This window comes from Pelecanus crispus, chromosome 6 (assembly GCF_030463565.1).
Source record: "Pelecanus crispus isolate bPelCri1 chromosome 6, bPelCri1.pri, whole genome shotgun sequence".
NCBI classification, from domain to species: Eukaryota; Metazoa; Chordata; class Aves; order Pelecaniformes; family Pelecanidae; genus Pelecanus; species Pelecanus crispus.
This window is the reverse complement of record NC_134648.1, coordinates 6127997-6249998: the sequence shown is the minus strand read 5'-3', so window position 1 is coordinate 6249998 and position 122002 is coordinate 6127997. Positions and strand designations below refer to the sequence as shown.

General features: G+C 40.5%; 1 protein-coding gene across 1 annotated transcript; it reads right to left on the bottom strand.

Annotated features, from left to right (window-relative positions):
- Nucleotides 1-22021: 22021 nt before the first annotated feature.
- On the bottom strand, nucleotides 22022-82383 carry ANO5 (anoctamin 5). Its single transcript, XM_075711915.1, has 22 exons — nucleotides 82314-82383; nucleotides 67766-67836; nucleotides 60987-61034; nucleotides 55169-55213; nucleotides 53879-53992; nucleotides 46467-46535; nucleotides 45027-45311; nucleotides 44557-44670; nucleotides 42342-42457; nucleotides 41299-41433; nucleotides 39929-40034; nucleotides 39779-39839; nucleotides 38001-38152; nucleotides 33889-33963; nucleotides 32930-33152; nucleotides 29418-29587; nucleotides 28203-28300; nucleotides 27806-27936; nucleotides 26005-26210; nucleotides 24766-24947; nucleotides 23538-23643; nucleotides 22022-22822 (listed from the first exon to the last, which is right to left on the bottom strand). Exons 1-22 carry the CDS (start codon nucleotides 82372-82374, stop codon nucleotides 22601-22603), a joined length of 2790 nt encoding a protein of 929 aa, XP_075568030.1. The 5' UTR covers nucleotides 82375-82383; the 3' UTR covers nucleotides 22022-22600.
- Nucleotides 82384-122002: the final 39619 nt, after the last annotated feature.

The window sequence follows — 122002 nt, the reverse complement described above, 5'->3', positions numbered from 1 at the left end:
GGCAGTGCCATGCCCGGCGGGGAGGGGACGGGCCCCCCTTGGCGGGAGCGCTGCGGCGGCGGGGCCGGGGCTGGCGCCGGCGGCGTCCCCGGCGGCGGAGGGACGCGGTTCGCCGCCGCAGCGGGGAGCCCGGGAGCGCCCCGCAGCCGCCGGCTGAGCCCCTCGGACGGCCGGGAGCCCCCCGCCCGCGCCGCCCTCCCCGCAGCGCTGCTCCCGCCGCGGCCGCGCAGGTCGCGCCCCGAGGCGGCGGCGGCGGCGGAGGCGGAGGCGAGCGGCCGGCTGCGGGCGCCGCGCCCCTTCCCGTCCTGCGCTCCCTCCCTTCCCTTCCTCCCCTCAGCACCGCGGGCAGCGCCGGCCCCTTCCTTCCCCGCCTCAGCACCGCGGGCAGCGCCGGCCCCTTCCTTCCCCGCCTCAGCACCGCGGGCAGCGCCGGCCCCTTCCTTCCCCGCCTCAGCACCGCGGGGGCGGCCCGCGCTCCGCAGCCCACGGGAGCCGCGCCCTCGCCTCCGCCCGCCGGCCTGGGGGGCCCCCCGGGGCCTTCTGCGGGGCCGGGCCGCGGGCAGCCCCCGGCACGGCCCGGCCGCACGTCGGGGCCAGCGGCGCCGGCCCGGCTGCCCGTGGCGTGGGGACCGGGCGCGGCCTTCGCCACGGCGGGCAACAGGGCCCGCCGCAAGCACGCTGCTCGCCTGGGGCCAGCTGCCGTTCGGAAGGTGGGCTTGTCTCTGTACCCACCTCCACTCGCACAGCCTCTTTTGGATCACATTAAGCATCCGTCAGTGACTGCCCTCTCTCAAGCATCTAATATTTTCCCTCTCCTCCGCCTCCATGCCCCTGAGCAGGCCGGCGGAGCGTTTAGGCGCCGTTCGCGGTATTTACAGCGCTGGAATGAGCTGCGCACGTTCTCAACAGAATTCTTTTTCTTTCCGGAACCTAGCAGTAATTTTCCGACCTGAACGACTTCCAAGTAGACTGAAGATGCAAAACGTGGTATTTCTTTCTAAGTCATAACCGTTACATTTCTCTTAGGCTCCATGTTAACCTTAAAGTTTCTGTAGATTTGTTAATTTAAGAAAACAATGTAAACCCCGTGCTCTAAACAAATCCTTCCAAAATGATGAAGCTCCTTCACTTGCCTAGCTGGTGACAAAATGTGAACGGCGTATTTTAAAAGTCAGATTCCCTGATGAAAACGTGTGTTGCAGCTGGAATGTCCTAAAAGCAAGTGTTCTTTGCCTTTCTATAAATATTTTTTTCTGCTGTTGCCCTCTGGTGGGGGGTTAATGCAGTTTTCCAGCAGCAAAGCACGTTTAAACAAGGCCAATTAATTTAATATTGAAACTCTCATGATGACTAAGCCACGTAAAATTTCAGGATTCCCTTTCAAAGCTGTAAAAGAACTACAAACTACTAGAGTAGAACATAAATTAAAACGATATGTAACTGAAACGTTGCTAATTAGCACCATAACACAGAGCTGATTTCTCAGCCGTGGTAGGTACTGAATGTGGTTTTCAGCGTAGGTTTCAGTGCAGCATCTTCACCACCGTTATGCTGCCGAAAGGCTTTTTCCCGGCCCATGCCAAGCTGCACGGTTACATAAGCAAGCCTTCCCGGCGCTTCCTGGCTCCGGTGTGCCATTGCAGATGCTCACAGGAAGCCCACATGAACAGATTCTTCTGAGGGGCAGCAGGAGCGGGAAATTGTTTAGCAGGGATGAAATGGGATCGGGTTCCGTAACGCAAGCCTGTCAGAAAAGTACCGAGCGCTTTTCTGAGCTGGAATTTGAGACTGTGAAGTCTGCGGGGCAAGGGTGCTTTGTTTATTTGCACGCTACGTACAAGGAGCTCTGGCCCTTCTTTTAGAAAGCTCAGCACTGGCATGTCTTTGATGCGATGGGTACTAGGTAGCAGTAATAATTATTAGTAAAATAATAGCATTTAATAAGTAAATGATGACTGATTTGGGAAAGATAAATAATTTATCGTATCACACAAAAATGAATTTAAAGGCCAAGATGAGACATTCCTGGGTGTAGACTCTTACTAGAGGAGAATCAGTTAGTCCTTAATTGGATAAATTATGCAAAATAGCAAACAACCCTGGTCTAGCCAAATGCTGTAGTGACTAGGCTGCTGCTGTAGTCATCTGAAGTAGAAATTTTATGTCTATCACATGTTATATCTGGATATTCCTGAGTCACATCCTGATCAAGCTCAGGTTTTGGTTTCACATGACGCACTAAAAAGTGCAGTAGAAGGCTAAGGTCGTTAGTGTTATAAAATATGTACCGATTTGTCAGCTTCTTTAACATTATGTATTAGTTATTTAACCTTGGTAGAATAAGCCATTTCTAGAAGAAACAAAACATAGTCCTAATACGCATTATCAAAATTGTTACCAATAATTACTTCTATAATGAATACCTGTTGCAGAGAGAGTCCTCTCACAAAAGGCCTAATTTGAACTCCAGTGGAATCACTGTGAGGTCTTTCCACTGGTGTCAGTGGCAGGTGAAATAGGACGTTATGCAGAAGATTCTAGTCCAGATATCGCTGCTAAATGTTCACGTATTGACCAGAAGGAAAGAGATTCAGTCAAAAGTCACCCGGTAAAAGATGCACTTCTCAAAAAGCTCTAAATATCTGTGGGATGATCTGGTATGATGCAGGATGCTGCAGATGCCTGCAGCTTTTCACATAGAGCAGAAAGCTTATTGTTTAATCCTGAAATCTTGTAATTTCTTGAGAAATACGATTCTCGTCACATGATAAAATTGTCTTTTTCTTTTGCTTGTGTGAAGGCTAAAGGATCGAGTCCTTACCTGCCCTTTTGTTTCTATAAATAGTTCTTTTCTCCAAGTTGCTGATTGAGCTATTTCAACAAGTTAATTGAAAGAGATGAAGAATTACAGATGTGGTTCTTCGCTCATTTTTTTCTTATTGCTATATATCTAATCTCAAAATTTTCCACAATAACCCTTAGTGTCTAAATATAGTATAATCCTTTTAGAGGACTACAAAGTCAACACAGCAATATACATTTCTCTTCTCTAAGTTTTAGTCTTGCTGAAGCAAACTACACCTAAGCTAAAATTTTCATTAGTGATACATACCAGTGATTTAAAAATATGAATTATTTCAATTCCATTTTTGACCATATCTTTGCTGCTGATACACGGCAATATGGATTTGCTCTTTCTCAAGTGTCATACATGCAGAGCTTATAAATGAATATGTATTTTATTATCCATTTTGAAAAATAATCATATATGTTTTGCCTTTAATTCATATGACCATACAGATAAAAATCTAAGAGATTTTGTTTTCCCCATCTACTCAAAGGTGACAAAATACTGCTCTTAATGATACAGTATCATCTTCAGAAATAAATTATGTGCTTAAAATCTTAGTTATGCCATTAAATGCACGCCTGTAATACAGAGTCATTTGGGACTGAGGATAGCATAAACGTGCCTCAAAAATGATCTAATTCTCACTCCTATTTATGGTAGCTGTCCATTGAATCCAATGGAATTTGATGTCATCTTAAGAACAAGCAATTTTTTACCTTCTTTGGGACTATAGAACTGTAAAATCCCAAAGCAATGCCAAAATAATGACCTTGCTTGTCAGACCATCAGGAAGAAAGTTGTCTGGAAGAGGCAACAGCTTTGTAAACTCTTTTTCAGTAAACTATTTATTGAAAATAAATATTCAATATTCCAAAATTTATTGAAATAAAATCTTGTGCCAAGCCCTTGACTGAAGCGACAGAAAGGGGGGACAAAGAGATTGTTGTAAACCAGGAAGTCCCTCATTCTCCCTGGAATTTTGTGAGGGTCACTCCCTAGAACAACTTCGGTGGGCTTTTGTTTCATCCTCCAGTGTCAACAACTGGACAAGGCTCTTGAAAAATCACACAGCTGAGCAATTTGAGGATTGAGATGTAGTGTCCATGTGTTGACATATTAAAGATGTGTCTATGCTGAATCCTGCACTCCAACATGTAAAGATTCCCAAATCCCAGCTAAAACTACATGGAGTTGGTTTGGCAATACTTTATAGATGATTTTGCTTTTTGGAGATATATCCAGCAGTGGCTAAACATATATTTTATGAAACAGCCTTGTTCTTTTCTGTGCATATAACTGCAGACCTAGGTTGTGTGCACAATGGTTGTTATGTCCTGTTGAGAAGTGTATTGCACAACACTGGTGAAAGGAGTAGCTGCAATGTGCCGTAATGCTAGAAGTTCACAGAATTTCTTTCTGTTTCCTCCTGATTTATGTCGCTTACTTCTTGAATGATATTTTAATTTCCTGAACTGTGGGACAGATTGGTAATGTATATGCTATAAAACAAACATGGCAGAAGTTGAACTGTTGGCTCAGATCTTGGCTCTGTATCTCTACAACAGCACGAAGACTGTTTATCTTTCTCGTTTTGTGTCCCAAAGAGAACAGGGTTGAGCTGAAACGTGCTAAAGAATGCATGCATCCGGGCAGAACATACACATTCACATGGAAGGTCACTCTACACCAGCTCGTGCTTCTTGGAAATAGAAATCTGGAACTTTGGGCCAAGATCCCAGGGACAAATAGAAAAATCTAGCAGGAAGCTGGCCGCAGAGGCAAAATAAACTATGACTGTGGATTTTGTCAAGCAAAGCTGTGTAGCTTTTCCACTACTTCAGCTAAGTGTGATATATGACAGCTTAGAGCTTGTAAATTGGGCTACTCTCTTTCAGATGCCCCATCCAGTTGCCAGAACATTATTACATTGCTTTGCCAATAGCCTAATAAGCACAAGGAATGGTACATAATAGAAGACAGAAGTTGCACACTATTTTTTCAGGGTGATTTCTAGTTTTAAGCTGAACTGGAGGTAATTTGCCCAGAAATCTCTGCACTAACATAGATGATGAAATACTCTAACGACCTGCTACAAATCCCAGTATTTGGAAAGTTGCTATTGCTTTCTGAGGAGCTAACAACAGTCATTTTAAAAAAGATAAAAAAGGCATAAAAGTATCTGAAAGCTGCACTTTTTTTTATATTAAGGAATATCATGTTTCTAAGCATATACATTCATAGTGTTAACTCGAACGGCAATGCCTAATTTCCAGACAACCAAGGTGTGTTTGGCTCCTGTAGGCAGGTTCATTAGCGTGTTGAAGCTGCTGCTTCAGCCCTCTTGTGGTAAAAGCCATTAAGGCACTGGAAGTGCGGTCAGCTTTCATGTTCTCCTAGTACAGCGGATTTCACAGTGAAAAAACCCAACCCACCGGGTGATCTGCAGTTACCATATATGACTGCTCCATGGCTGGAAATTTTCCAGTTTCATTACATAAAGATTTATTTATTTCTTCTGTCCTCCCTTTCCTTCCTAAAATCTAGTTTGTTTTTAATATTGGCAACTAGATTAAAAAAGAAAAAAACCACCCTAATAAAAATGCACCCAATGGCAAATGCCTTCTAAATCACAAAAGCAATGATATTTATATTAAAAGTCTTCTCTTTTTTTTTTTTTTTTTTTTTTTTTTTTTGTGGGGAGGGGGGGGTTGCGGGGCGGGGGGGGTACGTCTGTGAAGAAATTTGACAGTATCAAATATATTTATCTTGAAAGTAAATGAGGGTGCTTACCTTCTTCCCAGATATTACAGGAACATCTGTTCCTTTGAATTCCTGTACTGCTCCACGAGTTAAATGCAAAGGATCCCGAAGGACTTCAAGCCATCTGTCATGTTACGCAGACAGGAATGCACCTAACTCCGGGGGTGACCCGGAGCAGCAATTCTCTCAGTAGACAAGAAAGCGATGCAACACTCGGTGAGTGGGATGCAATTACCCACAATGAAATTTAGCCAAGGATTGCAGCATATTATCCTATCTTTTATTAATATGATGGTTAATGATCTTTTATATCATTAATCTATCATTATTTTATTGTTCCATGATGTCTGTCATTGGACTATTTAACAGCTTAGGCAAGGCTTTCACACAAAAGCCAGTCTGGTGTCAGTGCTAGTCAGGTCTCTTGTCACTGCATGGAAAACCTTGAGGGGAATGTACAAATTGAAGACTGTATTATGGTGCCTTTTTATTGCTAGAAGTAGAAAATCAGAACCAGGTTTTCTGAGGCAGCAGTAGTCCTTTCTTTTCTGTTGACTTGTCTCTTAACATTATTTTAAAACGTATTAAGAGAAGTTTGGGGAGGAATTTCTGTTGATTAAGATCACAGGTCACACTGATTTGAACAGGGCTTAAATCTATAATAGACAATCATTGCTAGGGGAACTGTTAAAGAGATACCAAAGGTAATTTCAGATAAGTCATGTGATCAGGAAACTATTCCTGGTGGGAAAAAACAACCCAACACAACTCATAATAGATATTTGGAAAATAACTGTGCTTAGTACAACAGGGAACTGACATCTGAGTTTGCGGGCAGACTCTTGGACTACAGTGTTGGGTCTGGGATTGATATTACAGCCTGAATTTGTCACTCATTTTTTCCATGCCTCATATTTTTTTTTGGTTATGAAAGAGGAAGAATAATCCTTCTTTAGGACAAATATTGATTTGTCAATAGACTAAATTAAACCAAAATATATAAAATTCTGTGTAGGAAGAATGTATGGAGATTCTATTACATGTAAAGCAGTTTCTCTAAGGAGAAACACATACATAAAACTGTAATTAGTATTCTATATCCACAAAGTATGATTCGCTAGTGATTACAGACAGCCAACACATTTCGCCCTCACCACTAGACTCTGCCAGAATAGGTTGCAGTGTTCTAAGGACACTTGTGTATTTTCGACTGCTATACCATAGCTTTTCTATGTGGAAGGGTATTGAGACAGTGTGTATAACTGTAGCAAAAAATAAATAAGGGGGAAGCATGTGTCTTTAATTGATGTTTGGAATTAGTGGAATCTGTAGAAAGTGATTCTCATGCCTTCCCAGGAAAGAACCATGTTTTTCACTGAGGGAGCCTTCCATTCATCCCGTATTTCCTTCTTGAGTTTTATTTGTTGACAAGCTGACAACCATCACATGAATTCAAGACTGACTGTAATCACATTTCATCTCTTAAATTTCCTTGGAATCAGCCTAACACAATTGTCTCCAATCTGGGTCCAAAATAGGAAATTAAGGAATTGGGGGTGGTGGTGTGTTCTTATGTCATGTTTGCATCTGCATCAGATAACACTAATCCAAGCTAGCAATGCCAGCGTATCCTCAAGTAACTAGTATTTTAATCAAAAGACTCCCATCATTTTATTGGTAATATAAAGTAAAATATTGCTTGTTCTATGAGCACCAGAATGAATGCATCTGTCTCCCTGAGGCTTCCTGTCTGCAGTAACCCTAGTTCTCCGCTACTCCCTCCTCGCACCAGGCCCTGGTCAGGATCTCTGAGAACTCCAGTCCTCCCCTGCATGTTCCCTGATGCTTTCCTGGCAGCATCCTCAGTTCCTGTCATGTCATCAGCATGCCTTTTCCCTCTCCCTCATCATGTCCCTCTTATTTTTCTTTACAAAACTTCTTTTTGGTAAACTATTTTTCTGAAAAATGTAGGGAACTCTCTCAACTCTGGCACTTTTATGTTTCTGGCAAATTTGCCCGAAATAGCTTCAAAAGTGATTATGAAGGGGAATGGATGCAAAGAAACCCCAACCCCAAGTGTGTCTCATTTCATTAGAAAACTGGACTGAAACAATCAGCATTAGATGTTGTTGTTTTTGTTGATCTCATGTTTCATTAATAGCGGAAGTTATCTTTGATATTACTCTATCTTTTGAGAAACAATTCCTCTGCTTTCTATAAACCACAAAGGTCTCACCTCTTTTATACAATAAATACTTAAGAAGAGCTAGATACCTTCTTTGGAGAACACGTCCATGGGTTTGAAAGCAGAAAAGTCCAAATGTTCTTTTTCTTACCACAAGATACAAAGGAAAACCAAAGACTGTAAAAGGTTTTGAGGGAATCTGAGCACAGAACCGCTATTCCTGTTGGTTTGTTGAATACATAAGATGTTCCTCATCCCCTGGAAACATTAGAGCAGCACATAATTCAAGATGACAGGAAAACCTCTGCTTTATTTTGGAGCACTGATAATGAGCTCAATGGCGATTGCATTGTGTTCCACAGAGCAGAGGGGAAGACTGGGGGATCACATAGCTAGCTTTAGGCCAAAGCACCCGACCCATCCATTTCAAAATATCTGTGATCTCTAAATGTAACTCAAAATATCAAGTTCTCACTTCAGATCCCTTTTCTGTCACAGGAAACACCTTCAAGCTTAGGCTTCACATGCATTTCATTTTATAATCTGGTGTTTAAGAGTAAATATTTTATATCTATTTTTTCTTACTGTTTGTTATCACAGAGCTGGTGGATTTACTGCTCAATTCCACTAAAAGAAGCTGTGGCTTCGAATGTGTTGTGTAGTGCCATGGGACGATATTAGCTTTGACAGCTACACTACAATGGCGCTGCTCTGGTATGATCAGGGTCTACAGGCACAAGCTGAAATGGGTGGAGTGCTTCTGGGCCCTTATTTAGCACTTTAATTTTATATATAGATGTACCAGATTAAGGACAGGCACATCCACACATTTAAGAGCATGGTCCTGATTCACTTCCAGGTCTGTCTTTCCTCTTCCTTCCCAGGTTCCGCTGGATGTAGTTAGCTAGAAAACCAGATGTTTCAAGGAATGCCTCTGACTTACGCTCTTCCATCTGTGTCAAACTGAGCCCATCGACTCTTGTGTGACTCAGTCTCTGTGTGACCAGTTCTGACGTCTTTAGCTATTCCAGGGCTTCTCCTACAGGGAAGGTGGATTTTAATTACATATTTAGTGGTCTGTTACAAGATGTGGAAGTTCAAACAGTTCAAAAGACTTATGCTCAACCTTCAGCCCTTACCAGGCTCAGGGTTTGCTTGTCTGTCTCTTAAATTGGCATTTTCATCCTGAAAGCCAGGACAAGCTTTTCTGTCTTTTGGTTTTCAGCCCAACAGCCCTCAGCTTAACAGCTGGCATCTACTGGGCCTTCACCACGGACTTTTACTGTGTTATGTCTGGTTATTACAACTCATTCTGTACTTGAGGCACTTTCTGGCTCTTCTTGCGGCAAAGATTTTCTGGCTGCTTCCCTTTTCTACCCAAAGGGCACTGTTTTATGGGCAGTTCTTAACTGGCTTTTTTTCTCACAGCTGGAGAAGTGATCAGTACTACCATTAGTGCTATCTCTGTGTGCTGTGGTGTATGATCTATAAATCCCACTGTTCGCCAAAGCCAAACACTAAAGTGTAGATAGAAAGCTCTTATGAGGCAATGCTACTTATTCTCCATTTTAGTGCTACAGAAACTTCTCAATCCATTAGAAAATAACAATTTAAAGGGGGAAAAAGACAAATGTCAAAGCCTTTGCTTGGGCTGTATTCCTACCTAACTCAGCAGGAGGCAAGTCTCTCCAGAATATCAAGAAAGGAGTTCAGGATTTGGCCTTCTGTATGGAACTGACTTTAATATGCACATTTCATTTCACCAGTGGTCTATCTTTAGCTGAGGACCCTTCCATGCACAGTTTCACATCCTCTGTGCTCTCCTTTCAGAAGTGCCGCCAGTTCCTCAAAAATTGTCTTACCATTTGGTTGTTCTAAAGACCTGTTAAGGAATAGGTATTTCTTAGCTATTAAGCCGCCTTTATCCATGAAAAATGTGCATTACGCTACAGCCAAACAAAGATCAAGACTGAGATGTGTATAAATACGTAAGAAAAGGTAGGCTATGAGCACAGTTCTATTGCTGTTCGCCAGATGTCCTGAGATCACACCCTGGGGACTGCAGCTAGGTAATTAATTTCTGCAACACATAACTTGTTAAATTTAGCTGTTTGTTTTCTTGTTCTCTCTCACTTAATATTTTCCTACAGTTCCAAACTGTAGGTCTTACTTTGTATATAACTCCAATAAAATCACTGGGGCTATTTCTAGAACAAAGGATCTAAATTTTCTTACAGTGATCTGAATCATGCCATATGTTTTCTGTACGGATCATTTTTTCCCCTTATCATGCTAGACTGACTTTTAACTCAGTAAGGAAGGTAGTAGTTATACCTATTTTTGTTTTCTTTTATTTTGTTTTGTTTTGGAGCAATGCATGTGTCCAGTAATTGGTCTGAGGCTGCCACTTCATTCACACCTAACATGTTGTTATAGATTCCTTTCCTTCTGGATGTCTTCTGCTTTCTGAAGGGCTGACCACATCACAAGCATTACAAAGGCTAACCTTTCTCGCCTCTGGAACAACAGGGTTCATGTTTTTTTTACTTTCTATTGGGAATAGTCATATGATAATCAAAGCTCTGAAATAGCTACATATCCCCTAACTGAATGGCTGGAAAGCAAGTAGTCCCTAAAAAGACATTCTGTCAGTCACGTCTTCTTCACTTCCAAATTCTCCTTTACTGTGAGGCCCCCATGGCTCATGGAAACACATTTCCCTGGAGGTAGCTTATCTTTAATAAAAATCTCCACTGAATCCATGAGTTTAATCAGTCTCATATTACTTAGTCACTCTTGGTGAATTGAGTTGGTCTTCTCCTTTCACAGACAAATTTACTTGGCAGGCTGCCCGTTCTTTCCATTTATGACAAGAATATTAATCACTCTCTGAATGGTGCGTGCTCCATCATCAGTGCACACCATAAATCATTGAGAGGTACTTTCGCATCTGGTTAACATTACACCTAAGGGCTTCGTGCAGCGCACGCTTTCCCGGTCTACATGGGCATCTTTCCTTTGCTCATGTCTTGCACCTCAACTAGTGTTCTCCAAAAGGCTTCATAAATCGATTGCTTGTCTTTCAAAAGCTACCCTATACTCTCCAGCATTTCTGATAGACTTCAAAATGATCCTCATCAATCCTTCTTCACTAAAAGGATGGGTGACCAATTATACAGCCTGAAGGAGATGGGAAAATACTACCGCTGAGGGAAAGAGAGAGCATGATTCTCTCTTAACTCCATGTGGAGCACAGGGAAAGTCAGATAGTGTAAGAAACAGCCCAGGTTTCTCTACTCAAACTCAGTCTCAAGGAATATGACCTTAAATACAATAGGACTTTCTCATGAGTGTTAGCATTTTTGCAGGAAATTTCACAATGATTCACGTTCTGGAATTGCTTTCCCATACCATGGGCAGGTTATCAGCCTGAAAGTAGACCATAACTAGGCCTTTTGTGGGGGGCGAAGGGGGTTTCTGTTTCATATATATATTCTTTTTTTCCAAAATACTCTATGCCTCATCATCCCATGCCTCATCTACCCCATTTCCCTGTAGTAGGGTAACAAGCAGTTTGCAGATTCAGTGGTTGCCAGAGTTTGAATGAATGTCTCTTCATCAGCAGAAGTGGGATGGCAAATGTACAGGGCAGCTGAATCACCTTCTCCAAGGTTTTTCTTAATTTAATCCTTGTTATTTCACAAAAGGTTAGAGGGACATAAATAGGAAAAGATCACCTTCAAAATTAAAATAATTCTAAACAGTTGATCATGTTGCTAAACATTTGGGCCCAATTCTGATACCCTTAACAAATACTTGACCAAAGTGTAACTTCATCAGTTTTTCTGCTAGTAGCTACTCCAAGAGAAATCAGGCTCAGAAGTTCTTTGCTCTCTGTGCATCAGAAGGGAAGACTGAGTAAACTGAGCACGTGCAAGAACTTTTTTCCTGTTGATTGCATTCAAATATCTGATACTTCTTGGGATCTTTATTTACGACTTGGCCTGAGATTAGTTCTCCAGCTAATATGAATAGGCTACTAATTACATATAATCTGTCTGATATCATGGCCACATGACAACCCACACATGCAAGTGGCTGAAATGCGGCTTGAGTGTGGGAACTGGTAACTCAGTCTTGCAAAACAAGATGGAAGATTAAGAATCGCAACAAGTAGAAAACTTTTTGCCTTTGATGATAACAAAAAATAATGAAAACTTCTGTTCTTAATATTTTAAAATATTCCAAAAAGTATACTTAACAACCATGTAGAAAATTTTCTATGATTTAAAGCTTTTTCAGTTTAAAAACTGTCCACACACAAGTTTGTTTTTAATGAAAAAATCCCATTTTAGAAAAATTGGGTTAACAACCAGGAAATAAAACTAAAGAAATAATTTTATTTGCCAAAAATGGTAGGTTGAAATGTGCTAACTCCTTTTGCTGTTTACATTTTTAATAGTACATAGGATATATTAAAGCAATAAAAGAAATAAATGAACAAATCTTGATGAAGAGATCAGTTGTGTCTTCAAAAGAAAATTTTGAAAGCATAATTTTTGTCAGTGTTTTAATTGTTATGCCAGCTCTGTTCATTGCCTCCTTCACTTCATTCAAAATCACAGAATAGTCAGGGTTGGAGATTGACAATTGCGGTGCCTGAAGCCTTTTCGCATGATCGCTGAAGTTGCCCAAATTAGTAGTCTTTAGAATATAAGCACGAGTGTCAGTATGTTTCCTACATACGTTGCGTAATCCCGTTTTGGGAGGTCGATGGGGCTTTGGTATTGATTTCAATGGCAGAAAAGTTTTCATTTCTTCAGCTGATATTGTGGGAGGCTGGAGTTGTATTGGTTATTCAGATGCCCTCTGCTGCTGACTTTTCTGAATTGTGCTGTTACAAAATGAGGAGCCTACACTGACAGCGACCTGTTCTCAAAGATCCCCACCAGCTAAGAAGCAGAAGAAAGGATTGATGCACGCATTTAGGCTGCATGCTGCCATCTTCAGAAAGTATCCACCCACCCAAGGGGTTTCCTGGCAGCGGGCCACCATGCTCTCAAAAAGATGCAAGTTTTTCTTCACAAGAGTTAAGGGAAACAAAGGAAAGCAAAAATGATCAGAGTTGAATACCTAGGTTTGGTGAGTTTATTCTTGTTAAGAAAAGGAAAGGAGGGCTCCATTTCCTGCTGCTGCTGCAGTTACCAGTAGCAAATACCAACGATGGGCAGTGAGCAGCCAACAACTGTGCAGCTCAAGGAAAGGGGGAGTGTTGGAGAGGTGAAGCTGGAAACTACAGAGATGGAACAAATAGCGTTGTTGTTTGGACACATCTGAGCACTGACAATGGAGGTGACTGGCACGCTGGCCAGGGTAGGCAAATCAGAACCCACCACTGTTTAACACCTTCAAGGATTTCAGTGGATCAGGGCCAAATAGTGATCCACGCTCCGACATGTGACAAAATAGATGGAACTGTAATAGCAAACATGGTGAACTGTTCTGGTTATCTTGCAAAAAACATCTCAAAAGATACAGTGGAGCTGGCTCAAATGGCAGACAATCAGAAAGGGAAGGGTTAGGAGCCACGTGGTTTCAGCTAAGTCCAGGCTGCAAGGGAAAACCATGCTCTCTGAGTCCAGCATTTCCCCTGGAAGATGAAAATCCACAGAGATAACAGAGATGTTCAGCCAGCCCCTCAGATGGGATGAAGAAAATGTCCCTGGAAGGAGAGTCCTGTGTCCAAGATGGTATCTGCATTTCCACAAAAATCTGTCTCTCTTTTCCGTCCAAATGCAGAGACAGAAAGCGCGATGTTTCCACTTTATGTGACAGACGTCTCCTCTCTGCGTTACAGTTAACATGAACATCTTGTGATTGTCTGTATCATTATTGCCAGTTCTGAGAAGAGATTTATGGTGGGACCATAATTTTTTTTAGGTGTTTGACATTTTACTGACAAATCACTATGGTCTGATCAAAGGCATTAAAATTGACAGAAAAATTCCTACCTGCTGCTTTGGATTAGCCCTATCAAAACACCTCCAGGCCCAGCTGCTGTTCCAGCACACTTTAAAAAGCAACAAGGAACATGTTCTTCGAAGACAATGATCCTATACCGCTTGCTTTTCTTACGCTAAATAATATCAAACCTTTTGCAGGATAGAGGTTTAATTGTAAAGTTTCATAATGATGGAGCGTTTCGTGCAGTTATGTGCCAAATCTATGCCAAATAATCGGCATTTATTGCAGAATGAAAAAAACCCACCAAGGCAGCCTTACAGGAAGTTGTAATTGTTCTCTCCACAAAAGAAATGGAAGTTACCTTCCTCGGCATTTGCCCCATCCTCATCAGACACCCTGAGCTCTTTGGGAAAAGCGCTTGCTCCTGTGACTGTCTGTGTGTCCAGGAATGAGTCAGGTCCCCGCAATGACAGATGCATGAACCAACCGCTGGCGAGTGGCGGTGCGTGCGCAGGAGATGGGGCGGCTGCTCGGTGCCCGGGGAGGTGTCTGGTTCCGCTGGACAGATGTTTGAAGCAGAGTTTATCCTAGCACTGAAAGTGAAGCAAATGCTCCAAATGCTTTCTTTGCATTTAATTTCTTCCAGGTGCAAAAGCAGAGGAAAGCCTGCTTTTCCCTTCCCCGCAGAATCAACCTCTTGGATGCCCCATTTCAGTTCCTGCATTAACTGCTAATAAAATTGGCTCCTCTCTCCTAGGCGGGGGAGACCTGCTGACAGACTAGCATTTACATTTAAAGGCTGCTTCTACACATCTGAATATTAACAAGTCTCCATAGCAGTTTCTTTACATGCTCTGGCTTCAAGCCTGTCTGGTGCCTCAGTTTTTCTGTCTTCTGCAGTTCATGAGTCCTTACGCTTCCGTTTATTCACCCTCCCCCTTTTGAAGATAAAGTCATTAATAAGAGGCTCATAGTTCCTTGCTAAATTCAGTGCCCTCAGTTCAGCAGGTAACCCTAGCAATTTGAACTTACATAAAAGTACAAAGTGGGTTTCTTTCTGCGTTGATTTCCTCTACCCATGTCACCTCCTTCAGCTCTAATCACAGTAGTGACCCCATTAACTAGATCATCATCTTTTTACCAATCCCAGAGAGAGTACTTTCATTGATGAAAAAGTTGAATCTTGTTCATTGGTACATGGTGATTTGGCATATTGTGGCATCTTCTAATTAAAACGTGAGTCATCGTGACAGGCTGGTTGTAGCCACAGAATCATTTGCTACTTTCACATGAGTGCACAGCAACAAAAATAGAATGAAAAAGCATTGAGCCACTTATTGCTTACCATAAAACACACAGGATCATGTTCCCTCACTCAAAACATGAGACTTTTCTCCTTAGAAATCTTTGTGGAAAAAAATCCCTTTATGGTGATGTATCAGACTGTCCCATTTTTAAAAAAGGAAATAACCAGAGGGCTGGAATATTTGTCTTTTCCCAAGGAAACACCCCTGACACACCCCATAGGATCATCTCTGGTCTTTTCTCTGGCCTGAGCCTACACACACCAGCTTCAGTGGAGTTGAAGTGGCAGGAACAATCATCGACACCGTGTGCCTTGAGTTGTTGGCTGGGAGACAAGGAATATTTCTCAAAATGTTCATGCAACGCGGCATCAACACGAACCTCCTTCTCCCCAGCACAATCCTTTATTGCCTGACATGTGCCCCTTCACACTCTGCAGCATCCTGGCAGGATGCTCTGGAGGCACAGGAATCTCACTTCTAGCTGAGAAACTGAAACCCATGCAAGGAAGCCTCTGTTAGCAGATGAGTGGAAGTGTGACCTGGCACCTAGGATTCAGCATTTGGTACTACTGCCACACTGTCTTCGAGGAAAGAAGCCAAAAAAGCTGTCATGAGACAGAGGCAATCCTATGTGAAAGGGGAAGGCAGGGAATCCTTCCTGACTGCAATGCACTAGCAGCTCGCTTAGAGCAGCATGAAGTCCAGACACCTCAAAATTAACAGATTGCCATTATATGGGGAGCTGTACGAAAATCTCTTGGCCCACCTATTTCAGCTGTGGTTTTTTAACCTGGATCTTTATTAGAGAAATGTTGCAATCTTGGCCATGTCTGAAAATAATAGTACAAGTTCCATCAGTATAGACGGAGCCAGGGTTTTCTCTGAAGAATAATATAGATGCCACAAGCAGAAAACAGGCTTAACTGTAGCATTACTCTGCTGACACTCTACTAATGGGCTAATGTCAACAGAAATGTTTGTTCAGGAGAATCCAACAGCAAAGCTCTGTCTTGTGATGAGGTTGTAACATGGCAGAGGATCCAGCCTTCCTGTCATTTTTTTCTGCTAAAACCTGCTGTCTGGAGTATTTTTATTCCTTTTTGAAAACATAATTGAAAGAGCCAGCGAGCATGCAGCACATGCTGCTTGAACATTGGCTTCCTGTTGTATTGCACCAAGCACTAGTTCAGACAAATTAGTAAAAGCCATCAGCATGGGAGATGCATGGAGCTAGGGGCCGTCAGATCCAGAACTTTTCCACCATGGCTTTTCATTGCTGAGGATGGTATGGTTCAGATACACCAGCAACATCAAGCATTTCAAACCTACTGTGGTATGGAAGGGACAACATAACAAAAAGGCTCATTTATTTAATGCCTCTTGACTGCAGAAGTAGTTAGGATGTCCCCTGCATGTTTCAGTACCAAAACTGAAATGCTGAAGAGCGTTGGATGTATAGAATTCCCAAGGACAAAGCTAGGTCAGTCTGTAATTCAAATACAAATGTGTTTCTGACTAGCTAAAAGCACTGGTTTGTTGAGGAGTTGAAAAAAGAATTAGAAAGACTCATACCCTTACTAAATGTTTTAGACTGACTCATTTCTGACTGAGAAAGCATAGTCACTAATTATTGCAGGGGAATGTGCATATGTGCCTTCCAAAAATTGATATGGCCGCTGAATTTCACATCCTACTCATCTCCCAGCAGATTTCTCGGTACACATGCTTACATAAAAAAAACTTCCTGAGCTGCATTTGAATGATGTAAGTGTTGGGTAGAGACAACTGATTATTTAAAACCAGAACAAGATTTAATTTAGCTATCCCTTTTTAAGGATGCCAAGACTATGCCGCAGAGTTGTTGTGACCAGCCCGAGCATGCAGACAGACAGACAAGAAATAGTAGCTGTGGCTTAATGAGGTGACAAAGTAATTCAAAAATTCTGGAAATTATTTTGTTCTCATTCATATGGTAATGATCATCATTTTTTTCCCTTTACTTCTTTCCATCTGTTTAGGGAAGGAAAGATTTTAATACCAAAATCAGTCGTTTGCGAGGGCTGCCTTGCACTCTCTTGGTGCAACCTCTTTGCTGCACCAGACTTCAGGAACCCCGACCTCATCCCCTGCGTCTTTCAGCCGTGTGCTTTTGGAAATCTTCAGTTCCAGCCGTGCTCTCTGATTGCAGAAGCTGCCACTGGTACAGTTGTGCTGACCTCAATGTATTTTCCGTGCCATATTTAAGACGTTATTTTCAGAAACACAGGTTTTCTTTTAATTTTGAACATTTTGAGGAATGTTAGACAGGGTTTGTATTTGTTGCAGAGCCCAAACTGGTTGCAGAGTAAAGAGACATGAGATGTGCAGACTTCAAATGTTGGGATATCATTTCTTCTACTTCTTGCCGTTCTTTTCCACTGATCTACTAGTGCATAGGTTATGTCCTTTCTACTCCTGTAAGACAATGTATTTTACACCAGTTTGATTGAGATGCACATCTCTTCTATTTCAGTGCTCCCTACCACTTTTTGCATAGAATAAACAAGGACTTATTTTTAGAAAGACCCTTTAATTTGGGTAGATGAAGACACTGAGCAAATTAGATGCTTTACCTATTCTTCTGATGCAAAAAGTACAAACACCAAAATTTTGGTACACCTCTTCATTTCTTGCACAAGATAAATGAAATAATTTAATTTTGAAGCTTCAAAAGTAGCTTCAATTTCCCATCATGGGACAAGTAGATATGTCTCAGGATTTGTGACTGTCTCATAAGTCACCATATTACTCTTATAAAATACAATAGATTTTGGGTGAAATTGTACCTCCAATTAAACTTCATTACCTATTTACCACAGGCCTCACTGGAAGCAAGGTTTAACCTCCCAGATCAGGCAGGATCCACAAATCTGTATTTGCGACACTATCCCACCTCAGTAACCAGCACAGAGGTAGTAGCATAATACATAATTACACCTTGCCTATTTTGGTCTTCTTTTTTGCTTTTTTAAATATAGACAGGATTGTTCTATTCATCTCATGCACTTCTTCCATTTGATTACTGCTATTGCATCTCTTTCAATTTATCATTTCAAAGTTAGAAGGGAAATGACCTACCAAGTCTGGCAGGTGATGCCGTTCCTAGAGAAGTTCTGGTCACGCGGTGTAACAGGAGTGATAACATGCTGATGCTGTCTATTGCGAGCAAGACACAAAGTTGAATCCAGATTCTTTCTGATTTAATCCAAAGCCTTACACTGGTGCCAGAAGCGAGTTTTAAGAGAGATTAAAATACGTAGAGGTATCTGTGAACACTAAGACTCTAGCACTCCTTTGGAAAAGCTTTAGCTCTGCCATATTCTCCAGTATACGCTTAAAGCTATTTAAGCGCACGTATGCGAACCACTTGTGCTGCGAGTGGAGACTGCGTGTGTGACTGACTGAGAACTTGAGAAGTCACCTCAGGTCCTGGTATTGCAAGAATAAAAACTCTCTCCAGAGAATGAAGGGAAAAGAAGCCTGGCTGAAACTGAATGTGTGTTAACATACTGCTTGTACCGTACCTAAAGGAAGATGAAAGCGCTGCGTCTTTTTCACTGAACTGTGGTCTTCTAATGCAAGGAATTTGCAAAGCTCCGTTCCCTCATGGGCTATGACACACTCGCGCCACCTCGGTCCACGTGCATTGCCTACGACACATGCAGAACTTAGTACGGGTTTTCCTTGGTAATCCAGTCTTAAGAAAACGTGTGAAGACAGAACAGACAATTACACAATGTGATTATCAGGTGGAAGATGGCAGTCAGATGGAGGCTTTCTTCAATAATCTAAGAAACTTGTGAAGTTACAATTGCATGAAATCTATATACAGCATCCAAATATCCTGCAATGCGACGCAGCAACCTGTATGAATACTTTTCTCCATGAGGCTCTCTGGGCATTTAACTTCTAATACTTCAGCTTCTCTCTGAATTCTTGGAATTTTCAAAAACAAGTTGACAGCACGTTAAAAATAAACACTGCTTTATTTGCCAGAATTAGATCTTATTAAATGTACATATATAAGTTAGCTGAATGCAATATTTAAAAAACTTATTCCAACATTAGTGTACCATATATATCAGCAACATACTCAGCAGACAAAAATGCCACTCAGATTACATGACAGTACAAGTCAAAACAAGCAGTACACATAGAACAGTCGGAAAGGCCACCTATTCTCACTCCGTTCTGTTGTCTCAAACTGACAGTATTAGACAAATAAGTAAAAGCATAATAACAAAATCTTCTAGAAAAAACAGTATAATGTCTTATAGTAGCACTCTTCTTTTGCAGTCGTTTGCTTAGAACATACCACACTAAATCTTTCCAAGGTAAAAATACTAAATTTTAATTGGAAAAAAAAAAATCCCTGATTGTATTACACTTGAAAGGCCAATTTTCTTTTTCTAACTAATTCTAACGAAACATCCACTGTTGCTTAAATTACAGTAGTTCCAACATAGAACTATCTTCACTTTGGTTAAAGTACACTTTTTGATGCTTATATTAAACACATCAAATTCAAATATGCCAACAGTAAGAATAAGCACATCCCCAAACCGACCAGTCCATTTTTCTTAGTTTTGTCACTTTTCAAGAACGCTTCAGGAAATGTATATGTATGTGAACCATTATAATCCTAACCATAGTAATAATCTTTTGTCAAAATACTGCTTAATGACAAGTAAAGGCAAACTATTATGTAAAGAGGTGTTAGACTTATTTTGTTATGTGACATTAGCTGTTAACATGACAACACATTCTCTTTTCAAGTTTCTATATATGAAGTAATGCTGTGAAGTGTAATGACATATTAAGATATATATATATTTTTTTAAATAAGCTGATCCCAGATTTCTTCCACTTTCTATTGTATGATACAACATATGCAAAACATCTGTTTGTATAGCATTAAATAGGAAGTGATTTTTAAAAAAAAAAAAGTTTGAAAGAAGCAAGAAGTAGGGGTCAAAACATCAGGTCAAATTCAGGAGCTGCACGCAGGGCTTCTGCGTATCAATGCTGTATCCCAAACTAAGGTATTTTCTTGTTTTCCTCCATCTTGCTTTTAAATAGCATTATTCATTCAGAAGACATCAATTTTGCTGACATCCTTTCAAGTGTAGCATATTAGGACACTTTATTACAGGACCTGAAGAAACCAATGTTCTGCAGGCAGGAATAGTGCATCTAATGCTGAATTTTCAAATGTTTTCAGCTTCAGTCAGATTTTATGTTTTGCATAGAAACATCGTTTTGCATCTCATCACCTTACCGTGAAGCAATTGTTTGCATCACTAACAGTAACAAACCCCTGAAATCTAAATTTAGCAGTTTAGTTAACAGTGTATGTGTAAGAAGCAGCAAAGTGCCTGCAGTGTGTAAACTCCGGTGTCGCATACGTAATTGTGGTGACTGATACTCTTCTTTGGCTTACACATTAAGCAGCAGAGCTAACTTATTTATACATGCATTCCTCCAATAAAACCATTACTTCAAATATATCTGAATATTCAAGAACATGGTCAGTTCATCATGAACCTGATTTGCCAATATGCTTGATTTATCAAGCAAGCTTACAGAACGAAGCTGAAAAACTTACAGTAACGAGAAATGTACATCTGCATCAACTCCTTGTCGGGCAGCCAAACCATGCGATGTTTGTTCGAGGTAGGCACTTCAATGTTACAACTTTTGCTAATAATGAGGGTTCCACCCAAGAGACTGATTTAAAACTCTGTTACAACATTAAGGTTACTAGCCAAGTATTCCAAGACAGAGGCTACGTCTGCTAAAACAAATATGGAAACCTTAAGTTGTGGATCTAGTAAACAGTACATCATTTGGCTGATATGGAATACAAATCTAAATTTTTTCGTGTATACTTGCAAGGAAGTATAACTTTCAAAGTGCAAATACAGTAAAATTTCTCATCTCTCTAGCGAGTGTACTTCAGCATGAGAGAACTCAACAGTCTGGCGCTACTTTATCTAAGCGCTCTGGGTGCGAACTGCTCTCGGTGAACAGTTTGCAGAGCACTACAACAGGAGTGTGCCAAGGCAGGCATGGCTGGGCTAACGCTCTACAGCTACGTGTGCAGGTTCACAGTATCACGATGCCTGCAAGCACACTCTGGAAATACGCATTTCTCCATAGTGATCATTTTCACATCTTTTGCCAAATGCAAATAAACAAGGCACTAAGCACGGAAGTGTTGATATGTTTTAAATATACAGCAAAATCATAAAAATGCCTAACTGCTTCAAATCAGAAAATGGGGGCACATTCATAAGCAGCCGGTACCTACTTTGCACAAGTAGTTATTATGTATTTATAAACTAGATAACTTTGTAGAAAAGCCCCATGACAAAACAGGAAAAAAAATCTTCCTTAAAGATTAAAAAGAAAAAACAAAACAAAACAAAACAACCCCCCCCAGGCTCCTATGTTTAAGGACAATAACAACGTAAACATAGATTATGTGGCATGCTTAAAACTTTTTGAATACAAATCCACGTACAAACCATCCAGCTAGATCAATCAGAGCGGTCCGGCTCCCAGCCGCACTGTGCAGCCATACTCCATAGTACGCATCGAGTACAGACACACAGCTTCAGCCCTTCGCTGGCGTTCGCAGAGGATCCAAACAAAGGGGCAGCTTTGGCCAAAACTAACGTCAAGCATGATCGTCCAATGGCAGTTTTTGAGACCGAGAAATAAATTAACTGTATTTCTCCAAACTGTATACAGCTTTTCAAAAAACACTGTCATTAGACGATTCCATAATATTTGCATTTAAAGAGCGAACTCTTTGGCTGACAGTATCTTTATGAAAAGAAACTATGGATTTTTTTTTCCTTCATTAGTATGTCTTAACTGAATTCTGTGCCTATAAATAATTCCAAGTGGAATTAAACCAATATACCTTTAAAAATCCATTCCTTCTAAAAAGTGTAAAGAAGTTCAAAGCTGCAAACAAATGTTTCCTAAGACATAGTGTATACAAAAAAAGCCCCAAACCCTAACCCTCGTATCAGGAGTGTTCTATTTAAATGATCATGTCATAAAAATAATAATTCTCAGCACTTTCCATGGCCAGAGTCCTCTATGATATCCTTCTCATTCAGCTGGGATACAGCCCGGAACTTTGCCTTTAGCGACAGGGGGAGGGCTTGGTGACAATGACCTTATTATATCCTGTGAGCCCTTTGACGGTAACAGTCCCTATATTGGGAATCCAAATTCTAGGATTACAAGATTACACTTATTATGCAAAGTGATGGGTAAATAGAAAACAGTGCTGAAGTCATACAGTTTAAGTAGATCTACTAAACCTAGAATGCTCAGTAAGACTTTTAAAGAAAAGTCTAAAATCTTTGGAGTGAAAGCAAAGGGTTGAAACAGTCCTATAGCTTTCAAGATGATGTATACTGAGCAAATAACAAATAAAAAAGCTAAAATGAGCTAAATCCCAAACAGCTGGTTTTTCAGCTACATTGCTCTGGATAACTCCATTCTCCCTTCTGTGGCAATGAACTCCTTTTCTGTGGCTCGTTTATCACCTTGACACAGTCTCTCCTTCAGTTTTTCAAGTTCATACTCATGTAGGATTTTCTGTGTTAAATACTTTTCACGTTTTATTTTGGCTTTCACATCTGCAGGGACATCAGGAATCATCCATGCTACAAAGAATTTGACGACGAATACAACATGCTGCCAAAAAAAAAAAAAAAAATTAAGGAAGCCAGGAGAAATGTAACAACTCATTACCAAATGAAACAACTATTCTTTTATCTAACACCAAATAGATCACTTCTCTTTTTGTTCACAAACAGAATAAATTTCATTTGGCTGCCCTGGAACAATACATAGCAAACGAATGTGCATCTGACATGTGCACGCAGATTAAAACACTTCCTTTTATGCAGAAACTTTAATTCCAAACTCCCTCTTCCCTTCAGAACTTGGAAGACAGTGGCTTAATACTGAAGTGGCAGTTATCCAAATTATTGATTTAGCTATTTTTAGCCAATTTTTTTAGCCAATATACATCGCTGCAAAATGCTTTCTGGATTTTGAATACAGTCATCTCGCATACAACACTTTAATGAAACCAGGAGGAGTGAAAGTGCTAGTCCTGGTGGTTCACGTCTCTTCCATCTGCATAAAAACCTTTTTTATTCTGCTATTTTATTTCAATCAAATCTAGCAGTCTCCTCAGCTGTTTTCACTGTTCTTACTCTGAGGTTAACTTCCTGAAGTTAAAAGACCTAGTCATAGCAATCATTTAGGACATGAGTATTTTGTATTACTTAGGAAAGAAACTATTTTATACTCTCAGCAATTCAATTATTTTCTGTAACATTAGTAACTACCTAGAGAATCTGTAAGGTACCGATTTCGGAAGGAAATTTTGTAGGGAACATACCTCCATAATAATTATAAAGGCCAGTTTTGCAGCAAGAATGTGCCAAAACTGCATAGTGTGTAAATATCTCCGCTCATGATCTGGAGGGTATCGATAGTCTCTGTATCTGTTGGATAAAGACATGCAAAGGTGAAATGTCATATTCAGTCTGAGACAGACTACAAGCTCAGTGACACTTACAGGCAAATACAGTTGTCACTTACGGAACCTTTTCATCTTGTTTTAAATGGTCTGTTTCCTTTTGCAGTAAAAGGTCGCCTCTCAATTTGTTTCTATCTTATGTTTGCTTAAACACCCCCATATTCACAGCAACAGAGTAGAGGTGAGGATGTGCGAGAAGTGAAATTTTGTACTCGAGTTACCTTTTTTTTGGGGCAATGATCAAATAATACAGGACAGAGTGATGGGATGTATCACACAGTAATGGACAAGTATTGAATAAACGTGACAGATGTTGACAGATTATGGAGTGGACAGATGCAGGGTTTAATGGAAGGACGGTCCCGAGTTCTACACTCACATGTGTAACTAGGATACAGACTCCTGAGCTTTAAAGCTAAAACATCATACAAATGTAGCTGCTTCTTAAAATGGTGGGGGTTTTTTGTTTGGTTGGTTTGTTTTGGGGTTTTTTGCATCAAATCAATACTTTCCTTTTGCCATGGGCTTCTTCGAGGTTCTTTCTCAATTCTTCTAGAACCTCTAATGCTTCTTCTAGTGAGAAAGGACTTTTTTTTTTTTTTAAAAGAAAGCAGGATGGCCCAGATCCTCAGTGATATCTAGCACAATAATGACTGACTTTAAATACTGTATCTCATTTTCAGCTTTGGAATCTAAACCGCCCCTTAACGATACTTTGCTTGTCCACTTAGGCATCACAGCCTAAAAACCTTTGAAAATATAGGCTAAACTTGCAACCTTAGGGACATAACTCTCCTCTATCACTCAAAAATCAATAGTTTAATTAAGTAAAAAAACAAAACGACACGAAAAACCGTTAGCAATGAGACTCTATTAAACAACAAAAACGTGATTTTTTTTTTTTTCATTACTGGCAAGATCTCTTTATCATCTCAAGCATTGCCTTGTTAATAGCTTAAATATTACCTCTCACACTTGGGAATGCTAAGAATGACATCATTTAATTTCTAGTGGACTACTTAGATCTGCATTGACTTTTTATGCTGTATTCTAAACAGAGTGATAAAATATTTATTATTACACCAACCTGCATATGACAAAGTTTTCTGGATTCTCTTTAGGCTCGTTTCTTTCAGGAAAATCTGAGATTTGAAACACTGACAAACTGTTGTTTATGTATCCAGACATAGGCGAGTCTTCATTTTCAGAGTAAGCATAGTAGTAAACTAAACGAGGAATCATATCTGACGTGAATGCAACAATAAAAGCCTGGAAAAGAAATTGGAAAATGAAATTAAGGAAGTAGCACACAGAACTTGTGAGCAGATTCATAAAGGGGTTTTGGTGCTGTGACTCTGTGGCATAACCCAGGATCTTTTAAGCAAGGGCGAGCATGACTAGGGCACTTGACCTTGGTAAAGATGCCGACTGCAGCCTCTGCTGCAAGGATCAGCGCTCAGTGAACAAAATATGTGAATAGTCCTTACAAGAGGCACCAAATCCCAAATATCCCCTCACACCAAACTGTCTTCTATCCATGACAACAGCACTCCTTAGTGAAAGAGGAGATGTGGTTTTGAATTCTTGTGAGAAAGGATGAACTCGAATCCAGTGTGTGATCACTTTATGAAAGAAGGGGAGCCATTTTCTCCAGCTGTATTTAAAAAGGAAACAATGGGTAACAGCACATTTTGCCTGAAAACTCGAGACTCTTAAGATGCTCAGGTACCTTGCTAATTAGGCAAGGGGGTTTGTTGCCTAAGACACTTGCAGATCTGATACTGTTTACTATTCTACATTAAAAAGAGGCAACTCTTTTGCTCAGCAGTTTGCTTTACTTTAAAATGAGACACTAGCATAGCATTTAGTTTCCAGTTTATAAAAAGTACTCCAAGCCATTGCTCCCACAGGGGCATCCAGAACCAGTTGAACGAGCAGAATTCCCACAGAATAGGCCTCATAACGACAAGACAGAAATGTCAGCCGGCCAACACAATTAAGCCACCTCTCCTGTCCCCTGTGGTCCCCTCTGGGCAGGTGTACTTCATCAGACTAAGCTTCACACTGGCTTATGCCATTCCCAAACACTGGAAAAAGACAAGTGAATGAAAGATTATGGTCCAAAGCAGCGTGGATTGGGAGCTGCATGTCGTCAACATACGGACAAGCTGAACCATCCACATGGTTTGACCGCATCTCCACAGGGTAGCATGTAATAAAGCGAATAGTGTTGGTAAAGGAGAAAAAGCATCAGCTGATTTTTACCTCTGCAAATTCTGAGTACCTGGAGGAATCAAAGCTGATGTAGCACAGTTAACGTACTTACATTAGTGACAACAGACAAGATGGCCATTCCGTTCAGGATTTCTTGCCAAACTCCTATGCTATGTGCTTTCGCAGCCACAGGTCTCCTGTACTGAGTGGTTAATTTCCAGGAGTCTACTCGAATCTCCAGGATATTATTCATCAGAGCAAGAAGGGGAGCCAGAGGAAAGGATGCCACGAAGAGAGTAATGAATCCAAACTGAATAACTGCAAGGGAGAAAAGAAAAGTGCCAAAATCTGCCCCTATGAAAGTACCCTCAGGGTGACAATGAAACATCCAAGTTGTGACTCGCAGACAAATGGCAAACTTCTACCAGGCTGCACAAGTCACCTCCAGCCCTGGCCTGAGCTAAGTGCCAACCTGCCCCAGCCCCAAGACTTCTCTAGTCTCTTAGGGCTGCCATTCAGCAGCACCCAAGGGCACAGGGCATTGGGGTCCTACCAAATTATGCCAGCAGTGCTGGATACTAAATAAACATAGGGGAATGGGAATGTATTCATACATCTAATTTCTGAATGAAGAGAAAGGAGTAATTTAAAATAAAATAAAATAAAAAGGCTAGCTTTTCTCTCCTGCAGTTTGTACAGAGCAAGCCCATTCTCCTAAAAGAAACGTTTATCACAACTTTACCTCCACCTATTGTTATTGGTTTAGTCAAAATATTAATACCAATTCTGTATATAATAGGAGTCTTAACATGAGTTTAAGAATTTCAAATAAAGTACACAAATGACCCCTTTAGTCATTACAGAATGTGATAGTCCTCAGTGCAGAGCCAATACTGCCAATATATTTTAAAGACAGGAAATAGAACATCTTGTCTGGTTTAGGCAGTGGATAAAAATAAATTCCCATACACCAGTCATCAGCTCTTCCATGATTTCAGTGATCAGTTCTTCATCTTAGACAAGCAACAAAATTCCTACTAGCTTAGCAGCCCCAGGACAATGCTGGAGCATACTGGTTCAGTTCTGATTCAGGAGGAGCAAGGACCTCTATTAACAGGCCTGGCTGACACCGATGGTTCTTAGTGTATGAATTTCACAAGATCACAGCCCTGTATGAAGCATCATGAAGCGTATGAAGTGACAATAACACAGTTGCAAAGCTCTAGGCAATAATTATTTCTGTACAAATAAATACAAGGGACCACTTTTCAACAAATTTTGTCCTTCTAATAGACAAATACTAATATTTTTTAGTGTCTTTTAGATTTAGTTTGGCTTCTATTTCTAGTTTTAGTTTCTCAGACTTTGTACAGCAATTTCATGTGCTGACCTGTTCATGTCATCTTTGAAAAATCCTATTCTGTTACCCCTGCTCCCTCTGCTGGTCTACTGGACTGTATCGAAGCACTAACCAGTGCAAACCTAAACCGAAATGGATTCTCTCCCATCCAGTTTGTAGATCTGCAGGACCCATCCTTACAGCCTATTTGGCACTCATCCCATACATACAGTTTCCACAGACATCAGCTGAGAATATGCTTGGGAACAAGAACAGAACAGACATCAGACAGCTGGCTGCACTGAGAATAATGTTCCCCATTCAAATGAGGGAAACAAACAGTCTTTGCAGCGTTTCTGTGAAATTCCCTGCAGTCTAAGATGCAAAGACAGCTTTTTTTTTTTTTTTTAATTGGGCCGACCTATTTAATGATTTCTAGCAGTTAATCGTCTACTGTTTACCAGATGAAAGTGATGGCATCAACCCGTAACAATTACTTGAGAAGCTATTTTTATTTGAACTGCCAGTACAAGGTGTCTTGTCCTCAATTCCAAATGCGTATTTTTAAACTTACCCATTTCTAGATATTCATAGAACAGGCCCAAGGCTCCAAATGTCTGCAGATCATGGTCTTGCTCCCAGCGACTGTATAAATTTTCCGGATTATTTCTGGCTTTCCGGCGTCCCCACCAGTTACAAATCCAGCTGTATATGCAGAAAAAAGTTAACAGAGAGAGAAGCAGATCAAGTATCCATTTCTCCAAGCAAGCTCCTTGTTGCATTATGCTTTTACAAGCATGGCTTTCACAAAAAGAGGCCAGAAGCCTCTATAGAATGAGTCTACTTGTCAGAATTTGTTCTTAATTTACAGAATTTTTCTCAGCTTTTTCACATGGCAATACTTATTATTACTCCTTCCAAGAATTTCCTCTGTCTATAACATGGGCATCTCAGTGTAAGAGGTAACTTACGGTACAATGGCCTCTTGGATATTTCCCCAGATCTGTTTGCCAGCCATGACTATGGTGAGCTGTGTCGTCAGTTCTATCAAACAGCCCGCAGGATCACACTGGCAGAGACAAATTGGGAGTTAATGGATGCTAATAATGGACATTACCCAGATGAACTATATTCTACTACTGTATAAACGAAAGAAAGAAGAGAAGAAGAGTTCTTAAAATTTGTTAGGACAATACTTAATTTTCACCTGGCCTGCCAGCTAAGATACCCTCTCGGGAAGGCTGTTAGAGAAGGGCTTTCAATGTTCAGAGTGCTTGATAAAACACACACCAAAACACAATGGCCGTTTAAAGACAGAGTAATTCAGAGATATTTCAGGCTGACCACTGTGCAGATACACAAAGACGGGGCAGCAGGATCCGCATGCAGCAGCCACCCCACAGCCCCAGCAAGGTGAATCTACGGTGCTCGCTTAGCTCTCAACACCAACCCTGACCTAGCAAGCACCTGCATTTTCTATTCATATCCCTACACCAGAGGTATTTAAATACCTGCCAGTTCTCTGCTGTTTGCCAAGAACACTAGTTTTAAAGTTTCAACTCTTTATTGAGGCCTTCTTAAGAATTTAGCAGCAGACCAGTATTAGGAGATACTCTATCAGTAAGTGCACTGCATTACTTCATTGTGTTTTGTATGAAGTCTTTCCTCCATTACTGAGTCCCAAGCAATGCTTCACATTAAATATTGTATCTCATCTCTGTACAAACAGCATAATTAGCAATGAAATGAGGGGAAAAAAGCAAGAGCTTACAGATGTGCCTCTCACCAAATGGTTTCTCTGAAAATGCAGTGCCTCAAAAAGCTTATGAAGACACCCAAAAGCCAGAGACCATTTCCATTTATACTAGCGTTCTTCAACCTAGAGGATTACTTTTAAGATCTATGGTGAGATCCACTGGTACTTCTGGAGAACTAGGGCCGAGAAAAGCTTTTTGATTTTTCACCCTTGTGACTGAGAGCCACAGATTTTCACTGCTGGTGCTTCCCTGACTAGCAACTGCACGAAGGGTCCTTGGAAGCCTCTCCATCAGCCTCAGGATGGCCAGCTGAGGTCCAGCTCATTCCAGACCAAACCTGCAGCTGGCAAGTTATGACTTGGTTGGAGGGGATAGAGAGTTTAAATTAGTTTATTATTATTCAATCCACCTTAATCAAGAAAGTCCTACCTCTTCATTTCGCCAGCGATTAAACATGTATGTGTAGGCACCTGGGTAACCAACAAACTTCCCTTTGAAGAAGGCCACGTAGAAGCAGGATGAATAGTAGTTGACAAACTGGAACAGAAACATTTTCATAGTGAGCCTGTTCTCATACTCCATGTGAGTTCTGGGAATCTCTGCAAAACCAGAAAACAGTAATTTCATTGTCCTTTATTCCCTTTAAAAGGACATAGATTCATAAACAGTCATCACCCACAATGCCTTTACATTCCAAAGGAAAAAAAAAAAAAGGAAAAGAAAAAGAAAACCACCTACAAACAGTTCAGCAGATGGAATTCCTGCTCTCAGACACCCTGCCCTTAAATTTACAATGCAATGCTCTGAGTAGACAGGCAAGTGAAATTCTTTCTTGAAACATTTATAAGCTTCAATTTCCCCTTCTTTGTACTGTCTACTAGCACTTGTGCATCCTAAAATCTTACACTATTTTTAGGAGATCCAAGATGAATCTCAAACATTAACTAGCAGGGTCTTCTAGACTATGAATATTTCACTGTTGGCAATGCACATGACAAAGAATTTTTTTTTCTTTGTGGTACAGAAGTATGTTACAGTATTTTTTTTTTCAATAAGCTGTATGTGTGTTACTTATATTGAAATCAGCAGAAACTGGATGGGACCTGTGCCTCTGAAAGATGACTCATAGGGAAGAACAGAGAAGGATACAGACATCTTGGTGGTCCTGAACATCACCAAGCCTTTGCTTAAGATTTTGCTGCCTTCGTAATCACATCCTCCATCATGCTTACATTTTTAAAGGCAGCAGGAAGCCCTACGCACATTATTGGTAAAATGTTCTGTTAAATGATAACGTATAACCAATTCAAGCTGGGTGAAAGGGGAAGAAAACACACCACAAACATTCACATCCCTCTGAATTGGTCAGGACCTGGCAGACGTGTTGAACTCACTGCCCCTATGGCAAAGTTATTTCATATATCTGAGTAAATTAATGTTTCCAAGCTTGGCACAAGTTTGCATGACAGAAGGTATTTACTGGGAACCTGTAGTGTACTACCGAGGAGGCAGTACTCAGGTGAGGTAGTCTGCCTAGGTTGCAGCTTATTGAAGTATTTTTATTGACAGTGAGCTGTTCAAATGTTTATGTCAGACACTCCATGTTCAGAGCACCACAGGTAGGTTATACCTGCACATCTTAAACCAAAATCTGGCCTAACCTTTTTAAGGAATTCAAGAGTGGAAAAAGTTAGACAATCCTGACAGCCGCAGCCAACATTTCAGACCCTGGAGCCAACCGTGTCTCCAAGCCTGGGCTAAGCGCAGCGGCCATGGCTGCCAGAGGAGGGCAGCAGTCCCACAAAAGTAGACAGATTTATTTTCTCTCTGTAACTGATAACCACAGGTAGTGCTGACACTTAAACTAATCCTCCACACTTGCACGCAGCAAAACAACATTGCAGAGCCTTCATGCTTGTAATTCATGCCCTTCAAGAAAGAAAGATTTTAAAAAATGATGATTTTCTAGGGGGTTTTTTGTTGGTTTATTTTTTGCTAGGGGCAATTCTACTTATTACTTGTTCTGTCTTTCTTTGGTCTAATTTGGCCAAGTGAGATAAGCAATACAGATCTCCAAGACAAGAGATGGTCCACGATAAATCAAAATAAACCCAATGCAACATCCCATTAAGTTTCTGCAAGAAACACCTTTCAATTCTTAATTCCACTTGTAAGACCTCATAAAAAAAGATCACCCAGCTGTGTTTATGACAGCTGTACAAACTACAAATACCTAATACTTTCAGCTCTCCCCCGCAGCTGAATATTCTGCAATTATTTCTTTCTATAAAGCACCTGCAGGGACTTGTACATCTAAATCATTAAGGGCAAACAAAGAAAAATACATTAAAAGGGCTCTAGGGAAGGGTATTTCCAGCAAGCAAGCCACAGTCAAACATAAAATCTGCTAGAAAACCAATAGATCTTCCTGGGCCTGCCTGCCGGCTCCTCCAGCTCTGGAGTCAGCCTACTGCAGGTAATGCCACCAACGGCTACAGCCACAATGACACATCTTGGGCCCAACTTCTCAACCTGCTCAATCCCTGCCTTCCACCTGTATTAACTCCAAATCTGTAAATCCACAGTGAAGGCAAAGTGTGTGAAGAGAAAACCCTGGAAAATATACTGTCCTATCCCATCCCCCAGCCTCCTACCTTTTCCCCCCAAAGTAAGAGACATGATTATTTAGTCTTTTTTTTCTTGTGAAGATGGCTGTGAAAGCTGTGATCTATTTTTAAAAATGTAACTTCAGGACTTCCAATTGAAATACTGCTAAATCCAAAGGGACCTGGACAAGCTGGAGAGGTGGGCCTGTGTGAACCTCATGAGGTTCAACAAGGCCAAGTGCAAGGTCCTGCACCTGGGACGGGGCAACCCCCGGTATCAGTACAGGCTGGGGGATGAAGGGTTTGAGAGCAGCCCTGTGGAGAAGGACTTGGGGGTACTGGTGGATGAAAAGCTGGACATGAGCCAGCAATGTGCGCTTGCAGCCCAGAAAGCCAACCCCATCCTGGGCTGCACCAAAAGCAGCGTGGCCAGCAGGTCGAGGGAGGGGATTCTGCCCCTCTGCTCTGCTCTGGTGAGACCTCACCTGGAGTACTGCGTCCAGCTCTGGAGCCCGCAGCACAAGAAGGACATGGACCTGCTGGAGCGGGTCCAGAGGAGGGCCACCAAAATGATCCGAGGGCTGGAGCACCTCTCCTACGAGGCCAGGCTGAGAGAGCTGGGGTTGTTCAGCCTGGAGAGGAGAAGGCTGCGGGGAGACCTTATTGCGGCCTTCCAGTACTGAATGGGGGCCTACAGGAAGGATGGGGACAAGCTTCTTAGCAAGGCCTGTTGTGACAGGACAAGGAATAATGGGTTTAAACTAAAGAAGAATAGATTTAGACTGGATATAAGGAAGACATTTTTTACAATGAGGGTGGTCAGGCACTGGAACAGGTTGCCCAGAGAGGCAGTGGAGGCCCCATCCCTGGCAACATCCCAGGCCAGGTTGGACGGGGCTCTGAGCACCCTGATCTGGTTAAAGCTGTCCCTGCTCACTGCAGGGGGGTTGGGCTGGGTGAGCTCTAAAGGTCCCTTCCAACCCAAAGCATTCTATGATTCTATGATTCTAAATCAAGACAGTTTGATCTTGCTTTGGGGACTCTAATATAACACATGATAATTTTTACTTATGTTCAGAACTATGATTGTCTCTGTAGACTAGTTTTAATACAAGCAAACATTATAATAAGAGAAACCAAATAATGATAACTATTCAAATGCATGGAAAATGTTCAGTATGGCCATGGACAGAACTGAGTCGTTGCTGCAAGCTACAGACTAACATCCTAGCACTCGCACTGGGCCCGCGGTGAGAACAACTACGTAGAGCACCTCTAGCTGGGTTCAACCTTTAGCGATTCCTTGACAGTTTTGTCTTCAAGTACACTGCTTACCCATATCAGTAATCCAGATGGCTATTCTCTCATATAAGAAATTCAGTATCATGATGATGACAAAATTCAGGCATGAGGCTGTTACTGAAGTTGCCAGCTGAGGGGTCAGTAATCCACTGATGGGCTGGAAACTTTGAGTGTTCTCCATCAGGCTGGCAAAGGCAGCATACACCGCAAGACGATAAACGATCACAGCTATCATGCTAGCTATAATCAGAGACACCTAAGGAAAGGACAGAGATTTGAAATACGCTTATTGCTCAGTATAGCTACATGCATGCAACTTTTGAAATAAGATGTAAATCATCATGCTTTATAGCTTTTAAATTTTATTCTTTATGGTTATGAGTTCAGCAGCACTGAAATGCAAAGTACACATGCAAAATACTTTTTTATATTAGATACATTAAACCAAACAAAATTATTTTGTTAACACAAGAGAAGCAGACAATCTAATACCAATATTAAAAAAAAAAAAAAAAAAGAATAGTGCAGAAGGATACAGACTCATAGAAATGGAGATGGAAGGGACAAGTTATATTGTCCACCCTGAAATTCACTCTGCAAATATTTCTACAGAGGAATATGTAGATATTTCATTGTAGTGAATAACACTTTTCTTTTTTTTGCCTTTACTACAAATTTTTTCAGTATGGTCCGTTAACAGCACATAAGCCAGAGAAAAAGTTATCCCTATGCTAAAATATCCAATCAAATTACTAATTAATGACAGATTTCCAAGTTGTTTTTTTTTTTTTTTAATCTGAATTGAAGTGCAGTTTTTTTTTTTTTTTTTAATCTGAATTGAAGTGCATTTTGCATGACAGCAGGAAATCTGCAGGACAATAATAAAAGCATGTGTTAATAGCATGATTAAAACCAGTTTGTGTTAATGTCATGATTAGTGATGATCAGCAACTCTAATATATGTTAAAATGATGACTCAAAAAAATGCTCACCCAGAACAACACTGTAGTTCCCGAGATGCAGAACCGCACAGCCTGGCTAGTTACAGGCAAATAAGGCTCCATCTCCTGAAACAGTTAAGCAAGCACAGCACAGTTCACAAATCCATAATCTTACTCTAACACCAAGCAGCACACAGAGCTCTCATCAGCTGTGTGAAAGTGCCCACATCTGAGGAAAACCATTCAGAATGCCCCCTCTCCAAAAGGGCAGACAGGACATGATTTTGAATGTGCTGGGAGGGAAGAGATCAGGACAGAAGTGGCCATAACAACACTAAAAGTAAAGACGGTACTTGGAAAGAATGGTTAAACTTTTGCAAAAATCCATCAGTAGCTGAAGAAAAATTACCACCTCCTTTATTAGATGAACATGACAGAACTATTACTGTAATGCTAGGTCAGCTGTCATACAGCTCTGAGTCCAAAACCGGACTGAATTTTAAGAAATTCTTCGTGTCAAGGTTTCTTAAAATGGTCATTTACTTGGATGTACCATGTTTTTCCACACAGCCAGAGAGTGTTTTCCTCCACTCCTTCAATTTTTTTTTTTTTTAATTGAAGAAATGGCTACATTCGTTAGTTGCCAATCTCTGCTGCAGCATCAGGAAGCTAGGTCTTACCCAAGAGAGTATCCCCATATAGCACATGAACAATGTTCCATGTTCGTGTAAAGTTCTCTTTCTCGCAACCAATTCTAATTCCTAAAATACCAGATTACAGGTATTAAGAAAGGATCATTTAAGAACTAATGCCAGCGGAAGAAGATTTAGTAAAAAATAATCTGAATTTGCTAAATCTTTGGGACAAGGCATTGTAGTATACTTGCGCTCCTCTCGGACAAAGGGGCACCGATTACTACAGGTGAGTGCAATATTACGTATATGATCAATAAGTATATCGAACCAGGAAATACTTGTTTTGACAACAGAAGATATTGAACCTGTGAAATGTTGTTGAAGGGAGTTTATTTTCTGTCGCACAAAAGTCCAGATTGTGCCGAATGCACTGGCATAACGCAGCGTAATTACGTGGAATACAACGGCTGCAGCTGAGCTACACGTTTCTCCCTGGCACAACCAAGCAGTAGCGGTTGTTTTACAAGCGTCGCTTCTTGATGGCGATATTCTTCAGTCAATTGGCATGCTCGTACCAATGGGATTTTGTTTGAAGTGTAATGTGCTGTTCTCTCAGGAGAGATATACTGCCTGTATCTGCCTAAGTATACTTACTAACCACAAGTATCAATACTACAGTCTCGAGTCACAAGTTGTTTGATGATAATAACAGGTAAAGGCTCTATTAACAGAACTATTACAAAAACAGCTGAAGATAAGATAAAGCACAGATATCAGGTGGCTTTATATAGGCTCATAACATTTTAAACCTATTATGTATTAATAAATAATACGCATATTCTATACTAAGAACAAATATTTCGCACATTCTAGGCTATTCAACAAGTTTTCTACTTTAGAACAAAATGTAGGCAATAATGGGCAATGACAGAGCCTAAGTGTGAAGAGAATGCTTCATTATTTATGTAAATTAACATGCTACTGTAATCAGCAAAACCAGATTTTAGCTATGATCTAGCTAAGTAGTTTAGCATCGTGGCCAAATGAGGTGTTAATTAAAGCCTCAAGATGGGCAATTTCTGTTTCAGTGCACCTAGAACTTTGAATCATGGCCAGGAATAACGAGGAAACAATTTTCTGAGCAAAGCAAAGCCAGCCTTGGGATGCAAGAAACTCAGTGACCTGTATCCATATTATCTTACCAGTCTGCAGAATTAACTTATTTGAAATCACCATCCTTTCACGTGTTCCGTACTGCATATTATCTAACGAAAGGAAATTACACTACAGTGTGGCTAACCTGTATGGTTTGCTATAACTGGTATTGATAAGGACCACTGCTAAACCCTGCCACATAAAAGCTTCTGAAAATCCACCAAGGTAATAAATTGATGTGTCATAAAATAAAGGATTGTACAGTCATTGAATTTTTATGCTAATTGTTAATGCATACTTAGAAAGCACAGAGCAGTGTAGTATCACACTCTAAGAAAAATATATTACGGTCCAATTTCTGTTTCCAAATAAAGTCCAAATAAACCACCCTACCCAAGAGATCTGCATGAATTTAGAGAGAGAACAATCTTCTCCCTCAGGACAGTTCTACAAATGCACCTCACCCATGCCGTCTTTGGCTGTCCTCTGCTGTGGCCGATTGGCCTCGCCATGCTGTGGGTTTTGGTCCACGCTGTACACAGCCACTGCCTACCAGTCAGCCCACTACTTGCTGTCCTCACACGATTACCCGCTGCTGCAGCCCATTACTCCACAGCACACAAGGGCCGTGAACCACCTCTGTGATTTCCCTCTGCTCTTTCCTTCAACTGCAGCAGAACCACAGTGGTTCAGCTGGTTTTGGTCACCGTGCAGCCATATAAGAAAGCTGAGGTTTTGAGCCTGAACATACACGGGGATGCAGACTAGCAAATAACACGCAACTAAACTAGCTAATCAAAAATTGATTTATCTGAAACTGTTTTCCTGAGCCTGCAGAAATCAACACCTCAGCAGAGCTACATTCAAAATCACAGTGCATGGTTATCAAAGATCTCTGCGTGACTCCAGCGTACAAGTTACAGGTGTAAGAACAACAGCGTTAATGCTGCATGTGCAGAAGGGGAAGGAGAGACAGCACAACTGTCTCACATGAGAAATAAGATTAGTGTATGTATTTCCTAATAACTAAGGAGAGAAATCCCAAAAGACAGAACGGGCTACTGTTTATATAACAGCGATGCTTCCCATGTTCTGGCTAAGCTTCTATTTCTTTTCTGAAGACTGTGTTATCTAAGGCTACTTATGTTTAGTGAAAATAAGTTATTTATATACAATTCTAGGAAGAGGAAGGATGATTCAAAAACACATCAAACTGAGGTGGTAGATGTTGTATTGGAATACAAGCATCTGATCTCTAAATTTGTCAAATAACTCCTACCTAAACTAAATTTAAATGAAGACAATTAACGCCTAGTAGGTATGTACACAGAGCATTTAACAGAGTTAAATAGTGTGGTTAATTGTATCTCAGTTAGATTTCAGACAAAGGAATTCAGCAACCTTCATCTCTCTAGCGTACCCCAAAGTGGTGGTATATCAGAAACAAAACCACAGCTAGTCCCACTTTTGTATCTTTAGATCGAGACGACTGCTCTTTCGTATGTTGTGCAGGGATGAGAAAGATTGCTTTTAAAGGTGTGAAGATTTCAGAGACTGCTACCTTGAAATGTGAAGGACACTGTAAAGATGGTGTTAGCCAAGTGAAACCTATAAACTTTGCCTTTGCATTTCTGATTTAATATATCAGTATCCTGTGGAAATTAAAATCAATAGAGCATAATTAATGAAAGTTATGCACATTCCAGAGGCAGCCCCCCCCCCCCCCGTTCTCATTTATTCTGTGTCAAAAGCCTAGGTAATAAAAGACATCTGCAGGAAGAGAGCCATAGTCCAAGAGATGGGGCACGCCTGTCATATGCAAGAGGAGGCTGAAGTGCTGCGTGCCCTCCGTTACCGTCACCTTCAGACTGGAAAGCAGGACAGACACACTGCAACGGCCCTGCACCAGGACAAACGGACCCTTGAAAGGCAGGGCTATCAACTCCAGAACTTACTGATGCTAAAACAGCTACGCTGCTTTTGGCAGTTAAAGGGTTTCTCTCTCATACTAGTCAATCAGAGCGCAAACCTCAGCACTCATCGACTGGATGCCTTCAGCGAGAAAACAATGTGTTACCAAATTCTGCTTTGATATTTGGTGCAATCTGCTGTGTTCAGTGAGGGCGTGGTTGGCATCACGTTCTGCATATTTAAGCCAAACTCACTGCTACCATAAGCACTGCTCTGTGGAGATGTAATAGCTGAGGGCCTGCCCTGCTCCAATATAAATGCAGCATTGCTTGTGTGTGTCACACAAATCTTTACCTAGCCATGAGATACAGACTTGTTCCCGAGGCAGAACTCGCACATTATCAAACCATCTTTCTGCACACAACTGAATTTGCATGCATGTCAAGCCAGCAGGCTCATTACCTGAGTTACAGGATTCTTCTTCTTTTGGGTACATTTTGCCTCGTACTCAGGCCTCAGCTGGAGTTGTTGCTGTTCCTCTTCAAAATCAACCAAATCCCACTCATATTTCAGTCTAGCTTGCCGTCTCTTCCAAAACTCCAAGAAAAGTGTAACTGCAATTTGGAAATGTTAAAATACGGTTAAGGGAGAAGTGAACAAGTTCATGAACCAAGTTAAACTTATTTCTGCACTGGCTTCTATTCTGCAGTTTACTATTTATCCTCGCAGTGTGACCCATCTATTTTTATTGACTATTCAAGTTCACAGCGAAGACCATAATATGGATCAAGTAATTTATTAGATAATTGAATTCCAAAAGTGGATGACAAGAAAGATGGAGACAGGATATGGGTATTTCCATAGTTACGATGACCATGTTCAATTACAGTTTAACTACTTTTCATATGCAAATAGCAACACAGAATTAACAAAGGAACATGGTAGTTCAACTAATTGCTCGTGTATAAACCTGTAACACGAACAACTATTACAAATAAGCAGAACTGTTTTCAAGTAGTGTGTTCAAAGAATTCTGTTGCTTTTTGATGATTATTTGATATCATGGTCATTTTAAAGACAGTGAATGTCTGATGCTTTTTACACAATCAAGAGTGAGACTGGCTTAAGAAATTTTTAAGACACTAGAAGGAACTGATTTAGTATATAAAATAAACAACTATAAAAGTTACAATGTTATATAACATTTAAAAAGCCCTCTATAAACTACCTTAAAATGTAAACCTTTGGTAATCTGACTGTTCTTTTTTGAAGTGGAGAGGCTTTACGGTTTACACATACACAGGAAATCTTATCTTCTGCAGTTCTAAAATCTTCTGCTGTGACTTCCTGAATGACTAATCCATGCCACTCAAAGGCTAGTGCTTAAAACCAAGAAAAGTTTACAGCCATACAACATCATTTATTAATTTTTTTTTTTTTTTTGAGAATTCCCTATGAAAAAGTTAGTGGCCAGGTCCTTTGACAACAAATACACAAATAGATTTTCTATTAGCACACAGAGATATTTGTGTGTTAATGACATATCTATATTTAAATTGAAGATTTAGTTATGATATTTCATACAAACAGTATGAAACAAGAGACAAGGTATTTAAGGAAGTAAGAAACTATCCTGCATCTATAAACCTTCACAGAGTTTAAGAAAAGAACATGTATTCAAGACAACACAATCTTAAAGTCTGAACAAGTATCACGTGGTGTGAAACCATGCTTATAGAGTCAGGAAATCCACCTATTTCTGCATCATCAAAACGTACTATAATGTATGAACTTCACTGGAGCAGAAGCCAACTGATTCTCATCCTAAAAGTGCTGCTAATGAAGTGGTAGTGCTGGACCACCATCCAGTGAAAGGTCACAAAAGCTCTCTACTCCCTCACAGGGACACTGATAATGTGCACGGCTCAGCAGAGAGGACTCTGATAAGGACTGTGTAAGGTTGGACCACTCTGCTTAGGTTACTAAGGAAAGAAACAAATACTAGCAGTTAGAGTACGCAATGTTCGTGATATCCTCGATATCTGCTGGATTTTGTTTGGTTTTGTTTGAGTCCAATCCCTCTGTAACTCTAAATTATTTTTATTCTTTAATCACTTTTGCATCTGAGGCAGGATATTAAAGCGAAGCCATTATTCCTCTTCTTCCCACTGCCAATGGCCCTCAGCAGTTTGGCCAACACCTCCTTATTGCTTGACATAAAAATTATCAAATGTACTTACCCCATATGCCCATGAAAATGGCAAAAAAGAGAGTTGCCACGTTGTCAAACAAATGCGAATACTGCAACAGAATACAAAGGAACAGGTCATTACCAAAACAGTTTTCAGTATGAACAAAAATGACAAGTGGCTGGAGAACCAGATACAGACCTCTGAGGACGCACAGGTGGTGTTTAGTCTCCAGTACTCACACTCTCGGTCACAAAGAGGGCACATGATGATCTCTCCTCCAATTGCCGGGTCGCAGATTTCTTTGCTGAGGAGAAAATATTGTACAGCATCTGTTCTCATAGCATCTTAAGAGCTGCTATATGAAATTTACTTTTAAAAAAAAATTAAGAGCTGAATTTGTTCAAAGCTCAACATCTGCAGCTTCACAGAGAAGATGCCCAGTCTTGTCACATTCACTGGTGTTAACCTGTAGTTGGTCAGGGCAAGCCAAGAAACGTAGCAGCTGCTACAAGGAGAACTAGGAACTCACAGGGTATGGGCTTTCTGATTCTATCAGTAATGAATCAGAAGTCTGTAAGGAGCTGTACTGCACATGCACTGCTTTCAGGTGAGATATAAACCATGTTGTTTCTCATCAGGTTAGTAATGCGTTCAAAACACCTTTTCTAAAAGCAGAGGTATTAGTTCAGCTTTGCTAACTACAGTAAAATTTGCTACTTCAATTTAACTACTACAGTGGGCGAAGTTTACAATCCTGATAGTCCCTTCATATACAGAGAAACCTGAACATGTATAGCAGTTTTCCCAGGTGAATTCTTAACCTAGCTAAAATATAAGACTCAAAATGACATAATTCAATAGAATGGATGAGAATTTTAACATGTTATTCATCTTTTATCATTAAATCTCAAAATCTTCTGGAAGCCTTCTTATTAAAAAAAAACCAAACAAAACCAGTGAGCAAGGAAATGTCAACCCTCTTTTCCTCTCCCCACACCATCCACCCCTCCACCCCACAAATCCCTGAACACAATATATCTTAAGACCCTTGAAGAAACAGATACAACGCTTATTTAAAAAGAAGCAAACTCAGGCTTCTGAGATGCTGGATCCCTCTTTGATGGGAGAACGCGGCTGATCCGTCCTGTACTCATTCTTTTGGTGGTTAGTACAAATGATGACCTACACAAAAAGGTCAGACTACTCTGCAGTATAGATTAAAACAGAAAAGCTTAAGGCACAATAAACACTTGAAACAAACAACTTTGAGAGATGTCAGTGGTCTTCTTAGGACTTCATGTATTGCAGGTCCTCCAATATAAAAAGCTATTGCCAAATGGCAATAAAATATTGCTTTTCACCTGCAAATTGAGTCTTACTAATTAATAGTCACAAGTTCTGCATTAGCTGTCCACCACCATTTCAGTCAATAAAGATAGCTGAAGAACAAATTTGTCTGCTCTGATAAGCTTTAAAAGCTTGTTACCTGTTTTTTTGCAAGAACAGAGTTTTCACATTGCTTAGCTTTTCCCATTATAAGCCCAGGAGATTGTCAACATTCCACTCACCTGCTCATATTTTCATCCATTGTAAACAAGCCATAAAGAAAACAGATTAAGCCAACAACTGCTGCAAGGAATAACATCTCAGTGTAAAATCCTAGCCAGGCAAAATAGATTCCAATCTTTTCACCATAGTACTTCCTGAATACAAAAGAAATGCAATTAATAGGAATACAAAGCAATGTTTAAAACTGCAATAGAGCAAACTGGCCAGAGTCAAAATGAAACACTTGGCAAAATTCTCATTTAACAGAAGAGTAAATGCATTGATACACACTGGAAAAATGGGATTGGAGCTAGCTGTGAGAAGTTATGCAAGCTGAATTAACAAAATATATGGCCTCTTTTGACCCTTTCTTCCCTCCTAGCAGGAGCTCCAGCTTTAAAATCACTCTTTCCCCTTCCCACAGGATAATGTAAATGAAGATTTACTTTTTTCATTTTCCAAGGAGTTAATACAAGATGAAATTGGGCACACCAGTTCTGATCATGTGGTTAGAATGAGTGGGTAATTCACAGGAATACAACTGGTTGTGTTACAAATGGGGCAACTGTGACCCATGAATAAAGTAATGTTTTTGTATATCATACAAACTGAATCAAAGAAATCTTGGGTAAGGTTAGTTTAAATTTGGGTTTAGTACTGAATTAAGAGTCAAGCTTCAGAAACTGATTTTATCACTGTTTTTTCAAGACTGTTGAAATTTCAAAATTTCAAGTAAATCTTTAAAAATTGTGGCAGATACTGATTATAAAATGCAAGGTATTCTTCATGTATGTTCCTCTGCAGCTGAATTATCTGTAAGATACCTGACCCCAGGAGCGCTGGCTAGATTGAAAGAGGCTTGATTTGAGATAAAGCATTTTACCAGTTGCTACTAAAAACCTGTGTCATGTCCTCCAAGGACCTAGTACCCAATTAAGTATCCAGTTCTTACTGGATCTTAAAAGTAGTAAAAATGTCCCAGTGGGATCAAGCTACAAATGAACACATGCTTGTACTACAGTGAAAACCAAGTAAATATAATAAAACACAGGCAGTATTTTACCTGATGAGGTCCAAAGGCTGCTCTTTGTAGAACCGCAAGAAACGCGCCCACTCCATGTACAGCGTGTATCTCTCATTGTCACAGTTTGGATCATTTGCCTTTTTCCAGTATTGGCACTGCGAGCAAATCAGAGTAAAGGCAAAACACCTCATCGACAGACTCAAATACTACACTAAAAGAAATGAACACCAATGATGATGATGCGTCCCTCTTAAGATTATGCCAATTAAACTAACTTGAAATTCAAACTTAGCACTCCACCACTTTATTTAAGTAGAGCCCTTTTTATATATGTTTTAAGATAATACACGTTTTCAGAAAACATTTATCAATCTTAGACATTAAGTCAACCTGTACTGTAACCACATCGTGTTACTTTACACTGGTGCTGTGCTGGTACAACGTACTCATTTGCACTGGTAGGTGACTGCAGTGAATTTTTTGTTCCTTTACACTGGTGTAGCATATGCAATTGCAGAAGTTCAAGCTTCCCTGAAGTAGAAAAACTCCATTTTACTCCTGCTTCATTAAAAATAATGCAAATTTAAATCCTGTTCTCTGTACTTCTGAACCAGGCTCTCACTGTAAATTGCACAGCCAAAAGCATTTCACCAAGAGATGTAAACCAGAGGATATAAATTAAAGTTGTTTCCTGCCTCCAGCCATAGCACTATAATGTACTCCGTGCTGCGGTTTCTCAAGCTGTAATGCAAGGATACGCAAATTGAAATTCTGGCACTAATTAACTTCAATGGTGTTCATCACTATCATCTATCTACCTGTCAAATACTAAGAAAATTTTGGAACTTCATCCATTTCCTAGAAATTAAACAGCACAAAATAACTGCAGTTTCTGACAGCTCTTGCAATTTTATTTTGTGTTGTAGAACTCTGCCTTTAAAAACACTTGGCTATGCCAAATATTCAGTTTGTGATCCTGGTTTTCCTTTCTTTCTGAATGTCTCTCAATCACAAAGAAAAGTATGAAAATTGGTTTCTAAACAGAAATCAAGACGTTTAAACAACCTAAAATTTGCATTTTTAAAATATTTTATAAGGTTAAATAGTTATTTTTTAGACAATGATTTGTGGGTCTGTCTCATGATTTTGGAATTTTTTCATACAATTTCTTAGCATTTAAAAGGTTGGCTGTACTTGTATAGAAGAGATTCTTGTACAACTGCTTTTAATTATCTGCGTTTTTGGTAGTCCCAACAGTATAAAGTACGCCCCAGTCTGATCAGCTAAACCTTCCTCCTGAAAACCTAAAGAATGTCCATTTATCCATTTCTTTTCATTTTCTAAGGGAAAAAAAAATATTTTAAAACATTTAAAAAAATAAATCTATATAAAGTATTTAAATATATCTTATGGTAGAATTTACAGATATAAATAAGCAATTTAAGTTTACTAAAGCATTGTGACAAATCTTAAATTCTCTCCTTGTTTTTAATAGTTATTTGAGATTTAAGCAACTAATTAAACACAACATTCAGAAGAAAAAAAAAAAAGAAATTTAAAAAAATCCATAAAATATGGTAACCCATCTCTCTCCTGTTTTCTCCAAGGGATTTCAGGACTAAATCCATGTATGTTGTATTAAAAATTCATTCTGCAGCAAAACTAAACACCAGTATCTACCATCCTGACCATACTTCCAGTACTTGCAGTTGCTCACCAAAGCTCACCAGGAGATGGACAAGTGACTGCCCCACACTGAACTGTACGGCTCATGCAGCTCATCCGACTTCAGTCCCAACATGGTATGATCCCAAGAGTATTTATATAACTGCAGTATATGTATGTACATACCTTATACACACACACACACACACACTGCTGAACGTATGCATCTACAGTAGGTATTCATTCCTTGCTATAATCTTTCTGCTGTACTACTGCACAATCTGTACCATGAACATTACAAGAATGTACTACGGAGTAAGTCTCTTGTACATTATGTGACTGACCCAGAAGTATATCCTAGAAACTCGGCTCCTGTATGCACGCATAGGAAGAAACATTTCAGCACATAAAAGCCAAATAGTAGGGCTGGCAGATATGTCTTGTGTATTATAAACCAGAATCAATTACTGGGACAAATGGAAGGGTTCGAGTGCATTTTCATTTCTGCTGAAGACAGCAAATGTCACAGTAGGTAAAAGAGTACAAACACTGGGAAACGGTCAAGGGAGCAGAAAGCTAAAATACTTACATCGTGAAGAGGATATGCAGCTGAATAGGTGCCATTATTTAGCAGTCTCTTAATCCCAAATTTTTTCTTCCCTTCTTCTGTTCCATACGGGCAACGTGTAAGAATATAATTAACCTGAGATTCAGACACAAGCATTTCAGACCTTTCCTGCTTTAAGGCCATTTAACAGAAACCTTTAATGGTTGCGCACTGTGTATAATCTGCAGGAATAATACGCAAAAGCAAAAAGCGTTTCTTCAGAAGGCTCTACCCTGTATGAGACCACTGAGGGCATGCTTGCCTTGTAGACATCTAGAAGATCCATGCCAACAAATACTATTCCAGATTTGTAAGAAAGATGCACAGGCATCTAGGTTTCCTTATATTTACCCACAGATATCACAGCTTATCTACTCCTTCCTTACATGAATATTCCTATGGGACCGTGTAAATCTACATGTAAAAAAAAGTAGACAGATTCACATACGTACTATTCTGTTTCTCATGGATGGTGAGAAGAAAGTGCTTTCATCATTAATGAGGTACAGCTCCTGCTTCTCCTTGCTGAACGGGGCTGTGAAATAATCTGGTTCAGGGTGCATCACCTTCTCGGGAAGCCTGAATGGTGCAAGCATACAGTCCAGGGGGGTCTCCACTGTTGAGGGAATGTCATTTTCCTTGATGGGAACTTTAATGTTCAGCACTTCTGCATACGTGACCAGAACCTCCCATGGGGCATGGATCTTCACAAAAAAAATCTTGCCATCTTCAGATTCCTGCCCCAGGAAAGTTAAATCAGACATCAGACTAAGCTGTGTTTTATTGCACGATTTATGAGAATAGTTGATATACAAAATTTATTGCCTTTTACATATTTTTGAAAGCTTAAAAAAAAAAAAGAAAAAAGAGGGGGGAATAAGGGTAATTTTTTTTTTTAACTTGAAAAGCTTATCCGAGTGGTTGCTTGTTCATAAAGATAATCTTTGCACTACTAAAAGCTCACAAAGGCTTTCCAAGCTACCTTAACCTTGTACACTGAGGTCTGAAAACTCTTATTACACTCTGAGTGCATTGGAAATGCAAGGGTTTGCTGTGCATCCTGCAGACCACCGTGTGGGACTGTAAAGCTGTTCTCTTTCCCAGAGGGGGCACTTTTCATACAGTGGAGTAGAGTATACAAGACTCCTTGCAAAAAGGAGTTACCAACCAGAGCTCAGATCTGTCACAGCCTCACAGCTGTTATAAGGATTAATCTTATCACAGGCCTCACCCCACAGTATATGTTCTTTTAGTGTTCCTCTGCAGACACAGGAGAAAGTGGCAATCAGAAGGTATTTTTAACATGTTCCTCAATGAATCCCCATCTATGGATGTTACAGAGCCTAAACTTCATCAAGAGATATTTTGCCCCACTCAATCTCTGGCAGAAAAAAAGAGCAGGTGGACTGAAGAAGTCGGCATCCCATGTTCTCAAGTTATTAAACAAAACAGTAACACTAATCAAACATCCTCAAGTTGTTACACCGGAGTCCTTCCTCATTGTAATGACAACATCCAGTGGGCATACACTAATCTATTCACTGACTTCCAAACATGTTAGTAGTTGTTCGGTGGAATTAAATCTAGCTGTGAACATACTTCTCATTTATGTGGGTTTAAATGAAGTCACAGCTATTTTGGAACTGCTTTCTTTTTGTTATGAAACCAAAAGCCATCACTTCCTCCTGAACTAAAACTACTTTCCACAATTCTTACGAACATATTTGGAAAAATAACTCAAATACACACATTAAGCTTATCTCACTTAAATTAGTCGTACTCCACTGCAATCTGCTAGAAAAATTTATAATTTGTCTCAAAGAAACAAAGCGGCATACATTAATCAGTAATTTGCAGGTCTATTTCTTGGGTTCTAATTTTTTTTTTTTTACCTTCTTATCTTCCGTTTCTAGTTCCAAACCAGCCTTTTGCAGATTGCTCTCAAATTCTTTTCTTCTTTCCTGAAGAGAAATAAACACACTTTATTAACTGATGAAGTTAGCAATTAACTGATCACTTACTGATGACTTCACTGAGTTTCACTCCTCCTAACTGCCCTGATGACAAGCCCTTAATGCTATGTGACCTTTGTAAAAGAAAGCAGACCAACAGACAAAAAACAGCTGATGCATACCAGGCCACTCCTGAGGGATGGCCAGCCTAGTGACGGCAACCCATCGGGAATTGCATTGACTAGCAACAGGAAACCTATTTGTGAGTTAGGAATAGGCTCATAAACTGTCCAATCTTGTTAACCAGAGAAGTAAATGAAGTCATGTGTCTTGAGCATTTCTGACTCTTTGGGAGGGTGATGTGTGTGGTGTGTTATCATTCGAGTTTAGCTGTATTTCTAAGAGAATGTTAAAACCAGATGAGAAGAAAAATTCTGGAAGCATCTGGAAGACTGATCGCTTATAGTAACATCTGTTTACCAGTTTAACAATCATACCTGACACGGATGTTCAAGTACTGATTGCACACAATTCAAACGGTATGCTCCACAAACAACGTAACTGTAAAACTAGACAAGACTAACAAATCATCACACGTAAGCTTACATATGCTCAGCTTGCATAAAGTCAGGGTGAACTTGATGCAGAGATAAATCATAGAATCATAGAATCGTTTAGGTTGGAAAAGACCCGTAAGATCATCCAGTCCAACCATTAACCTAACACTGCCAAGTCCACCACCAAACCAATTAAGGGGAGAGTATAAGCCTGCCTGTGGCAGTGCACGATGGCTGCGCGACCTCTTGAGTTTGAGGCTCTTCTTGACCTCTCTATTTTGCCAAGTAATTCCTAGGTGGTATCTTTAGGCAAGAACATTTTCTTCCCCTCCTTCTCTATAGAATTTTTGCTCCTATTGGGAGACTGAATTAATTTCCTTTTAACTACATAAAATTTGCTGAAGAACTGCCAGAATAACTACAAGTTAATCTAAATATCGAGCCCTAGCCCCTTTAGAACGCACTAGTTAGACTACCAATTTATTTCTAGCTAAAATCTGCAATGCTGTGTGAAGTTTTCTCTATTGAAAGGTGTTAAATGATATTTTTCAAACACTTATAAAACCCAAACCACCATAATTTTCAGCTAATTTCCTTTTCCTGCATGTCTGTGAGGAGCAGGCTGCCCTATTTGCATTTCAGTTTGCATAAACTACTCAGATAAATCAATACAGACTGAAGAACAGCTTTAATGGCCCTCAAATCTATGTTAAGACATATTGATATACTTTCCTGTGTTAGTGGCCTTGCAATTTTACCTGTCACATCTGATTTTGCCAAATATTATTAGCTATTAAATTAGACAGTGGCCTAGATAAACTTGTAAATATGGTAATTCCCGAGTTCTAGCACATGCTGCGGGCAAATGCAATTCCATGCATTATTTTTTAACTCAGCTATCCCACACACCTGCCTACATGCACCTGTATAAACACGCCTGAGAACTCATTTGCTGACCTGCTGATCTAATACAACTAAATACAATACAACTAAAAGGTGATTTATGATTACATTTGAAAGTGCTATATAAAAGCTGGCATGCAAGCCTGGTGGTATCCAAAGCTACGTGCTATTCTGGATTACATTTTCTCCAAAGCAAGCAGGCTGGCGTGCATTCTTTCCCCAGCAAACACTGGAAGAGAGCCAAGCGAGTCAGCTCGGCGGGTTCTCTGCCAGCGACACCAGCCAGCTCCTCCGCCAGCTGTGCAGCTTAATAACAGAGCCAAAGGGTCTGGCCCCATCTTACTGATCTTTCCTTACTGTACACTTAGTGTGATAAATTGCAGTGCTCTAATAGAAATTATGCTCTTTTTACCACCTTGTTCTCTTCCCACAAGCCACCTTCTCTGAAACCCATGTGAATGTACTGTACTTTCCAGCCACTTGAAACAACGATCTTTAAAAGGAAATCAATCTGCTGCAAAAAATACAATGCTCCCCCTTTTCTTGCCAAATACTGGATTTCTTCATGTCACCGTCAAAGTCTTAAAACAGACAAAATGTACCCTTGGACCAGTGCTGTTTTAACATGTACTTGTAAGAATTTTAAGCTTACCGTCCCACACCTAAAAAGCTAGACCTGGTGCATATATTTGTGACTCCGCTACAGATGCCATTCTGCAGTCACAGAGGGAAGCAACGTAAGTAATCACACTAGTGAAGACCAGTAACAGTGGGCTAACGCCCTTCCTCACATTTATTGAGGTACAGTTCTTAAGCCTCTCCAAAGCGTCTGTAAAAGACTGAAACCACATTTTCTGAGACCACTGTGGCCTATATAGGAGAGAGGCCAGTAGAGCATTCACCTCTCCAAACACCGCTGTGGATATCCCACATACTTGTACAGAGTTACATTACCACCCAGCGTATGCTTGGCTGTAATGAACCATCCCAATACGATTAACAAAGCAAGATCCAAAGTCCAGCGGTACTAATGTGCCCAAGGCAGATGCAACACTGCATGATTAGTTACCTAAGGAAGACAGACAGCTGTTATAAACCTGTTTCTTGGTAACAATGCTGTTACTGCTAGTAACAGCAATCAATAAACAGTAGAATTTCATTACATTTTCTCTCCCCGTCCAGCTGAGAAAGGGGAGTGATAGAGCAGCTTTGGTGGGCACTTGGCATCCAGCCACAGTCAACCCACCACAGTCTTTTTTGGTGCCCAACATGGGGCTTGAGCAATTCCAGATAACAATAGTAATTGGGAGAGGCAATGGGCAAAACATGGGCTGAACAACGTTGGAGAATGGAATGATCATGAGGAATTTGTTTTGTTTCTTTTGGGGTTTTTTTTGTTGATGTGAGTGAAGTTTGTGAAGACTGTGTGACGTATGTGGATTTTAATGATAATTCTTAAATACGTGATTCACAGAGGCAAGGGGTAGAATATATTGGGTTTGTATGGCAGGGTTTCGGTAGCAAGGGGGCTACAGGGGTGGCTTCTGTGAGGAGCTGCTGGCAGCTTCCCCCGTGTCCCACAGAGCCAGTGCCAGCCGGCTCCAAGATGGACCCGGCGCTGGCCAAGGCCGAGCCCAGCAGCGACCGTGGCAGCGCCTCTGGGCTAGCAGATTGAAGAAGGGGAAACAGAAACAAGCAGGGCCCCAAAGTGCAGCCGGAGAGAGGAGTGAGAAGATGCGAGAGGAAGGGCTCTGCAGCCGCCCAGGTCCGTGCAGGAGGAGGGCAGGAGGGGCTCCAGGCACGGAGCAGAGATTCCCCTGCAGCCCCTGGTGCAGCCCCTGCTGAGGCAGCTGTGCCCCTGCAGCCATGCAGGCCCCCGGGGGAGCAGAGATCCCCCTGCCCCCGGGGAGGAGCCCACGCCGGAGCAGGGGGATGTGCCCCAAGGAGGCTGGGAGCCCGGGGGAAGCCCGCGCTGGAGCAGGCTCCTGGCAGGGCCTGTGGAGCCGTGGGGAGAGAGGAGCCCAGGCTGGAGCAGGTTTGCTGGCAGGAGCTGTGACCCCGCGGGGGACCCACGCTGGAGCAGGCTGCTCCTGAAGGGCTGCACCCCGTGGAGGGGACCCACGCTGGAGCAGTTGGGGAAGAGCTGCAGCCCGTGGGAAGGAGCCACGCTGGAGCAGTGCCTGGAGGACTGTCTGCCGTGGGAGGGACCCCACGCTGGAGCAGGGGCAGAGGGTGAGGAGTCCTGCCCTGAGGAGGAAGGAGCGGCAGAGACAGCGTGGGATGAGCTGACCCCGACCCCCATGCCCCGTCCCCCTGCGCTGCTCGGGGGAGCAGGGGGAGAAAATCGGGAGTGAAGTTGAGCCCGGGAAGAAGGGAGGGATGGGGGGAAGGTGTTTCGAGATTTGGGTTTATTTCTCACTACCTTACTCTGATTTGATTGGCAATAAATTAAACTGATTTTCCCCAAGTCGAGTGTGTTTTGCCCATGATGGTAATTGCTGAGTGATCTCTCCCTGACCTTATCTCAACCCACGAGCTTTTTCATTGTATTTTCTCTCCCCTGTCCAGTTGAGGAGGGGAGTGATAGAGCGGCTTTGGTGGGCACTTGGCACCAGCCAGGGCCAACCCACCACACTTCTGCAAGTCCCAGCCAGGCTGCTGTGAAGCAGCACGGAGAGGTGCCCAGCGTGGATCAAGCCCAGCGTTCAGCTGCTCCTGCAGAGTTGGGGACGCGGCCTCTCACAGCTGGCAGCCTAACAGGGTGCAGCAGGACCAACAAGCATTTGATTTTTTGCTGCCCCTGGCTCCCGAACTTTGGCCTATCTGTGGTGCCTGTAAGAAAGCAGAAGTTTCTATCTGAGACGATGAAAAGTGGGAAAGGACTAGATAAAATTTTTCAGTATCTCCATGCCCACTGAGGACCAGGGCACTTTGCTTCCAGTAACCATAAGAACAAGTTACTTTGCACAGACCCCAGAGTCCTAATGCTCTGGAGTTTCTTGTGAAGAAATACACTTATGGACAATAAAGATCATGTCCTGGTCATACATAAGTAATTTGTTAGATATTTTTAGAAGTTATATTTATTTTTCCATGTTCATGTGCATTTCATATGTGGATAAAATATTTCCACTTACCTGCTAGAGGCTTTGAGGAAAAATATAAAGTATTGTCTCACAAAAGTGTAATCTTAATTTTTGTTTCGAGATACTTTGTTGCTAAGATTTATTCATGTAGCTTACAGACAGAGTTTAAGCTGGAAAGTTTCGGGGAACATCAAAGAAGTTAATGCATTTGTTGTTCTGCATGAAGCTAAGGGAGAAGATGAATAGACCGTCTCTTACATCTGTATCAGGGCTATGCTGAAATGCACAAAGAAGTTATTCATCCCTTTCTTAGAAATGCAGAATAAAGCTGTTTCCTTGAGACAAGGAAACAAAACGCTTTGTCACAACTGTTATTCTCTTCTAGAAGCATTTCTATTCTTAGCTGTTCTATTTTGCTGTATCATTTTACTACAGTAAAAGAAATTCACATTGCTTTCCGGTGACAACTGTACAATAACAAGTACAGTACATCAGAGAAATTCCAAGGGCTGCAGTGCATCAATATTTAAATGTTGTTCCCACGTAGACAACAGCACAGTACTTCTATGCTAAGAAGTCTGCATTAATTTACAGGCATATTCATTGTCTAAAGGTCCATGATGGACATAAATACAGGGCAAACTTCATTTTCTTAACAGATTCCCCAGGAACTGTGTAAAAACACTGATATCTTCATGCCTGTCTGTTCTGTGACCACAGAGCTAACCTACAGGGCCACAGACCAAATGCCTTCTTCCATGGTGCCATGAACTCTTTTGCAAGTAACAGACATATACAGAATTAAATCTCACGAAACTTGATGTGGATGTTCTAACCTTTTGCAAGACAGAGATGTTTCTTCCTAACTAAGTGCTTTTTTACCTCAAAGAAGAACTACAATAGTGGCTACTAACTCTTGGGTTCTTTCCTATGTGAATCCTTCAGTCAGTAATGACACCCATGTACGCGGCCTCTGCTCTGGCACAGATTCCCGCTACACCCTAGTGACCCATGAAGCAATGAAGGAAACTGCTGCACACAATATGAACGAGTGCCTAGACTGGGCATCTGGCTCGTTTTCCTTCCCACTTGAAATGTTACCTAAATAGTCTCCATTTCTTCCCTCATGTTATTTGAGTATGACTAATGGAAAAGTTTATTTTAAGAGTTGCTTTCACATATTTTGCATGGCTATCTTTTTCTTCTCTCTACACTGATTGGTCTCCTCTTCCTTCTTTTTTAAATGCATTTTGCTTTACGGTAGAGAAGGAGGAATCTAGCTAAGATTACAGCCTGACAAAGAGTCAGTGTGGGTTTGAAAAAGTATGCCTTTATATAAACCTATGGTACCATAGCTATAATAAAACCCTGGTCTCCCAAGCAAATCTCCTGAATGTGGCTAGCTGAGGAAAGCGGACTGTGAGACGCTTAAGCTGGGAAAAGCATCAGAGATGATGAGAGAGATTCTTGCCTTTTTTTGTTTGGTTTTTTTTTTAAGGTAACAAGAATATAATGCAGGAGCTGTGTCCTACACTGGATCATATCTACGCATAGGCAGCATAAGCCCTTAATGAAAACAGGATTTCTTAATAAAGGAATGTAAGCAGTAAGCAATTTTTTCTTGAACAGCCCAGTTGTGCAGTTTTTGTTCAAAGGAAACTAGAATTTTTAATTATTAAACACTTCAATACGACAAGATATAGATGAGAAATGTTCACAGACCTTTAGTTTTGATCATGATTTTGTCATAAGCCTCCATATAATTAGTTTTCTTCAGAAAGCCTTATCTTTCAGAATAATGTGATTACATCAGAATGAAGTCCTTTTGGGTTTTTTTTGGGGGGGTCTTTTTGTGGTTTTTTTGTTTTGTTTGTTTTGGGTTTTTTTAAAGAAAAAACTTTGGAGATATATATTGGAAAGACTAGTTTGTAAATGAACTTTTCCTGGCTCAGAAAAAACACAGTGATTAAAGAGAAAAAAAAATAAATTAAAATCCCTGCAATTATTATTTTTTAAACATTACGCTTATGTAGAATTTACTGTTCATCTTGACTGCATCTCACAGTACCGGATTTTTTAAAAAGCTTGAATTTACATATTAGTCAAGTTAGACCTCAAGTGTCAGTGTGAGCAAGGAACAGGTACATGTCATTTACTGATTCCATCTGACCTACTGCAACTATTCAGGCAACCGGGTCTTGCTGTGAAGTTCAGGAATGATCACTGACCGGCATTTTAGAGAAAGCCTGTACTTCATGCTCTGTTACATAGGAGGTCTCTTATCAAAGCCACTTCAAATATTCTGAAGAATGAATATACATGTGCAGAGAATAAGTCAAGCACAGGGAAGAGCTCAAAGAGGAACTTTGTGTTTCTTTTGCTCAGAGTATAAAAAAAAAAGTCTTAAAAGTCTTAAAAGGAAAATTGCATGGATTCTTGGATCTAAGAATCCATTTCTGCTCTAACTGAAGTCAAAGGATGAGGGGAAAAAAGTTATTGTTACTGTTAAATGAAGAAAGCAAAATAATGTGGATTAGTTGGCATTGACTGTATAATATATTGACCAGCCTAAGTAATGGAGAGTGACCAATTCAGTAAATAAAGCCCCAAAACCTAATGAAATTGGGTCCTAATGCACAACAGTAAATTACACCGAAATTTCAGTACATGGAATGGCTTTTTACACAGCTACTGAATTTTTAGCTAAGTCCAATTCCAGCTGAGTGTAGTGATTTGAAAGGCTTAGTAACTGATATTCAGGTTACGACAGATAAGAATTAAGAGGACCTCCAAAAGACAAACTTACCAACTTTTTTTCCCATTCCTTATTAAGATCATCCACATAGGAGAGGACAAAATCAATTCTCCTGACACCATCCCTGAAGAAAATAGAATCTTTGCTTTGATGTCTTTTATCAATCTGTGGAAGACATAGGCATATGATTAAAAAACCCCAAGTATTGCTGTTGCTCTAAAATATAACAGAAGACAAAGAAGTTTCCCCAAATTGCCTCAATTCTTCAGTTTCTTCATAGCTGAAGATATACTTACGCAAGTTTTAACACTGGCTATATCCAGTTAAAATAATTTCAAAATTAACTGCTTATACCCACAAACACTACATGTAAATAACTGGTATATCAAGAATACATATATATTAGTGTAGCAATACCCGTGAACAATGCTACCATTTATTCTTTCACAGTTACAATGTGTCATGAATGATCAAGACAAGTGTTAATTTTACAGCATGATTTTTTTTCTGCAGTTAGTCAGAATGCCACTCTACACAAAAGCCAGCTAGGGCACAGTTCATTGACTCGAAGCAGGTAGCAAAAAGCAGATTCCATGCATTTTCTTCTACATAATAAGATTCACTAAACCAACCACCACAGAGAAATATGTTCCAGCAATGGCCATGTACAAAACCAGCACACAAACAATACAGGGGTTATACTTCAAAATTGAGTAGTTACTTTGTGGGGGGGGGAGGGAGGGGAGATCTAATAAAATCTATCAATGCAACGGATAATTAGCATTCTAGTTGATCTTTTAAAGGTCATATTTTCATTTATCATCATGCCAGGATGTTGTAATAACAACATTCATCTTTTTCACCAATTGGGCTACAGGAATTAATGTTAAGCAAATAAAGACTGTTACCTTAGTCCCTTAGGGAAGTTATTTATTATCATATCAGTATTCAGCTCTACCAAATTGTTTACAAGACTAGAGGTTCATACAGCAAAGTGCTCTCCATAGAAGCTAATACTCTGCTCTAAATTTAACTCCATGCTATGCAAGGTTGGTGTTGTTTTTTTTAACCACACCCATCAGCAGAAGTGTTATTTATATAGGACCAAATTGGGTTTTCATTTTACTAGAGTAGGAACAAAAAAGAGTAATTCAGAGGGTTGTGTCTCTGTCTTCTCCCTCTTAAACCATGCAAGGGTGCATGTGAAAAAGTTCTCCAAGAAAACACAGAATATTTGTAACTGTGAACCTTGCTCCCAGTTAACAAAAGGCATCATACAGTGAAGCATGTTATTACTGCAGCCATTCAAGCCACTTGCAATATCATTCATCACTGTTTTACCCTGAGACGTCGCTTCAGGAACAGATTGTATCTCCTTCCACTCCGCTGGAATAACCAACAAGTAGTTAGCAAGCCCACTGTTCCTCTCCAAGACCCAAACCAACTGCTTCGAGCACACACCCCCCTCCCAGCTGCAGTTACCAAGAAATCTATGTCCTCAAAAAAGCCAGGAAAAGGCTCCAACTACTAGAAAAACACAAGCACCCACAAACATTACAACTATAATGACTTTATGAAAGGCAAAGACATGCTGGCATCCATTTTGATAATAAACGCGGGTGTTTTAAAATAATGACTCCTATAATGCTAACTGCCACCATTTGGCTGCTTAAGCAGAGTTAAAAAAAGAACAATAAGAAAGTTTTTTTGAATGTAATGCAAAGGTAACAAAACAAGCACTGGCTAATGAATAGTGCAGGCATGTTTCTATTATGCTCATGTTAGGTTGGACCCACTGGGACAGAAGAAGGCAAATGGCAACCACATAATTCCAGAGCTGACAAAATTACAAGCAATCATACCCGCATACTCCAGGACATGCATTTAACTCCAATTAGTTTTTTTATTAAATTTGAGCCTATTTGAAGATCCCTATTGTTCCATAGTCGCACAACTTTGAGTCTTCACTAAACACACTGGTAACCGCTGAAACCAGATAGCAGCCTACTTGGACCATCCATGCATTATGGAGAATTCATGTATTTCTGAAGCTATCCTAGCCTTTGGGGAGCTACAAACCACTGTGTTGCAAATCAGAAGTGACACAAAAAAGCTAGAAGAAATGATTTCCTGAAAATGCTGCAATCATAGAATGGTTTGGGTTGGAAGGCACCTTAAAGATCTCCTAGTTCCAACCCACCTGCCATGGGCAGGGACACCTTCCCCTAGACCAGGTTGCTCAAAGCCCCATGTAACCTGGCCTTGAACACTTCCAGGGATGGGGCATCCACAGCTTCTCTGGGCAACCCGTTCCAGTGCCTCACCACCCTCAGAATGAAGAAATCCTCTCTTTGCCTTCCCTCTTTGGCAATTCTGTTGGGGTTTTTTGTTGTTTTTCTTCTTGAGAAATATTTACAGCAGATCAATTGAAGTAAGCTACTTCGTAAGACTGAAATCAGGTCAGCTACCTCAGAAAATGCTTTTGCTTCCAAACGCAGTACATAATCATGCAAGACTAAAAGGCTCACAAAAATCATGGAATCCAATAGAAGGAAACAAAAGAAACAGCATTTTCCTATTTTGTTTTGTGCTTCCAGGGTTTGGTGGTTTGTTTTTTTTTTTTTTGTAAATGTAATTGTGACTACAAGCAAATTGCAACTGTTTAGATGTTAATTTAATCAAATTAACATAGTGCATAGAACCATACTGACATCTACATAGCATCAGCAGTACTGTAATTATTCAGTAAGTGAACACCAAAGTGTATTCTAACAACTTACAGTGTTGGGAATCTGCCTAAAAACAGAGCACCCCAACCACTAATTTAAAAAGACAGAGATTACGCAAGCACAGACATTGTCCTAGTGAACTAACAAAATCCATATAAATAAAGAGAAAAAAAAAAAAAATCAATAATATTTACTACAAGAAAAGCTCCTGCCAAAGCAGTGTCCCAAATTCTTTGGGTAGCATAGTTATAATTAGATTACTCCATACAACTGAAGTAACACTTTATCTTCAGTGCCACCAAAGTTTGCTCATTTTCTAAGATGTACCAGAATCCTGCTCAGTCATTAAAGGTCTGACTATCAATTTAAGAAGATGCAGTACTCACCATTGGATCTGCTTTGCGAGGGGGAATACTTATCACTTCTCTCTCTGTACCTAGGATTATTCATCATGGATAGTGACGAGCCTACTTATTAAACCCATAAATTATTCCTTTCCATTTTGCTGCATTTGGATTTCACAAGAAGAACAAGATTAGTCTTGCATATTCATGCAATTCTGTGCATACGTATGCACTTACAGGTTTAAAAATATGTAAAATGTTAGTAATTTGCATTGGTTGCATCAGTGAATCGTAAAACATTACAGATTAGTACATCTTATTTCTTAACAGCTCTTTCTAGAACTGTATTCAAATTAATCGATCTTAGACAACCTGCAGTTATTAAATGAAGTTACACCTCATCAGAGCAGGTATTCTGCGACGTGTACCTTCTGGAACACAAGTAACCAAATTAAAACTTCCCAATGCAGCACAAATAGCAAGCAGAAGCTTTTGAATAATATCCACGGAGGAATTACAGGAGAGATGGAGCCCCGAGGCATATGGTGCAAACTCAAGAGGCAACAGCCACAAGTTGCAACAAGGGAAATTCCTACTGGATGTGAGGGTGTGGTTGCGTGGGAACAGGTACAACAGGTTGCCCACAGAGGCTGCGTAACCTCCTTCCTCTGAGATCACACAGCTTGACCAAGCAAGGCCCTGACTGAGCAACCTAATCTAAGTTTGAAGTCATCCTTGCCTGGAGTAGGAGGTTTGCCAAGGAGACCTCCAGAGGTCCCTTCCAATCCAAGTCCCTGTATGATTCTATGAAATGGTGTTACTGCAAGCAAGCATTCAGCATTTACCAGTGCTTCCAAAAAGCTGAATAAATCCATCAGCTACAAAGCAAGTTTGCAAAAACTGCTTGTTCAAAAACAAATACTGCCCTCCTGTTCTCCTGTAGTAACTTTCAGTTTTAACAGTCTAATTATAAGAACTAAGCGACTTCATAGCCTGTGGACAGATTGGCTAATTGAATGCTGTAACGGTCTATCACAAAGAGCTAAATTTTCTTTTCAAGAAGCTACATAAATGCAAACTTACTGGATTCATAGAGAATTATATTATATATTTCTAGTTACCCCATAATCGGTAACTTCGGTCTAGACATCCAGTGGAGGTCAGGGTATGGGACCATGTTCAACCAAACAACCCTCCAAGTACCTAGACTCGCAGTCCTCACTTTAGACACGAACTAAAGCCCTGCAGTAGGAAATCCTGACTGAAACAGGCCAGGTTACAGGAAAGACCAAGATGTCAGTATGGAAATAAACAGCTCAAGACAAAGTAAGGCTGTAACACGCCACGTCCAGTTCTGCCCAAACTGGTTCGGGTAAAGCGTGTAAGCGCTGGCTGGTGGTCGCACGCTACATTCAAATCCATCAAAACTCTCCTACACTGCTAAATATTTGATGAGCAGGACTTGGCCACCTGGCTCCCACAGATACGCTTCTCCAGGGCCAAAGCAAACAAGCCAGTCACCACGAACAGGAGAGGGGAGAGTGAGCTGCTGGATGTGGCATCAACCGCTAAACACCAGGACAGAAAGTGCTTCAGAGAAACGACTTTGGATTGAAGCTGAAGAGACTGCGGTAAACATTTCCGTGGCCCACCACAGCACGCAGACAGCTGGCCTCGGTCAGTATAATCAGCTAGCCTTCGGTGGTCTAATGGTATCACAGTACCTGAAAAGCAAATGCATTTTGCAGATTATACCCGAATGATTTAACCCTGTGTATTTTCACAGGACTCGGAGGGATTTCTATTTCTGGTCATCCACCTAACAGGAAATTTATGTCCTTACAGGCCACTTAGCACAGCTCTCTCCTTGTAGGCAACAGAGCTTCCTCCAAATACACCTTGCTACCAAATATCCCAGCCCTCTCCATGTCCGTACTTCAAAGACGGAGGAATTTGGCTTAGAGCAATACTTTTCAGATTAATATTCAGTCAGAAAACTGCAAGTTTCTTAGGGGCCTACATTTGGAAACGCACTTCTCAACTTCAACTTCCCAAAGTTCAAGGCTTCACAAGCGTCCCACCTCACAGGGCTGGGACTGCAGGTTCGGACCTCAGCATCCTCCACCTTCTCCTTTTTGTTTCTCAGAGTGGGAAGATGCTTTAGTGCAGCAATTTCAGTAACAAAGCAGTAACTAACACTAATCTGCGACGGAGGAACCCAATACATTAGCTTCATTAGAGTTACAGTACAGCAAAGAATCTCTGGCTATGACTAACGGGTATGCTGAGAAGTTACATCAATAACATGATCCCCAGCAGCACATCTAGGAGTTAGGTTATCATAGTCGAAGATTACCAGACAAGAAGACTGCCAGAAACTACAAAATAAAGTTGATTTGCAACATTTTGCTTACTTACAAGATACAGTCTACAAACCAAGTATTTATTTTATTTACTACATACCTTCAATAATCATACAGGCAAATTAGTTTTTATCACAGACATTGTAACAAACCAAAATAACTATATTACAAAGCAATTAGTTAATTTATGAATTAACAATCAACTGCAGAAAAATTTTCAGAATACAGAAACAGGCAAAAATATAAGGGTTTGAAAGCTCAATAAAAATACAAGAAAAGCCTCCATAATTGCAAGGGTCGGAAATATTCAGGCTTAAAGTTTTAAGTTGTAGGCTTAAAAACAAAATTATCATGCTTACTTAGGTCCCCAGTTCACACAGAATATTTATATACCCCCTTTTCACAGAATTAAACATGCTTACAGCTATACGAGAAACATGCTGATTCAAGTGCTGCTGTGCTAAATATAACCATTTGGTAAAATTTATTTCCAAAAGCAAAAAGCTCCTGGAAATGCATTTCCACAACATACGAAAATATACAGGCACTCTACTGAAAATCAAAAAGGCAAATTCCTGGTTTATGCACAGTAAACTCCGTTCCCATTGTACCAGAGATCCCCTTTGCATGACGTTCTCTTCAATACTCTTCCTTGGAGGAATCCACGCAACTGAAGTGCTTACCCACTTCAAAGAAGTGTATTAACAACACTCTTAACACCACACATCCCAATTTCCAGTTACGCTTCATGCAGGCTACAAAGTTGCATACAAAACTATAGCCTTTCCCATTCAAAGAAACACAAAACCCCGCGTATTTCTTGTAGCTAAAACTTGCAAGCTACTTTTTCCACCTTTACCATTCTTGTGTTCCAATTTTGAACCACATGAAAATCTGAAAGCTTGAAAACATGCATTTCAAAGCAGGTAAGGCATCAAGATGTTTGCACTAAAATTTAAATGCGCAGAAAAAGCCTCTCTGGATAAAAAAACCACATTAAACAAGAACAGAACAAAGAAAAATAAAACATATGCTAAGAGAGCGTATGTGTTAATGTAAGACACCAGAGCCCGATGTAAGCAAGCAGACAGTTTTAACATACCTCAGCATGTACTTCTTCAGTTATATTAAATGAATTTTTGTAATTATTTTTCCTCCATAAAAAAGTAATGGTTATGTTAAGTTTTCGGATATATTTGACAATTAATACAATTATCTTGTTGGTGAATTTCAATAAGAAGATATTTTGAGCCTTTCCTTATTACTTACTACGATAAGAAAAAAAAGGCAACGCATTTCAACTGGTGTCAGTGTTTGTTTCTTGCTCTTTAAAACATTTTAAAAGTATCATGCTGACTCAGAGAGCGCTCCAGATTATGATAAAAAGGAATCCCACCTTTGTTAATAACACCATAGTCAGAATATATCCTATATCCCATCACACCAAAACAACGATTAAAAAAGCAAACTTTCCAGTTTACTCCACCAATACTTTTCAATTTTGTCTGTTATCCTTTTGATTTGCTTGACTTTATCATTTAAGCCATCACTAGGAATAAACTCAAAACCGCATTCATTTTTATACGCTAGAAAAACAATTCTTTTTGGAAGGATGGCTTCCTTGAAACTGGAAAATTTTCTGGTGAGGGACTTTTTGGCATATGGCAATAGAAGACGCCACACAAATTCATGCAAGGAAGCATGAATATTGCTTACTGCTTACCACTTGATGTTCAGGGATGAGTAAAGTAGTCTCAGTGCTGTTTAGGCCCTGCCAGTGCCATCATGGGAAAAACATAATGTTGTTAGCGATGATGCAAAGGATGCTTTAAAATAAAAGGCTATTTCAGAAGAAACTGTGTAGCTTCTGGTTTAAGTTGCTGAAAAGCTATTCTGAGCGATAGTTGGGTTTTCAGTCTAGATAGTCGAAGTTTAAATAAACCTCTACTTCCTCAGATGAGCCACGTCTCTAGCCTATGCCACTGACTTTTACATGGTCCATATTGATTTTAAAATATGAATAACTTTCAATAAAAGCCGTACAGTATTCCTCAGTATTTCCATTATAAAAAAGTCTAAACAATTTGGCACAGATTTCTGTTTACAAGCTGATAAAGAACAACTTTTAACAGTACTTTTTGTTATTTTAATATCAAAGAGAGAAAATGTACATAGCATAGACGGCTGCACTTGCATTCAGAACAAACGTGGCACCCCTTACTTTGCTATTTTTTCAATACAAACTGAAATGACACCATGCAAACTGAAGGAAAACAAATGCGAGGAGACAAATCATTCATCCCGTAGTGTACACAAGGCAAATTGCTATCAGTAATTGTAGTAGTTATACCTAATGAGACTAATGAGGGCTTCCCAGCTTCCAGTTCTGATCCGTGCCTGGTGAGGTCCTACCCTGACTGTAATTGTATGAGATCCACGTGCTCATTGTTTTCCTGTATGTGGGCCTGGAGGGTGCTGCAATGTCCTCTGGCCAGACTCCACAGAGGGATGACAGGAATACCAACAGCAGAGGACTCTGCAGAGCACAGCCATCCTACAAAGACACATCCATAAGCTATCTGGGGTACTGGCCCACAAGTGCGTGATTGCGTGACCAAGGGATTTTGATATCAGGCTTCGCTATTGGAACGAATAATGGTTTGCAAGACCTAAGCTGTTTTGCAATATCTAATTCTGTTAGTCATTTCTCACACTGTTCTTTTGGTTTGCTTCTGAAAACAAACCACAGACAGGTTTAAACAGTGAAACCAAATAGTGCAAGCGCATTATGAAAATACCACGGTTCTCTATGGAATTAAATTAACTTTCAACAGAAGCAGAATACTAATTTCATTTCATTAGTGTATCATCATTTATTTGTCTAGAGTTGTAATATTTCAAAAACTATATTTCCCCAAATCCAATTTTCATAGAGTACTATCTATGATTTTTGAAATTAGAAATGAGTATTTTTCACTTCTATCACAATTTTACTTGAGAGAGACCACACAGGTCCATTCCTATAATTTTGTGAAACAAACACGCTATTTTTGTTCCTGTTTACATTGCAAGTAATACATACATCTTTACATTCTTTCTTAATGATACCATCTCTGAGTATTTGCTTATCTAAATAAAATAAAAATGTCCTTTTCAGAATTCAGTCAAATCAACACAGAAAGATTGATCTGTTTTTTCGCAAGGAATCCACATGAAAAACAGTGCAAATATAAATAGCTGCACTGTGCTCTTACCCTAAGATAGTCTGAACCGGGTTTAGAAGTCTAATTCTCACATCACTGATGCTACTGGGAAAACCACACTGTTTGTAGAGAAATAAGGACTGAGACACTTAAGCAGAAAGTTTTTCTCCAATTATACACTGAAAATACCCGCCGTGAAAGTACTGTACAAATTTGATATCAATAAGAGTGCAGCCTTGCTTTTCATTGCTGCCCACCGGCTCCCGACCTCTCCATTGCACACACTCCCCGTCCAAGCTGGCTCCCTTCCATCTGCTTTTCTTCCACCTCTCCATCCCTATGCCTCCCACCTCCATGATTAGATGTAAATACGGGTTTTAGCCACCCAGTGGCCCTCATATGCTGCCCACACTGCTTCACTCCAAGATAAAATTTTAATACATTTAGTGAAAGACTAAACTATGAGATGAAGACACACAGCTGGCAGAGTCCAGCTGCTAAAACCCCTTTGTACATTCCCATGCATTTTGTGAAAGGCTTTCCTGTTAAACTAGGGAACTTACCCTGCTCTCGATACAACTGCCCGAAATTAATTAGCTCAAGTCATGGGGGTTAAGTGTTGTAAAACTGGTAACAGTCAACGTATCTTTTCCTGCACATTTCAAATGCAAAAACTCTTGTAGAGACACACCACTTCTTCATCATATGCCAAAGTCTATGTACAGCACAAAGGGGTTCCACTCTTGGTAGCACATGACCCCCAAAACAAGAACCAACCAGCACTTTCAGAAAGACTCCAATAGTCCAACTCTATTGAGATGAAAACCTAGAATAAATGTTGGCAGTGGTGGCAGCAGCATTGGGCTGGTCCTTCATACTTTGGAGTCCACTCTCAAGTCTTCAATGCGCTCTCTCTCTCCCCACCCAAAATATTCCTCAGATTGTGTTTTCCAGTTACACTTCAAAGAAGACTTTTTGTATTTTGTTCTAGATTTTGAAACTGATTTGGTTTGTCTTCACAATACTAATAATGGTATTTTATGTTTCTCTCTACTTGAAAACTCACTGGTCTGAACTGAAAAAATGAACAAGCATGTAAAGTAATGTACATTATGATGGTGTTTCTTCAGAAAAAAAAAAAATCAATTCATTTAGAACACCTGCAGCTCAAAAAAAAAAAAAATCTCTGTGCCATACCCCTAATTTTGGTAAAGTGCATTGCTTTAGAACATTTGATGGAGCTCCGCCAATCTACTTCTGCTAACCTGGCTTAAATAAAGACCGCTTGTTCTCAGATTTTCTCACAGTCAAATTACCATATGGAAAATCCCGATTAACAGAAATTTTTAGTGAGCATTTCACTGGTCTGAAATTAACAGAAAAGGTGAAAATTTCATGTATAACTGTGCAAAATTAATTCCTACCTTCTCACAGCTACAACAGGGCACTATTCTGCAGCTTTAGTCAGAGTAGTGAAACAACCTGCCTTTTATGAGGGTGAGAAACTCAGGGTCCACATACGTACAAAGCAAACATTTTAAGTGCCTTTATACTACTTAATTGGAACAGCAGACAAACAGTCGTCAGTATACACCTCTTACAGATGTTGATAAATGACAAACTAGGTCATGCTTCAATCTTCCATAAAATCTGTACTAATTTTACAATTATCGCACTTGAATGGCCTAAAATTTTACTATCAGGAAATTTAATATAAATTCAATTTTTTAAGCTTTCTTCTGATCTTGAATTATTTAACTGGCCTTCTTCCCTCTTAAGAATAGAAACTCTATTTTGTCAGTGGGCCTCACCCTCATTTACTCTGCAACTTGAACAAATAATGACAACCACTGAACAGAGATACAACGTGCTATCAAAGCAGAATTGCACCATTATATATTTTTCTAGCTTGCTCTCTCTGCATAATTATAAAGCACACAGGAAAAACAGATTCTCAGTTTTTATTTCATTCATTTTCCAATTTGCTTGAAAGGACTTTCAGAGGCATTTATGTACTTCTTGGAACAGGAGCTTCATAAAGACTGATTCAGACAGATTCTACATAGAGAGTCAATTAGGACAGTTGCCTATCCCTAACAGAAGTGGTTGTCTGTGAATTACTGATTTAACAATGACATAATTTGAAGCAGTCCCCATTGCAGCATCTATTTGAAAATATCCCTATCGTATCCATTTTTTTTTTCCCCTCTCCAGTTTGCTCTTGGCTGAAAACATCTCCTTGCCTCCCTGCAAGACAAAGCATCTAGAAATGATGCATGCTAGAAGGCTTGTAACATGAAAAGCTATTGAACTCCAAGCGATCCCATTTCTTTTGTCTTTGTGGGAGATTAAAAAGAAAAAAAATAAGGAGACTCAACAAGAAGCAGATAAAATAAAGAAACAGGGCAAAAGTAGGGAAGAAGCAGTGGCTTAGAGCACAAATGCAAAATCATAAGGAAGGACCAAATGCACCACTGATCAGAGACTCAATCGCTTTTTGAGTCCTAGACTTCATCTGACTTTTGTATATATGTTGGCAGGCTTCACTACAGACTATTTTTCACCTTCATTTTTGTTTTACTTGCATCACTCCTTATTTACAAATCACGTATTCCTTTATGGATTTCAAAAGAAAAAAAATGCCACTGAATTATGGATAGGTATTGTTTTCTGCTCTCCACATTTGAATCTAGATTTCTTTTTTTCCCCCCTCCTCTGTTACTAAATCAACAATAAGGCCGTAGCTTTTTCTCCCTACTGCTGAGCAGAAGCATACTGTTGTTGTATGTTACATCTCTTCCTGAAGAAAAGACAGCCCAAGCATAATGAAGTTGTGACCTGAATGTAAACTCATTTCACTCTTTCCCAATGGTCATTTTATGAATGAATCCCATTTCTATTTTAAAATTACCTGACTTAAATTGTTTTAAGACTTCCAAGTGTTCATCTTTTCCAATTGCAAGAACAAAGTTAAGTACATGGTTAAGTAACAAGAAAGTTACCAGCCTATCACCAGAGTAGAATTATAAAATAGAGAAATGTGCTATCTGTCAAAACAAGCACAAAGCATGTTGACCTGAGCTCAAAAGGGTCTTGGTGAAAAGAGAAAAAACCATGGCTTGTCTTTCATGCCAGGATAGATGACCCTGCTCAATTCCTATGGGAATGCATCAAGGATGAAAAGAGGCAGCCTAGTGAAGAACTGAGGGAAAAGAAATTCTTCCAGTTTATAGAGTAGAAAACTGAAGTTGTGACAGCACATGAAGATAAAGGATTAGCATTATATGAAAAAAAAAAAAGTGAGGGTTATCTTACTGTTAGAAGGAATTAATGGAAAAACTTTAAGGATAGACTTAACCTGAGTATCTAGGACATTAATCATCAAGAGCTAAGCCTGTCATGGCTGATACAAGAGTGAAACTGGGCAAGAAGATTAAGAGTAACTCTGTAACTTTCTGTGTGGCTAATGCATTGAAAGCAAAACTCAAATAAATGAGACTGTATTAGGGGGACATGGGGCAGGATAACACAAAGCACAGAAAAGTACTAACTTAAATGTAAGCAAACATCAGATAACCAGCTGACTGATCTGGAGAAACAAACTATCTAAAGCCAAATAAGCCACACCTTCTTAGAGGGAGAGAAGAAAATAACAAAACAAAAAGCCTGAGTCATCAAGTCAACTACGCACTAATATTGCTAATATGACAATACCTGGTGATATTTAAGAACAAATTATGAAGGAAAAAAAATATATAAGGAACATACATAAGTAGAAAACAAGAGAAAAGGCAGCATAAAGTTGCCAAGAAGAGATTTTTGAGAGGGTAACCAGATATATTTTTCATAAGGAGATTACCTCCCAGACAAGAAAGTGCTGAAGATCAAAGCCTCCTTTCCCACCCCATCATGAATCTTCTGCCCTTCAAACAAGGTTCAAATCCCATGTCTCCACATATATGATACATGTGTTGCATCCCTTCTCCCATGCTTCCTGCCTTTTCCTACATCCTACGCCATCAAGTGAATTCTTTCAGGCTTTGGTGCAATAGTCATCTCCACCTAGTCAGAGACACTCACAAGGAACTCAGAATCAGCTTCAGACTCTGATGGTTATCATGGTATGATGATTCATACGCTATAATTTGAGATCATATCTGCCCAGGGTTCAGTGAAGTATTTGATATGCCTGCTCACTGAAAACTTTCCTGGAGAAAAAAAGATTACAACTACTACAACAGATTGAGAAAGTAGCAGGGCGAACATACTAACAATTTTTAAGATGGAACTGGCAGATTTATGAAAACATTTAGATGATAGGGTTGCATGCGCTAGCAAGATAAAGGTCTGTGTCATCTAGGAAGCACTTCTGAGTTCTGTCTTCACAGGACCATCTCCAGATTTACCTCTTAGAGGTAGGTGAGGACATGTTTTACTTTTAAGAAGTTCAGCAGAACGACTACCGTTTTCCAACACTCAATTCAATAGACATAATTTCTGATGAGTACTCATGGCAAGTATGAGACACTACTCTGACAGAGCACCTATTTCTTTTCCTATCTAAAACTCTTCCTATCTTCCCCTAAGCATATAATAACTATAATAAAGAAATCAGACAACAGAAATTAAAATAAAATACCATTTTCAAGAACGCATATTTTCAATATTCTTTTTAAATCTGTTTCTTAACTGAATAGTAGCCACACACCACTACCTAAGCTATCATATACTGTACATATTAAGCAATGAGGTACTGTGAAAAAGTGAATAGCTTATGATGCTATTTGGATTGCACACATTGCAAGGAAGAGGTATTCTTATAATGCAAATCTTCATTTGCTTTCTCATATATCTTGCTGCACTGTCAGAAAGTTCCTATAGCAGAGGAATGCAAGAGTGCCTTGATTTCCCTATCAAGCCAGCAACATAAACAGCATAAAACAAAGCGGGTTTGTGCAGAAGCATTATGTTTTTCCAATTGCTGAAACATTAAATGATCATGTGATTCATTTCAAGAATGATACCGGAAACACTGTCAGGCTCATACGGTTTTCTGCTGCTACTGTTCTGTAGCGCTAACATTTGTAAGTCTCTTACAAGACTCAATGAGCGTCAGTGTTACTTTCATGGTTTTGCTCCTTCAGAACACTAGAGGAAGAAAATGTTTACACGGATAAAAAAGGAGGTATAAGACAATCAAAAAGAAGTATTATTTTTAAAACTAATTCTCTCTTTCGCAGCAGCTATTCCTCTTTCTTCCTACCAGTAGCATGTTAACACCATCTGTACTGGACCTTACCTCAGAGCTGCTTGGGACTTCTGATCCTGCAGTTGAAATTGTTTCACATAAAGGTCCATTGCACTCTTCCCCTAAGGAATATTGAAAGAAAGATTCACATAAATACATTCCTTATTTTAAAATATGATTGTATCTGAAAATGAAGTGAACCTTGAAGGCATGGAACTACGAACAAGCAAAAGCAAAAGCTGGAAAACAATATGCAGCTACTTAAAATCTTCAAGAATGGTTCTTTGAAGGGAAAAAACGCTGCAAGACACAATATACTCAGACTGCACTACCTGGTTATAACCTCGCAGTCACAGAAACACGTTTTTAAATGTGACAAACAAAAATCTGTCAGCATCATGTATTTGAGGAGATAAAATTCTTTCTTGTCTCAAATGTCTGATAGGTGACTGTCTATAAGAGTCTCACACCTGGAGCTTTGTTGCCTCAGTTATGAAAGTTCAATTATCTTTGGGGTTGCTTGCTAGAAATTGATTTTTTTTTTTGCTGTCGCTAAGGGATTAATGGTGCATAACCTCAAGATTACAGATGCCCACATAATGGAGATATGGTGACAGGATCAAGAACAGTAACATCAAGTTAAATTACCAAGCTTCTTGCTGTTTAAAAAAAAAAAAAAAAAACCAAACAAAAAACCAAATAACAAAAAAACCCTACCTTCTTTTTATCAACAGTAATAAACTCTGACATGACTTCCTGCAAATATAGTCAGTCCACCAAGGACACTGTTACTTAAATGTTAACATTATAGGGAACAGTCACACTGAGTATCTTCAGACCCCTAAACCATACTGAGACATTTGCTGGGTTTGTGGCTCTGACCCTACTCTGCCAACAATTCCCTCTGGAGAGCAATTCAGAGCCCATAAACTAGGCTCCTGCTCCAAGAAGTTCTTGTAAACAACCATGTTCTCTGCTAATTAGAAAGACAGACCAGCCTCCTAAATCAGGCATTTAAATAACTCCACCACCAATAGAAAAGGATAAGCAGTTTTGAAAACAGCTCATCACAATCTAGAGCAGGCATCTAATAAGCCTCTTTCAAAAAAAGGATTCATCATACTCCTTTCTTCATCACACAGCAAGGAAGTATTGATGGGTATAGCTTAGACTGGACAGACTGACTAGCACAGCTTAGACTGGACCACTGTCGGACAACTATGGCTAGATCAGTCCTACCAATAAAGCCAACCTACCTTTTTTTTTTTTTTTTTTTTGTAACCTGCAAATATTTGATGTCAAAATTGCATCCAGGCAGGATATAAACTGTTTTTTCTAAAATCTATAATAAGCTACTTAAAAGAAAAAAATTAGAGGAAACAAAATGCTCTCAAGCTGTGTCTAAGTTCACTTACAGAAAATGATCTCTGTAATTTGTAACTGTACTTATGATGTGGGCAATAGTATATAATGGTATATAACATATAATGAAGTTTCCGAATGCTAAGACATTCAAAGCTGTTGCATGCTATTTTGCTAAAGCAAACTATGCCTGCAAAATCCGTATCAGTTGATATAATTTGAACACTTAAGTTTTATTCACGCATCTGTAGAAGGATGATTGCATACGCTGATACAAGTTGGGAGACCAGTGTTAAGCAATCTCTAAAGAGTTAACGTGGAAGTAAATAATTTGGGATCATTCTGCCTACCCATATATATCATAAATGGTACAGGGACTACGCTGTAAGACAGATCACCAAACACAGAAAAGGTTCACAGGAACCGTTTCAGCACAGAACTGAATTCACTTCGCCTCCCAACATGGCACAAACGTTCAACATGTACGACAAACAAATGGCACATAACGGGAGAATATTATAATAAGAACACAGAAGTCTTGACTCAAAAAACAACTATCAAAATATTCAGACTAACTTACTTGAGAAACTGTTTCTGCAAGGATATTCCTAGGCAGAGGGTCTGCCTTCACACAGGGCTGGCTCTAAGCATATGCAACGTGGCAGCCGCCCAGCCCAGCAGACCGCTGCCTGATGAAGAAAGGGATCATCATCAGCACCACGCTCCGCTGCCTGCTCTGCCTACAGCCCTGGGAAGCAGGTGGCTGCTGCAGCTTTGGCCAAAGGTAACGAGCCCAGGAGCGGAAAGCCCAAAGATTTGGTCACACAACCCTCCACGGCAGCCTGGCACCCTTGTCCCTGGAGCAGTAACGCTCAATTTGCCTATGCTGCTGAGAGGACTTGAACTGATTCCACCGCCTACAACAGCAGCCTTGGCGTTGTTTTTTTCTGGATTATCCTTTCTGTAGTCGTGAAAGTTTAACCTCAGGAACAAGCACAATTCAGAGTTCTACATTGTAAATGCTCTCCCAGTACCACAGCTGATTGCTTATGCAACTTGCGAAAGGAAACCCTCTTGGTATCTCTGATCCAGGGGAATAAAACTGAGTAACCCTAGTGCAGCACACAAGGCGGCAAAAAGAGAATGCAAAACATACATTAACTGAGAAGTACGCCACACTTAATACGTTCACTCCATGAAAAACACATAAACAGGTTCCTAAGCAGTGTAAGAAATGCCTTTCCAAGTCATGTAGGAAGGTATAAAGGAGCTGCAACCCAGAATTGCAACAAGCACGAGGAATGGAGATGCCCAATTAGTTCTTCACCAAGAGAGCTACCCACAGAGAGCTAAAAATTGACTTGTAAATCACATTGCAAAAAAGCTTGGCTCATTATGTGATATTAATGACTCATATAAACTAAGTCTGATTTCCAAGAGGCTCTCAGCAGAAAAAAAAAAAAAAAAAAAGACAGAGGACACACACAGAAGGGAGGAAGGCGTAACACGCGTTAGTACAATACCTTCTGACCACGATGGCTTGAACTTGGTGAGAATCACAATGTCATCTTTAAAAGGAAAAAACACTTAAGTAAGAACCAGAAGTAAAATCCACTTTTAACATGAACCCATTTAATAATCCCTCCTCTATCCTTTACAATATGGCCACTATATCTAAACAAAAGAACAAGCCCTGGAAACAAGAGACTCTGGCCTAGACAGAAAGCACGGAGCAGGTTCCTCTTGAAACACCAACATTCACCTTTCTGTCCAGGCACCTCATCCAGCAACACAAACACAGATGCCACTTTCCCCTGTCAGCAGCAGAGGGGACAATAACAGTTTCTGCTAGCCAAGAAAACACCTTTAAAATTCTTCCAGAAATTACTACTTTGTATCTAAACATAGAGTAAAACAATAATATTCTGATATAACCATCATATTTAACGGAACCACCTTGTTCTTCAACGCTCTGCTGCATGTAAAGAGATCTAGAAACGCCTGCACACCAAGAACGAATGAGGACACCTACTAAACATGTGGCCCTTCAATACAAAATTTGTTTGTATAAATTGCAGTCACTCCTTCCAAATTTTTTGTTCAAAATTAATCCCAGAACCACACTATGACTATCAGAACCCATTAAAATTGTTTCAAACATACATAATTTTAATATTTATTCAAATCATCAGCCTTTCATGGGCATGAACATATCCCATCTGAAAGAAATAACTCTTTCCCAATGTAACTGTCACCTCCAACAGCCTTATAGTTCCGCACACAGCTATTTGTAACTCCTTAAATATGTGTGTCTTGGGAGTTTGCACATTACTGGAAATAAGTGAGCTTCACGTGGCCTGTAATTTTGCAGCATTAACATATGCTGTCCCAAACTATGCACTACCGCAGGGCAACCTACTTATAAACTTTCAGGATGCCACCCCTAAGAATTACAGACCATTTCTATTTCAATTACAGACCCAGATGATCAAATCAACAGTAATCCAAAACAGCTCACAGAAATCAACATTCAGAACTGAAGACTGGAGAACATAATCAAGACTGATTTCACCTCTTAAAATAGAAGTAGTCTACCCCACAAAAAAAGGTACTTTTATTAGTGCAATCTTATGATTTCTGTAACAAGCATGAAAAATGTCGTCTTGTGTAATGAAGTGACTAGTCATTCTATGGTAGTTTAACTTTGTTCGTGCCTGAATCACTTTCTTTTTCTACATGGCAAATCTGACGTTTTAGGAAAAAATAAAAGGAATTTTAGTCCACATCTGGACCTACTGGTTAAAAGAAGTGGTTTAATATGATCAGTATTTCAGGAATCAGAGAGTCATCCTTCAAAACCTTCCTATTCATTCCATGATGAAACACAAAAACCCTTAGCGGTCTAGACACCAACATGCTCACGGTTTTCCAAAGACGCTACTGTAGCTGCAATTTACAGAATCGGCACACAAGCTGTCCAGGTACAACTGGCCAGCGCATATTTAAAATAAGATAAATGGATGGGAGACCACATGCATGACCTACTTTCCCTTTATAGGACAGTATGACAGAAAGTGGAAAACTCTCTTTGATGACTACAATGGTAATACAGGCTTTATAAAATTAAAAATGAAAGTCACCTGCAAGAATTTATTTTGAGCTGCTTGTTTTATGTCAACAAGTGCTGTTTAATTTAATTTACAAAACCTCAAAAAACACAAATAAGTGTATTGAGTGCTGTCGCAAAAAAGTAAGGATGCCGTCGTAAATCAAGGTCTCCTGTAGCCCCCTATTTTCTGATAGCTGGGGCAAGGTAAGCAGCACAGCTCAATGATGCCACGGGACCAGCAATGTATCCCTCTGCACCAAAAATGAGCTGCACATTCTCTGGGAGAAATGCAACCTGTTCCAGGCCATGTCCTGGTCACAACAGCTGTGCCTTGACTAGGAAAATAAAAGGTCCAAGACAGGGGCCCAACCACAGGACTGCTCACTTGACTTAATTATCAGTGCACATTGTGGAACAGGTTTTTGCTTCTTGCACTCTCCCCGAAAGAGCAGAAACACACTCTGGAGGACACCACAGGCCAAGTTCTGGTCTTTGGAGAGGTCTGCCCTGCTTGGGGAAGAAGGGAGTCTAGCCGTATGGACGTGCTGGACTGTGCTACTCATCCTCTAGGCCAATGAAAAATCCTTGGCTTTTTTAGTTACTAGCAAAAGTGCAGCCTGGGATGGTCTAGCATCTTTAACAGTACCTAACGAGCAATTTCCCTGGAAGATGATGATCTATGTCACTCCAGCATCCTTAGGTAAGCTGGGTCTCCTGGCAGATAGGAAGAAAAAAAGCTTGGCCGATGATGCTGCGCTAAAGGTACAGCTGGGCACAGAGCAGCTGGTGCATAGATGCTGCAGCCTGGCACAGTTCAGAGCAGCTCTGTGTCAGAAAACCGAGCAAGAGAAGGCATTTAAGTTTTCCTTTCCTTCAACTTCTATCACCCCGATTCATCTGCACCAAGTAGAGCTCTCAGTAGATGTCTTTCTACCAGTAAAAGTGTTAACATATTAGGTGCTTCTAAAGCCAAGTGGCAGCCGAATAGCTGAATTTTGCTACTAAAACTAGAAAATCATCTGCACTTGCACCCCTAAGACCTCTGACAGAGCTACTCCAAAGGCAAAGTCAGCCAGGATTCTCAGGCAGGTGCTGACAAACGGTTTATTGTGTAGCAGCAGTAAGGCAGTATGACTACTAGTACTGCTATTACTTTCAGCATTGTTTCCAAAATACTGCTTCCATTTATTTCCATGGTTTACTTAGACACAGTAACAGCATCCCTTTCAGTCAACAAAACCAAGCAGATAAAAACAACTTTCAGACCTGTCATACCGTCCTGTGTACGTCTGATGCCTTCGGCATGTCCGTTTACACACGTAGGTATCCCTGTGGCTACTTTACACTATGAAGAAGCTTCCTAATACTCATTCTTACCAAGCAAGGAAAGGAAATTTTATTCCTAGATGTCTTGAAGTTACCATCTTAATAAAGCCCTGCCATTATTCAATAACAGGGCCTGCCTGACAGAAAAGATAATTCAATTTAAAATATGATTATTTATCACTAAATCAATGCACCATTTACGGTACTGTGCCCCTTGCTTGCAAAAGATAACCACGGGATTCCTGCTGTAGCAGGATCTACTCTCACCCATTTCCATCTTTGATAAGGAGTCTGATTCAGCACTGAGTCACTAACAAAAATGCATACCAAACAAAGATCTTTCCAGAATAACGTCACTCATTCCAAGTAAACTTCATAATGACTATTGTGCTTCCATATCTAAGAAAAACATGGCTTTAAAATGACTTAACTAAATTTATGCGTACACTGACCATACCCTCCCAGAGCGGGAGGACTGAGCTGCCCAGGGGAACTGAGGACCCACCTAGTATGCTGGCTCTTGAGCAAGCAAAAAGTGTTATTATTTCACCTGGCATCATCTGAAGAGTAGTAACTGCACTGCTGAACCAAAGATTCTATCTCAAAATTAGGCTTGAAGTGCTGGTTTACGCACACTCAGAGCTGCTCTGAAAAATTTAAAACTATTCCTTAACAATGCAAACATTAAATTATCAGTAAATCAAAAAAAAATTATTGGGAACATTTTAAAAAAGAACTTTATGATCCCCTTTCAAAAAAAAAAAAAAAAGATTGCATTCAAGTATAGTCTGCTTCACAGACATAATAATTTTCAGCATGTATTTTATTATTAAGCAAGCAATTCCAGAGAACAGGTATTTATCAACACATAGAAAGTAAAAGAAAAAACAACAGTACTTTATATAGGAATAAATATACAAAGAGAAATCTGTTCCTAACAGTAAAAAAAATCTCATTTAGCATTTGGACATGAAGTCCTCTGTTCTAATCTCTAGTATAGTAAAAAGGTATTTTAAATCAGAACTGAGGTTTACCCTCAGCTGCCTTCCTTTGAAAGAACCATGAAACCTCCCTTTTGATTAAAAGGCACTGGGTTAAAAAAAAGGAGGGGAAAAAAAAAAAAGTTGTGTAAATCTGTTTTTAGCAAAAAACCACAAGCACAGTGTTGTAACACAGAACTTGAATGGCATTCTAATGCGGTTAAGGCAATAACCATTACCGTAGTAGACAAGAACTAAAGCATGCTGTGAGCACTGAAGTTAGCACTTATACCTTTCAGGTGTCATCATTTTGCAGAATGACACATGTAAACTGATTAATAGGTTCAAATACAATTAGAAAAAGAAAGCCCAGACCAGTGATAGCTGGATAAAGTCAGGTATTTTTAAATTGTGTAGCATTAAGATGCATGTCAGCAAGCAGAATAGGACAGCAAATAAAACTCAGAAGAGCAGAGTGCTAAAATACTAGACTGTAGAAGTCCTGACAACTCATGAAGCAGTACGGCTGTGCTTGTTTGCACTTAGACTATTTATATGTGCAGGGCCAGATTTCATCAGCACTAGCTGACTGCAGAGGCAAACAGCTCGGGCAATGGCCTTGCACATATATGAAAGCGCCAGGTGCACTCACATCTCCTTCAAGAAAAGATGAAGGAAGGGGAATGGTGATATCGTTTTTTGTCACAGCCTGAGGGAATTACAAGCGTTTCAAAAAGTGTTAGCTATAGACTTGCTTTCCTAGTGTTCCCAGAGGCACACTTAAAATCTTACAGCATTATTCACTAATGCATTTCTCCAACTTCCACTGCAATCGCTGATGTAACCCTGAAGCAACACAATCTCTGATATCTTTTGGCATTTGCAATACACAGGTTTTCAACAGGAGTGGAGGGCCCAACATACTACTCATCCCATGGCCACACAGTACATTCCCATCCTTGTATGGGAGATCTTCTATAGACACTGTAAGAGAAAAGCGATACATGAACAGGGAACTAACGACACGGAAATAGTGAAAAGGGTGGGGATAAGTTTAGCATAAGCTAGGAACATACATGACTTGTACATTTATTAAGAAAGTAAAAACCAATATATAAAAACCTACACCTTGAATTTACTGTCCTCTGGCAGTATTCCTCAGTTTCATGCTACCTGGACATTTAATTTCAGATGGCCAAGTTCACCTGTAACTTTTTGCTCATTCTGGTCCTCATGCTCTACCTAGTTCAATGCTGTTTTGCTTATGCTTCCAGTGAAATCTGTCATTGAGAATTTTGCTACTGTATTCACCAGGTTAAGTATTCCAATTTCTCATACTCAACAACATAAAAATATACCGGTACAGAAAGACTTTTTATAAGCAAATCCCATCAAAAAAAATTTTTTTCTGAAGTGTCAGTTGGCAAGATGTTTTCTGTCCAAATTCCTTTTAAGGACGGCAGAATAACTCTGGAAGTCATATACTGACCCCAGAGAGAAACAGTTGCTATCAGTCAAGAAAGCGAGCAGGGCAACGGACGATGGGTCCCATCCCTTAAAGCCTTCTCTGTAAGCACCAGTCAATCAACAGGACTGAAGTACACAAAGGCATCCAACTTGCCAATGGCCTCAAAACCACCTCTGCTAGTCATTACTTGTTAGCATGGTATATTTCTAGCACACTTTAAGTTGTGCAAACATAGGCTCTCTGATTTCCTACCTGATAGTTAAGACAACCTCTCTGAATAACAAACCGCAGGGACCTTTCTAATTTAGGGCTAGTGCAGAAAATTAAAGGCCAGCCATCTGCATCACAAGCCCTACCCACATGGCTTGCTGGGGTTCTGCTATCTTGCCAAAGGCCTCAGATTTCATGTTTACCCTTGGGAGCCTGCTAAGTAAAACAAAGGGATCACTTGGGATTTTGAGTGTAAGACTGCACTTCACCCAAAGATATTCTCACTTCCTAAAAAACAGCATTTGGAACTTCACTACCTCTACTGGTCCTCACCAAGAACCAGTGGAGAATGGCTCTGACTGCACCGAAAGACCCAAGCAAACCAACAAGATGAAATAATGAGGTGCTTATATTATACCATTGTGTGTAAATGAGTGATCCATGTGCACTAGGAAAAAGGTCTGATTTGAAACAGTAGCCTAGAATGAAGTCTTTTAACACAAGTAACATCAAATGTTGGCCTATTCTTAATTTATTCTTAATGGTCAGATTTGTAACAGACTACTATACTACAAATGCAAAAAGAAAAAGTAGTAAATCCCATAACCCTTTCATCTATAGGATCTACTGAAAATTCCAGATTACAAGTGTGCAAACAGCACCTAAGACAATTTGCCTCATTTCTTGGGCACTAGTTACAACTAAAGCAGGAACCCTACTTCAGCAGAAGCCAATGATGAAAACAGGGGCTGAAGAGAGACTGAAGGCAGGCCTACAATGCGTGAGAATACGTGCTAGTTCTGCCTTGACATGGTGTGAAAAGACCGATCCAAATTTACACGTGGATGTATTCTGAATACACAGAAATAGATTCAGAAGCCTTTACTGGATTACTGCAATATGAGTATTGCAGGTATGGAATTAAGATATTCTTTCAGCTCTTCTGGAGAACGATACTTACACATAGATTTCCATGCTCCATCCCTTAGCCTACCCAGATAGGCAAGTTAAGAATTGTCTTATGTTACATTAAGAGAGGTAATTTGCGCTTACAATGCATGTCAGCACAGTTGCACAAGGCATGAAGTTTCTGGCATTGGTTTAGGCATCCTGTCTTTTTCTGCACCTTTTTACCAGCAGCAGCCGACTAACCTGCTAGCATACCTTTTCTTGGCATGCATCAGACTAAAGCAATGAACACCACAGGTTTAACAGCTGTAGGTTCTTGCAGGAGGCCCTTCAAATAAAACCACACATCTCTATATTATAATCCAAGTAACCAAGTCCCAACCTAGAATCAACTCCTCCCCCCTACAGTGTTTAATCTATAAATAATTCCTGACGTATTTTTCAGCTTTCTGCAGATAGCTGACACCTCAAAATCCTTCTGTAACTGTAATTGCAAGAACTATCCCTAGCAATATGACACAAGGATCTTCCTTCCCCTTTGCATATTTATATACACATGCATGTGAAAAGCTACTACCAAATATAATGAAATTATTGCTAGATAATGAAGCACAACCTGGCAACTATACTGCTCTTCAGTTCAGCCCCCAGATAACAATAAAAAACCAGTAGAGACATTCACTGCATTATTACCTTGCCACTTAACATCTGACACAACAACTCTTGCCACATTTTTACATTACCTGTACCTTCTTAATTACATGTTTATATTACATGACTGTACTCTCCTCCATGTATATATACACAACTCATTAATTAGTTTACAGATACGAAATATGAAGACAATGGTGTTTGGTTTTCTGGTTTTGGGGGTTTTTGTTTGTTTGTTTTCCAAAATATCTGCCAACAGTTATCAGCATAGTTTTAAAAGCACACTTTCAGTAGCACCCTTATATCTTATCCTAGCTTTTCCTTGCATCATAGTAACTATGAATCATTTGTACAGAGATGTTAAAGCACCCTTCCATTTTGTGATCATGATCTCATTTCTGTAGAGCATTTTCCACAATGCAAAAACTCACATTTTAACACAGCTTTCAGTTCTCAACACACGCTGCTAATGCACCTGTTAAATAAAAGCTTGAAAAGCAAAGTAACTTTGAATTCTGTTTGTAAGTTGAGAAGAATTACTTACAAAAACCTTCCAGGGTCGACACCATACTTAGGGCACAACTTCATTGACCAGCAGCAAAGACTGGAAACTTTCCAGCTGTAGTTATACTTTCAAAACTTTAAATTTTACTCAGATCAAAAGCCAAATTTTTATTTTAAAAAAAAAAAGTAAATCAAACCCATATGGACCAGAAACCTGCCTTTCTATCAGTACCTCAGAAAGGGACACCACACCAGACAGTACCTTAGCTGGAAACCGCCTGGGAGGGAAACACCGAGAGAACATCTCTGCCTTACACTGCATCTGGGTTTTAGTTGCTTCCTTAGCATTTATTTGGCATTCCCAGCCCAGAACCTCTGCCTGCAGCTGGAACCAAGCCCTTCCTCCAGGAACCCGTGTGAGGGAGAAACAGCTTTAGAGCATTTTCTTTCATTTTCTCCGCAAAAAGGTGAAGCTGCAGACTCCTTCTCTAAATGGAGGCTAAGCAGCATTCACCTGCAATGGGCAGGATGGTTGCTCAGTTCTATACCTGAGGGAATTCAGCTGTATTTCCCAGCTCTCCGAAGCATGGCCTGAACTTCCCACATAATTGCCACTGGGTTAAGAAGGCATGCGAGAGACTCTTAATCCCTCCTTTGGAGCTGCTCTGCTTTGCCACTCACCAGGCTGCAGAGAGAGGGTATAAAAGTGACTTTAACCTCATCTGCAGGGTCCTCATCTAAAAGAAAAGCATTGTCTCAGTCACCAGTCCAAGCAGAGTATTTTTTTTCAAACTGACTCAATCTCTGGATAAATTCCATATTTAATAGCTGTGGTGGAATGGGCTTGACTTTTTCATTTTCTTATTAGAAGCACCACAGCGTGTATACAGAAAAATACATAAGGCGGTATTGTGCAAGCTGTTGGGATCAGTTCCCAAAAGCAGGCTTTCCTGGAGTTTTCCGTTAAAAGGAGGTTAACCTTCCGATAACCAACCTGTATTTACGCTGTGCCCCCGCAGTGACACATCGCAGCCACAAGAAATTCCACTCGGGAACTACACGTTGGTTGGTCTAAAGGAGTATTTTCTCCCCTGCCTTTTATATTCTGAACTATGTCTAAATTTCTTGGAGCTTTTATTTTATTACTTAGGAATAATCTTTAAAAAAAAGCTTTCATGTTAACAAACCCTCTGCTTTAGCCCTGTGGGAACATGATATCCCATTCACCGTTTCCACAAATAGATCAGAAATTACTACATACATTGCTCCAGTAAAGAGAGACAGATGTAGTTTTGAACAGAGGCCTGTATTTTATGTTACTAGTATGACTCATAATAATTCTGATTAAATAAGTGAAGTATCATTCTATCAAACGACAGCAGCATTTGGCCCTGAATGCTGAGGCATTATGAGAAGCCGACACACTGGCACAAGCGCCATTTGCAAGTCACACCATCGGCTTTTCCCAATGTTTTGCTGATTTTCTCAGAGGGAACACGAGCAAGATGACAACCAACCTAAGTAAGCGTTTGACTTTAGATCAGTCTTAGAGCATTTCGAGTTCAAGCCAGACTCCTGGAAGTTTTGAAAAAGGAACCATGCGTATACAGGCAGTGTATTTCAAACCACAGCATGGAGCCAATTACGAGTTTCCAGAAGATCCACCGTCTTGGGGATATATCCCACAACTACAGCATTAACATTTCTCTCCTTCCTCTGTAATATTTACATTCTGATTTTGCAAGTTCACTTTTCTTAGTTTTTAATATTTGAAGTAAATGCCACACATCTTCCAGCAGAAAGCAAAATCACGCACACAAAAATGGAAGTTATTACCTCACGTGGATGTAATTCAACAGGAAGCCAGAAAGCTTCCTTCAAGGTAGAAGTTTTGGCGCAGTCTCTAAACACAGACTCTGCAAGCTAAACTTTCTGCTGCTGGTAAGTAGTTTTTCACCCCCACAACCTGTTCCTCAGCATTCAAGTTTAATGAAATGCAGTAGTAAACCAGAATTAAATACACAGGTACTATCCAAATACGAACACATCTTTAAGGAAAATAAGTAGCAGATGTTTTTTGCTTCTGCCTTGTTCCTGTTGACTCACACAGACTCTGCTTGTGCACGTCTGACATCTATAGCTTGGAGCCTCCTTAAGAGGCTATCTGGTTCCTTAAAAGCACAAAGCAGATGTTTAGACCTACAAGAAGTCCCAGTGGCAATATATGCATACTGTTAACTTTTCTAAACGACAATTTAAGGAAGATTTGGGGTTTTTTGTCCTTGAGAGACTTTTGGACAATAAATTAATGTCAACTTTAAATAAAGTCTACTCACTTTACCCCATATTCAATTTGTTTCTGTTTTAGAAAAGTGTTTGATTAAAAAAAAAAGAATCAAACGGGTGTAAGATTTTGTATGGATAATTATGTGCTATTGTATGGCAAATCCTACTAAATGATCCTCATTCACTGAAACCCCTCAAATCTCCTTATATTCAATGTTTATGACTATAAAAGAAGATGCTCATCAGAAAACTGAATGCTGCAGAATTAAGTTTACAAAGCTAGCTTCCAACACCATTCCCTAAATGGTTATCGCACAGTTTGCAAAAATGTTTCAGTCTCAAGCTACTTCAGAAGAACCACTGGCTAGAGCAGCTCAGTCTAAGCACTTTTCATTGCTCGCAGGCAGCAGGCTGGGCAATGACTCAGGCCTCCCCGCAAGACTTGGGAAACGCACTGCTGGCCAAGAGGCTGTGACACCCATCTGCTTCGGCTCCTGAGCGAGTCTGCCAGCTCCACCGGGCCTTCGCAGAGAGGGCGAACGTTCGTCTGACACTTGCTGCGGACGCCTGCCTCACCGCAGCTGGACGCCGCCCCTTGCTGTCTCTGTAAACAGGTTCTTTTGGATAATTTTCAGTCATTATCTGCTGTCGTATCTCTCTGAAACAAGACTGTCAAATAGTTTGAAACTTGTGATTTTACACCAGCGCTCGAGGTGTTTGAAATGGCATTGTATGTTTTTCTGAAAGAGACAGCGTAGTCAAGCTGTGGGGGAAAACATTCAACCCAAGCAGCCAACCCAGCTCTCAGTGGTTCTTTCCTGCTTTAAGATCCTCACTCCTAGGACTGATGGCAACGCACGATTCTCATAAAGAAATTTTTCTAGGTCAGCGTTTTTCTTTTGTTTTTAAATATCTCAGAATCTTTCTGAAAATACCAACATACTATCTTACGTTGATCTGACTGTTGACTCATGTTGCCAGGTGAGGTGCTGATAAATACACGCTCAGCATCTGCGTCATGTTATTTCACGAACTCGTACTATTACCACATTTATTATAAGTAATTACATTACATACTGACAAAAAAGGAAGGCCCCAGCACAAACCCGCCGGCTGTGCTGGAACCGGCGCAGAGGCCTTGCGCGCAGCTGAGCGGGTACCGGAGCATCCCGGACGGAGCGGGGCAGGAGAGGGGCTGCTCCCACCTTCTGAAGCGAGGTGACCTGGTGCGCTCTGAACCTTCTTGTAATGGTAACCTCAGCTGCTGGCCGACAGCAGCTTATCGCAGCCCGAACCCAGCCAGTGCTCTGCGAAAGGCTAGGAGTTTGCTGCTCGGCAAAGGCGACCTTTGCGTTTGAAGCGTGTTTAAAAATAGAAATTAAGGGCTGCCTCTAGTATTGCTTCTGAGCAGCGTACTGATGTAGGAACCGTTTTTTGTTCAAGGGTTACGTCGGGTTGCTGAAGACCTAAGCGAACAGTGCTCAGGCTCACGCAAACGTGCGTGGCGGTCGGCGTTTTCAGCGCAGGCCGGAGGATAAAAGGCTCAGGCGGCGTCGGGAGCCCGCCGGGATCAACCCCACCTCCCAGGCGGCTGCCTGCAGAGGCCCGGGGCGGAACGGGACCCCCCCCACCAGCACCCTCAGGCCCCCGTCCGCCGGCGGGACGCGCCGCTGCCTCCACCCGCGACGCCTCCCCGGGCCCCGAGTCGCCACCGGGCAGGAGTCGCCACTCGGCGGAGGGAGAGGCGGCACAAAGCAGCGATTCCCCCCCCCCCCGCCACCCCCACCATCTCACCATCCGCAGACAGAGCCATCTCGATAAGGGTCTCATTCGCTTTCTTCCCCAAACGATTCATGGTGGCCCGCTTTTTTCTCTCTCTCCTCCTCGCCCGCGGCGGGGGAATACCTCCCGGGAGCGGATGGGAGAAGAAGGGGGGGGGGGGGTGGGGGGGTGAGTCAGGGGCTGGGAAGCCGCCCCATACATGCGCACTGCCCGCAGAGGCGGGGCACGGAGAAGGGGGGGACCGGAGGACGGAGGGGAAACCGGGGGCCCTCCCCGATCCGGCGCGGTTCCCGCCCGAGGGCGGCCGACGGGCGGGGACCGCCCGTCGGCCGCCCTCGGGCGGGAACCGCGCCGGATCGGGGCGCGGCTCGTTCCCTCAGGCCTTTAGAAAAGGCCTTTACCTCAGCAAGATGTCCAATTAAACCCCTTTTTTAGCTTTTCCGCTACCTAAAGAGAAACGACCGAAGGCAAACTGGGAAAAACCGCCTTAATCCATTAACTCACCAGCGTGTGCGCGCTGCCATTTTGGAAAAGCAGCCCCGTTGTACAGTCCGATTTCTTCAGCTGTACCAAAGATATCGCTTTTTTTTTTTTTTTTTCCTTTTGGCCCATCTGCGTCTTTTGTAATAGCTGCTCTTTCATGAGAGAAGAGGGGAAGGGAAGTGGGGTAAAGTAATATTTCCTTTGCGGGTCAGTGTTGCGGTTTAACGCTGGCTGGCAACTGCGTCCCGCGCAGCCCCCCAGCTCGCTCCCCCCACAGTGGGGTGGGGGGAAGAATCTGAAGGCTAAACCTGAGAAAACTGGTGCATTGATATAAACACAATTTAATATTTTTTTTAAAAAAGGGAGAAAACCCAAGAACACGCAAACCCAAGTAAACAATTGCTCACTACCAACTGACCGATGCCCAGCCAGTCCCTGAGCAATGGCAGCCCCTGCCAACCTCCACCCCCACCAGTTTTATTTCCGAGCCTGACGCCATATGGTGTGGAATATCCCTTGGGTCGGTGCGGGTCAGCTGTCCCGGCCGTGTCCCCTCCCAACTTCTTGTGCCCCCCCAGCCTGCTCGCTGGTGGGGTGGGGTGAGAAGCAGAAAAGGCCTTGACTGCGTGCAAGCACTGCTCAGCAGTAACTAAAACATCCCTGTATTATCAGCACTATTTTCATCACAAACCCAAAACATAGCCCCATACCAGCTATTATGCAAAAACTTAACTCTATCCCAGCCAAAACCAGTACAGTCACTGGTTCTTCTTTACTGAGGATGAATTTGCTCTTTGGATCCTGCAGGGATGTTAAGAACAGCACGCAGCTCTCCCGCCTACAGGGCAAATTTAAGCTGGTGCCAGGCAATAAAGTTTAATGCAGTTTGCTGTCCTGATTACAGATTCAGAGCTGGCAAGACCGTTGTTCTGGCTAACGATACCAGGTTCTTTCTATGCAGTAGCTGGGAGAGAAAAAGAAATAAGAATAAAGCCTGAGGAAGGGCAAATGAGGCATGGAAAGAAGAAACGTAAGTCTTTCATTCCAGGTGTTGGAAAAGAACGTCGTCTTGGTCCGTCAGCCTGTCTGAACCTAGCCTAGGCTCCCTCAGGATCTCTGAAGCAGAGGGCATCTCCCAGGACCGGAGCCGACGGTGCCGGCGAGGACGCGAGGCTCCGGTCGCAGCTGCTGTCCCTTCTCCCGGAGCTGGCGCCATTTCCGTGTCTCAACCAGCCCCGTCTCCTCATCGCATCCTTCAATAATCTGAGGTAGTTTCCAACAGGCTGTTTGTTCAGTACATATATTTCACATATTTTTTGTTCATGAATATCCCCTCAGGCCTTCCTTCAGGTTAACTTTTTGTATATTCAGCTTTTACTGCCTAAGTAACCATTTTATGCATCAAACTGATAGGGAGTTTTGTTACTTGGGCAACTGTAACACAACGGTGGTTTCATGACAGGATTTCTTAATCATAAAGTTAATCAAGTAAAGGTGCTGGGCTTGTGTTCAGGTCTACGTACCGTGTTAGGCCTTTATTTGTACCGTGCGGCATTACTGCTTCGAGAAGTGTATTTTTAGTCAGGAGCGAGACCTAAAAATGTGTCTGGTTGCTTTCCAAAGTCTGAAATGTTTAGTTTGGTTTTTAATCTCACCATGCAGGGTGGCGGGAACAAAGAGCACGGGCACGGCGCACCAGAGGATGCCTTTAAACAGCTTGTAACTGCTTACAACGCACCAGGTCACAAGGTTCAGTTTAAAAGCTGTATTTTCTAAGCCTTTAATTTCCTCCAGCATTATATATCTCGGATAAATGCTTTTATGCCCATAGAAGATGCAATTAGAGCCAGTATTCAACAAGAGCCAGAAACAGCAAGAGTTGCAGCAGCCGTCGCTGGGTTTTGCCTTCTAATTACACGCTCGCTCTTCCCAGCTCCACCCAGCATGTGCAGCGGCGAAGCCAACCATACCTAAAGCTGTGTAAGTACCACATCCAGAACGCCAAAGATGATTTTGCAGACCTCTGTAATTGGGCAGGCTCATGGTTTGTTGAAGCCGGAATTTGTGTAAATTACACAGCGGCCTGTGTTAGGCGTGGGACAGCAGGCTGCTCTCCCAGAAGGAGCTATCTATGGAAGACCCTGTGCCCGTGGCAGGCACGCAGGAGCTCCATCCAATACCCAACCTTGAGATTTCTTGTATATTCAGCGTTTAAGCAGCCACTGTCTGACTCAGTGGTTTCACAGTACACCTAAGCGATCCAGGACCATGCTGCTTTCAAAAGGCACAGGCCTTTTTCCTTCCCACCTTGCATTTTCACTGCTGATTGATCATAAGGCAATACACTGAAGGTCAACCTGTTAAACTGACTGATCTTTTTTTTTTTTTTTCTGGGTTTTCAGTTCCATGACTCACTGCAAGCAACAGGTACTGCCAAAACAAAGGAGGAAATTGGGAACCACACAACAGTGGGATCATTTTATTCCTGAAATATCAACACAGTAACCAGGTACGCCATAGTATTTCTTCTTTTGGTGGTCTGGAGTTCAAACACTGTTTCTAATAAAACAAAAAATAATAAAAAAACCTAGAAGTCTGTGGGTGTAGGTAACAAGCATCACCAGAAATTACTAGCAGTGATCACACTTAGGATGTTCAGCACCAAAGCATAATCCTTAACTGTGTGTGCTGAACTCAAGTGGATAGTTTGTAGCCCTTATAAAGTCTTGCTTTCCAATGATGGGCTTTTTCAAAAGCATGGAACTGATTTCATATTTTAAAGAATTATTATTTAAACACAGAAAACTGGTGGGATTGGAGGGCCAAAGATACCTCTGTGCCCATCGTTGTCTCAGATGGGTGTCCCAGGGCCTGTTCAAAACCACTCACAACTTACAACCTGAGATCCCAACTTTTGAAAGTTCTGTTAGAGGATTGTCTGGAGATTCAATATGGGCTCCCTAAACTCCTGCATTTTACGCAGAGGCTATTTGACATTCAGCTCTTCCCCTCCTGCTGTACACAGTTCCTATGGCTAAACCCAGCGGCTTGAATACCACTCCAGGGTCAGGCACTGAGAAATACAGCAACGCTTGCTGATGGGGTGGGCATTTGAATTTGTATATCGAGACAGGTGATTCTTTGTGTGTGCTGCCGCACTGCCCTAAAGCTGTCAGAAAATGGAAAAAGAGTGCCATAAAGAGTTGCGGTGCAGGGCAGCAGAATGCAAACATTTCCCAGAGGAAGTAAAAAGTTTTACATAGCATGCAAAAGTTCATCAATTCTCACTGCATTTTTTTTCTACTCCATCACTTTTCAGTTAGTCACCTGTTTGCTGTAAGCGATGCACTTAAGAATAATACCAGTGATGGCTAAACAAACAGATGACTTTACAGACTATAATCCACCTTTTTCTTGGCCTGTGTTACTACACATCAGCAACAGTAGCGCTAAAATCAACTACCCAGTTTGCACTCTCCCAGGGCAAGGAAACTGCACGGGTGCGGTCCCAGCTAAGCCCAGCCGCTTCCCAGTGGTGCTGGCTGCTGGAGGAGGAAAGCCTGAGACAGGGACACCGGCTCTGCGCGCTCTGTGTGAGCAGCAGAGGTTTTGAGAGACCTGCTAGAGATCAAGGTAATCTTAACAGAAACCTGCATCCCATTTCAAGCACAAGCAGACATTTTAGTTCTGTAGCAGTTGCAGTTACATTCCTATAACAGGATTGCCTGGTTTACAGCTGCCATCAAAGCCTTCTTAAAAAAATAATCCAAAGAAACCACAAAAAAAGACGACAGGAAAAAACTACTTCAGTGTGTTTGGGGAGTGGAGAGAATTCATCTCTTTCCTGCTGGTAGAGACATTCTTAAGGATACTTGAATATGTACAAAAGCTATTCACTAACAACGTCTGAGGCATGATTCTTCGCTCTCATCATGTCTCCGTGGATATAGTTCCACTGATTTTGCTAAACTGCTCCTAAACAGCGTGGGTGAAGATCAGTATTTAATTCTGATGGGTTGTGCACTGATAGGTACGCTCACATAAAAGATTATTGAATGCAGTAGGGTTGGGATAAAGCCACTTCATCAGTTCTCTCACTTAAATGAGAATGTTAAGATAAGAAGTTGCATCGTCTTAGTAAATTCCTGTGTGCTTCCAGTGAAATCATCCATTTTCTCGCTGTCCTTTTATAGACAATTTAGTTTCTCAGGGTTTAGTGCCCTCTGGTGGTAATTGTGTTTTTTCCCGTGAAACAAGATCTGCTGACACCTCATGCTTCATTTTGTTCTTTTACCTGTATCTGTTGATTAACCCAGAGTGAAAAATGGATAAATAAAATCGATTTATATTATTTTTTTGAAACACAGAGGATTGTGGAGTGAGTAAATGAGGCTGATGGGTGAAACCCAGAGCACTGAAGTGATGCAGGGAGCTCAGTAGCTCTAGCAAAAATATTACAAAATTCAGTTCAGTTCAGTGTGCATTAATCAGCTTAGACAATAAAGCAGAACTGAATGATAAAGGTACCATAAAAGTACAAGAGAGCAAAAAAATACAGTTACATATGAGATACACACCAATAATGTTGTCATCACAAATAAATTTCTGATAACCACCACAAATTTTTGTATACACCTTTTAATTACTTGTGCATCTCTCATAAATGCACATTTTTAACTGTTCTTGATTACATAGTTTATTACAACGTGTATAAAAGCTATATCAAGATATTGGCAGCTTTTTCAAAAATTCTAGAAAAGTATAAGCCCTTCAAGGTATTCAAGCGCAAGTTAGTTTGTGCGAGATATTCAAGCACAACTTATTTAGCTGGCAGGCTGGTGAGAATAATGGAAATAATAGTACAAGTGATTGTCTAATCCTATGGGCAGTATTGAATGACTGTGTTCTTCTCTGCTGTTTATAAAGTTCTCCATGAAGAATAATAGCAGCTATAATGTGAGCTTTAAGAAAATATTTCACATTCGCTGTTATAAATTATTGTTAAATTCTACATATTTGGTAGACCTACACTTAATTTTCAAAGCTTCCATTCATTGCAGTGCACATATACAGCACCCGTATAAACAACTTAAACAAGGGAAGCATCTTTCCATGTTGGCTTCTCTGACATCAAATGATCAAGCTATATCGCTTTTCAGCCCTTCTTCTTGGGTAGGCTCTGCAGGCTAGCTCCAATGCCTCAGCTGAAGGTTTCCATCCTTCACAAGCTCGTGCAGCTTCCTATTTTCCCTTTCTTTGCCTTCTTTGCATTCCCATTCTCCTCCTTCCCTGCAAAAGCAGAGAGAGGAAGCTGCAAAGGCCTCATATCTGACAGAGTGGTCTAGGTGAAGGGCTGCAGGTAGCACTTCTAAGCAGAAATAAATGAAGATAGATGGGCCAGGAAAGAAAACAATATACAGTTTTCTGTGGAGACAGAAAAGACTGGACAGAAGGAGAAAAAGTTAGAAACTAGCGTTTATAGGAGCAAGCAAGATGAGGGGGGTGTGCAGGGCTGTCTGCCTTAGGGGAAGGCTGTGTGATGGTCATAGGCAGAAAGGAAGGTGACTAAGGTGTTTCTGCAATAACCAGCCCTACCCAAGCGTGCACAGGTTTTCCCAGATTCTTGGGGCTGTGCACTGGCTGATACCATCTCACAAGCCAGCTGTGTGCTTCAAGGTGCTGTTGCCTGGAGATGTGGATGTCTGTACTGGCCTGTACCCTGATGGATGTGGTAACACTAATATATGCTGGAAGGGAGCCTTTCTCATAAGAGGTAAATTAAATAGCGGATGACATGGACCTTGATCCAGTACTGCTTGATACAGTCTTGGTTTTAATTCTAATAAAACTGGTAAGTGAGCTGGTAGTTCTTGGTTGTTGCAGCCCTTCAGTTTCCTTCTCATTTTCACAGCTGTTCCATGCAACTGTGTGAGATACAGTGACCGTATGGTTTCCAGCCTTTCCCTAGTCTCTAGCCCTAGCTGATCCCTATCCCAGATCCTGTCTGCATAATGTAGTGCTTATGTCCCCACCCAGGGGAACCCTTGTGCAAAGTTGTCAGGGCTGCCCCAGCTGGCCTGTCCATCCCAGCCGCAGCTCAGGCTGGGCATACAGATTATTTGTGTGAGCTCTGTGGACATGATAAGCATCCAGGAGCAGCGGGAACTGTGAAATGGTGTCGTAGTTTAACCCTGGCTGGCAGCTAGGCCCCACACAGCCACTTGCTCAGTCCTCCCCTGGTGGGATGGGGGAGAGAATCGGAAGAGTGAAAGTGAGAAAACTCATGGGCTGTGATAAAGACAGTTTAATAGGTAAAGCAAAAGTCATGCACGCAAGCAAAGCAAAACAGGGCATTCATTCTCTGCTTCCCATGGGCAGGCAGGTGCTCAGCCACCTCCAGGAAAGCAGGGCTCCGTCACGTGTAATGGTTACTTGGGAAGACAAATGCCATCACTCCGAACGCTGCCCCTTCCTCCTTCTTCCCCCAGCTCTATATGCTGAGCATGACGCCATATGGCATGGGATAGCCCTCTGGTCAGTGTGGGTCAGCTGTCCGGGCCATGTCCCCTCCCAGCTTCTTGTGCCCCCCCAGCCTACTCGCTGGTGGGGTGGGGTGAGAAGCAGAAAAGGCCTTGACTCTGTGTAAGCACTGCTCAGCAATAACAAAAACATCCCTGTATCATCAACACTGTTTCCAGCACAAATCCAAACCATAGCCCCGTACTAGCTACTGTGAAGAAAATTAACTCTATCCCAGCCAAACCCAGCACAAACGCACAGGCACCCTCAGCCACATCAAACAGATTCAGAAGGACTGGGCAAAAAGAAAGTGACAAATTTAAGGAGAAAAGATGTATCTAAAAATCAGCACTTCTAAAGTAAGATAAGAAGTATGAATAGTAGGATGAAATCAATATAATCTAATAATTTATATACACATTCCAAACAGGGAAAAGCAGAGCCTGTGAGGAACAGAGTAAAAACGAATAGAAGCAATAAATAAGAAAAATGTAATATCAAATGACAACGTTCATTGGCTGGGAAGTATATTTAAAATTTCAGGGGAATAGATAAAAGCCCTCAAAATGCAAGGTCCTATGTTGTTTCATCTGGTTTCAAAGAGGCATACCAGTTCAAACAAGGTAATTTCTTTTTTTGCTGTTTACCTCTGGCTTCAGGTAAGAAAGCCAAAGTGTAACACAAATAGGCCAGCACATAATTCTGTAATTTCTGTAGCGCAAATCTGCCACTTGAACACTTTTTTGGTGGCTACCTCCCAGAATGTTAATTCTCCTTTCCTGTCAAACCACTGAATTTGTAAGAGGAGCTATGCCATCTCCAATAAAAGTCAAATCTCTTTTCTTGAGATTGTTGCTATTGTCTATAATATAGCTCTTCTTATGAATTGTAAATTTTATTGTTTCTCAGAAGACAAACCAGTTGTGCCTTCTAACTATGCCCTCTTGGATATCCACTCAAGTGCATAATGTATGAGGAAGAGTCTCATTTGTCATTTCTTGTTTCCCTCATTTTAAATGTTCTACTGTTTCACACTTCAGTTCAAATGTGAGAAGAGGCAAGAAGATACCATGGTAGTTACTTATCCAGTAGTTACTAATTGGATCATTTCTGAAATTCTCAAGTCTTACTGTATTAATTGTGAAGATTTTTCCTGATTGTTGAATTCATTACTTCTCCTATTAATGAGCATACAGTATATAGTTTTGGATGATTCCCTTTAAGTTAAATCTTCAGGTAAGTCAGTCTGCTAAGATAGCTGGTATTAGCGTACCTGTCAAATGCTTGAAATTACTGGGCTTATCCTTATCAAACATAAAAGATGAACACACAGACATTCCTTGATACCCTCTGTATTGTAAAGGAGAGAAAGTGATATTTGTGTGATCTGGTACAGAAACTCTGGTACTGCAAATATGTTAGTAGGTCTATTTTTCAAGAACTCCTGTTGTTGGGTTTTTTCAAGCTAGACCTTGAAGTCTAGAATAACCTTTCCTTTCCTTGGCTCAAACTTGATCCCCCATTTTCTCACAGTTTTCCAGCATAATCATACTCAGCTTCTCAGAGGCACAGTCTGTGCTTCATGATTTTAAATTGTGCACAAATAAAGAAATGAGCTAGTATAAAATACATGGCACTTTTTGGCCTGGCTTTTAAAACCAGACAATTGCACAAGGACTCAGTGATAATATTGTCCTTCATGCCCTTCCATGGCTTACTGAAGAAGCTGCAGCATCAGGATTTGTAAGTGTAGTGGTCTGACTCTTGAGTTGCCTCATACCCTGCCCCATCAGTTCTCATGGGTGCATTAGAGGAGGGAATGTGAATTTACATAGGAGGGGTGACACCGGCTTTCCTGATCCATCCCTCCATTAATTAAGACAACTGATGTTTCTTCATCTTCAAGCTACTTCATCTTTCAGTTCAAAGCACATCTGCATGTTTTGATAGAAGTCTTGAACAATATTACTGCTATGAATATCAAGGTCATTTACTCTTTGATTTCCAGGTGATCTTTGGAAATAGAAGCAAAGCCTTGTGCAGTGCCTGTAAGTACAACAGTTCTTAGTCCATTTTTGCCTGATGTTCTCCTACAACTTGTCTGACTCAAGTTACTGGAGTAGGCCTTAGTTAATCTCTCTGTTAAAATTATTGAGGAAAAGTTTCATAAAAATGGGCCTTTCAGTAATAGGTCTGTGGCTTCTGATGTGATTTAATTTTCCTGGGTGTGACATACTGAGAATTAAAATAGAATGACATTTTTTAAAACTGTCAGTAATCGCTGCTCTTATCAATCATTAGCCAATGAGGCACCATCTGTATCAGCTAACTTTGCCTTGGCCTGCTCCATCTTGTTTCTTCATTTCCTTTGTACTTTCACAAAGTAATGAAGTTATTAAGCATCATCCCTCCGTTCCTGTTTGTAAAATTGATATCCTCCCCACACATTTCCTGTCATGCTCAAATGAAAGCTGAAACAGGCAGAGCATTTCTCTTTCCCTTGCACTTATGAGCAACCATGCTATTTTTAAATAATATTTCTGACTGTCTGCTTATGGTTTAGTATCTCCATACCACAGCCCTTAAGAAATGCTAATGGTCTGAGTCCATCATTGTTTTTCTATCTGCATGCCCCAGAACTCATGTTTAAAATCTCTTATTCTTCTTCTGTTATAATGCTTTTTAACCACAAATCTGATAATCTCTGTTCTGAATTAATTTTCAAGATCATGCTTTGCTGATAGATTTGGGCTCATATTCTCTAATTCAGCACAACTGCATATGTTGTCAGGGTCAACAGCAGTTGCAGCACTTGCTTTAATCAACCTTTCTTAACACTAATCTTTTTACCGGTGTTATCAGACAGTGGAGAATTGATTATTAGTATTCTTTTACTATGGTACATCTTACTAAATTGCACAAGAGAGCTTCCTCCTCCCAAAGACCAGCAACTTTTAAACAATCCTTTCCTGAAATATAGTCAGCATCCCACACTGCTTCATGAGCCCTTCTTTTACGGTTTAAGAAACCCATTTCACGTGTCTCCCATAAGCTTTCACTAATGTTTTCTTGTTGGTGCTTTTCATTGTTTTTAGAGGTGGGACATGACCAGCTGGGTTAGCTCAGTTGGTTAGAGTATGGTGCTAATAATGCCAAGTTCACAGGTTCAATCCCTGCTTACTGCAGGGGGGGTTGGGCTCGATGATCTCTCAAGGTCCCTTCCAACCTAAAGCATTCTATGATTCTATAACATGGAATGATGTGGTTGTTTCTATTGCTTTTCTCTCACAAGAAACTCTGAAACACAGCTATGTTCCCCACCGTGATTGTGTGGTGCATCGAGTGCAGTCACCATGACTGCATACTATATGAGAAGCTAGATTTGAAACTTTCCCTGTGTGGATTCCTAACTCGGATCCTTTCACCACTGATTTTAATTCAGATAAAAAAACAGGCCCAGACAGTGATGGGATAAGCGTTGTCATCAACTGCTCTTCCAGAACATTTCCCCTTGTCACTACTCATCATTATTTTTGATCAAAACAGTCCAGTGATAACCTATCAACTCAAGTTTCAGTGATAAAATGATTAACAACAGAAACATTGCTCCATGTTTTTACACTGTCTCGGAAGTTTCTTAGCTAGCAGATAAGGGCTATGTCAGGAAGTAGTGTCCTGGGTGAGTTGTATGAAAAATGTGCCAGAGACCTTCCTTAGTTTTATTATACCTGTTGTGAACTTGGCCAAGTGAGCTTGGCTTTGTGCAACAAATAATTTCCAGTGATAGGTTTCAAGCTACTGTAATTTGCCAGTGAAATCAGTTGGTTCAGTGGGGCGTAGACGTATCTGAGCCAAATCGAAACAAACAGCTTGGCTGGAGCCCCATTTTGCTGTTTCAAAATGCAAAGTAACCAGCAGGGATCATGAGGAGGTAGGGGATTCACAATTGCCTTAGTGTTACAGTCCATAGTAGCATTGTATTTAACTCCTGCCAGAGTAACCTGACCTTAGCTTAGTTTTTCTCTCCTACCTTTGTACCTTGATCTCTCCCACCTCATACCTATCTAGCTTATCCTAAAACCTGAACTGCCTCATGTACAATTTAATGGCTCCCAGGTAACCAATTCTGCTAATTATTTTCTAATTTTCACTCTTGCAAATTCAAAAGGCACTGCTTTGATGTGGTTTAGTCAGCTTTGTCCTTTAGGAACTTCACTTCCAGACCACCTTCCAGGGGACCTGCTGTGTTGTGGACATGACTAGAAATAATACCATTTTCTGATGGCAAGAGGCAAATATAGCTATCTCCCAGTACAGAGCCCGAGTGAGACTTAGATACCAGAGTTGGCAGGGTGGTGATTCTTATATGTGACAGGTACACTCAATAGCTAGGGATCATTAGGCATATACATCTAAAATACAGATTTAGATGTTGAAAGAGTAGTTGGAAGAAGAAAAAGTAACAGGTAAGACACACCACAGAGCAAGATATACATGCAAACAGCTCTAGACAGTTAATTTCTGAAAAGTAGGAATCCAGGTTTAAGTCATGTACAGACCTTTAATAGTCTTGTGATATTTGAAGAGAAATGTTTTGTCATGTATTAGCAAAATGTCCATTTGCAAAATCAGAAGAGCTAACCAAACCTACAGTTTGCAATTCCCCACACATAAAGCTTGCTTTCCAAAACAAAAATACATGAAATGGTATTTCACAATGTTCCCAACAATTTTCTCAGGCTGCTGTAATTTTGGAGGAAGCATAGTATATACTCTTATTCGCCTGTGTGTGTCTCTTCCTACAAAATCAAAGAGCAAGGTAGAAATACTGTATAATAGAGAAGAGTATGAATAGTAGAAGTACTTCCTGCTAGAAGAGTCTGTTCAGTTTCCATTAAGCTCTCCCAATCCTGCCTGTGCAAGTGTAATACTGTGAACCAATCCAGAAGGTACTCTTTTTTAATGGAGGCTTTGTAGTTTTTTAATTGTTTTTCTTAATAGTTCAGGGTGAAAACATTTTCCTCTCTGTCTATAAAAAACATAACCTGAGAAAAACAAGTCCTCTCCTCCCTACTTTCTTTCACACTTTACAGGTCTTATTTTGTACTTTTCCTGTTACAGTGTCACACTTCTACACAGTGAAAATTATGTGTAATCTGAATAATAATTCATGTAGGTTTACTGCTCTGTCTTGTACAATTTTTTATGTGAGTGATTCCCAAACTCTTTTTTTACCAAGGATTCTGCTGGCATGTAACTAAGCTTCCCAGAGCCTTTTTGTTCTCCACCTCTGTTCTCTCTTCTTGTCCCTCTAGGGCTAACTATCTTTTCTTACCCACCTCCAGATTCCTTCCCTTTCCACCTGGTTCTGATGTCCTTCTTTCTTCCATTCCTCCCCTAATCAGCCTTCCCTCCTACCCTCAGGTTCATTTATCATTCTTTTCCCAGAGAGCTCAGAGTAACTTTTCCTCTTCTCAGAGTTTCAGTGCTTTTCCCTTAAGAAGGGAATGAGGGTATGGCAACATTACAGGATTTTTGCTGCTTCCATGATTGGCCTTCTGCTTTTCCTGTACAGCCACATATTCTCCCTTTTCCTTCCTAGCAAAACTAGACTTCTTGCTGTCTGAAACAGAGGTTGTTGGTTCAGGGGATAGGTGCTGTCATAGTAGTCTCCTGGTGTCCAGCAGTTACCCCTGGGGAGCAGCAAGTAAAATATCACCTTCGAATGCATCCCTGTCTCTTTGTCTGCACACATCTTAACATTTGAATATATAAAATATTTCGGCATCCGACTACTATGAGCTGTTGCTGATACTGTCGTCCTGTGTTCCCAGCACAGTCCCTTTGGAAGTGTTAAGATATCATTCACGGTGAATAAATATTTGAATCTAATGTGGTGTAATTCTATGGTACTAATCCTGCAATGTTCAGTTTGTCCATTTTCAGATAAAATTTGTACTAAAGTTAATGGCTCAAGATTTTTTGTTACTTTTATAATGTCATTGAAAAAGAGAAAAAGCCTTTCAGAAGCACTCATTTTTAGATAGCAATGTATCTCTTTCTTAGATGAGGAGAATCAACCGGAAAACAAATATAATTGAGAAGATCTTTAGGCATTACAGGCATTGCACAGTGAATAGAAATGCTTTTATATAAGGGTTTGATATGACAAGTTAGAAATAATTTTCTTTTCTTTTAAATTAGCATCTTACATTCCCAGAGGCTTTGTCTTGGGTTTAAAGAGCACAAAGAAGAATACTGTCCCCAGAAAAAGCTATCCTATGTAATTTCTTTCTTCTTTGCTTGCAATCAATCATTCTTTCAGTGAGGCTGATCTTACGTGCTGCTCCTTGGTTGCAGGATACTTCTTGCTGTACAATACCCATGGCTGTAGCTCACCATAATAGGATCATCCAATTTGCTAGGTTTAGTCATCTGTGGCTAGGTTCTTGAACACAGTGTTTCGATTTGGTTTAATATGAAGAAGTGTGTTCTTCCTTTCCTTCATTGTTAAATGCTTTTCAAGAAGTATTTGTGCTTTGTCTCTAGCTTTCACAGCGCACAGCAGTGTGTAAGGAATGGAATCGCACTGCAGTACCTCATGGACCTCGCTTGAATTGCATTACTCCTCCTGTAAGCAGACTAGTTAGGAGAGGTGCAAAGCGCTCATTTGGGGAACACCCAGCAATAATTTTTCTGTCTATTTTAGCGACCATTTAGAGATTCATAGTCACTGACTTTTTTGTCTCAGACCTGGAACAACAGATATATCGTTCAAACTGAGAGTCCAACATTGATTTTCAAGACCTAATGTTGATAATTTGAAGTTGATGCTTTTAGTAAGAAGTTTACTATTCTTGAGACTCTTTTTGTTCTATAAAAAGGATTAATCTCATCCTGGCCAAAACACGAGAAAATTAGTGCAAGGTAATTGTGTAGGTCAATGACAAGGATATGAACCTGGCAATGGAGAAATGCCACATTACCAGAAATTATGAAATGGCTCATAGAGCTATTGCTTGTGAATATCTCCTACCCCATGGAATCTCTTGCCATTAAAACTGTTTTGTTCTATAGACTTGTTGACAACAGGGTCCAGGTTAAGGAAACTGACTGTAATCTGCTGGTTTGGGCATTCATCTGGCATATTGGAAAACCAACTGTGCGTTCCAGCCCCACAGGCATAAAGCTTTCTGTTAGAAAGGCAGGAGTGAATTATGGATTACTCAAACACAGTACAGAAAATTACATTAGCATATGTAACACAGAGAGGGTTAAGTATAATTACAGTAGCTGTACACAGCAAAGTATAGATGGGTAGAAAAACAGTGGGACAAATGCTATTCCTGCTGAGTAACCTTGGTGTGCTTGGAGAAACAGATTCCAGGCTTCCTTTGGTTTGTATAATCTGAATATTTGCCTGGCATGCTTTTTTTGCCAAAGCCCAGTATGTAGCACAGATGTGGGGTTAATGATCGATTCATATTAAGCCTTGGATGAACTCTAGGATTAGACAGTTCAGATCTGATATGCCCCTGAATGCTCACAGACTGGATAAAACCCCTCTGCTTCCTTCACATGGTAATTTTTCAGGCTCTCAGTGGTTGCAGGTTGGAATTGTAGGGATGATCAACCAGGTCGCCACAACTATACATTTGCCAGGGGATTAGGGGGTGGAAAATAAATACATGAGGCTAGGGAATTTTTGGAACCATGGTAGAAAGGTCTCTCAGTGCAGTACTCAGTCTAGCATATGCATAGCTGCTGCCCATCCAGCAGAGACTTCATCTGAAATTGAAATGCCTCAGACTTTTTGAGGCATTTTTTTAAGGACATATTTTAAGTCCTTTTAAAAAATCTTCAGCTTTTAGTTAGCTTCAGATAAGTTAATTTCAACCATCTCTGAGTACATTATGTCCATCCACTACCTACTGTTTCTTGGTGTAACAGGATATTCACCAACCCTTTCTTTGGAAAGTGAAAACCATTTTGACAGCAGCAACACAACTTTCGACTACTGACTAAATCTAAAACGAGAGACTTGCAGGTTATGGCAATTAGCAAATGATGCTGGTGATGTACTTGTGTAAACAATGCACTCCTGCTTTCTAAAGGTTCTTCTTATGAGCATATTAGAGGAAGCTGGTGTCTTTGTGCAGAGTTTTATTGTCTGGGTGATTTCATTAAACTTACAGTCTTTCCTGTCTCCACTGTCCTAGACTCTGTCTGTTTTTCTCACAGTCCCTCAGAAAAAATAGTTCCAGTCTTACTAGTGCTTAACCTTGTGTTTTGTTACTTGCTGGCTAGCCTTGTGTTTTGTATTTTAATTCCAAGAATACCTCTTAAACTGCATGACTGTGTGACTCTAATTCACCCTGTATTTGTATTTGCCAGAGCGCTTCTATTGTTTCAACATCCTGCTTATACAAGAATGTTCCATGGTTTCTTTATATTTATGCTGGAAGAAAGTTATTCATGAGCTTTAAGATGATAGAAATCTTCCTCTCCCATCTTTCCTTCTCTCCCCACCTCACAGGCGCTGTAACGCATTAATGGAGTGATTCTGTGAATATCAAGCGTAGAAGTTGTAGGGTTCAGCCCTAGTGCTTCCTCCCCGCAGTAATCCAGCTCTATATAGTAATCTTGCTGCAATTTATTGCTTACTGGGGGAGCGAGAGCTGCGTGGACCGTAGGGCTCCAAGTTCTATCACAGCCCTAGTCAGACTCCTTTGAGTATACAGTTCATATAGTTACTATTCATTCTATAAATTAATCTGCTGTATTCTTTTAACAATGGAAACTAAATGCATCGCGCTAAAATCAAATCAATGTCATCCGTATCAGTCACCAGGGGTCTCTTGATCTCTTTCTAGCAAGGATTTTGTTATTCAGACATTCCCCACAAGCTGTCAAATGGTCCAACTCAATAACAACTAATAAAACAAGCACCCCTTAAAAATTTCCCCAGGGAATCTTTTTAAATTGAACAGGGAGTAATAAATCTTGTAGTGTCAATAATGGTGAAAATGTTAATTTGGTTGACTCTACTCTGTGCCTCCTCAAGTGAAATTTCAAATGCTGTTCTGGGAAGATGGCTGCTACTTGAATTCACTCTGTTGCTCTTTGCCTGCAGCACCCGTTTCAAACCTGTGGCAAGGGCTATCTGAGATGGGGTATATAACAAAAGAGTGTTCTGGTGATCTGGTTGCTTTCTCAACCTTTTAAATCTCAGGTACTGATTTTAGTGATGCCCTTAAATGAAAGTTAGATGACAGGGATGAATGTGCTGATAAGACTTTCTCAGATGGCTAACTGATAAAGTCCCTAGCACATAGCAGAAATGTGTCCATCTGCTAAGCATAGCATGAGTCTGATTTACTGTACTGCACAAAGCTGGTTTAACACTAGTATCAATAACGTAATTTTTTTTATTATACAAACTGGGTAGAAAAGGGGGTTTATGGTGCAAGTTTAGTCTATTAAGGGCATTTCTGTGAATAAATGGTACTAGATGTTCTTTTCATCCTTTTTAGCACAGATTTTTTTCACAGATCACAGATGTCATTTTTGGGCATTAGACAATTTTTTTTCTCCTGCTGTTGTGAAAGGAGAACTGCAAGTACTGACATTAAACATTTTGGGAAATTTGTTCTGTTCTTTTTATAATAAGTGAAAGCAGTCCTGCCAGAACTCAAACCTTCCAGTGACTTAAATTTCTATTTTATTGTGTTATTTCTTAGGTACTTGATATCATCCTAAGGAAACTAATTAAGGGGCTATTTCCAAAGTCCCAATTGCATACTGACTCCTTATAATCATGCTTTTATTTTTTTATATTAAAAAAAAAATATATCTGCAGTGGAAACAAAATGGCAGCTTTAAGCATGACTACTAAAATACGTGTTTTCAATATAAATTGGTGACATGAGGTAACAAGCGTTAAAAATTTCTAGTTACAAGATGATAATTTCTGGGCTTTGGTTGGGCACCAGAGCAGCCTAGAGATGGTACAGTTAAGGACCTACGTGGCCACTTAAAGATTCTTATTCATATTTTTAAGAACTATTTTATTCATTCCACCCTGCTAAATTTAGGAAATTTTCCTTTTCTTAGCTGCTTAATCCACTTCAGGGTTTGTTTAAGCTCTTTGTGGGTGGTACAGGAAAGTATTTAATTTGCATACCAGGCGGGCAAGGAGACCTAATAGTCTTTATCCATCAGCTTTAATAATCAAGAACCAGCCCTGCACTCACGTGTTGCAGACCTGCCCTCTGTGTTGCGTGGGAGCCTGGCACCCCTGCCATGTCCAGGTCGGTGCACTTCCTTTCCTTTCCCTTTATAAATGCAGAAAAGAAGAGAAACCTGAGAGTTGGGAGGAATGTTGAAGCAGGAGGACCCAGAAGACACAAGACAAACTTTCCAGGGCCCTGAGGGTAGCACCAGCCCTGCCTGCCCCTGCCCACCTCCCCACAGCCCTGCCCTGCTTGGCTGTGGGCCCCACGGAGATGAGCCTGGCTGATGTCCCAGCCTGGCCTCAGCCCATCCCCGTCCCCATGGAGGTGCCCACTGCCCGGGGATGGGTCTGTCCTGGTACCCCCCGGCTGCCCTGCTCCTGGCTGGGGCAGTGGGACTGGGCTGGCTGCTGGGACCTCCAGGTCGTGCAGGGTCCCCATCGTGCACCCCGAGTGTAGCCCTGCAGATAAGGCAGGCGTTACTTAAAATCCTCTCCTCGCAGGCAAGAAGCTCCAGCAAGAAAACACTGTCCATCTGCATGAGCACGGGCAGAGTCTGGATGCTAACCCCGATCTCTCATGTATGGGTGAAGGTCACTCTTCCTCACGGATTATCTGTCATGGTTAGCGCGGGCATCTGTTGTCACGCACATGGTGCCAGGCAAGTGACTCTTTGGAAATGGCAGAGCATGCACCAACATATGAAATCATGCATATATAAAGTGAAAATACATGTATTTCAAAATACACGTGGATAAAGTTAAAACTATTTTTATGGCTGGTAAACCTTAGGGACTCCGTTTTTTTTTTTTTGTTTGTTTGGTTTGTTTTTTTTTACACCGAGCTGCTGGCTGTCCCCATGCTGCCCCGCGGTGCGGTGGTCCCAGCCTGCTGCGTGGGGGCGGCGCAGGGGCTGCGTGGGGGCTGCGCGGGGGCTGCGTGGGGGCTGCGCAGGGGCTGGAGCCGGCAGAGGGGGCTGGCAGCCCACGCTGCGCAGCGCCAACGCAAGCGCCCAGCAATGCAAGCGCCCAGCAATGCAAGCCTCCAGCAATGCAAGCGTCCGGTTGGAATAAAATGCTCCTCACTGTTTAAGCAGCTCAAGTTTGGGGCGGCTAGTATTTAACATTACCCCTTACTTGGCAAGCGTTAGATTGAAAGTCACTTTTAAGATTAATTGTTAATATAGTGCACATAAAGCTCACGCTTTGCAGGGTAAAGCTAAACACTCCCTTTTGTTTTAAAATCTTTCAAAGGCCTGAGGTGGCTCAAGAATGATGAAAATTCTAATTCCAATAGAAACCCCCTAGTCTTGCCATATTTCTCAGACTGAGAAGAGAAATGGTTAGAAAGAATGAACACTGACCATCATATACAGAGCAGGCTCTGTTTCCAGAAGAGGCCATGAAAAATGTCCGAGCCATGCGCAGTGCTGTTTGGTGGGCTTGTTTGTTTATATTTGCACCAGAGAATCCCAGAGCCTCAGTCGTGAAGTGGGACTGCCTTCTGCTCAGTGTTGCAGAATAAAAATACACAGAAGAACACAACGGTCTCTGTGGCAGAGAGCTCACGAGTATCTGCGTGCCAGGCTATGGGCTATGTCGTTCAGCAATGACCAGCTGTTCGAGAAGGGTGTTGCAGGTACTGTCCTGGGTGCTTTGTAATTCAGTTTGTCTATTGGTGGCACTGGCAATGTATTGCCTTTGCACAATACTACTCTGAGGTGCCAAGTTGGAATTTACCTGCTTGTACAGCTACTCAGGGTGTACAAGTTCTTTTCCTGTTTTATTGAAGTTTTTCTTGATGGGGGTCACAAAGCTTGAAACTTTAAACTTCTTCTGTTTAAGTAAACATAAAAATAAGTAAAACATATTAAGGCTTCCTTTTCAAATACTTTATGACCATCTATAGGAATGCAGCACTGGAGGAAAGTCCTTACATCATTGGTTCCAGCTATCTGCTATCGCAAGCAGGTTTGTTTTATCACCTGTTTTACAAAGTAGTACTGATTGCTGCATGCCGGCAGTCATCTTCTTTTACAGGTGTAGCAAAAGCAGAAAAGGGGAAAAAAAACATTCGAGAGCACTACTCTTGGCAAGAAACTTCCATATATAGCAAAGGAGGGTGTTGAGGTTCTGCTCAGTTTTTTCCTATGTTGTTACCTTTAAATGAAATCAACAGTGGTTGGGATTGCTATTCATGACAGGCTTTGTAGTGCAATGGTCCATCTTTTGCACACAGGGTACTCACAGAAATGTCACCAATAATAAAATATCAACAAAACCTTGTGAGAAAGGATGTCCTAATTTTCTGGTATCATGATGCTAGGGAAGACTTCCTATTTGTCTCCTTACCATGAAATCATCAGTTTGAGATCATCATCAATTTCTGTTCCCCGAACCTCCAGCCTTTCATCTGAGACAGAAAAGTTTTGCTGTGTACTTTCACCAAGTGATTTTCTGCAACTGAAATAATTTAAAGTGACCCCTATATCTCCTAATGTAGACCCCAGCAAAGAACTGGAGTTAGTTATCCTGCCATTGTAGAAGCTGGATACACAGGAGGGGCAAAACCAATAAAGGACAAATATTTACTTTTAGTTTGGGGAATCTTACATCTGTGCATGGACTCTTGTCCATATTTGATTACTTTTTCAGACAATTGTTTGCCCTCCATTTTAATCCTATCTGAGCATTTCCCAGATGTCAAAATATCTTTATGCTTGTAATGCACATAGTTTTCTCTTGCTTTTGGTTCTGCAGCAGAGTTTTCTCAAAGTTTTGTTGGTTCATTTTTGAGAAATCCTACTGTGCATTTCAAAGAGGTATTTCCAGTCTTCCTCAGGCTGTTTCATCAGCAGGTTGAAATATAGCAACAGCAAAGACAGGCTCTGATCAGACAAAGCAAGCACGGCAAGCACCATAATGTCAAAGGGCACAAGCATCACTAAATTCCAATACTACAGCAGCTCATTGATTTAAAATATACTATTGACAACCATTTTTTTCCACACTTGCTCTCAGGAATATTCTTCAATAACATTAATTTACAAATTTAAGATCCCTTACTGTGTATTTTTATGCCTGAGTACCTTAGTGCTTCGAGTGATCCTGCTGAGTTTGCAAACATTATGTCCTAAGTTTCTATATTCCAAATCCAGGTATGAATACAGGTATTAGTTTACTGCAATGTATGCGTTACATGAAATGGGAAAAGGTTATCGTCAACAGGTTAGATGAGTGCAGTTCTTTTAGACAAGGTATCTGATACTGTCTGGAAACAAAATGTGAATTCATAGAATCAGGTTGGTTTCTGTGAGTTGATTATATTATTGCTGCAAGTAGATCCTTAGTGATCTGCTAGATCCTTAAATGTTGTACTTCAGGGGATTTTATTTTTCAGAATAATAAGTTGTTAGAGGCTTGTCACAGATGTAAATGCCCAAGTCTCTGAAATGACCCCTCCAAGTTACAGACTTTAGAGGCAAAGGACCTTTAATATAATCAGGCCCCTATTGTGCAAAGCACTGTACAAAAATGAAGAAAAAGGAAAATCTCTGCTCAAATAAGTAATCATCTGCTCCAAAACTCAGCAGATTGCTGAATGTTAGAAAATGTCTGGAGATTTTTTTTAAATATTTAGCTGATGGAACATCCTTTTGAGAAATTAAGGCACTGAAGATATTTCTGGATGCAAGGAAAAATCAAAATTGACAGGCAAGCACCCAGCAGGCAGCTCCACGTTGAGGCTGAGGAAGCAGCGAGTTGGACCATTTATCACACAGTGTGGCAAGGGAAGGAAGTACGGGTTTGGGTGCACTGCTTCCCTTGCAGCCCCCTTACCTGGCTTCGGCACTAAGATTTTGGCAGACTACCTAGAATGGGTCTGTAGAAAGAAATTAAAATTGCCTTTCTTTTTCCCAGCTAGCAAGAGGTGCAAACACGTGTATTGCCACCTTCTTCCTTTTCTGGCAATCCCTTCCCATGGAAATAACTATGTAAAATATTTGCCCCCATTCTAAATATAAACATTTTCATAATAAGCATTTGTATTTTCTGGCTTGGTTTTGATGCTCTTTGAGAAGTGTACTACAAACTGCCCACAGCTATGGAAGTGATCTTGCTCAAATTGCAAGATGGAAAAAAATTATCCTTAACGAACTCCAAGATGAAATAATTTCAGATTCGGACATAAAAATAGAAGTCTGTAGAAAATATACATAGTCTCTTTATTTTCTCGAATATCAGTAGAAAAATACTTGCCATTTGCAATAATTCTGTTCCTTAAAAGATAAAAAGCTTAATTCACGTTGGTTATGTGCATGGGAATTGGGCAATATGGTGTTGAGTCACTTATATTTTTAGAAGAGTTAAGCTTGTCAGTGCCTACCTCACTTTAAAAAAGGGAATTTAGTTTCTTAAGTCATCAATGTGCGTATTAAAATTTTACTATAAATGTTTTTTCCAAGCGCTCAGTGGCTTTGGAGTGCGAGCGTCTCTACATTACATCCGTATTTCTGAAAAATCCTAGAAAAAAATAAAGATGTCATGTAAGTGGACCACCTGCCAATCCTTTCCTCCAGGAAGTTCAGCTGAATTGTTTTTGATTAGATTAGATTTGATTTTAGCCTTTAAAAATTTGCAGCATAATCTGCTAAGTGTTACTCGGAAGCATTTTGCACAATCAAACCTTAACTGCTTGCCAAGGTATTTTCTAATGTAGATTTATGGCTGTCCTGAAGTCTAGGCTAGAAATATTCTGGACAAATATGTACATTGTACTTCTAAAAACGTATGCCTTATTAATAAGACAAAGGCTTTTCAGTCTTTTCAAAGTCAGAAAAAGGAGACAGTAAGTCATGTTTTTAGATGTGGGATCAGTTTGTTCCCCATTATACTGAACTGGGAAAAATACTTGGTTCTGACAACCTGCAATCAGAGATTACAATTTGCTTCTTGTCTCAGGTGGTGGTGGTGATTTACATGGCAAAAAAAAATTATTGTTTTTATTATGCTTTGTTCTGTAGAATAACCTGACCCGTGCCCTTCTTCAGGCAACACAGAACTGAGACACTGAGGGTAGATTCTCAAGGGGATTTCTGTTGCTGCAGTACTAACCTACATAATTCCTAACTTCATTCCCAGAGGGCTAGGTGAGTTTACAACCCAGAGATAAGTTTATAAATTCTGTCACCCGATCCTTGGATCTAATGTTTGCCTTAAAAATGGATTTATAAAAGTCAGCGTGCAGAAAAGGCAAAACAGTGAGGTGATGGGGAAAGGCTAGCAGAGGGGCGGCCCAGATGCCAGTGCCTTTGGGGAGCTCCCTGTCTCTCATGGCCCACTCCAGCTTCTCTCTACTTTTAAGAAACAAATATTAATTTCCACAAGGACTTTAATTAATTTTGCTTTTATCCCATATGAATTCCAAGAGTCTATCTCAAACTAATGACAAATATTTAAAATTTTTCTATGAAAGAAGAGCTTCACAAGGAAAGATTGAGAACAACTTGTCTTTTGGTTTCCGGTGGGATACTGTCCTGCTGGTAGGGTTGATAGGTCCAAGTTTTACAATGTGATGAAGGTTTTTGATCTGGATTGTCCAGCACCTAAATAAATATTCTAATGACTTTATGGAGAGTTTCTCTCCTCTCTTTCATTGGGTTGAACATGCTCAGAGAATACCATTTAGGTCCTATCAATGAGAAGGGAAGGGGAATGTCTGTGTTATGAATCACGGTGGGTTTTAAGTGTGAAGTGTCCACAGGCTTGTACTGGAATATGGAGACAGGAAAAGAGAAAGGAATTCCAACCTCAGCGTGGTCAGAAAAGCCCTTATCCACCATTCACTGATGAAGTCTAAATGAAGTCCAATAGACATCACATATTTTTCTGGTTGGGTATTGCAGTGATAGAAGATGAAACAAAACGTCAAGACAAAAATATCTTCAATTCTTTCAGACACCAAAAGAATAAAAAATATATTTTTTTCAGAAGCATCTTGCTAACTGCTACTTGAAGCCTTGCTATTGCTGAAATTACTGAAACCTATTATTTTATTTAGTCAGTGGAATGACATAGTTAAGTAATTTGTTCCTTCTTCCTGTGATTGTTTTTACTCCCTGGTAATTCATATTATTAGTTTGGTGTTATTTATATCTGACTTACACCAGTTAAGGATTTGGCTCGGAAACTTCAGTTGAATTTACATATCTTAATCCATTAAGTATAACTTAAGTTCTATATCATTAACATAAGGGGGAGAAACCACACTCCATGCCTGAGAACATTTCTGTCCTCCTTATATACTTAGTACCAGATTTCAGTGTTGGTGAGTTCGCAATTTTTTGTAGATAAAATGGAAAATCTGGATCAGATTGGTACCCTACTCTCATATTTTGGGGATCTGAGATCCAGAATCAAATTCAAGTGCTGACCTTTTTAAATAATGCCCTCTCTAATTTTGCATTAAATTCATTGAAGAGAAAGGACTATCCATTGGATATTGCTATATATTGCTGCAGTGGATATGTTTTCTGTGCTGTCTGTGGTGATTCCTGTGAAATGCTATTAACAGCAAGAGATTACTCTGTGAAGTTTATGATGGTAGTCTTGCTGATACAAGCAGATACTTTCTATTACATTAATGTTCCATTTAAATAACAGATTGCCAGCCACAAACTTTATATATCTTATTCCCCATATGGGCAATATATGGGTCTCTGAGTATGGTTTTGTAGATTCATTTAGCACCTAATGCACTTTTAATGAAAGATTTTTTTCAGCATCTCCTTGTAAGGCTTCTGATCCAATGACTTTTCATAGTGCTTCATAGAAGTATTTATGATTTTCAAAATAATTATGAAAGTCAGATGTTAGGTTTATTGAAGCATCCTGCACTACAGGGGGGAAAAAAGAAGTAAAAAGGAAAGTGAATTAGGTCAGGAAACCTTGCATATAATCCAGTACAGCCTCATGACATTTCATCCTGCTCTTTCTGCTGAAATATATGAGCTAAGCTGATGAGCTGTTTCTGCTGGAGAGCACAGATGCAGAACTAGTCAAATATCCTTCCAGCTATGCATCTCATCAAAACCCATTTGACAAAATACCTAATCAAGGCCACTGATTTTTCACAATTCCAGAAGAATGGAAGTAAGTGTGGGGAGAAATCAGTTCTCCCACACACTAATGCTGAACAGGATGCAAAAAACACTTGTGTGACTGCCTGTGTTGGGCTAACCAGTATGAAGACCTACTGCTTATGTTACAAATCCATGCTTCATTTCTGGTTTAGGAAACATAATGGAGGTGGTGGTCATGGAGAAATTTATCTGAGCAGAGCAGTCAAGAAAAAGGAAGGCAACGTGAGGGATTTGCATCTGACTTTGGCAATCTAAACTGAAACAGACAGCTGTTAAACAGAAAGATAATGGCTGGCTCTTGAAATGCAGACTGTAGTTAGGCTGGTTTGGAATAGCAGACCAGACCGTGAGCCAAAATAAGTTTAACTGGAAAAACTGGTGGTAATGGTTCTCTAGCACTTTATTAAAAAACTCTTCAAAGGTAGGGTTTTAATCTAATTAATGTATTAGATCACATTTGTTGGTAGCAGATGGAAAGCAGCCTGTTTCTCAATCAATTTAACTTGTGTGCTGGTGAACTAGGAGAATGCAGTACAGGAGTGAAATACTGTTTAGGAATATGTGAGTTGAAACGGTCTCAGTATTATCAAACTACCAGAACTAAAATTGGAAGGAACCAACAAATATTAATGGGATACAATATTTAAATGATTATAAATCATTATGTTTCAGGGCATATTCATCTTGAGCTTGAGCCAGAATTTTCTTATTGAGCCTGCTATTCAGAATTTTTAGTTAGAATTTATTGTACCTTTTCCATCCTATTCTGTGTCAGATAACTCATATTGACCACCAACAACAACAGGGCATAAAACTACACAAATTGTTGGTTTGGTTCAGTAAATAGTATATTTTCCTCTCTGGCAGCAAATGCTTCCAGAGCGTATGGAGTGAAATGGCAAAAAAGACAAGTGGAAAAAAATTCGGCCAAAAATCTGTATCAAGTAGCAGTTGTTTTTCTATGAGAGAAATATATCATGGAAAATTCTCATGTCTCTTTTTGCAGACCATGAGACAGCAGGTAGGTATTATTAAGATGAAATGTTTAATAGCTGCTTCTTCTATTAAGGTCCTTCATAACCATCTACAGTAGGTGACAGTGCCTAATGACTATTGTTCCCAGTGGAATTTTGAACCAAGAATTTACTTAATGTATTAACTAGTGAACCCGCACTCCAGATTATACTTGCTTTGCTGGACCACACTTACTTAATAAGAAACCTAAAAAGTTGTACTGCTCATGACATTTTTATTATATATTTTCCATTTTTCACTTTGCTCTTTTTTTGTGAGCTTAAATATGCCATGAACTCATGCTTTTCCTTCTGTGTCAGGATCTGGATGCTGGCCCTTCGACTGCTGTAGGCTTTCAGAGAGTAGCTGCAACGCATTATACTTAGTATGTTTCTTTTCCCTCTTCTGCCAGAGTTCAGATTTACTCAGCCTTGTCCAGATACCAAGCTAAAGTAACAATGAATTCATAACTTGGGTTTGATGGGCTTCACATTCAAGATCCAGTAATTAGATAATCCTGTGATTAAATCTCGAAAGTGATTCCACCTAGTTAAGTACCTTATGAACTGGAAAGATTGGACAAAATGCCATAGGAGATGTCATTTTCCTTTAGAAGGAAGATAGTCTCACCCTACCGTTTCCCTTATATGTAGTAGCCTGTAATTGCAAAAGAATTATGAATTATGTTCACCTTTCTTTCCTGTCTTACAGAGTTGAGACTCACATGCCCCGTTTTCTTGCCTAGTTTAGGTGTATGTGGTTAATGGGGTATATATGTGGGCAGTGCTCTTCAGCCATCCTGTCGAATCTGGATTGTTGTATAGAAATGAACTCAAGATTCACTGGGCCAGTAAGATAATAGGAGTACGAACATAGCTTCATGGGTAGGGCACTACATGATAGATAGCTAGCTTGAATTCAGCTCCAAGGATTCGTGTTTTATTCAATGCTGTTTCATCATCTCCCCTTTCAACTGTATTTTAAAAGGAAAAGAATAGTCCCTGCTTAGCTATTTCAAAGACAGGTCACAAACCCCTTCTTTCAGGAAAGGGCTAAAAGCTGTGGATCTGCAGTACATAAAAGCATTTTCCTGCAAAATGTGAAGGCCAGGGTAGGTCAGGGTCACATTTCAAATGCATCCTTGTGCTTGGTGTTTCCTAAACCAGCTGCTTTCAAAAAGCACCTCCTCCCCCGCCTACCCCCATGGCACAGAATAAATTCTTGAAATACATTTCTCAGGAGCGTGAAGAGGCCCAAGGAAAGATTATTGACTCTACCTTTCCCTTTTTCCTCCGTCTTTCGCCCTGGTAACCATGTGAAAAGTGTACACTAGTTCCTGTGAGCTAATTCTGGAGGAAGAAGGCATGAGGAGGACCCAAGGCTCCAGCATGCCCTATCCTTGTGGCAGCAGCTGCGTGAGGATGGTCAGTCTCTCCTGCCCCTCTCCAGCCTGCCTGGCTGTGCACTGGCTGCTCCACCACTGCTGGCAGATCTCTGCTTACCTGGTGAGGTAAGGTAGCAATGAAGCTGGACTGTGAGAAAACAGTTTACACAAAAAAAAAAAAAAAAAAAAAAAAAAAAAATCAATTTTCCAAGAAATCTCTTTGTGAGTGGGGACACAAGGCCTGAGGTTAGTGGTGGGAGGTCATACAAGTCCTCTTTAGAGCAAGTTTAGCTCTCTTGATCTCCAGGTAGGCAATAAGAGTCCCAGATGAGAGCTGGTGTGCAAGACCTCTTTTGCTGGAGCTTGGGCATGCAAGGATTTTTATATAGGATAGAAATAGGCAGTCTGGATGGTTATGCTAGAGGAGGGCTGTTGAAATGGAAGAGGAGGTGAATAGCTAGAGCAAGCCTCAGAAGGGAAGTGTGTGAATTTTTGAGAGAGTAGACACAGAAAACAAGAAGCAGGAGACATAAAGAAGAACTGAATTACCTTTAGAACAACCATAATGCTAGTGTCTAGCTTTAGTACCACATATGCATTCTAAGCATCTTTGGGTGCCCATTTTGAAGTACTTCACCATCGTAGAGCACCGCTTGTGGAGCAGTGGCACCTCAGGCAGGTATCTGGAGACCTTTCAGAGAGCTGGACACTTGCAGTCCAAGTTTGACTGTGGAATGCCTGATCTGCAGGTGCTTGTTCCTTGTTAGCCTTGGCTTTGGTACCATAGAAGAGGAGAAAAAAGCTAAAGGTAAACCGGAAGAAAATAGCACTACTCTAGTAGCACACATTTTCGTTGTCTGTGTGCTATCTAGTGTTGGTTGCTATTTAACTACTGGTTACTTTCTTCAGGTTTTTGTTTCAGGTGCTGCCCAGTGCTCATCCTCCAGCCTTACAAAACCCAGTCACGGTACCCTGTACTTGTGATTTGTGATGGAGAGCAATCTTTTTCTACATTTTTTCCAAACCAACCCTCCCAAAATTAGATATTCTTCCAGCTAGCTGAGGGGATAAGGCTAACGTGTCATCTTCAACCTGATAGCTGACCAACATCTTGTAAGCAAGCAAAAAATATCCATTTAATTGACTTTATTGGTGTGTTGGGGGGCTCTGGCTGCACTGCAGATCAGTATGAGCAGTATGAGAAAATGAGTTGTAATAGTTCAACTGACATTCATGTGTGACTGTTTAGGTCATCAGAATATTCAAATGAAAACTGGTAAATAAGAAAGAGTTATTTCGTTGAGCAAATTCTAACTTCACTGTACTCTGAGTTAGACGTTAAATAGTTACGGTAGGAAAAAGTGCATGGTAACAGACAGTGAAGGGCAAAACTGCAGATTTCTTCTAATTTACTTTGTATCCCAAAATATTTGCATTATCGCATGAAACAATGCAAAGGGATGTGATGGCCTTGTAACATTTTTATGATACTACCAAAGATATTTTCTCATAAATTTTCATCTTATATATGAAGGTCCTCTGACAGAAGTGTAAATATATAAATTCAAATATTGATATAGATACAAGCATAGTGATAATGAAAGTAGCTGTCAGGACTACGCTGTTTTTGAAAGCTGGTAGAACTGTGGAAAGACATTTTTGTGATGACAGTCAAATCCCATCTGTCTTTCTGCATAGGGCTGGAGAACTGTCTGAAGTGATATAATTTATCCAGTTCTATCATTAGAGAAGGGTGCTGGAACATGCTGCATCTGTTTGAGCTGTGCGTGTTTTTCAGTTTTGCTCCCTTGTAGGCTCTTGCTCTTATATTAGAGGTCAGGAAAGAGGAAGGACAGTGGGAAAGGAAGCTAGACATTTCTAACTTCTTGGTATCAGTGCATGGTAAAAGAAACATACAACACATAGAAACTTTTTTGTCTGAATATATGCATTTGCAAAGATTTGAAGAACATCTGAGTTTCTTGTATCACGGTTGCCATACAGGCATCATTTCTTTCAGACTTGGCTTGATGAAGATAGCTTCATGGCTGTAAATCAAAATACATGAAATAAAATAATGTAAAATACATGGTCCTATTACTCATAGTGTGTGGATAATGACCTGAATGAGAGAACATCAGCTCTGAAACCTGCTGTACCTGGTTCATGATTTTCTTGTGTCAGGCTTTTTACATTTTAGGCCAGCTTTTCCTTTTAGGGTGCTGTATTTCAAATATTCAGTAAAGTATCATGCAGTGAATCTCTTTCAGTTTTAGTTTTGCACTTTTATTCACTTGCTTTCCTTCTATCTATTTATAATTTCTTTTTTATCAGAAAACCATATGCTTGACCTCTTTTCTTACCCTAATTACTAACCATTTTTGATACTAAAATTGTAAAAGGGGGGGACACAGATTTTATGATACTTCATGAATATTTGGCCTGAAACTCAGATAACAATGGCAAGATCAAAATCCAGTTTTAACATCTTTCCAGTACGTTTTCAGCATGTCCTTGATCCTGTTGTCTGATACTGCAGTTGTCCCCAGTGAGCAGAAGCATGTCATGCCATGGTTTAAATAATATATTGCCTCATCCTCTGCTTCATTTCTTTTCTGTACATGAACAAGGCCTCTGAACCACTTAATTCTAGTTCAGGCTTTCAAAGGCATTATAGGACTTGTAGTACCACTGTACCTCAGGTAACATAATCTTATCTGACTCATGGAACTGAAAGAGGAAAAGATCCCTTAGGTCATCTGGGTTTTCTCACAGCGAATACAGTATTGTCTTCTTATTTTGAAGAAGATTTTTCTTTCAGGTATTACAATTGCCAAACAAAAATGCCCTAAGCCTTACTTTCTGAGATTATTCTGTAAATTCATGCAATTTACGATCAGGATTTTTTCTCATATTGGGCCTAATTTTTTTCCCATTGCAACTACATACCTTTATTATGCCAAGTTTTTCTTTTCAGTAAATGTAAATCCGCCCATATATTAACAGTGATTCCCCTGTTCTCCCTTCCCTTATTCTGTTCCTGAATCTGATGAAATGGCAACATTCTGAGGTATTGTTTCCTGCATTTTGGTCAGCCCCAGTGCAGATTTCATCCTGATAACTCCCTTGGCCCCTTTTAGGACTTGCTGCTCGATTCAAGCCAGACAGACACTTGTTTTGCACAGTCCTATTTTACACTTTTGCAACTGAGTCCAGCCCAGGTCTTAATTAGCAGTGACATATTCCCTGAACTCTTGGTTGGTAAGCAGAAGATAAACAACTCTTGGTTGGTAAGCAGAAGATAAACAGCAGTTGCAGCATTCTTGGCTAGGAATCATGCCCTCAATGCCTATGCTTGATACATAGACAGAGTCCCTAAGCTGCTTATGCTCATGTCCATCTGCTGAGATGGCAAAGTGCCTTCTCACAAGTTGTTTGGACTCTTGCCTTGAGGGCAGAGGTGCCAGGCAATGATCAGCAGCCTGCTTGACAAAGCAAGCGTCATTTCTTCTAAAAGAGCAGCTCCTTTAAGCAATTACTGTAGTACAGGCTGCTACCATGGCCCTCTTAGAGTATGGTTACACCTGTTGAAAATTATGTGCCAAGAAAAAAATACACGAACCATACTGGAGAGCAGTCCAACCAGTGCAGCATCATTTTTAGCTGCCAAGGAGACAGGTTGCATTGCCGCAGGGGTATGAAAACTCATCAGTAGTTCTCAGGGTGTCAAAAAAAGATCTCAGCAGGCCAAAACTGCCTGGAGGCATATCCAAAACAGACAGTACAATGGCCCCAAGTAGCAACTGAAGCAAAATAACAGTAATAGAATCTGTGTGAGAGCTTTCCTCGCAGAATCGGTAATTAAATCAAGAAAAAACAGGATAGCTTTGTGTTACCCTCTTCAGAGAAAAATAGAAGACCCTGACCTTATTCTTCCTGCTGAATAAACACCTGTGATATGGGCTATAAAGGCAAAGATGGTAGGAAAAGAAGGTGAAATCCATTTTTCTTAGGCATAATTAGGTAACCCTACAGAGTGGTGGGACTCATTATAGCAGTGCTAAACTACTTTGCTAGCAGAAAAATCAAAGGACAAGGAGGAAACTCTGAACATTGCTCTGTGCAAGTGCAATAGAGGGGTAAGCACTGAACAAGCCTGGTTGAAGGCAAATCCATTTTCAATCTCTGTTTTGTCCCAGGAGTCCTGAACTGCCCCTCCATTTAGGGTACAGTAGCTGCATGACAGGAGGAGCAATTCTCTCAGCTAGGGTTACTAAACCCACTTCTCTTTTGTCTTGCGAAGTTTTTAGATCACCACAAGCCACTTGTTTTGGGAAGGAGTCCAGAAGCAGCTTCGGACCTGATCTACCAGCCTCATGCTATCCAAAGGTCACATCTTCGAAAAATGAGCTAGGATTTTTTTGACCAAAACTATTTTTGGGGAAATGAAGTTTCAATAACTTTTATAAGACTTCTTCCAGTTAGCTCATGCTGTTATAAAAAATATTTTAGTAGATTTTAAATTCAAAATTACTTTTTTGTTTAACTGAATGATCAGAATATTTTTCTTTATTTTTAAACTGCATTGCAAAACATTTACAATTGAGCAGATTTTGGCCTGGATAATAATTTTTAGAATTTTAATTGTCTAGAAAGTTCATGAAATGTTCGTCTGAGAGAGTCTTGGAACAACATTTCATTTTTATTTTTCTTATACAGCAGAGAACTAAAAATCAGTTGTATCTGTACTGCTCAGCATTAGCCTCGAGGTAATTTTAAATCTCCTTTGAGTTGCTGGAGTGGACAAAAGGACTTGTGAAAGCCTCTGTGTGTTTCCAAGGAAGTACAATGAGCTGAAAGGCTGTTACCAGTCTGCTCTGGTTTATATGCAGCTGTCACATTCTGTGTCAGGTCTCATTGCAATCAGTGGGTATTCTGCCATTAACTTCATTAGGACCAAGATTTGCCCTAAGGCCCAGCTGATACTTTGTGTACACCACTGATGTTATTCTATTTTCCACCAGCTGATCATTTTGAATGCTAGATTAAGAGATTTTGGCAAAGACTGGTGAACAAAGGCTGTTGATTCCTTATTATGGGAAACTTTTGGTTTTGAGAGAGGTAATAGTATGCCTTTGGATTTGTACTGTACACCTGAGTTCAGAAACTAGTCTCTTGTGTGCTGACTCATGATGAATGCCAGAACCTTGGATATTTGACACCTGCAATTAACATCATAAATGACAAAAAAAGCCTGTGATCATGTAGGTAATGTAATTTAAACATAGATTGGACTTTGTGTGAACCTTTCCCTCTAATTGGAAAGAAATACAGAATTACCTCCATAACAAAAGAATATTGAACACCAAGTAAATAACCCATTGCATTTCTTCTGCATGCTGTCCAAAAGACTCTGGATTGATATTTCAACATTATGTCATAGTTTCATTGACTGCAGAACTGGCTTATATATTCATCAGGAAGCATCTTAGTCTGTAATTGTTCCAGCTGGAAAGTAGAATTTATCCTACTCACTACACAGTTTTACAGTATGTTAATCTAAAATTATTTTGAGAAAAACAATGTGAATAATTACAGCTCTACAGTGAAATGCTATCTAGCAGCTTTATTCTGCCCTTGGATCTATATGTTCAAGTCTCACTGATAGCAATATAATTTCTGTATATAGACCTAGGGATAAGGTTTGGTTAATGATGATTTCTTCTTACACAAGGTATATTCCTGCAGGTTTTTTTGGCTGCCTATGTGTTATGGTAGTACAGCTGACACAGAAGCTATGTGCTGATCTCTATGCCAGCCTCTCAGGAATGATGTTGGTACACAAGGGGTCATTGCTCATATGACTAGCACCAGCGTTCTTCTGTTCCTCTTGGGTAGTTGAAAACAGAAGGAGATTATTGTACTCTGAAAAAGCTGAATCTGATCCAAAAGATAACCTTGGAGAAGGAGAAAACACTTTAGGTTCTTCATTCTACAATTTTCTGTGTTAAAACCTAATGCAGCTTTCATTGAAGGCAACAAGACCAATTGTGTTGCTTATGTGGGAGGAATGTCAGGCTTTGGCCTTTCTACTGAGATCAACCAAAGGTATAATTTAAGGATGACTGTAACAATGTGAGGTAGTTGTGATCTACTAAAGTTTCAGAAAAGTGTAAAAAATGTAACAGCAGCCATTGTCAGATCCATCCAGTGGGGCACCTTATCGCTGACAGTAGCCAACAGTGAGTGTCCAGGGGAAGAGTTATGAAGACAGGGCAGATGGTGATACTTCACAGGATTTTCTCTGATATTAGAGAAACTCAAATGCCAGTGACACAGAACAGAGAGAGTCAAAAGAGTAACTATTTTCAGTTTCTTTTCTCCTAGTTCGAGTTTGAAATAGCAGAACACATGACAGCTCCATATTCCATAACCAGTAGCAGCTAGTTCAAAGCCTGAGCCAGGGTAAAATTATGTGCAAGGCATGCTCACACTCTACATTGTGTGAAAAGACTGCACCGAAATGCTTTGAGATTTAGGAGGAAATTGGATGCAGATTAAAAGGTCTTTTAAACCAACAAACAGAAACATTCCCTGGGTGCCTGCAATCCTTTTCAAATACGCCTGACAATGAATTCCTCCCAAGTTCGTATTTGTGTTTGTTTTACTGTATGAAATTCTGATTTCATACAGTAATGAAATGGAGCAGTCCAGCATTTTACCCTGAAGAAAAATATTTGCCATTAAAAAGAGTATTCATAAAAATTTTACTTCCTTGTGCTTTTAAGGATCTTTGCTAATTAATAAGCTCCATTACTAGAAGAGTTCATTCTTTTAAAATTAAAGCTACATCAAGACCTTTCTTGTTTGCTAGCTTCTCTGCAACTTACTGTTCACCATTAGGACTCAGAATGAGACAGATGTTACAAGCCTTCTCTTGAGTCACAGGGCCTTTTAGCTGTAAAGAAAGCTGAAAGCCAAAAATGTGAGAAACCAATGGCTTCTCAGTGTTAGAAAGAAAAATGGGGAGGAGGGAAGAATGTAAAGGATGATGTTTCAACAGTGATGATACTAATCACTCAGTCCCTACTTCACTACTGAGCTGAGCAAGTTGCTGAATTAAGCAAGTGTAGATCACCCCAAAAATGTCACAGGGGAGAAGCCAAAAATACCTGGTTTTGGGGTTTTTTTTTGTCTGTAGGACATAGATGGAATTTAGATCTTCAGGTCTAAGAAGCAGTCTATATAACTCATTTTCAAATACCCTAGAAACACCTACTTTCTGAATTGTAGCATTCTTGAGATTTTTTAACATAAACGCTAACATGTTTGTGGAAATCAAAGAGAGGCGTGGATGCCTGGAATGCCTGCCTTGTTCTGCTGTGGTCCAAAAGCAAAGTGTAAAGGTTCCCCAATTCTGTCTTAAGTCTCCGAGTGGCATGCATAAGTGTCCTTCAGGTACAAGGTTTGCTTCAAGGTTGATACACAATTTACTACTTTCTGTCAGATGGGGAACTGTATACTTTACCTGAATTTGAAGCTTGCTCACAGTATGGTTTCTGTTTTCTTTAGCCAGTGACTGGGCTATTTAAAATACACAAACAATTGTGGGAACAAAATGTAAGCCTTTTGATTTTTTTCCTAGCTGGCTGACTTGTCTTCTAGTCTACATTTGTTTTGGTCCTCTGAAGCTTGAATTTATGGCCTCACAGTAGTTCACCTTCTATGGAAGGGATCAAGTATGCTTTTTTCCTTCTTACTGCATTAGCCAGTGATTATGCACTCTGTGTGGCAGTAGATAATTGACTGAAGTCCCTCCTGTTGAAGTTGTAAGTGTACTCAGGTTTCTTGTCTCCTGGATAAATGCTTTATGTTATTATTCAATAACTCAGCTCCAGCATCCTTTAAGTGTGTTTTCTGATGAAGTTGACTATATGGAAATTGTAACTTTAGGATTTGAATTGCTTTGGATTCGGTGACTTAGGGTATGTCTACATGAACAACTTAGCTCAGGAGTCTGTTTTTAAAGCAAATCCCCCAATAATCTGTCCTTTTACCATGCTGTGTTTTGTATCATGGGGTAATCTCTGAACACACAGACTGGTTTCCTTTCTGATGAAATTAAAGTGGTAGATGTATTCAAGAATTGCACCTAATGTACTCTAGTCATTAATGGGTATTCAGGTTAGAGCTCCTCTGAAGTAACACTCTTGAAGCTTGCATAGTGTGGATGTCAGTTCTCCAACAAGAATTGTTCCGCTCTACAGGTATGTTCCTGTTGAGTTGCACAACTTGTAAATGCAGACATAGCCTTATGCTGAGCTTTGACCCTCTTCTCCCTTACCTCTGTTGAAGAAACCTGGGGAGGAGGAAGGAAAGAAAATAAAAGATAGCAGCAAAATATGGAAATAGGAAACACATAGCACTTAAGTGGACAAAAAAGCACTGCTGACTGAGGTAGGTAAAGACATGGCTATATGACCACCTCACACAACATGGAGAAGAGAGAGAAATAGAAAGAGAAATAGGAAAATTATTCCCTCTTTCCATTAAAGGGATTTTAAGTCCTGTAAAAAATACATGGTTAAATGTAATGGCTTGGGTCCAATTCAAAAGGAGAAGTGGTTAAAGCTGGCAAAAAAGATTTCCTAATGCAGCATTCGCAGATGTGATTTAGGGAACAGGAAACATTCAGCTCTCAAGGGCTTTGATTAATGAGAAAACCTGATTGGATTCTGGGATAGGAATAATCCTCCTGGTGAACCTTATAAGCAATAGCTTGGAGTCAGCCGCAGTCACTGCAAAAACAGGGTAGAGAATTAGTACTGAGCTTAAGCAAGCTAAATAAATAAATAAATAAATAAATAAATAAATAAATAAATAAATAAAGTGTTCCCCCCTGCATGTCACTATACTAGTAAAACAGAAATATGCTAAATGAGCCATATTTGTAAGTAATCAAAGATTTATGGCTCTTTTAACTTTATTAAGGTAAATATGTAAAGGCAGAATAATTTTTCAAAATACCCCTCTTAAATGTCTTTAAAGAAATTTTTTTCACTATTCAGAAGGAATGAAAAAAGCAGTGGGACTCTTGAGAAGGAAATCAGTGAGAGGTTTGTGCTGTTAGTGCAATGATGCTTCCAGAAAGGAAGCTTTACCAGGCAATTACTGAGGAATCTGGGGAGACGGGTAAGCAACTTGGGCTACTTAAGGTAATAGCATTATGGAACATTTTCCTACTAGGTATCCTTACTCTACTGACTACAGATAAGTTACATGGAATGCTCTTAGTTGTAGGCACCAATAAAGTCAACATGTGGTAGCTGGTGTTAATATCTGAAGTGTGCTTTTTGGCTGAGGCTCAAGGACCAATTTTCTGTCCCATTTGGAGGGCTGTGTGATTTACATGAGATACAGAATGTTTGGTTGTTCTGCCAGGGAGGAAGAACAATAGATATTTACACTGTCTTCATTTTCTTAAAGCAATCTCAAAAACATTGGTTTTTTTTTCTTGGGAAAAGAAATATAGGGTTCTGGTGAAAATATTCGAGTAGGATATCTAGCTACATGTCTTTTAATCTTTGCCACCTTGGTATACTTGGCTTTATCACGTTTCTCTTATCCTGTGTGTCTGCCACACTTCCTCCCCAAACTTATAGGCATATTTTTGTGATCACTGAATGTGATGCTTGTGCTATCAGAAAAGGATATTATTCCTATTTCTGAACAGACAACAGTACGCTAGTGTAAAGGAAGAAGAGGTGAAGATAATTGATATATCCAAAGGAAGGGCATTATGCCATCAAAGTGTATACAACTATAAAAACCTACTGGGTGACACCATTTCACCTACAGAATGACACCGTTTAGTAAGCCTTGTTATCTCCCTAAAAAGTAAACACAGGTGATATACTGGATACGTGCTGTGTGGCTGTGCTTGTAAAAATGAAAAACAGCATCAGCAACAATTAAGTTGGAATAGCAGCCATCAACACAGCATCTTCATAAGACAAGCTAATGAAATAGTTAAATTCTAATAAAGATTGCATACCAGACCACAAAATATAATCCCAATTGTCTAGTCTCTGAAAAGACCAAGAATGATATTATTAAAGAACATCTGTCAGGGGCTTAACAAGTCTGGATCCTTTTTAGTTACTCATTAAAGCCCCATAAAATCTTACAGAGTTTAAGAAGAAAAAACAAACTAATCCTGTGCAAATTAAAGCAGGGAATGCTAGTATGATGAAATTTATACCCTTTAATGCAGCGTTTACTGGTAAAACAACAAAAAGTCACTGCTTTGGGTGTTTGGGTGGAGTAGTTTAGCTTTAGGTAAAACTTGCTAAACAATTGCAGTAGAAAACTGTTGTCATGGGGTTTCTTCTGGACTACAGGTGTTCCTCACTCACTGTCAGACTTTTGCTAAGTTATTTAACAGAGCTCTGCCCATCCAAACTATGCACATAGTACAACTCCATTTCTTAGTCTTTATCTGCAGCTTCCAATCCATAGGCTCTAGTCAGAACTGAATCTGAATCATCCATGGCATTTAGACTGAATGGGAACACCATGTTCTCTGACTTTTGAGAGGGACAGACAACATCCTGAATTGCAGAAGCTTTTTATCTAGAGAATGTTGTAGAGGTCTGAATTCTGATTTTGTGTGAGAGCAGATTAACACAGATAACAAGGTGATTTTTGCAATTCATCAATGTTGGCCAAAAGGGAAGAAACAAAATGTGTTCTTTAATTGTAAAAGCGTAGACTGCTTCCCAGTGAATTGAAAGTTCTGCGAGTTTGGGCTGCAAAATGAATTGTCCTCGTAAGTAGGGAGAGAAATCATTTATTCTGAACAAAAGTGTTCAGGGAAGGAATTTTCTGAACCTTGACTTATACTTTGAGAAATCCACTGGTTTTCATCCCATTAGGAAATAATTATGAGTCACTAATCTTGTTTCTGCATCTTGTATTAATTCAAAATAATATAATTTGGAGGCCAATAAGGAATATCCATTTTTCATTTGCTTCAGGTGAATATTAGAGGACAAACATTTAAAGAAACATTAGATTCGTCATTTGGTAAAGCATGAATGATAGATTTTTTTGGTTCTTTTCCTCTGTGCCCTGCAATTTTGTTGTTGCATGCTTAAAGAGCAGGCAGATGCTGTCAGAGCCAGGATAGGGCTTGGGCAGGCATGGCTTGTGGTGAGATAACAGCGAGGCAGAGTTGTGACTCTGGGGAGGGTTTGGTCCTAAAGTTTGACCTGAATGACACTGTCAGCACTTGGTTTCAGATCTCCAGTTCCAAACTACTTCCTTTCTTACAGTGAAATATCCATCAGTCTAAACCCAAAGTGTGATTTCTAAGGCAGCAGATGAAAAACAACACAGACAACAATGAAGTCAGTGTAGCAGCCACACCAAGCAAGATAATGAGGTTCCACTGAGCTGGTATGAGATATGAAATGCTTTTGCATTTTTTGCTCTTCTGTTGTCTGGATGTGTATCAGGACAGAAACCCTGCAGTTGCATGAGTTGCCTTCCCAAAGAGAGGCGTTAAAGAGGGAAGGTGATACCTTCTGTTTTAAAGAAGCAGTGACTCTTCAAAGAGAAGCCTGGAGCAGCTCCATGGTCGTATGTCCTACCCACCTCTAGTCCTTTTCTCTGTGCTGCAGAAGCCCAGTGTTCTTACTGATCCTGCCCAGTTACAGATTTTGAGTATTTCTAGTGTCAGTAATATAGATCCTGGTTTGCTCCTAGTCCGAACTGCCTAAATTGCTGCTTGTTCCCAGGCAAATCAACCCTCTGAGATGGAAATGGGATGTTCTTGGGATGGTTCATTTTAGGGTCTACCTTCCTGAAGATAATATACACAAGAGGGAATCAATGTTGGCACTTTCTACCCTCTGCAGTCCCCCAGTGCTCTCCCAGCAGTTCTTCAGCAGATCTCTATGTCTTTTTCGCTTGTCAGAGCATTTTACACTCACCTTCATACCCACTCTATGAAAGCACAACCCTGGATTGCTGCAGGACACCCTTACTATTTTATTTTTTTAAGGATCAGACATAAGGAATCTCAATATCCTACTATTACCTAGTAAACAGGCATCATGTGGGATATTGTGTTTTGAAATTTCCAGTTTCCATAGATAATTTTACAGGTAGCCTGTGACTGCTCATTTGCTCATTCTGTTTTCTTCATAGAATCATAGAATTGTTTAGGTTGGAAAAGACCTTTAAGATCATCCAGTTCAACCATTAACCTACACTACCAAGTCCACACTAAACCAATCAAGGGTAGACTAGACTAAACCATGTCCTGAAGTGCCACATCTACCCGTTTTTTGAACACTTCCAGGGATGGTGACTCCCCCACCTCTCTGGGCAGCCTGTTCCAATGCTTGACCACCCTTTCCGTGAAGAAATTTTTCCTAATATCCAATCTAAACCTCCCCTGGCGCAGCTTAAGCCCATTTCCTCTCGTCCTTTCGCTAACTACATGGGAGAAGAGACCAACACCCACCTCACTACAACCTCCTTTCAGGTAGTTGTAGAGAGCGATAAGGTCTCTGCTCAGCCTCCTCTTCTCTAGGCTAAACAATCCCAGTTCCCTCAGCCGCTCCTCATAAGGCCTGTGCTCCAGACCCTTCACCAGCCTTGTTGCCCTTCTCTGAACATGCTCCAGCACCTCAATGTCTTTCTTGTAGTGAGGGGCCCAAAACTGGACACAGTATTCCAGGTGTGGCCTCACCAGCGCCGAGTACAGGGGGACAATCACCTCCCTGCTCCTGCTGGCCACACTATTCCTGATACAAGCCAGGATGCTGTTGGCTGCCTTGGCCACCTGGGCACACTGCTGGCTCATGTTCAGCTGGCTGTCTACCAGCACCCCCAGATCCTTTTCGGCCAGGCAGCTTTCCAG

Bases quoted from the DNA above. Each gene is read 5' to 3' on its own strand.
- ANO5 (XM_075711915.1), bottom strand. From the start codon at position 82,374: ATGAATCGTTTGGGGAAGAAAGCGAATGAGACCCTTATCGAGATGGCT. The intron at 42,458-44,556 runs GTAAGTATTTTA...ATTTGCTCGCAG, and splicing joins CTGCATATCCTCTTCACGAT to TGCCAATACTGGAAAAAGGC. The intron at 27,937-28,202 runs GTAAGTTACCTC...CTGCATATACAG, and splicing joins ATCCAAGAGGCCATTGTACC to CTGGATTTGTAACTGGTGGG.